The following is a 144179-nucleotide window of genomic DNA, read 5'->3' as shown; positions in this document are numbered from 1 at the left end:
AAGGTGTTTGAACGCATTTGGCATATATGAGGCTACCACTACATTTTAATATTAAACCTACTGGGAAGGAAGGAAATTACGTCCTCTTCCTTTTCTTAATCACCATCAATACCTAGTCCCCGCTGTGCCTTCTTTTCTCCAGCAGAGCATTCTCAAAAGTTGTGTATCAATTGAATTTTTTTTTCCCTAAATTGAATCTCATTTCCAATGCACCAAGGGAGCTGGAGATTTTAAAGAATTCTCCAGTTTGTCTTTTTGTAAAGCTAATAACCACCCCCTTGATGTCTTTGGTACAAATCGGATTTTTCATTTATAGGCTCTGTTGAAAGTGGGGTTCCCTTGTATTCATTAAGAAGCCCATATATACCTACTTTGAATTGAGACACGCATTGAATAAGCCAGCTAAACAATTTCTCTTATGAGTGTCGGGGGTAGGGAGATTGCAGAGTGATGAAGGGTGTCAGAGAACAAACTCAGCCCCCTAAAATACTGGAGAAGGCTGATCATTGGCACCCTGAGGAGTCACCAAGACCAGCAAAAGAATCAGGTCTATGGCTCTTTTCTATCACCAAATGTTTCTGCAACATTTCACTGGGAGGTTGTGGGAGTCCTGCTTATTTCAGGTAAATTCTTGATGCTACATTCTGTCTCTTATAAAAAGGCATTACGCCTTTACCCTCCCCCTATCTCTTTTCTTTTTCAAATGTTTGTTAACCCAGTGTTCTGTTTCTCAGATCCCTGAACACAAGTCCAAGGTCCCAGACTTGACTTCAGCATCGGCACAAATTCATTTGTCTAGTCTTTAAATCTCATTTGGGTTGTCTTTTTTTTTTTCTAATAAGAAAAATAGAATTAGCTAGCTCTCTCAACTCAGCAGGGCTCCAGTATGAAATTTACGTAAATTATCTCCTTAATAAAATTACTAAATATAGCATCAACATGGCTACAAAGGGGGAAAATAAAACTCTTAGGTTGTGTCTTAAAAAAAAAAAAAAAGAAGAAAAGAAGAAGAAGCTATGCTCTACTACCAAGGGAAATGGAATTTAACTTTTTACCCAGTGGGAACAGGTTCAGGAGGGAGGGCAGATGAGATTCCAGGAAAGACTGGAGACAAAAGACTGAGAGAAGACAGGAGAAATCTCTAAGCTGGGCACACAGATAGACCTTAATTATTCACTCTCTAGAGATTTTGCTGGGTGTTTGGAATCAGGTCAAGAGTATCTGGACCCAGGGGTCCTGCTCAAACTATGGCACCAGCCAAGGACAATATGTGCAGTAAATTTCGAACCCATACCCAGATCTAGTCAATGGACAGGACATTCTCCACAGTTGAATGGAGAATGGGGTATGACTTTCACACAAACTCTGGTGCCCCATATTTGACCATGTCCCCTGGATGGGGAGGGCTGGTGGCACTCAGAGAAAGGATAGCAGGCTACCAAGAAGAGACTTGATACCCTATGAGCATATACAGGGGGAGGAGGACCCCCTCAGTCACATTCATAGGGGAGGAGAGTAAGGGGAAAATGGGAGGGAGGGAGGAATAGGAGGATACAAGGGATGGGCTAACAATTGAGATGTAATATGAATAAATTAATAAAATATATTTTAAAAAGAGTATAAACAGTTTTTGCCTTCCTGAAAAAGATACTCTGATTATACTTCTGTGTCAAAGACATTGTTCCAGTAAAATAGTTAAAGGTATTAGACATGACAATAGGTCAGAGATGAGTGTGTGCATGTGTGTGTGTGTGTGTGTGTGTGTGTGTGTGTGTGCATGCTTGCTCACATATACAAGTGCATTGAACACACGGCAGGGAAACCTGGGATAGTGGGGAACAGAAAAATAACATCAGAAACTGTGGAAGATATTGGAAATATTTGCATGGGAAACACATATTTGTCCCTCACAGGAGAATGAGAAAGGACACAGTACACAGTCTGGCTTCCTGCTTTTCTCTTAAGTCTTACATGCAAAGTGTCGGTTTTCCACCTCCCAGGAGTCTCTTTTCTTGCCATCCTATGTCACTACCTTTATTTAGTCTCCCTGTCGTGATGCTCTCCAGGGCACCCTCCTCCATCCTGTCTCAACTCTCTTTATCTCATCTTTGTAGACCTGCCAAAGACATCTTTTAAAAATATCTGTAGATCAAGACATTGGGGTGACCAAAAATAAACCTCTCTCACTGATATTCAAGGCCTCTCCCTCATGTTCTGTTCCTTGGCCTCCAAACTAGCTTGCTGCCTAGGACCCCCTTTTTAATGCACTTCCCCCTCACCCCAGTGATAGAAGGAGGCCATAATGATGCTTCTTAAATAGAACCTCTGCAGCTGACAGGCTCTCAGCTCTTCATGTATGCATTCCCTGCAAGTCGATGTCTGCCCAGTGCACACGCAGATCTTTCATCTCTCTTAGCCCCTGGCCCGTGAGTTGCCCTTCACTTGCTTTTCACAGCACTCCAGCTTACTTTCAACTCTGTGTGGCCTTTGGAGTGGCCTTTCAGTGGAGCCAAGTGATGTTGTTACATCTGAATGCCATGCAGATCCATACAGGGAGTGAGAGGACCTCTGAAGTCAGCCAGGATGGTTCACACTCGGGATCTATTACCTACCAACTGTGTGACTGGAGGCAGGCTCCTTCATCTCTCTGGAAACTACATTCCTCATCTGAAAAACAAAGATATCAAACTCTACCCCACTGAGCCATTAAAGAAATGCAGTTGCATAATGCCCTCACAGGCCTGGATACACATAAAGCCAATGTCAGCCTTGTACATAGACATCATTATCCGCTTTGCCTTCATCTGGCTGAGAACTTAAAAAAAAACAAAACAAAACAATGCAGTGTCTTCTTCAACTGTGTATTGTAGCACCAACCCCACAGAAGGCTTTAGAAGCTTCTAGAGTTGAATGAAGAGCCCTAAGTGAGAGACCTCATAAGCACTACCTTTATTGCTGGCTACTCCTCTGTTTAGGCATTCTGAGGTTCTGGGCACTAGAGGCTTAGGGTATGAATTTGGGAGAAAGGCTTGTGTGTCAAGTCACAACAAGAGAGGAAGAGAAATTGTGAGTAGCCAAAGGGAGGTAGGGATCAGGAAGGAAATGAAGTAGCCATGTAGAGAGGCAACTATAAAAGTCTCTGATGCCTGGGACAAAGGGGGGCAGAAGGGAAAGGGAGAGGAAAAGAGGAAGGAATGGGAAAGGCTTTGTCTTGATCCTATTCTCCAGTCTTTGGCTCATTTCTATGACCCAAGCTTCACCTGAGCTCTAAGCCATCTCCTTTCTAGAGACTTCCAGGCCATCTTTATTGGAGCTTTATCCAGACAATACAGGTGGTATTCAGTGTGTACAATATGAAATTATTTGTCAAACTTGCAAATGTGCCTAGGTCTTGTTTACCTTAAGGAGCCTGTGAATTCTATAGATATGGCTGCTCCCTAGGCCCTTCTTTATGATGTTCAGTAAACATTAATGGAGCAGCAAAGTGGTCACATGCCACCTTTAATAAAAAAATAACATGTAATTTAGCTGATGCTAAATTCAAAAGGCTGACAGATACCTAGTGCAGAGTCTCCCTCCCACTCGTGTTTGTCTGATGCAGATTGGTCTCCCCAGAGGCACCTCATGTTCTCAGTTTATTGTGAATCCTTCCAGAGATCTTTTATGCGTCTGCCAGCAAATGCATAGAACTATTCTTTCCTTCTTGTTACATATGTAGTAGCCTGCCACCCAAACTGCTCTGATTTTTATCTCCCTCTTTCTGTTTTATTTATTCACTTCTCTCTTGGCAATCTTGGAAAGGTACTTTTAAAGATACGCCTGCAAAGATCTTGATACTTCTCTCTTCAAGACTGGACATAAGTTCCCATCTCGTTGTCTGTGGGCTGGAGTGAATGACTTGATCTTAGCAAACACAGCGTAGCAGAACTGATAGACTGTCATTGTATGACATGACACCTCCATGTTCCATCTTAGATGCTCTCATAGCTCATGTGGCCAGAGGCTAAGGCTTACTTACCCCCAACTATGTATATTTAGCTGATCTTCTGGGACCCACCCACAGAGTTATGAGAAACAGAAAGCCGGTTCCCAGCCTCACCCTTGTTAGGTGAGAAGGGACACAGCTTGTGTATATCTTCAGTTCACCTCTTGAGAGACTCTGAAGAAGAACTATTTGGTGAAGCCATCTCATTCCTACCTCTTGGAAACAGTGGGACAGTAAATGCTTATTGTTTTAAGCCAACATAGTGATTACATATCAAGCGATAAGACCCTGATGATCCTTCACATAAGTACACAGAAAGTATAGACACCCTTTTCCACTGATAATTTATGTTCCGTCTGCTTGATATTGCATGGTTTATTTTAATGAGTCTCCTACTGATACCGATTTAGGCTATTTCTAAGCTCTTCAAACAATGCTGCTGCAACGAAATATAAGTGGAAACATCATTTTACCTGTGTGAATATATTTGCAGGATAAATTCTTAGTGTGTGCTAGGGAATTTGGTTGTGTATGGTGTGTTTATATGTGTGCATTTGCTTGAATCCTGCCTGAATGTCCTGGTTCATGCCAATTTACACTCCCATCAGCAATAGAGCAGAGGGTGGGCTTCTTCACAGCCTCAATGTTGTCTTTCATTCTTAGACCACTGGATGTTGAATACAAACTTTCTATGCTTCAGGATTGAATGAGTTTGGCATGCCAGCCAGAAAGATTGAAACCACCCCTGGCTTGTTTGGGATGGAAGAGAGAGCCTCTGCTCACAGCTGACAGAGGTGCACTCTTTTCAGTAAGGAGTAAAGGTCATAGAGCAGCCATATGAGGCAGGAGCAGCAGCAGCAACAGGAGCAGCAGGAGCAGCAGGAGCAGCAGGAGCAGTAGGAGCAGCAGGAGCAGCAGCAGCTGTTTTTTGTGTTTTGGAAACTGAAAATAAATCAGACCAGACCAGGCAGGGCATGGTAGGGCAGAGTGCTGCTGGATGTCTCTGAATCTGCCTGTGCAGCTGGGCCTTAAGAGGAATCCTACCAGTCTCTAAATGGAGCTTTGCTCTGAGCCCAGGCAGCAAGAGGTGCTGTGTCCTGGTGGCAGGACAGAAGATTGCCTACAAAGCCAGCTCCAAGTGAATGAAATAGCAGGAGCTGACTCCCACCCACGGGTTCTGGATGCTTTTCTCTTCCAGCCCTTTGAAAGGAGAGACTCTCCTCTACACAACATAGGCTTTGTCTTCTTAGTTCAGAGATCTGAGGAGGGAAGTGGAGTGTGATGGCTACTCTTCCTTGTCTTTATTGACAACTCGATTAAATATAGAACTGCCCTGGAAGGGAGGCTTATGATGGGCCCATGAGAGCATTTTTAGAGAGGGTAAACTGGAGAGGGAAGGCTCACCCTGAATATAGGTGGCCCTATCAATGTGAGTTCCACACAAATGAGCAAATGAACAAATTGAGTTGGGCATCAGTACTCATCACTTCCTGTTTCTTGACTAAAGATGTAATGCCTTCCAGGCCCCCTATGCCATGAAGGACTGTGAGGCAAAAATAAACCCTTCCCATGTTAAGTTGATTAGATATTTTGTTATAACAACAAGATAATTATATGGAAATTATTATATTTAAGGGTACTGGGGAGTTTAGTAATGCAATGTCTTCCAAAGATTGGAAATAAAAATTAGGGGTGCAGTTGCTAAGGAAAATAGGCTTCTGTGTCTACTTGATTTTTATATCTAACTGGATAAAAATGACTTGCACCAGCTTCATGCACTCACTCACCCACTATTTGCTGAGTGCCTGAGGGTAGTGCTTCTGCTAGGTGTAAATCTCCAGTTTCCTTGGTCAGAATCCCAGAATCAGAACTGAAGGGTCACAGCTATTGCTCTGGTGGCAGGTTCTGGCATCATCCACGTGTTGATGATTCCTCAAATGTAAAGAATCTAAGACTTATGGGATCGTGGGCTGAAGATATCAACGGAAGGCTTAAGGGATCAGGCAGCATGTGGCAGGGCGAGGATCAGTGCAGTGTAGAATGCCCAGCAATGTGTGAATGAAACCCAAGCCACAAGGGAAGTTAGAGATGCTCAGAACGTAGGTCATCTGCCAGGAAATGCTTCTGGCAGTGAGCAGGGACAGCCCAACAAAGAGTTGGGAAGACCATGGGGCAGAGGTGTCTAAGCTCTTGAAATCTCATCACGATAGCCAATGTTGGCCACTGAGCTGTGGGATGGAGGGTTCTTCCTGCTTTAGATCCTGCTTTCTTTATAATCCTCCTCTCTAGACCACTGTTTTTACTCTTGGAATAAGTATATGCACTGTGTGCCACTGTAGTGCCCGATTACTTATGATCTTTATTATACAGCATGTAGAGTCTCATAAAAGACTTTAAACTAGGAATTTCAAACAATGAATTTGTGAACATGTAGAGATGGGCTAAAAGCATTTTGCATTATGAAATGGATGTGATCTTTTGGGGGGACCAGGGGCAGAATGTTATAATTGGGAGATAAAATGCTTCTCCCAAATGTTCATAGACTTGGTTGGCAAACTCCAATTGGGAGGAGCCTTCACAGTTGAGTGGAGAGTGTGATACGACTTTCTCACGTACTCTGGTGCCTCACATTTGACCATGTCCCCTGGAGGGGGAGACCTGGTGGCACTCAGAGGAAGGACAGCAAGTAGCCAAGAAGAGACTTGATACCCTATGAGAATATATAGGGGGACGTAATCCCCCTCAGGAACAGTCATAGGGGAGGGGAATAATGGGAAAATGGGGGGGGGGGAGGATACAAGGGATGGGATAAACATTGAGATGTAACAAGAATAAATTAATAATAAAAAAAAAAAAAGAGGGTGGCTTAGTTAGAGCTAGGTCATTGGGTCGGGGTGTCCTTAGCGACATTTTGTCCATGATCTCTTCTTGACTCTCTTGAGTCCTGGCTGCTATGGAGTGAAAATAATCTCCTGAGCACCATCTTGCTGCCACTATGGTCTCTTGTCCAAGATTATGCAGGGAAGCCACTATGGATCCAACTCTTTGAAACTGGGAGCCCAGATCATGTTTCTTTCCAGAAACTGTTTTGTCAGCTGTGCTGTCATAGGAATGAAATGTTTTAATAATATGGATTGTCACCTGAGTGGGTCTGTCCCTTTACCAAAAAATTCACCATTAATTTTAGCCATCATTGCTATGTTTACCTTGTGTGTAATTGTCTTTATTGTTACTTCAGTTTGAATATTTCTAACCTAAAAATCCTGAGTGCTTCCCAAGATGGGATATTTCCTTGCCTATATGAAAACACAACTGAAATTCTATACCGTGAAACTTAGCTTCATATGCAAAGACGACTAACAATGTTATATATAATTGTCACCTGCTATGTGGATAAGGTCTATGTAAATCATGAGTGAATTTTGGGTACTACACTCAATGTGTGTGCATACATCCAAAGCTCAGAAAGATCTAAGAACTAGAGTACCATGGTTCCAGGCTTTGTCATAAAAGAGAAACTCAATTTGTTTGTCAGACTTCTAAAAATACAAAAATAAATAAATAAATAAAGTTTCATTTGAGCTCATAAGTTTCGAGGTTGGAAAGATTGGCTGTTCTTAGCCGACCAGTTTCTGATGGGCATCTCATAGCCTAATTACAGCAGAGGGGTGAAAAAAGTACAGGCGCCTTTGATGGGTAACCTATTCTGCAAGAAAACAGCCCACCCATAAAGGCAGAGTCCTCCGGAGCAAAACACCTCTTAATCCCCAGGAGCTTTCCTCAGTAGCACAGTGGGGGAATCACTCTGCAACTTGAGTTTCCACAGACACAAATTATATTCAAACTTTAGCAGGCTGGGTACCTTTGTGGGGGTTAAATAATGTTTTTAAAGCAGGATGTTGAGGTCCAAACTCCTGACATCTGCTAATGAGTCCTTATTTGGAAACAGGAGTGTCATAAAGGTGAGCAGGTTCAGGTGAGGTCATATGAGCTTGTAATGGACCCTGACTTCAGAGACTGGCTTTCTTGCCAAGTGAGAGAGGTTTGGGGACAGAGACATACACAGGGTGAAGGTTCACGTGAAGACAGATGAGAATGACATAACTCTGAGCCAAAAACTAATGAAGATTCCTGGGTCCTGGAGCAGTGAGGAAGAAGCAAGGGGGCTTCCTTGTGTTGGAAGACCAAATATAAAAAAAGTTTTACCTCAGCAGATTCTGTGCTCCAACACTGAAGGAGTACATTTCTGCTTTTTCAAGCCACCCTACTTGTGGTAATTTGCTACAGTAGTCACAGGAGACCCATATAGAGCCCCACATACCTGGGGTGCTCATAGTCCAGTGTTCTGCAGGTCTGAATGAGTGAGGCCCCAGCTACTTTTATCTTCTGTGCCCAGTGTGTGGCTACAGAGTCCCTGCATCCAGCCAGATACCTCCGCCCAAAGAGAGCAGGCTTGTGGGCAGGAAGGAGACCACCCTCCCTTGTCGTTTTATCCACATCGGAAATTCCTCTTACATTTCTCAGGAAAATTTATGTTTCTTGAATACCAAATCTTAAGAACTATGAGTGGAACATATGGCAACAGTCTCTTGTGAGATTTAAAACTAACGGTATGGATTCAGATCTTGTAGGTTTGAAGGAATCTATTCCAAAACCAGGACAGAGTACACACAAGAAGAGAATCCAGGAGGAGCTGGAGAGGCAGATACAATTAGTCAGTCAATCTCCCCTGTTGTCATGGCTACACTGAAGTTTGTGTCTGGTCTGACTGTTGTTGTGGATGGTCAGTCCACGCTACAATTAACAATACTCATACCAAGATTATGTTAATGGTCTTCTGAGAAATGCCAACTTTGGAAGCGAAAGAAATCCTTCATGGAGCGATATGACACAGTTCTGACACGTTGCGTATCTTATCTCGTTAGGGAACCCAGATGTCAGGATGTCAGGGATGCTTTAGGGACTCTAGAAACAGCTCCTGGACCACTGTTTGATCCAAATTCTCTAATGCTTGTTTCCTTGTTGGGTATGTATGAAGGGTCATACAGAGACCACATCACCTTGTCTAACCTGGAGCCCAGCTCTATCCTCAATCAGTTAGGTGAAAACCATCTTGCCTCCCCTGGTTGCTTCTTATCCCCATCCCTGTGTGTTCAAAGGCTGTGTGGTCGAGTGGATTTTTCCCCCACTTCCCATCCTAAACCTTAATAGTTCTGTTCTAGGTCACATTTCTCAGTGGAAAGACTCTGTGGCTGATTTCATCTCTTTATTGTGTTCCTTTAAAAAAAACCTGACACATACTGTCTCATATTCGTGGGATGAAGTGTGGTGCTTGATACACGAGAACATTTTGTTAACCACCACACAGGGGTAGCTAGCTTTTGTGGGCTGCTGGGGTTGTTCCCTTTGTATTCAGAGAGCATGACATTTGGTGAGGGTCTTGATTGCTGGAGTGAGCACTAACTTCCTGAGTTCATTTCTTTGTTTAGTCCTCATCCAGGACTCAGGGAGGAATGTTTTGTTATCTGGAGCCACACAAGAGAAAGCCAAAGCCCAGAGAAACGTGCGGAGAGAAAGGGCCACAAGTCAAGGGAGGGGACGCTGGGGTGACTCTGTGAAATGACTGAGGACATTAGAGCTTTCCTCCTCCTCTTCTCTATGTGCATTTCCTGCCAGCTTCTCAGAGAAGCTGCCTCCTGGGGAGAGCTTCCTGACAGTGATGTCAACTTGACACTGTAGAATCACCTAGGCTTCTGGGCATGTCTATGAGAGATTGTCTTGATTACATTAATTGATGTGGGTGATTTTTTTTTTTTGCTCCCATTCCTAAGCTCACTGAATAATGAGTCATGAGACTCACACTCTGCTCTAAAATAAACTCTCATCTCCTTGCATTGCATTTGTCAGAGTATTTTATCACAGCAACAGGGAAAGAAGCTAAGATGGAGACCCAGAAGAAAGGTGCAGTTCCAGGCAACACTGGCTGTTGAAATGCCGCAACCCGGCTTAAGCACTAAGAGAGAATGTGGTGTGAAGCACAGGTTGGGGGAGGGGACCCAGCGGAACTTCGTGTTTTTCTGAGCTGTGTCAGGCCTGCATTAAAGAAGTGACTAAGATGAGGTCCCTTCTCACAAAACTACATGGCATGAAGGGAGGCGCCACTGAGCAGACTGAGCATTGGTGGGTACAGCTAGAGGGGCTGGTGGTGTCTATGGAATCAACAGTAAAGGGGGCGGGTTCTGGAATGCCGATTCCGTTCTGCTTTGTGTTTCCAGGTTATATGACGAAAATAAGAGCATGTTCACACTCCCACTTAGGAAGAAGCCTTAATACTGCCAACTGGAATTTGCAGCAGATGGTTCTGGTACTTAAATTACAATGGACTCTTCATTTGTCCAGAGGGGATCTTTCTGGGAGAAAGCTTCTTCCTGTTATGGGCTGAAACATGTCCCTTGTCCACCCTCATCCTCTAACTCATATGTGGAAGCCAAACACTCACTATGACAGTGTCCGGAGACAGAACATTCAGGTGGCCTGAGGTCAAAAGAGGTCATTGGTGAGGCCCTAAAATAATACAACTGGCTGCATTATGAGAAGAGAAAGAGAAAGGCACTATGCACACACCATACACACACACACACACACACACACATGCATACATACAAACAGACACACACACATACACACACATATACACACATCCATACACACACACACACATACATACAGACATACACACACATACATATATACATACAGACAGACATACACACACACATACACACACACGCACATACACACACACACTCACGCACACACATACATACATACACACACATACACACACATACATACATACATACATACAGACATACACACACACATACACACACACGCACATACACACACACACTCACGCACACACATACATACATACAGACATACACACACATACACATACACACATACATACATACATACAGACACACACACACACACACACACACGCACACACACACACACACTCACGCACACACATACACACACATACATACATACATACATACATACACACATATACACACACACATACATACACATACATACATACAGACATACAGACACACACACACACACACACACACACACACACACACACACACACACGCACACTCCACACATAAAACAAAGGGAATTGGTAGCTTTCTGCAAGCCACATGAGGAGCCCTTGCCAGACCTTGGCCCTGCCAGTACTTGGATCCTGGATCTGTAGCCTCCGGAACCATGAGATTACACAACACATATCTCTGCAGGTTCATGACTTTTTGAAATGACGATGAGCCTCGCTAACTAATGCAATCTCCTTGGCTCAACAGCACATAAATGTGCTTTGACTTAACAATTGTTAATATGGAGCAGTTTGTACGTTTAGGTATGTATGCCCTTTCAGAGGATGCCTAAAAAGCCATGACGTGTGCTCTGCAGTGCTGACAGAACCCTGAATAATTCTAAGACTGTTTCCCTCATTTGCTGCCCCACCCTGCTCACACTGGATAGCATCTTTTTACACATCCTTGGTGTTTATAGCCTCTGTGTATAGATATGTGATTCAATGTGCAAGAGTATATCTATGAATAATATATGTGTTCCTGTGTGTGAGCATGTGTGTGTATAACTTTAGGAATGTATAAGTGTACATGGACAGGCATATACAGGCCTGTATATATGTGGGTGTGGATATGTGCATGTGTGCAGAGGTGTGTGCATGTACATATGTATGTAGAAATGTATGTACATATAAATATGTGTGTAGGTATATATGCACAGAGATATGTATATGTAGATAGATATGTTGATGTATGTGTGTAATTATACACAAATGTGCATATGTGTATATTATGTAGTGTGTCTGTGTACAACTGTGGTAGTGTGTCTGTGTGTACAAGTATACACACAGACATACACATATATATGTTTAGGTGTGTGTATGTATGTAACATATGTAAGGGTATGCATTGCATTTGTTTGTATAGTCTACTGCTTTTGCTTTAGATAAGCACCCAAGGGTGACAAACTCCACCTCTGTGGAGTGAGCCTCACCACAGAGAAGCCCTCTAAGATCCTGTTTGCAGCCTGTGTTCTGGCCCTCCCTGTTCTGTTCCCTCACCCTGAGCAGGACAGGTGATAAAGCAGACCAGCTTTGCCTTCTGTCTCCTAGCAACTGTTCTTAGCAGGTGAGAAGCAAGGTCCAGAGATGGGCTGGGTCAGGTGGGAAGCCCAAATCCTCAGGGCTAGTTAGATCCTTCTTCAGTTCGTGGAGCAGAGGGCGTGGGGGCGGCTCTCATTATTTAGCTGTGTAATTTGTGTTGACAGACTGGATGGGGATGTTTCATCAAGCAATGACACAAAGGAGTTTGACTTGTTCCAAAACACAAAGGCGACAGCAGCATAAATTAATGTGCATGTGTGCTACTGCACCAAGCCCTCACTAGCCATGCACAGCACAAGGAAGGCTGGGGCATCACTTTCTCCTTCTGAGATGGGAGGTGCTTTCTGTGAGAAAGAAAGGGCAGTGCGTCTTATTTCCAGGCAGAGCAGAGGCGGCTCAAGCAAGAAGCAACCATCCCACTGAGGATCCCTTGGGGTCTTGGCCTTGTCTCTCACACAATTGGGACACTCTTATTTCATCCATCCCTAGTGACAAGTCATCTCTGCCTTTCTGCAGCCTTTGATGTTCATTGTAGGAAGATGTCACCTGGGTGAAGATCAAAGGTAGCCTTGGAGGAAAAACAATGTCACAAAAGGCTGCTCTCCCATCCGAGACTAGGAGAGACAGGTGGGGAATGAAAGGGGCTGTCCTCTCATCTGCTTTGCCAAAGTGGAAGGAGAAACCTTTGTTTTATGCTCCCCTGCCTTCTACCCCCCTCACTTGCTTGCCCTGCTCTTTCCTCTTCTTCTATTTGCTTCTTAAAAGAAGATTTTTCTGGGGAAGTTGAGTGACTGCATGCAGAAGACCAGCCTCAGCAAGTACAAATAAAAGACTCAGGAACTCTTCTGCAGCCTGTATATAAATTTCAACCTGAAGGGACTCTGGACCACAAATACAGGCAGATGTGATATACCACTACCCGTCCTTCCCTCCCTCCCTCCCTCCCTCCCTCCCTCCCTCCCTCCCTCCCTCCCTTCTTTTATTTCTTTATAACTTAACCATAATAGTATATTTGTTCTTTATTGGGAAAAAACAGGAAAACAGAGGATCATCTAGGAAAAAAATTTTTATATTTAGAAATAAACTTAATGTGTCACACCAAAGAATAAATAAACTTTTTGCACATGCAACTGAAATAGCCTATTCAGTAGTCTTGATGTTTCTCATTTGGTGAATGCTACACAGAATGTGGTATCTGTTACACCCACCAGGTCCTAGACCTGGGGGGGGGGTGTGGTCACATTTTTTTTCACAAGGCCTTTAGAGTACACAGCCAAACTGAATGAGGGTTTGCCTCTGAGTGTTCCCATTGTGTTAGCAAAACGTCCATAGAAAAGTAACCACAGAATGAGTGGCATGTGCTAACATTAAGCAGTGAACTCAGGCATCATGGGATTTGGAGAGGAAAGAAATCAATTGAATAGCTGTGAATATCTGGTCAATTTAAGACCATTGAGATTATTTAGAACACCTTCCTTCTTAGACTATATTCCCAGACACACGAGACTCATGCCCATTTTGAAAGGCTGACAAGGATGTTTGTGGGTGGATTTGCAGAGTGAGGACTCCAACTCCTACTTTCAGCTGCTTGAGGCAGAGATGTAGGCGGAAGCATTTTATTTTCTCCCTACAGAAGTCTTGTTTTGCTTGCCCTCTGTCTCTTAAGTCTACAGTCTTCCATCTGCTTGGGTGGGGGCGAGTATGTCTGGCAGCCCTAGGGTAGAAGCATTTTTAGTTCAATAGGAGTCTGACATCTTTGTGATCCCCTAGGTTTTTCTTTAAGCCTCCATACGTCTTTGTGTGGGTCCAGCTCAGTGCCAAGTGTGGAGGAGGGACATGAACTGGCATGTAGGATGTTGGGGGCTAGTTTCATATTGTAGCAGAAACACATTTGAGGTAAGCTTCAAGACAATGGAGTGACAGGTACATGTTGAGTGAATGGGAAACACTCCCAGAAGAGAATTACACGTGAAAGGGTCCTTGAGGACTGCTCTGAAGAAAAAGAGGAAGAATGGGTTGGATAATAGAAGAAAACAATCCATAATGCAAAGCTCCAGCCCCAGAGAGGTGGTAAACCTTCAGAGCCCCAAAGTGACTTAAGAATACAGGGGCTATGTCCTTGTTCCAACCAGTCACTGGGTATAAGAGACCTTTCTAGAAAAGGAGTGACATTTTTATTTTTTTGAGACAGGGTTTCTATAGATAGCCTTGACTGTCCTGGTACTCACTTTGCAGACCAAACTGGCCTCGAAACTCACAGAGATCCACCTGTCTCTGCCTTCCCAAGTTCCGGGATTACCAGTGTGTGCCACCATTGCCAGGCAGGGGTGACCTTTCATGAGTCAGTTCTCTGCAGAAAAGGGTGGTTCCTAATGATGATTCTATGAGCAGCCATGCTCCCAGGAGCAGAGAGACAGATTTTTAAGAAGAAAAAGACCAGAGAGGTGTCCTACTGGGTAAAGGCACCAAACCTTGCATCATGTTTGGTGACCTGAGTTTGGTTCATGGGTCTCACAGTAGAAGGAGAGAAAGAACTCCTGCAGACCTTCACAAGGTCGCTGTAGCATGCGCCTGCCCACATCTCTCCCCTCTACACTGAACCCATGCATCTAAAAAGCAAACAGTAAAAAGACAAAGAAAGAGCATCAAGGTTCAGTGGCAGAATCCACAGCAGTCTCCCTTTGGGGCTCCATTTGGCTTCCTCTGGAAACAAGTCCTCCAGGATCCAGTTGGCTCTGGTTTCCTAAGGTACTTACAGACCACAGCTCCTGTTCTCCAGTTGGTCTTGAAGCCATAATGGATGCTTTCTGTCCTTGTACATTTTAGTTTCTTGTTGTCTTGGATAGACAATGTAAGTCATATTAGGTGGCTTGCTGTTTGGAGATCAGATTTTGATCCGCAAGACACCCGGGACTCTTTACTTCGAATATTATCTGACTATTAAAACAGGGCATGTGAGCACCAAGAGGTGCCTCAGAGGATCGGTGAGTTTCCAGAGACATTCTCTCCTGTCCGGCTGTCCAGCAGCAGCAGATCTGTCATTTATGATTCCTTTCCCTACTCTGCTGGCATTCCATGAGTAGTTAAAAGTGCCTTTCTACATATAGCAGTTTAGTTTTCAACATAGTCTCAATTAGACATAATGTAAAATTCTTCCTGTCTGAGACACAGAGTATAAGGAATCACAGAGCCCGAGACTGTTGGCTTGGTAGCACAGTTGGTTATAGTTTCTTTACTCAATATTTTCTATCTCCAGCTGACGTGGGACCATATAGTGACCATTCTTTTAGGATCTGCCTGTGTACAGAAGATAGTAATGTTTTCAAGTTTGCATTGCATTTAATTAATTAGTTTATTTATTTTTGAGTCAGGATTTCACAGCACAACCCTGGCTGACCTTGAACCCAGAGTTCTGCTTGTCTGGGTCTCCCGAGTGAATCAATTAAAGGTGTATACCGCCATGCCTTGCTTCTTTGAGAGGCCATCCTATCACTCTGAAGGGCTATGATGCCTAACGACATGGCAGGTGATAGGACCAATGGATTCTATTACCTGTACGTTACTTTCCCCTCCACTATTTTGGTCTTTTGGCCTAATACAATGTTTGTTACCATTTTATTTCCACTGATGAAATTCTACAGACAATTTTATTGACCAAAGCCCTAGGGACAAAAAGAAGCATGTTTATACTTGCCATGTGTGTTGATATTTGTCAAATGGAATCATTGCACCTTCCAAGAAGGTAAAAGGTGCCCAGAGCAGTCAACTTGTTATCAGGCACTTAGTTTATGTCTGCAAAGGCCAAATAGGAAGCTCTGTTGCTGGACAGGGAGATACTCAAGAGCAGCTGTACCAAGATCAGCCTCAGCCTCAGCCTCAGCCTCAGCCAGCGGAAGTCCACCCTGCTGGGCCCATATGGAGCTTCCATCTCTTCTTTGCTGCCTGCCCGTTTGCATGGCCTTTGTAGCAGCACTACATTAGTTCATAACAAATACTGCCTGGTGACAAGTGACAAGCTCCTTCCACCTGATTGCCTTAGAGTTGTTACGCAGTGGCCGTACTATGCGGCAAGATCACCACACTCCATAGCCACTCCCAGGGGTCCATTCTCCTAAATCCTTCTTAGCAGACACCAATATTTAAGTCTCTCTGCTTTTAAGGATCAGCTGGCTCCATTTAAATTTAAGTGCACTAATGGCTGTACTTCAGGTTTCTTCTCTGTCCAAGGTAGAAGACCTGATTCGTCAGACTGGTGCTGTCAGCTGGGGCGATATATCTTTGCCATCTTTCAAGTATTTCCAACAGGGAGCAGTAGTGAAACACCAACCCATTTTAAATTCACGACAACACACCAAAGTGACCAACCCACATGCCAAGCTCAGAATTTTTTAAAAAAAATGTTTTATTAATTTATTCTTGTTACATCTCAATGGTTATCCCATCTTTTGTATCCTCCCATTCTTCCCTCCCTCTCATTTTCCCCTTATTCCCCTCCCCTACGACTGTTCCTGAGGGGGATTCCCTCCCCCTGTATATGCTCATAGGGTATCAAGTCTCTTCTTGGTAGCCTGCTATCCTTCCTCTGAGTGCCACCAGGTCTCCCCCTCCAGGGGACATGGTCAAATATGGGGCACTAGAGTTCATGTGAAAGTCATACCCCACTCTCCACTCAACTGTGGAGAATGTTCTGACCATTGGCTAGATCTGGGTAGGGGTTTAAAGTTTACGGCCTGTATTGTCCTTGGCTGGTGCCTTAGTTTGAGCAGGACCCCTGGGCCCAAATCCGCCTATCATAATGTTCTACTTGTAGGTTTCTAGGACTCTTTGGATCCTTCTACTTTGCTATTCTCCCAGAATTATTTTTCATTAGCTTGATACTAAGGAGCAATAGGTGTAAGCCATAAGAGGGGACAAAGAAACAACGATGCTAGGAAATATGCGTGGGACACAACATACTCATGTAATTTACCTGGGTCTCTGGTCCTATTCATGCCCCTTCTCAGACGTGCCACATACAGTTTACAAGGAACCCATGCTGCTTCAGCCTGGCTTCATGGATCGGTGGGGCTGGCAGGTCTCAGCTTATGATGGGCATCTCTCGCTGTCATCTGATGCCTTGTTCAGATGGTCCATATTCACTAGAGCCTCGTGTCCAACCAAGTCCTGCCTTTGAAATGGAACATACTCCTGCAGCAGATGGCATGGCCTTGCTCCAAGACTCTAATGGCTTGCATTGTGACTGTGTATCAACTGTCCTTGATGGCTTTTCCCAACCCAGAAACCTCTAATACCATAAGGTCTGCCAGGCTGTGTGGCCAAGTAACATGTCTGCTTTTGTTTCAGTTCAAACTTTGCATAGAGCCCTTTCATAGGAAGTTGGCAGCCTTTCACGTCACCTGGTAAATGAGTCAGAGAAACTTTTCCAAGCATGGAATATGGTGCTTCCAGGACCCAGGGGCTTAGAGAGCACTGTGACACTTTCCTTGTGGTGGCAGTTGTGAGATGTGTTGGTGTGTCATCTATTTGATGGGGGTGGGTCGGGAGGGAGATGCTTTGTTACGGTCAAATCATTTGGATCCTAAAAATCTCACGGATATGGCAAGCCCTTAAATTTTCCCAGGAGCATCCTCTGCTCTCCAAATTACATGTGCCTATAGTTTACTACTGGTTCTTTCTTGTGTGGTCTAATTAGCCTGGCATCGCTAATATAGTAGCTAATAAAATCACACACAATACATGAGCTTTAGGTCTCTTCCTTGGAGCCTTTTAAAAATTGTTTTACACATTTGTACATTTAGATGTTGAATTTACTCATTTTCACCTAGCCCATTTCTCTTGCTTATTTTCCCCCTAACACTGGAACCCTTCTCAGCAAGCAGCCACCTACTTTTGTGTCTTAGAGTTACAGGCCATGTGTGTGTAGAAAGTTATTCAGTGAAACAAGGACCACTTATCTGTGGATATATATGTGTACATATACATACGCACATATAGCCACATATATATGCACACAACATACACATGCATACATATATGTAAATGTATACATTTATGTGTATATGTGTATACATTTACATATATGTGTATATATGTATATATGTGCATACATATAGCTATAATAAGTGGCTCCTACAAATACACACACACACACACACACACACACACACACGATTGAAGAAAGTGTTGTTTGTTCCACAACAAATATTATTTGCTAAAAGCTCATCATTTGTGATGAAATGTTTATGGAGCCAATCCCATGTAAATCTTGTACAGATAACCAAGGCAGCAATGAGATCATGAAAGCAGTGACCATGTTATGGTTTGAAAGAAAATGGCCCCCATAGACGCATAGCGAGTTGTACTATTAGAAAGTGTGGCCTTATTGGAGTAAATGTGGTGTTGTTGGAGGAAATGTGTCATCGGAGGTGGACTTTGAAGTCTTGGATGTTCAAATCAGGCCCAATGGGACATTCTGTTCCTGTTGTCTGCTGATCAGGATGTAGAGGTCTCAGCTACCTCTCCAGCGCCATGTCGGCCTATGTGTAACCACGCTTCCTGCCATGACAATAATGCACTAAACCACTCAACTGTAAGGTAGCCACAAAGAAATGCCTTCCTATATAAAAGTAGTGGTCGTGATGTCTTTTCACAACAATAGAAACCCTAAGACACCATGCCATGTCCAGAATACACCTTTTTATGCTTATCTCCCTATCGCCAGCTCTTAAATTCTTTTAGCTTCTTTTTCCAAAATGTCCATTGAGTCTTACAGGAGGTATGATTTCTGCTCCGTTTTGGGCCAAGTGCTTCACCCCTAATGCCTGGCATTTTTTGGCAGTTGTCAGTTTCTCCATTACTTATTGTCGGCTGCAGCAAGAAGAATCTCTGATGAAGACTATATGCTGAACTACTCTATGGTTAAAATATAATATTCATAAGGTAGTTTAACAACAGGACTATTTTTCAATGGAACAGTAGTAAGTTCTCCCTGAGGGCCTATGACCTCCTCTGCAAAGGCTCATGACCAGACTATAGGAATAAGTATAAATTCCTGCACTTGAACCATCAAATCCATTTGGAAAATGGTTGGTTGTCCTCAGAACAGTCGGGACACTATTGTAATAATGCTTGGGTGATCATTATTGTAGCTCACAAGGTTCATAGTGAAGTAACACCTCTGGTGACTTTTCTTCCCAGCAGCCTTCACTTCGGGACCATAAATAGTAACGTATACAGAGCAAGCTTCCACCTCAGCTCCAGCTTGATTTTCCTATGATATGTGATGTAAGTGTGTGGTGTCTTGAGCAATAAGGTCTTACCATTAAGTTCTGGTGGGAAACCAAAAGCAATGACAAATACCTGTATTTCAGGGGAGGGTCTATAAAAATTCTCCCTGCCCAACAACTCATAAGGAGATGTCTCACATCTAGCACCGGGAGTTTTGGAACCAGCTTGGATTTTCATCAACTGATGAATGGAAAATTGAAATGTGGCACATACAAAAACTCTGCATGTTATCCCATATATAAATATCCTACATATATATTTTTATAATAATATGCTTAATATTGTGTGCTAATAAAAGCCCAAGTGGTAGAAAGGGGGCCATTTGAGGGAGAAAAGGAGAATAGTAGAACACACCAGCCATAAAAGTAGAGAAGGAAAATACTGAAGGTGGGAAGGTCTAAATAAGAATACAGGTAAGAGGATGGGTGCAAGAAAAAAGGACCAGAACCTAGGCTCTATAACAAGCCATATGAAAACCTACCATTTTATAAATTTTGAAAAAATACAATATATAAACAAGTATTTGAATGGAGCTTCCCTTAAAGGATGGAAAATACTCCTCCCAGAAGTCATGGAGTATTAAATGTCTCTTTGAACTGTTATTTTGACAGAGGGAAGGTGAATTGACCATGCCTTGGGCAAGACTATAAGTACACAGTGTTATTTGTGATGTGAGGACCACACACCATTTTTGATCCCCCTGAGACAAAGGCAGGTGTGCTTGAATATGTCACGTGCCAGAGTCTGTGTGATCTGTGCTAATAAAAACACTACATCTAGCACAATAGGTTGCAGTGGACAGTGGCTTTGGATGACATTAGCAGTCATCCATTTTTCATCCACTATGATCTCTCTGGTTAAGGGGATCCTGGAATTTCCATTTTTATAAGGGACCCTGGTTTTATAACAGCATCCCTTGTTTAAAAAGACAGATATCATTGAGAATCTTAATGATGTTTTCTTACTCATCAGTGCATTCCTTCTCAGTTCAGGAAATTGGCATCCTCCTAGCCTATAAAAACAGTTGTAAGGTAGAGTTTCTGCCTGTATCCATTCTATTGTGCCCATTTTCTGAGCCTGTTGAGATTTTCTTCCACCATCTGCCAGGGGTGTTCTGGGGTATCCATTTAGTATAAGACATTGCTTTTGCTACACATCTGAGATACAACCTGGTGGTTTATAAGCAATGTCTGGCAGGATCTTTGCCAAGGTTTTTGAAGGTTTAAAGACATCACATGCTGACACAGCTTCTTTTATCCAACTTAATTTCATTCATTTGATCCATTATCCTCAGGATCTAATCCAGTTTACATACTCCCAATGCCACCTAACTTGTCCTGCTTTGCTGTACCATCTTTCTCTTCCTTTGCTTGAACTTTTTGGTGTGTCCACATTTGATGTCTATTATGGTCTGATTCACATAATGGGACAATGGAAAAAAAAAAAACAAGTAAGATCTTACAAGGCATCTGACTTCCACGTGGCCTCTAAATGAGTTTCTATTTCTATGAAGAGACACCATGGTCACAGCAGCTCTTATAAAGGAAAACATTTAATTGTTGCTGGCTTACAGTTCAGAGGTTTAGTCCATTGTCATCATTGTGGGAAACAAGGCAGCACATAGGCAGACATGATGCTGGAGAAGATAATGAAGGTTCTACATCCAGATAGGCAGGCAGCAGGAAGAGAACAATGGGCCATTAAGCCTGGCTTGAGCTTCTGAGAATTCAAAGCTTGCCAGTGATGCATGTTCTTCAATAAGACCATACTTACTCCAACAAGGCCACACCTCCTAATAGTCCCTATTCTCTATGGGCCTATGGGGGGCATTTTTAATTAGACCACCAAATTCTACTCTCTGGCTCCTTAGGCCCGTAGCGTTATCATAATGTGAAATGCATTTAGTCCTACTTCCAGCGTCCCCATAGTCTATCACAGTCTCAAACTTGTTTAAAAGTCCAGAGCTCAAAGTCTCTTATGAGACTCATGCATTTGCTTAAATGAAAGCCCCTATAAAACCAAAATAAAAAGGCATATTAAATACTTTTCCCCCCTTGTTTTTTAAATTTAATTTTATTAATTTATTCATATTACATCTCAATGGTTATCCCCTCCCTTGTATCCTCCCATTCCTCCCTCCCTCCTATTTTCCCCTTACTTCCCTCCCCTATGACTGTGACTTAGGGGGACCTCCTCCCCCTGTATATGCTCATAGGGTATCAAGTCTCTTCTTGGTAGCCTGCTATCCTTCCTCTGAGTGCCCCAGGTCTCCCCATTCAGGGGACGTGGTCAAATGTGAGGCACCAGAGTATATGTGAAAGTCAGACCCCACTCTCCACTCAACTGTGGAGAATGTCCTGTCCATTGGCTAGATCTGGGTAGGGGTTTGAAGTTTTAGAATATACCCAGAAGATGCTCCAGCACACAACAAGAAAATTTGCTCAACCATGTTCATAGCAGCCTTATTCATAATAGCCAGAACATGGAAACAGCCTAAGTGTCCCTCAGTAGAAGAATGGATAAAGAAACTGTGGTACATTAACACTATGGAATACTACTCAGCTATTAAAAACAAGGAATTCCCAAAATTTGTGGACAAATGGATTGAACTAGAAATGCTCATAATGAGTGAGTTAACCCAGAAGCAGAATGAGTCAAATGGTATATACTCACTTATATCTGCATAGTAGCCCAAGGAGCATGTCCCATGAAAGTCTTCACTAACCAGGAAACTGGGACAGAGGGGAGGACATCCTATTGAGACTCTAGATAAGAGAAGCATGGGAGAATAGCAAAGTAGAAGGATCCAGAGGATCCTAGAAACCTACAAGAAGAACATTATGATAGGCAGATTTGGACCCAGGGGTCCCGCTCAAACTATGGCACCAGCCTAGGACAATACAGGCCGTAAACTTTAAATACTTTTAACACACAATTATGCAGGATATACGATACAACTCCAAAAGGGAGAATAGTGAGGCAATACTGGACCAAAGCAAGAATGAAAACCATCTGGGCAGACTCCAAACTCTAAATCTCCATGACTTGTGTCAAAACACTCTTCAGATCTCCAACTCCATTTAGCTTTGTTGACTACAGCACACTCCGTTCTCTTGGACTGGTTCCACTTCCTGTTAGCAGCTTTCCTCAATGGGAATGCTATGGCTCTGGCATCTCCAATATCTTGGGGTCTCCAAGACAATTTAGGCTTCACCTTCACAGCTTCACACAAGACCTCTCTACGCCTACATACAGAGATGCCACTCACACACACCTAGCCTTAGTGGCTTTCTTTAGTGGTGGAAGATTCTATTACCCCTTTCTTGTATACTTTATTGTAAAGCCAGAACTACTTGGCTGAAACTGCCGATTTCTGCCACTTACTGGAGCTGGAAACTTGCCCCCCTTGTTCAATAACAAGTTCTCCAGATTTCTGATTTGGGTCCCTTCCTTCATTGTCAAGGCTTGCCTATACTGGAACTCACTCTGTAGATCAGGTTGGACCTGAAATTAAAGATTTACCAGCCTCTGCCTTTTGAGTGCTGATATTAAAGGTGTGTACTGCTGCACCTAGCCCTAATCTTTTCACTAGTTCCTTTTTATCTTTCTTTAATTCCTTTTTACAAGTAGAATGCTTAGTTGGGTGGAGTATCGCTCTGAGATCACCACTTCCTTTATGCCACTTACCATCAGACTTTTCTTTAATCTGTTCACCTCCTTGTATACAGGGCTTACTTAGATCCATTTCAATTCCTGGTGTCCCCTTTCTCCTGAAAATGTACATTCTGTATTTTTCCTTGTTTAGTTTGGTCCTTTTCATTATAGATATACATAAGAGTGAACATTAATAGCCATACAACAGAATCCATACTAGGCTATTTTGAGATTTTTCTCTGCCAATTCCATTAATCCAAAACTCTTCAATTTAGCCTCAGGCAGACTTTTCAGACAAGGGTAAGAGGCAGAAATATATATATATATATATATATATATATATATATATATATATATATATATACATATTTGGCATATATATACATATTTGGTATATATATACATATTTGGCGCACACACACACACATACATATTTGGCCAAAATATCGCAAGAACAGTCTCTAGGCCACATAATACAAATATTCTTCTCTGAAGCTCCTGGAGCAAGCCCCTCCAGTTCAAGTTACCTTCAGCACCACCGTCTTTCATGCTCCTACTAGTGTGTCCCATTGAGCCTCACTTGAAGCGTCCAACTGCTTTTCTAATCCAAAATCCTAAAGTCCACATTTCTCTAAACAAAAGCAAAGTCATGCCTAACACAGCAATACCCCAGCCCCTGACACCAACTTCTGTCTTAGTTAGAGTTTCCATTGCTATAAAGGGACACTGTTACCATGGCAATTCTTATAAAGAACGACATTTAATTGAGTCTGGCTTACAGTTCAGAGGTTTAGTCCATTATCATCATGGCAGGAAGCATGGCAGCGTACAGGCAGACATGGTGCTGGAGAAAGACGAGAGTTCTACATCCAGATTGGCAGGCATTGGGAAGGAAACAATAAGCCACTAAGCCTTGCTTGAGCTTCCAAGGTCTCAAAGCCTACCCCTAGTGACACACTTGCTGTAACAATACCACACCTACTCCAATGAGGCCACACTTCCTAATAGTGCCATTCTCTATAGGTCTATGGGGGGACCATTTTTATTCAAATCACCACAGCATAATACTCAGGTGAGGAAAAAAATGAGGATAGCCTACTCCTGTCTAGCAGTTTTGGAGAAGGCAGGGGTTTACTTTTTTAAGCTGTGTCATTAACATGGTAGGAAGCTTACCTTTTCAAGTTCAGAGTCTCTTACATCTTGGCTCTGATCACTGTGCTTGTAGCTCTCTGCTGTGAGAGCTTAGGATTTTCTTTAAGAACAAGGAGGCTACCATCCGGCTTCCATATTTTGCTTTGGATGGTCTACTGCTAGCCATAGTCTGATGTAATTTCTCATCAATGAGTGAGTCCAAGTGCCCAGTCACAACTACCGATTCCACAGACTTGTCTTTTATATCTCTCCACTACCAGAGATGTGATTCCAGGAGCCACATTTGCCGTGGCAACCAGAGAGTATTCATATTATACTCACCACTAAGATGGACCCCACTAAGCTGGCCAGGGACTCGCCAGCCTCAAAAGTCCAAGCTTATCATAAAAATCTACCTTCCTTGTCATTGCAGATACTAATTAGATTACATTAGGTTTCCTCAAGTGAAAAATGTCTATTCGGTAGAGTTCTTGAGAAAAACACATGTACAAAAAGCAAAGGAGACAGAATTGAGAATGAGGAGGAGAAAAAGGAGGGAGAAAGGAGAAAAGGAAGAAGCTAACTGAAAATGTGTTTTTTCTGCAAAGATCTAGCCTGTTCTGTGGGAAGCACAGAGCTAGGATGGTCTTTCAGAGCTGCTTCCAGTAGAGGACAGCTTGAGTTCTGTACTCTCATCAGGCCATTACTGATCACAGGCATTCTCCTCAGGTAGGAACTCAGGTAGGAATAGTGTCTAACAGGAAAAAGTTCTTTGTGGCTTAGGGCAACACATCTGGTCTCATATGAATTGTTATCAGCTAATACATGTAGAAACTGGGAAGTGAACAAACGAGTCCTGATCTCATTGGACACCCAAGTACCCACTGTAGGTGCCACTATAGGCACCCCAAGCCACAAGGAAAGAAACGAATCATAGAAAAGGACCAAAGACAATGCATTTGTAGCAACAGTGTCCGTTTTATACGTGCCAACCATTATTAGACATTATTTTGTTTGATATTACATAAGTTGTTCTTCCTTCCTTTTTTATGCCTGTATTTATTCATCTACAGAATGAAGTTACTAATTAGTAATGACTTTGGAAACGTGCCCAACATATTGCAAATGTTTTAAAACGTTGACATTCGCACGAGCACTGTTATTGCATTTTTCAATAAGTCAGACTTACTTTCTGCTGACACTTCCCTTCCAACCATCCTAAATTAGCCCTTGGATACTTTTTTCTCTCAAAATGAAACTTCCTCTTTAACTTGCAAATTTCCCAACTTGTTCCTCAAAAGTACTGTGTACCCTGCACACCCCATCTCCTTCTTGAGTCTCTCCGCACTGACTACTCACAGAGCCATGAACGATCATGTCTTTTGAAGGAGTGAGAGCAGCGTGCATTCTGGATTCAAGACTCCGTGTCTATAGAAGCTGTGCTACATTGGGTAATCCAAGCCACTGAGTGTACTGAGATCAAGTCCCGTACTTATAAAGCTGGAGACAAAAGCATCTAGTTCAATAGCACACAATGGCACAAGGCTTAACTGTGAAGACTAGGTAAAACTCCCGGTACAGCCACACATTCTTTAGTTGGCTCAATAAACAGTAGTTAATGGATTTTGTAGCAGTTCTCATATGACTCAGCCAGACAGTCATTCTGTGCATAACTAGACTAACATTCTAAGGGCCAACAATGGAAAGACCATGTGAGAAATAGGGAAATAAAGGGTTAAGTCCCTCCCCACCCCTGCCCACTGTAACAGATCTCCAATTATATCCTCCAATGGGTCCTCTACATATTTTGTCTCCTTGCCTCTCCCTCCTCATACCTCCTCAACAGACCTGTGTGCTATCAGGACACTAATTTTGGCATTGGCTTCATACTTATCTTTTATGTTTCTCTCAACACATTACAAGGTACTTGAGAGGAGAAATTCACAGATCCTACCATCCTCTGGCAACAGATACCTGTGTGAGTCACAGCATTAATTAGTATCAGGAGATATGACATGAAAGTGCATCTAATATGCATGTGTATTGTTGGATGATAATCAGTTTTAGTGTGTGCATGTGTGTGTGCATGTTGGCATGCACACCACATGTATGTGTGTTTGTTCATGTGTGAGTGTGGATGGATGTGTGCCACACTTAACCTTGACTGTAAATCCTCCCCCTCTCTATCTTGCTTGAGATAGAGTGTCGTCTATACTGTGCAAGCCAGGCTAGCTGGCCAGTGAATTTCTCTTCAGAAATTCTTCTGTCTCTGCCTCCGATTTTCTATAATCTGTTTTAGGATTACAGATGCTTTGCCTGTGATGTCTGGATTTTACAAGGACTCTGAACTCGGGTCCTCAGACTTGTATGGGAAGCTCTTTTACCTGCTGAGCCATCTTCCCAGCCTTGGTTCACATTTGGAATGCATACTATGGATGGCATTGTATTTTTAAAGTATATTTCTTATTGATGTATATTAATTATACAGAATAATAGGTTTCACAATGACATCTCCACTATGCATCACAGGCAAAGGAGGAGTGATAGCAACAAGATGTGCATAGCAAAGCTCCTAGCATAGATGGCTGGGAGCTTGAGGGGCAGCAACAGGCTTTGGAAAAGCTCTCCTGAGGTTTGTGGGGATTAAAGTAGACAGTCAAGGGTGGTGGTGGGGGAACACTCAGGATCTGAGGTTTCCTTATTGTCTGGACTATGAGTAAGCCCTGAGAGTGTGTCTACAAACCCCAAGTGCCTGTCCTCTGGAGAGAAAGGCAAAGAAGGTAATTCCTTTCAATTGCTTGAGACATCTCTCCAGGGACCCTTGCTTTTCTCCAGAGCCCTAGATTGTAGCAGAAACATCACAACTGTCTTCCCATGTCAGTTATTAACTTGAGGATGTAAACTGACTCTTTAACCTTTGGAGAGTTGGTGATAACTCCCTAAATGCCAAATTTGCACACACACACAGCTTGACACTTATGGAGGGGACTATAGGACAAAACCCCTTTTAACAGACACAAAACTTTGGGACCAGAATCTTCCCAGTTTATAGGAGAGCTGGGAAGTTGGAGTCAGAGTGTCTCAATGCCTTTCAGAGCAGAAAGCCTCTGCATGTGGGAACTGTAGCCCTGTGCCCAGCAGCTTATCTATACACCCACAGTGACTCAGCTTGCCTTCTGGCGCTATTATGGACCACTCTCCACACCATCCTTCCTGGATTCTCAGTCTCATGCCTCACTGCCTGCTATTTGTGCTCTGAAGGGTACATTAATTGGGAAGGTAAAATACAATATTAAATGCTCTTTTTTTGTGGTTTGTGAAAGGCCTCGAAAGCTTAGCTTAACTCCAAGAGCTTAAATCAATAGCTCTAGCCCATTTTCTAATCACAGAGAATTTAATAATGATCAGGAAAGCCATTGTCAGTCTGATCTGTGGGACCATTAGAACTTTAACTCTTGGAAAACAGCTTCCTGTCAAATTCACACACTGTTATCATATTAAATGTCACTCAGAGAGGTATTAAAACCCTTTCCGAGGAGCAAGCATTGCAGGAGTCCTATCAGAATTACTATATATGCTGATGGGCTGCCTCCTCAGGGGGTGGGGAGGAAGAGTTTTCTACTATGATCCACTCAAGCCAAAAAAGGAGGCCCCTTGGTGGCTAGGTCTCTGATTCTGGAAGTCTGTTCAGGAACCTCAGCTCAAGAAAGTTTGCTTTCATCTTCTAAAGTCTGGCACTCTGAGGGAATCACTGGTTTTGTTTTGTTTTGTTTTGTTTCCCCAAGAAACTGGCACCACACAGATCCTTAAAACAAAAGACTACTTGAATCACTTCACATCACAGTGGTGCCCCATGGTGCAAGTGTTTGGCATATCATATCCCAAGTATCAGAACTGCTGACTTTCCCATAGATGAAATCCACTATTGTAACTTGTAGGATTGCTCGAGTCAACTTCTTCTGTCAACCTGACACAACCCAGAATCATCCAAGGGGGTCTTAACTGTAGAAATGTCCAAATCAGCGGGGCGGTGGTGGCACACGCCTTTAATCCCAGCACTCGGGAGGCAGAGGCAGGCAGATCGCTGTGAGTTCGAGGCCAGCCTGGTCTACAAAGTGAGTCCAGGACAGCCAAGGCTACACAGAGAGACCTTGTCTCGGGGGAAAAAAAAATGTCCAAATCAGATTGTAGCCATGGTTGAGAGGAATTGTCTTGCTTCATGATTGTGTGGGCACAGTCCACTGTGGGTAGCACCATTCCCAGCCAGACAAGCCTGATGTTTAAGAAAGCTAGTTGAACACAAGACAAGAAGAAAGCCACTAAACGGCGTTTCTTCAAGGCTTCTGCTTGAGTTCTTGTTTCAGCTTGCCTCAGCGATGGATTGTGACCTGCAGGTGCAAGTTGAAACAAATTCCTTTACTCCCTCAAGTTGTTTTTATCATACTATCTGTGACAGAAACAGGAAGTGAACTAGGGCAGGGACTGAATGTTCACAATAATCAATTAAAAACTTAGCTGATCTTGAAGGAAACCTTAAGTGAAATGAGGCAGTGTGTGCTCTCATTGGACCAGGACAGCCGTCTACAGGGCTCTTCCCGCAGCTTGTGGGAAGGAAAGATAAACAAATAGATGAGCGAATGGGACTTTGGAGGGCTGTTTACTTCTGTCTGTGTGTGCATGTCAGACAGCCTTCTCTCAACTAAGTACTAGTGTTGAGTCATTGCCAGACCTCGCCGTTATGCCTGACAGTGTTACCCTAGGACGTCAAATTGTACAGCACCAGCTGTGGGGGCAGAGTGTGCTGCTCATTCGTTCAGCTTTTTTTTTTTTTAGAGCCTGAAGCTTTATTTCATTTTATTTTAATTTTTGAGATAGATTCTCATGGCATAGCCTATGTTCTCACTATAGAGCCAAAGATGACCCGGAATGTCTCATCCTCCTGCTTCTATGTCCTCATGGGTTACATAGGCTATAGCCTATGTCACCATGCATGTGTTTTATGTGCTAAGTAATACTATCTATGGGCCAGATTCCCAGCCTAGTCTAACATATTTAAAGTCACAAGGCTTTAACAAACTTTGTTGTTGTTGTTTTCAACAAGGGCTGAACCTCTGATCAACACACCAGGAGGGGAAAGGACAGAACACTGACTGCACATATTTAGGAACCTGGGTCGGTTGAAGTGGCCGCCATCATCCAGGATGCTGACCCAGGACCTACCGTAGCCTCTGTGCCTTCTGTGTACACCTTGTCCTGTTTTCTTGGTGTACAAACTGAAAGCTCTGGCAAGGCTCTGAGTGTATGCTTCGTCACTCACTAACTACAGTCCCTCTGGGTATTTGCTCTTTTGTGAAACAAGTATAATAACATCTAACTTTAGGCTTCAGTGTATATTCTGTCTCTAACATGAGATTTGTCACTTAAAGAACTGAATGGAACTGTGACCAATATGCTTCTTGAAAGACAACATGATAAAAAGGATCATGAAGGGAAATGAGGCAGTTATGTACCCGTGTCCCCACCCCCACCCCAATTCATATGTCAGAGTCCTAAACTCTGATATGATAACATGAAGGGATGAGGTCATTTAGGGTTATTAGATATCAAAAGGGGAGACTTTATGATAGCTCAAGACCTTTGTAAGAAGAGGCAATTTCATTCATTCATTCGTTTGTTCATTCATTCATTCACCATAGTCTCTCTCTCTCTCTCTTTCTCTCCCTCCCTCTCTCTCTTTCTGTCTGTCTGACATGTGAGACTATACTTAGAAGGCAGATATGCCTCTGTCATTAACCCTGAGACATAAATTCATCCAGAGGAACTAAAGTTTCTTATTCTTTTTTTTTTTTTTTTTTTACCATCTCCATTAGCTATGTGAATGAGAAGAAGCAGAAATGCTGATTCTTTACCTAAGCTACCTTTTAACTAGTCATTTCTTCCACTAAATATACTTGACAGGTATTTTTCTCTTTCCTGGGCCCAGGACCACTGACTATCTGTTTCACGATAATCACACACTGGAAGGGGGTTAAATGGGTGGATGCTGTGTGCCAATGTATAAAATGGCTAAAATCATAATTTCAAAATGTTAAAGGCCAGGTGAGCAGTGCTTGACTGCTTCATCTTTGATTCCTGCAGCCGCCTCGCCCAGCAGCTGTGCCGCTGCCTTTCCTCTTTGCCTACGTTTGTATCTTTGTAAGCCATAACCATGTTTGAACAGGGTAGGGCAGGGCAGGGCATCATTTACAGCCAGGCAAACCTGAGAAACCTTCATTAAAAAAAAAAAAATCCTGTACCTTTAGAGTTAAGACAACAGAGTGAACAGGTCTTCTGCAATGTGTGTGCAGCCATTTCTCTGTCATTTCTGGTCTTCATAGCCATGCAGACAAAGGAAAAGTCATAGGCAAAGCCAACTTCCTCAGACTCTTCCATGAACTGAGAGTAATAGCAATCTTTCCAGGGCCACTGTAATTGAAATTAATTGGATTTGGGAGATAATAACATTTATGCTAATATATGTATTGAGAGGAGACAATAGTGGGAGATAAGTACCTAGGAGAGGTGGGGCAGGAGGATGTGCAGTCCTGGCAGGAGAGATTAGGAGTCTGGGGAAGAGAAAGGAAGGGGTAAAGAAGTGGAATCTTTAAAAAAAAACAAAAAAACAAAACAAAAAAAAAAACCCTGGAGGTTTCTGACAAGCAAGATGGAACAGCAAGTGGGGGAAGGAGACTAGAAAACTTGTACAGATAATAATAGCAATCAATGGTATTAATATTAGATATGCCGTCATTGATGCCTTTTTACACTCTAAGAATTATGTATTTGTGACACCATTTTGTCCTCACAGCACATGTGTGTGTGTTGCATATTTGTGTATGTAAATCCTGCATGTGGAGATGAGAAGGCAACCTAGTATATTAGTTTTCCCCTTCCATTTTGTTTGAGACAAGGTCTCTTGTTCACTGCTGCATAAACCAGGCTAGATGCCCTATGACCATCTGGACATTCCTGTCACTGTGGGAGTGCTAGGATTACAGATGTTACCACATCTGGCATGCTGTGCTCTCTGGAATCAGAATCTTCACCTCTTATACTTGTTCATACCAATTTAAGCCAACATTGAAATTCTGGACCGTCAGATGGACATATCTATTATTATTAATCCATTTGGTAATTTCCTCCATTTTTAAAATGGCATTTTAGTTACTCATGCTTAAAAAGATCTAATGTGTACCTTTAATATTCCTCACAAACTTCCACTTCCATCTTTCTTTGATGATATATGGATGCTTTATTCAGGATAATTTTGTGCTATGGCAACATTCAATTTTTTTTTTGTGTGCTCAGAGCTACTATTGAGGTCAAATCATGGTACTATTGCGTATTTGAAAGAAATGACTAAATTGGAATGGTAATGAAGTTAACTACTATTATCTTGGCTTAATAGACCTAGTATCAAATTAAAGATGTTTAAACTGATTCCAAGGTCATGGTATGTGTGAATTTCATGCAGTCTTCTTGGCTTGCTTTTCAAATTATTAGGAAAATCACTCACCTTCTAACAAAGTAGTCTCTAAAGCTCAGAAATCCCAGCACAGCTGCCCGCTCTTCTCCCCTCCACCCCAGACCACAGTGCTAACCTACTGGCTTGTTTCTCCCCCTTCTTTGCCTATGGAAAGCCTTACAGGACCATTACACATTTTCTCTGACCTTCCCAAGGCATACACATAGCACTGTAACAACAGTCAATTAAATAAAAAGGCTGTCTGTTCTGACATTGCAGTGTACCTAAAACACCCAGGACTGCCAGCCACTTAGACATGTTGAAAAGCATCAAACTGAGTAGAAATTGCAGCTCTGCTCTTAAGTACAATTTTCCTCATAGCTCAATTTCCCCTAGATTCACACTTTCCTAGGTAAATCACATTAATCAAGAGAAGAGGGACATGGGGTACTGGATGGTGGATTGCCAGCCAGCCTTCTGCAATGAGAGTATCTCATCTTGAGCCGTCAGGGAATAGGTAACAGGCAGTCTTGACAAGCATGCAATCAGTGGAATGAAAAGTCATTTAAGTGGGAGGCGGGAGCAGGGGTCTTCTGCTGGCAGGGAGTATCTTCATTATTGTTGTCATGATGCCGTTAACTGTCCCCATCCATCATTTATTCAATACCTTGGTGAAATTAGCCAACTGCATATTATAGCTGAGCTTCAATGTGCCAGTCTCCCCTGAAAAACGTCTGTCTGTCTTATGCTCTGTGTCCCCCACCACCCACCACCCCTTTTTACTGCTCATTAACGATGTTTCATTTGCATCAGGGAACAATGGAGTCCTTTAGCCAATTATATGAAGTTACAGGTGCTTTGTAGGTGCCCTCTGTCGTCCATTTTTCGCCTTCTTTGTTGAAACAGTAGGCTGGAGTTGATTTATATTTCAGACATTACTTGACTTCTGCCCATTTCTAGATGGAAGCAGCACAATGCCTTAATGAACTGGCTCACACCCAACCTCGATGAAACTATAAAGTCAGTCTCAAAGTATCTTTTAAAGGGCTCCTTTCAGCTCACAAACCAGGAGGGGATCAGGGCATTTTGGAGTATAACAAACTTACCCTTTCTGTCCCAGGAGACTCAGCCAGTACGGATCACCAGATGGCTTTTGGCCCACCTCTTCTAGGACGCTTTCCTTACTATACACCTAGTATTCCCACTTCTTTGATTCAGACCCAAAGTTTCCTCAACCTATTCTAGGAGCAAGCATATAAAAGTAGGGGAAACCTATGGAACAGCACACTTTCCCCAGTCAGGAACAATGTTATGTAAGTTTATGTCAATTCTCAATCCGGCTCCAGTTCTAAAATACGGATCAAAGTCAGTTTCACACTGATACTTTAAGAGAAGGATTCAAGACCGACTAAGCCTACAGAGACTGTTTCTGTTCTATTATACAAGAAGGCAGTGTTGAGCAGACCGAGAGGGATGCTCACAGGTGGGAGCTCAGCCACGTGTTCCCTGTGCTCCACATGCATCATCTGTGTAATAAGGGAAATACTGCGTGGCTCCAAGATTGTTATGAGATTAAATTAGACATCATAACTGCCCTGGGCATGAGGAAGGTACTCAACATCGGTGACAACATTGCTTTCCTTTTCACATGTATTACTCAGAGAGAAAGCTTAAAAGAGCCCCAAAGAGAGAAGAAGATGTACTCATGTGAAAAAAATGGAATCATAAAAGCATGAAATTGTGAAGTACCATTTATTGATATTATGTAAGTTTAAACAAGATGCTGTAGCACATGCTGGAAAAGCTTGTCACTGAGGTAATACATGGTAGCGTAAACACTGAGAGCAAGAAGATTTAGTTGAAGGAGAGATCAATACCTAAATTATAAGGAATTGCCCTCCCCTTCTCCCTAACAGGACTTCCTAAAAAGTTTTAATAAACATTCTTTTTTCCCCTACATCTCTAACTTCTAGCTACCCCCACCCAGGAGATCATCAGTGTTATCAGCTTCTCATCTTTGTAGAAATATAATCAAATACATATAAATCATTTTCTTGCTATTTTGGTTTAACTTTATACATTTAGAGCTCATCACATATCAGTATGTGAAGAGTCCTTTATTTTTATACTGTTTTTCCTGTGTTCTGCTGCACATATTGACTTTACCCTCGGTCCTTTTCCTCCAGTGAAAGTGCTGCACTGTCTAATCACAGACAGTGTGAGGCTGGAACAGGGTACCTGGATCAAAGACTTTGTGCATCTGTAAGGTCAACAAATCACACCCCCCCCCCCCCATAACAGCGTAACATGGGAGAATTTACTTCCCTGAAATGAACTTGTTCTAATGGTCTATAGAACTTCTAAAGTTTTACTGATCTCATAGTGAAACATGACATGCTGGTATAATTTAAGCACGTATTTCTTCTATTATGTTGGGACTCTAACTGGGAGTTCTACTATCTGGCTGGGAAATGCATCAATGTACTTTATCTCTTTTTAAAATTTTATTTTTATTATTTTTCAGTGTGTGTATGAGTGTGGCCTGTGTGTATGTGTATGTGTGTGTGTGTGTGTGTGTGTGTGTGTGTGTGTGTGTGTTTGTACAAGTGAGTGCATGTGCCTCAGAAGCCATATATATCATGTGCTTGTGAGCTGCCTGGGAATTAAACTCAGGTCCCTTGGAAAAGCAGCACATTCTCTTAACTGGAATTATCTCTCAAGCCCCAGAACTTTATTCTTTTTTATATTATAACTTAAATATATTCTTGTATGCATGCAATTCAATTATATTTCTTAGTTTGTCCTTTGTTTGTTTTTTTTAACTCTAAATTGTTTCCCCCAATTCTAAAATTTAAATCTAACATGATTTTTAGATCCTCCAAATTCTAATATTTTTGGCACCACATTGAGTTCCAAATTCTTTTCAAGTGCTTATGGAAGAAGGCAGATTCTGAAATAATGTTTATACTATTTCATGGTTCCCTGATACAGTCAAAAGCAAGTCCTATACACTCCTTTTCCTGATGCTTAATAAACATTAAGTGCTCGCATGAAAAGCTGAATAAAGCGATCAAGGAAATTCAGAGTTGCTGAATATGAAACCCTACAGTGATGACATGAGGGTTCACAAAGCACAGACCAAAGCTTTGTGATTTAGTGTATTTATTCATTGGTCAGCGAGCTGGTAATGCAGAATCCAGCATTACTAATCTCATGAGTAGCTGTGCAATGTTAGCAGTAACTACACAACAGCTAGGGTAAAAGGAGAGAAGAAAAAGGGTAAATGCCCTATATCAGTGGTTCTCAACCTTCCTAATGATGCAACTCTTTAATATAGTTCCTCATGTTGTGGTGACTACCCACAACCATAAAATTATTTTTGTTGCTCCTTCATTACTGTAATATGACAAAATATGAATTAATCTCAGTGTAAGTGTCTGTGTTTTCTGGCAGTCTTAGAAAAACCTACAAAAAGGTTATATGACTTCACAAGAGGTCATGATTCCCAGGTTGAGAACCACTGTCATAGACAAAATCAAATTTTCAGGACCCTGGAGAGCGCCAGGTCAGACCTGGTCATCAACAACAAATCCAGTTGTTTGGGAGCAGCAGGACATGGTCTCAGCACTTTTAATCTGCCCCGCCCCCAACCTCTAAGTGGTGCAGTATAACTTTTCTTTGGAATAGATTTGGTCATTAATCTTCAAAAGACACAACTGCAAGTAGTATTATCCCAAATGTTGAAATCCTCTAAGCCAGATGTTTTCAACCAGTGAGGGGGCTGCAGCCACTTGGAGGGATCAAAAGACCCTCTTACAGGGGTTTCCAAAGATCCTCAAAGAAAAAACTGATAATTTACATTATGACCCATAAAAGTGGCAGAGTTACAGTTATGAGGTAGCACAATAGTTAATTTTATGGTTGGGTGTCACCACAACTTGAGGAATTTTTATTATAGAGTTGCATCATTAGGAATGTTGAGGAACATTGGTCTAAAGTCTAAACTTCTTAAAGTTGACATCTTAAAAGACCCAAAACTTTCCAAGAAAAAAATTGGATAAAGAATGCATTTATTGATATTTAAAAAGGGATTTTTTGATAAATACATGAAAACACGACATTCATAGGCCACTTTACATAATAATCATATATATGTGTATCTTTGTAAGTATGAACACTTAGGCATGTGAACAATGTAACAGTTATAGGCATATGAATCCTACTCATAAAAATATATGGCAAAGGAAAATGTGAAATCACTGTAGTTGGTGATTGCACATGGCTTTATAACCTTAGCCATCTGAATTGCATGGTGGACAGCATAAGTCTTTGGAGGAGACCAATAAAAACTGTGGTGGGCCATGACAACATACTTGGCAAGGCCAAGAGCTGAGACCTTGAGGGATTTTAACTTTCACGGAGGCACACATATGCCAATAACATCTCTCACTCCCTGAGGAAATGAGTGTTTGAGTACTACCAGAATGCTTATACATACAGTTAGTAGTGTGCAAATGCATTTTCAGAGTCAAGTCTTCAAAGACAAGGGAACTAGGACTCTAGTAGTCTTCATACATTTTAAAGGTACTAGCCTCAGACCTATGTGCTGATCTCATCTCAGTACAAGAGTAGTCTCTCAGGCACACCTAACACAATGCGTTACCACACTTACAGGTATTTGTTCTGCCTGACATCGTGTACAATCAAAAAAAAATGCACTAACCTCTGGAATCTAGCTTTCTATATCTCACAAAGTCTTTTATATAGTGACAGTTGCTGTTTTCAGGATCTTGGCTTCAGATTTTTAAAAATCAAGATTTTGATAATTTGTTATTCTAGATGTCTGGGATTTTGAGCTTTAGGCAATTTACCATTGTGTTCTTAGAGGTTGTGAATTTCAGGATTAAGATACACACTGTTATTGAATTCAGTGCTGAATTTCCAGCTACCTCTTATCCCCAGAAACTATTAATCTTAGCATGTCCCCTTGTCCACAGATTTTCCAGTGCTCTGTTTTGTATACAGTGTGCACTACTGTTTCCTAGTAAGACCAGTCTGATTGCGAGAAACACCGTGGGACATGGCAAGATGAAAAAAGTTTAAGTGGTAATGGTTACATTAACTTAAAACAAATCACTCTTAAAACACAAAGAATAAACATAAGAATAAAAGTGACAGTGGATGGATTTTGAGTCTGGGACATTTTGTTCGCAGCTCTCACTCTGGTTCTAGAAAGAAGCCTTCTTACTTCTGGTACTTATTCCAAGTACATAAGTTATACAGAGATTTCTAAACTGGAAAACAGGAACCTCACTGAAATAGTGTCCTTCTATGGCTTGAGTAGCCCGAGGAATTTGAGAGAGTCCTAAGAATTAGGCTTCCAAGTTTCCAGAAATAACCCCACCAGTACCCCTACAGCATCCCATGAGCCTCCTGTACTTCAATTTTTTTTCCTTTGCCATAGGGATCATAGCCAATAAGGGTTACTGATGTTGTGTTTTCTTTAATATAAGCCTTTCCCAGTACTTTTGGCTATCTATCTATCTATCTATCTATCTATCTATCTATCTATCTATCTATCTATCTATCCATCTATCCATCCATCTATCCATCAATTGGTCTGTCTGTCTGTCTGTCTGTCTGTCTCTCTATCTATCTATCTATCTATCTATCTATCTATCTATCCATCAATTGGTCTGTCTGTCTCTCTATCTATCTATCTATCTATCTATCTATCTATCTATCTATCTATCTATCTATCCATCCATCTATCCATCAATTGGTCTGTCTGTCTGTCTCTCTCTCCATCTATCTATCTATCTATCTATCTATCTATCTATCTATCTATCTATTCTTTATTCCTGCCTATCAGCTGGGATATAGAGTTTGACTGTCCCTAGCAACACATCTCAGAATGGATCATCTCCTGTGCCAGGTTATGCTTGTATACTGAAGTTGCTAAATGCTCATCCTTGTTAAAGCTGTTACCTCAGTTTTACATGACAGTATGATGCATGTTGCTGCTGATGCCTGACACCAGTGGGAGGGATGTCTGAGATCTTTACCAGAAAGAGAAAAGACTTCCCCAAAGGAGCTTCTGATCTGGACGTGGATAAACAAGTACATGTGCATTTATGCCTTTTTCTTAGAAAATTTCCAGATAGGGGGCAGAAAGTGGGAAATGCCAGGTGCCACACACACGCTGTCACAAGAGCTCTGGAGAAGTGTGTTCATGGGGTTTTAACATTTCACACAGTTTGTTTGTTGAAAGAGAGACTAATAATAATTGTAGAATCTTTAGAAAACAGATTAAGAAGGGGGACTAGAAAGGACCCCGAGAGTAGAAAGGAGAAACTGAAATCTATGCACACATTCTCTACAGTCTCTCTCTCCCTCCCCCCCCTCTGTCACACACACACCACTTTTACAATTGTGAGTTAAACACTTTTCACATATAGGCAAAAAAGAACAGGTTCTGAGAAATCGGATACTTTTCATGAAGTCATAGCAGTAATACAAAGTATAATAAATCAAGCTAATTCCGAAACTCATCTTAGGAAAGACCTTCCCCATCACAGTCTGATGACTTACAGGTGAACAAATCTCAGACACAAAAAACCAAATGTCATGAACTCATGCTCAAGTCAAGACAAGGCAGCAGGAAGCAAAAAAGGAAGAGATGAAATCTTTTCATCTTTAACCTGCTGTCCTTCCTCTCTTTAATGATGTATTTTGCTGCCTACCTTCGAGGTACTGCTGTTGACATTTTGCGAATCCCCTTTGTAATAGGATCACTTAAAGATCACACTTCTAATAAGCTACAAAGTTGTTTCAGCTTGTAATTGAAGTGGTAAAATAAGACAAGAAGGGCAAACTTCCACCAATAGCTTACTCTTTAGTATGGAGCAGTAATGCTGGGCTTGCTACTTGCTTATTTGTGTGCATGCCTGCATGGATGTACACATGTATGTTTGGATGTGAAACCTGGGTGGCTTTCTTTTTCTTTTTGTCTTTTATTGGATATCTGCCAGTGTCTTTGTCCTGTACAATGTAGTAAGTTTAAGGAAATTGCTGGGTCATCCACTGTGAGACTTTGCCGAAAATGGTAACGGAAGTGATACCAAAAGTATGCTTGGGCTGCAGCCTCATCGTTATTGTCATATCATCTTTTTGAGTCAAGTCATGCTCTTTGCACTTGCTGTCTGAAGCTGGCACTTGGAGATAAGCTTTTGCTTTGTGTCATCAAGGAAGGCAGCGTTCCTAATGCAGGGCAGAAGCTGAGTGTCCCATCATGACTGACATGTCAGCAGTGAGGAAGCTGGGACCAAAGCACTCTGGAAGAATCTGGGTCCTCTCATCTGCTCCTGAAGGTCAGAGGTCCATGTTGTACTTGTTAAGCTTGGACTAGAGTTGCTGAAAGTCACTGAATGGCATTGAAAGGGTTCTTGGATTTCTCAGTAAAATCACTAGCAATAGTACAAGATGGTCCAGGATCTTAGTTTTGGGTAGGAAACTGAATTCACAATCCTGGCTGTGCCAGTAATTCAGCATGCGACTTGAGGTAGATGATTTAACATGTCTGAACTTTCATCTTCCCATCTATGAGTGAAAAAATAATAGTATCTGATCTATTGGTTTCATAGGATTGTTTCAAGGATAAAAAAAAAGGGCTCATATGTGTGGAATTGTTTCAAGTTGTTAACCCCATGTATGTCACAAGCTAGTTTAATAATCATAGCCATGTTGCATGTCTCATACTTTTAAAAAATTTTTTTCATTAATTTATTCTTGTTACATCTCAATGGTTATCCCATCCCTTGTATCCTCCCATTCTTCCCTCCCTCCCATTTTCCCCTTATTCCCCTCCCCTATGACTGTTCCTGAGGGGGATTACCTCCTCCTGTATATGCTCATAGGGTATCAAGTCTCTTCTTGGTAACCTGCTATCCTTCCTCTGAGTGCCACCAGGTCTCCCCCTCCAGGGGACATGGTCAAATATGAGGCACCAGAGTTCGTGTGAAAGTCATACCCCACTCTCCACTCAACTGTGGAGAATGTTCTGTCCATTGGCTAGATCTGGGTAGGGGTTTAAAGTTTACGGCCTGTATTGTCTTTGGCTGGTGCCTTAGTTTGAGCGGGACCCCTGGGCCCAAATCTGCCTATCATAATGTTCTACTTGTAGGTTTCCAAGACCCTCTGGATCCTTCTACTTTGCTATTCTCCCATGCTTCTCTCATCTAGAGTCCCAATAGAATGTCCTCCCCTCTGTCCCAATTTCCTGGTAAATGAAGGCTGCATGCCTCATACTTAAGTGGTGAGGTTACTGACTGTTCTTGATTTCTTATAAAAGAGTTATGAGTCAGAGCCATGAGAAGGATCCTACCATGCTCACACTCCAAAGCATGAGCCTTACATGATCTGCTCTCCTTGAGTATGTTTGGGGATAGTGACTATGTTGAGCCAGCTGATTCTATGGCCAGGTTAGCTTGTATAACAAACCACCATAACAAGCTGGGATGAGTGTCTCCCAGTGGCCTTGAAAATTCAGCTTCTGTGCTTCACACAGCTTCAGAGGAGTGAGCAGAAAGCATAGAAGATGACCTTGACTCTTCACTTGGCCAGTGCTGTTATTTCAGCCTTGTGATATCCCTGAACAGAGACCACCTAAATTCTCTACAGACCTTTGACCTAAAGAACATTAAGATAGCAAATTATTGGATAATAAATGCTTATTTTATAGAAGTTGAATATGTGGCAATAGAAAACTAATACACCCATTTATTTACTTTCATTTTCATTCTAGGACTACCAGATGAATCATCACAAGTATCTCTCCATAGTGGGCATCATGTACATCCCAGATTCAGTTAGTGAACATTTTTTGCTCATTTTTACATTTCTGACATAGGACTGTCTTGCTGTGGATGCACTTAGTGTAGTGTCTATCTTCCTTTAAAAGCTCTTATTAAGTTGAGGTCGCATCATACCAATGATGCATTCTAACAACCAAGGCAACCCGGTAGTCTAGTTTTAAACATGACTGATATGGTACTACATAAATTCTAATGAAAGCCTTTTGGATGACTTCCATGTAAGGAAGAGGGAGCTCTGTTTTCAAAAACTCCTCAACCATCCTCTGTATAAGATGCATGGATGTTTGGGGCTGGCTTGGGATGAAGCCATTGTGAGAGACTTTAGGATGTGACACATTTGCCTTTCTTTTCCTCCTCCTTATTGTTCTGTGCTATTGGTACTCTAGGTAGAACCTTTGATGGCCCCACTTCTTCAACAACCCTGCATTCCAGCTACTCTTTACTATACAACATTCAAACACTGCTGCAAATGATGTTGAATTCCCTGTGAGTTTTCTGGCTCTGATCTAAAGACTATCTAAGCTTTATTCTCAGAGATGGCAGATTATCCTGTTCATTTGTTTGCTTAAACCCAATGGAATTTGGTTGAAACACAATAAAGAGCATCTTTCTGTAAGAACTGGAAGACTCAAGCATCATTCATGTCCTGTCTGATCTTGGAATTGTCCCTCTTCCCTCCCCAGCTGTCCATATTTTCCTCTATGAAATTAGATGTTTCCTTGGGGTCTTTCATTCTTTGTCCTAGTCCAGGCCAAAATTTTGTTCCCTTATTTCAAATCTTTACCTATTAAGGGTACATAGGAGAATGGGGGCAGTCTATATCACTGGTGCCTAACAAACATCTTGGAGAATACCTGCCTGGGTCCTCACCCCTGTTCACCCTCTGCTCTCCCTAGCAGGTGAATGAGCTATAACCCAGACCTCATACAGCAGATTTCACTACACACTCAGACTAACTGACATCCATGTGTCTTCAAGTTCATTCCTGCAGATGTTTCCAATCCTCAGCACTTTATCATAATTGTTATGATAAGCATTTCTGCCAAAATGGTAGTAAAAACTCAATTTTCCTGAGCAAAATTAACAACAAAGAGTGTTCACAGCTCCTGCAACCTGGTTATTAAGCTGTAGCAGGAATTGACTGCAGCTGTGAAATAAGATATAATTAAAATCTGGGGCCCTTCACCACAGATCTGGTGTATGCATTTGCAGGATGTAGATACATGAATTACTGGGCTGACCAGCTCAGGCTGTCATTGGGAACCTGTCCAATGGAATTACATCTGAATGTCAGGATTGAGATAGGGGAGGGGAACATACACACATACAGAAATATACAGCAATGGCAACTTGCGGGAACTGCAAAATGCATGAAGTAAAGGCATTTTGGGAAAGGGTTCCGACCTACATCTGCCACCAGCTGTGCGTTCTTAAAGGAGTCATGCATTTCTCGGATTTTTAATGTCCCCTTTGAGTCTATGAACAATACAGAGAATTAGCCATAACACATTTGATTCCAATGTTACTGATTGAATTTATTTTTAGAAAAGCATTGTGTGTGTGGTGTGTGTGTGTGTGTGCGTGTGTGTGTGTGTGTAGACCCCTAGGGCCTTGCACCTGATAGACAAGTGTTCTGCCACTGAGCTATTCTGTTCATGCAAGGTAGAAAGGACAGGCTAACATGAGAACTTGAAGCTACAAGAGTTGAAAACCCATCTCAGGTTCATTAAACAAAGATAAGGCTGATGAAAATTAAGCCAGGAGATACTGAACAGCGGGTTTAACTACTCGGCTTGGCCTTTTATTTTTCAGTTTATATGGACATTAGTATCTCATTAACACATTTTTCCTCTAAACGATCATGTTTTTATTAAACTCGTATACAAAAATCTTATCTGCTGAAGCCCTTGACTGCGCTATTAATTATCCTGTTTTGCTTGTTATAAAAGTCAAAGACTGTTTTGTGACTGACCTCTGTTTGCCCCTCCTTTCTCCTTCTGCCTCTGGATGCAGTTGTAATCTTTTACATTCATTACAAATGAAAGATAACTGTGTATATACTGCATTACAGGTCTCAGGGATTCAGTGACATTTGAGGTTTGACTTCACTGATTGACCTTATGTCTATTGGAGCAAAATGGAGTCAAGTGGGACTATTTTACAACAATTCCTTTTTTAAGTACAGAACATGCCATGCTCATTATTTGGACCCATCTGAGACCAGACAGAGCAACTTGCAAATAAGGCTCTGCTAAAGGCCTGAGATATACAATAGGGACGTGATTGACAGGTGCATGGAATCCAGACATCTGCCACCTTGGTTAACCTGCTGGCAGGAGCTGTCCTTCACATTTAATGCTTGGGTTTTTGGATTAGAGTATTGTCCCATCTCTCACTGATGTTCCTAATACCTGATACTTCCTGGAAACTTGTAGCAGCTTAGCCTCGTGGCCATTAGTGTAGCACAGAACTTCAGAGATGGTCTGCCTCCTATATCCCTCTTTAATGCTTGCTCCTTCCCCACTGGACCCTTGCAGAAACATGGCCATCTGGCTAGGGCTTTTTTCTTCACTTTGAAAGAAGCCATGTGGAGCTGAGCTGGGCATGTGGTGTCTATAGACACTTGTTTCCCAACTGGTGAGTATAAGGATTGGATTGGGTCTTGTGAGTAAGGCCTGCCGTGCTTCTCAAGCAGATGCAAACACCCGCGACCAGATTCTAACATAATCACCATATGATTCTTAGGCCGTTTTTCTTTTTGAAAATGCTTCATTTGGGTTTTTATTGAGTTTACTACTAGCCTAGCCCCTCAAGACACAAACAGGTGATTTTTAAGTAAGACAATTAAAATAAAGAATGAGTGTCCTTAGAGTAGAGCAGGTAGCAGGAGCATGGATCCGTGTGGGGTGCTACTATAGAACCATTTCATTTTAGAGCATGGGCTCTGGGTTCTCACAGCCTGGATTCAAATACCACCCCTGACACTGAGTAGTTTTATGGCTTTAGGAACGTTGCCTAGCAACCCTTCATCAGTCCGTAAAATGAGGGAGACTGTTCACCATGGATTTATTGTTGGGAACTAAATGTTTACATAAGCTTAAGGGCACAGGGAAGGAACTGACATACGATGATTGTTAAGTTAATGACAGTTCTCATGACCACTGGTCTTAATCACACTCTCCCTTTACTTTACACATGTAGAAACTGAGGCACCACAATGTTAAGTACCCGACTTGAACTCATCTAGTCAGCTATAGCCAGAAGCCCATCGTATTGTACTTTAATGGGAGGTGGCTTTACTAGAATTCCCTTCTTCTTCTATTTGTATCTATCGTATTAAGGAAACCAGAGACATGTCATTCAGTTAAGACACAGATCCCCCATTCAAGTAACTTTCAGTCAGGAACCCATGGCTGTGTAGGAGATGGACTTTTCTCACCAGCCATCAGTGTAAGAGACAGAAAAAAAACCATGCTTCTCTTAGTATTAGGAATGTACTATGGAAGTAGGCAGTCTTAAGGCTTGGCTTCCCAAGGAGAGCCTGGAAGCTGGTCCGCCTGCTTCGCGAGTCTGCTGTTGTGTGACAGCATCCCCTCCAGCTGTCTGGCACCTGTGCTGGGGATCTCCCTGAGCCTGTGCTGGTTTCCTTCATCCCTTCCCCTTTTCTTGAGCTGATGATTCTCAACAACCCAGCACTGTGTATCGATGATCTCATAAGCATTCCTGTATTCTTTATACATAAAATAAAAGCCTCCTGAAGATTGTAATTGCTTGGGGGATTTTCCTTGTTCAAGCTTCTTTGGGTATCTTGAGTCTCACTGGCTTCTCATGCTTGTTTGTGAAGTGAACATTTTAATAGCACATTTGGAATGTTTTCCTTTCATGAATTCTAATACGATGGAAGCTCTCCCCCAAGAGGGGTGTTAAAAGCAGGTGTTTTTAAGCGAATGACTCAATATCCACATGCATGTTTCTGTGACTAAGATCCATCCTTTTCCTCCAGACATCAAGTTGCTCTAGTTTTCAGACAGCTCTGAGGCAGTCACCTGTCTAGTTTAAGGATGGCATTGCCTCTCTGTGGGATGTTTCCTGTGCTCTGAAAGTTCGGTATGTGCATGTTTTTTCATAAATGCATGTGACGTACAATTAGAGGAGTGTGTCCATTTTGGCTTTCCCCCTTCCACAGTGACTAATGGGAAATGAAGCTATAACATCTATAAATACATCTTTAATGGGTGTGTCTAGGTAGTGTTCCGTGTGCCCATTTTGTTGGGCTTACTTGTGCCTTTCTAGTGGTGAACTCGAGGATCTGCCAGATCTGGAGAACCTTAATTCTTAGTCTATGCAACTTAGACCTGTTCTTCTGATTGCTTAGTTGATAGGACCGTGTGTCATTTCTGGAGGCAGTGTTTTCTGCACGAAGAAGGAGGGAAGTGAGGTGACATTGTGGTAGACATATGATGTTCACAGTTTGCCATACTTTTATAATCAAGGGACTAACCAGGGTGATACTGAAAGAGTCTCTTTTAAAGATGTGGCCCTAAAAGCTTGGGTGACACTACTCTTCTGGTTCCTTCTCAGAGAGCAGGGGCACCTGTTTATAGACTCTAACAGCCTGGTACTTGGTTGGGTGCATTTTTAAAAAACTGCATTTCCTAATGTTATTTTAAATAACATTTAAATAACATTAAATTAAAAAATAGTAACACGTTTCTTGGCACACGCTCAGCAATATGCTTGTGGAATGTTGCTCTTCAGGACATTGGTTGAGAAGAGATCAGTAGACAAAGTCCTGGAAAGCACCATCAACCTGATCCTCTGCCTACAAGATCCTTAAGAATGTTGCCACCGAAGATCTTGGATGTTACAGAGATCACAGGTCAGGACTGGATAGGAACCAAGATTCATTAAGCCCACACCCTCCCTTTCTCAGCAAAGAAAAAGCTCCTGTTTGAGGTCATGGAGTGACAGCCTAATGAGGGCGGAACAGATCTCCATGGGATACCAGCTACAGGGTGCTGTGCTGACCGCATTGGCCCAGAAATACAAAGGAGAGAGAGAGGGACAGAGAGAGAGAGAAAGAGAGAGAGGGAGAGAGAGAGGGAGGGAGGGAGGGAGGGAGGGAGAGAGAGAGAGAGAGATGAGGAGAGCGATGAGAAGAGAGAGAGAGAGAGAGAGAGAGAGAAATGAACTGAGCTGAATGCATCAGTCAGCAGTACAGTATTTGCCTACCATACTACACCAGGCCCTGGGCTAGCCTCACAGCAGCTGATTCTGTAGGGTGATTGAGGTGAGGAGGTCTGCCTCAACTATGGGTGACAATAGTCCATGTGCCGAGGGTCTAGACTGAATACAAAAGGAAACATGAGCTGAGCACAGGCATTTATCTCTCTGCTTCCAAACTACAAGTGCAAAGTGACAATCTGCTACACACCCGTGTTTCTATAAGTTCTGTGCCATGATGGGGTGCACCTTCAATCTGCGAGCCCATGGTAGACTCTTCCTTCTTTCTCTAAGTTGTTTCTGCTTGGTATTTGATGTCTGAACAACAAAAACAACTGACTGGTAAAAATGAATGCATACGCGTGTAGAGCTCGACCCAGAAAGTAATGAATCTGTGATGATTTCTCTGCGGACTGCAACTCATCTTCATAGTATTTCAAGATGACAGAAAGAGGCCTGAGAGCTTGGATTTGTTTGTTTGTTTGTTTTGGGAGGAAATGGCACTGTGCATGGGTTCTACTGCTAGTACCTCCCATGGGTTTCATCTGCTTCACAGGTGATAATGACTGACCCCAGAATACAAGTAGACCCAGGGGTTCAGGTGAGGGCTCACTGACCATCAGCCCTGTGACGTGGGTTCAAGGTTGAACCTTAGCATAGTGGCTTGCCCTCTCCTCCTCACCTTCCCCACATCCCCACATGGTGGCTCAGGCCTCCCAAACTGGAAGCCAGAGCACCCTCACACCAACACTACCTACCCTGCTACAGTTTACGTTTTCTTTGTGACATGCCTTGTGGTGATTTCTAAGTCTGGCTCATGGAGACACCTTTTGATGATTTGGGATTTTACTGTCCTCTGTCCCAAAAGCCTAGCTCGGGTTCCCTAAGAACCATCGAGGCAGCCAATGCATGGAACATCTGGTCAGAAATCACCTCCTTTGGCTTTGGCAGGCACTGTTTCATAAGCGAAACAGGCAAACAGGGCGTCTGAGTGACAATAAGTCCTCAGAGCTCCTCCAGAAGGGATAAGTACAGTAATTTGGTGTAATGACAAATTTAAGACAATAACCCAGAGGCATTATAACATAGGTCTAGAATACCTACTGCATGTGATGGGCTCTTAATGGGAAATGAACTGTTTCATTCAGTGGCAGGGAATTTCCAAATGCCTTCCAGCCTGGACGTGTACAGCACAGTGTAGAGAGCTAAGTTTTCTATTGGGGTTCATTTGGACCACCTCTTCCCTGCCTGCTGCCGCCGAGAGTCATTCTCCCGACGAAGCTCCTTTATTGCTCTACCTTTTCTGTATTGTGAGGCAAATGTCTTTGGTTTTCCTTCTGTTCATCTTTTATTTTCTCCTTCATCTTGTCTCTCCACCTGCCTCTCAGGGAAACTGCTACATCGAAGGCATTTTCCTAAGTGATTTGGGGGCCACTAAGTCCCATATGGCTATATGAGAGGAGGTGCAGCGATACTGAGGTCGCCTTCTTAGGCTGGGGCCATAACCTATGAATTACCATTGTTCCTCTTTCAACATTTCTGTCACCTGTCATGACACCAGCTTATGGCACACATTAGGTTTTTTTCCCCTATAATTAAGACAGAATAACTGGCTTAAGCAGCATAAAGGGGGCAACGTATGTTGTCACACAGTTTGAAGGCACCCGATCCACAGCAGTGGGGGCGTTTGGCAACAGGGGGCTCCACGGCAGGAGCCTGAGTATAAGGCTACAACTCCTTTTCTCCTGACATCTCAGTAGAACAGGAGAGAGGAAGTGAGACCAGACTATGAAGCTCAAGTTCTGCCTTCATTAATCTAATTCCTCCAGAGAGGCTGCACTTCCTGAAGGTTCTACAACCTCTGCAAACACCACCACCAGCTGAGGGCCAGCCACATGTTCAAACGCGTGAACTTTTGGAGGATGGTCACACTGAAACCAGAACAGGGCTAGCACGGGACATTCTCCAAGTCATCTTTTGAGAGGAATCTAAAACTTTCAAAGCCACTGAGCCCAGCCACTCCTTCTTGGAAGTAAGCCTCCACCTTCCTTTCTTAGGTCTCAAGGCTTCCTCCTGGCACTCTATCTAGCTCCTAAGCAGCACTCTGGGGCCTGCATCTACCTGTGTTTCCCATCACAACGGCTGCTTCACTTTGAAAGTACAGCTTTGAAGAATTCAAGTCAACTAAACAGTCAATTATTAGCCTCTTTGGTGCCTCAAGGATTCAGTCTGTAAGGAGAGAGTTTAGCATTATCATTATGAATGGCTAAAATACACACACAAAATCACATACATGAACAAATGCACACATACACACGTGTACACACAGATACACTCAGGCACATTCATACACACACACTGAGACAAACACAGACACACCGAGACAAATATACCACACACACAAACACACACACACACACACACACACACACACACACACACACACACACAGGGGAGGAGGGAGGGAGGGAGAGAGAGAGAGAGAGAGAGAGAGAGAGAGAGAGAGAGAGAGAGAGAGAGAGAGAGAGAGAGAGAGAGAGAGAGAGAGAGACTCAGACATAAGCTTTTTAAATTTCTGTAGTAAGAAGTGCAGATTCCTTGCAGGGACACAATTCCTTTGCATAGCATCAACATCTTCAGCAAACAGCCCCCATTGAACTATGCTTCTAAAATGCAATATTCAAGTAGCCAAGGTGTATTGAGATCATCCTCAGGTTAGGTAAATCCCTACTCTAGTGGCTGATGTCCTCATACGAAGAGGAGGCAGAAGCACTGCAAAGAACTCTATGCCGGGCCTAGAGAGATGGCTTAGAAGTTAAGAGCACTGCCTGCTCTTCCAAAGGTCTGGAGTTCAATTCCCAGCAACCACATGGTAGCTCACGACCATCTGTAATGAGATCTAGGGGACAGGCACACATGCAGGCAAAATACTGTATAAATAATAAATAAATCGTATTTAAAAAAAAAAAGAAAAAAAGAACTCTATGACAAGAAAGGATGAGATTAAAAGGACCCCAAGGAATGCCAGCACCCCCAGAAGTAGGACAGTCACAGATCCTCCCCAGAGCCTGTAGAGGAAGAAAGCGCCTGCTGACATTTTGAATTTGTGCTTCTGGCCTCCATCTCTGGACGAGCATAAGCACATGTCATCTTAAGGCCCCGGACTGGTGGTGACTGGTTGTAACAGCGCAGGAAACACACCTCAGCCTCATAGGACTTACTGAATCTGGCATTTCCAGGGCTGGAGATCTAGTGGGGCTGCCCTTACGAAGCTTCTGGATCTTTCTGGAAAGAACTCATGGTGTCCAGCCATTAATGGTGAAGCCTCTGATGTTCCCTCCATTGTTACTGCCACCTTCTCTGTCACGTTATAGCTGGCTACATACTTCTCTTCTGCATCAGGAGTTTCTGGATTCGAGCTGTGGATGTCACCCTGTCCCTCTACCCATGGCCCGTGGCAAGCACTTGGCTATGGCATTATATAACTCTAGCTTTAAGTCTTTGCTTTTTCACTCACACAGTGGAATGTCTGCTTCCTCATGTGTACAAGGGGAATATAGATGGTCCCTGATTTGCAAAGATTCCGCTTGTTATTTTCAACTGTAAAATGTGAAATCAGAATCCACTTAGTAGGAACTGCCTTGGATTTCTCAAATTAGTTCTTTTTCTAGGTTAGTGATCAGTGGCATAGTTCCCACTACCCAAGCCCCTTTGGTGAGAAAACATCTCACTGTGAAGTTCAGGCTAAGCTCAAGTTTGAAATCCTCTTGCATACAGCTCTAAAAGCTGAATGTGTAGTATGGTCACCTTTTGTGATGTTGGGGAGCTATGCTACATGTCATCCTCATGGTCATGAGGGGGAAGACCACTGCCCTACACTGCACTGTATGGCTCAGCTCTGGTGCTTCAGTAGGTTAGATGTACTCAATGTACTTTCTTTTTTTGTTTGTTTGTTTGTTTTTGTTTTGTTTACTTCTGTGGTTAAGTTGAGGAACATGTATACTTGGGAATTGCCAGGGATCTGAGTTGTACATCCAAGGGATAGACAGATGACCCAGGTTGTATCATCTTTTCTTTTAACAACCACTTGCAAAAGATGTTATCTTGGGGATGTGGCCTGACTTCCTAAGTCTTTCTTTCTGCATCTAGGAATTGAGACTTAGAAATAGCGTGGATCATATAGAATGGCTGTGTGCACTGTCTAAGTTAATCCTGTTAGATACTTGCATCAGTTTAGAAGCTGCCCAGTGAAGAATGTTATTTTTATTTTCTGTGTAAGGAAACAGAGTCCCAGAAAGGCAGCAGAGGCTTATCACATCCAGGTAACTTTTTCCGATCAGTTGGTCCTCTGAATAGCACTAGATGGTTCATCCCTACAAGGCTGCACTTACAGTCATTAGAAGTTCCAGCTGTGGGATCAGACAGACACAATGCAGTCTTGAAACTTGTCTTTTACTAACTGGGCACCTGGGCTCATTTCTTCGCCTTCAGGGCCTCAGTGTCTACACTTGTATGACAGAGATGCTGATCCCATTGGATTGTCATGTGCGTGAGATTAGAACAAATGTGAATATGCAGCTACATGGTGTTTAAACATGCATAAAATGTCTGTTGATAGTGCTTGTATTTGTTAGGATTTAATTTAGATGTATATATAAATATATATATATATATAAATTATACATATATAATTATAAATAGCCAAATTATATGTAATCACACATACAGCTAAGTTACATAAAGATAGCTATAACATTATAATGCTATATAGCTATAATACATGAAAGGTATATATGCATGATATGTATATATGAAGGATATATATATATTTTTTTTTTCTAATTCATTTTTGCTGTAAAAGGAGTTCAAAGACAAGCAGTCTAGGAATCAGAAAGATATACCTCTGGGTCAGCTGACATCTTCCAATGTGACATCTGTGCTCAAGGTTACATCATGATCCAATGTGATTATGCTCCTGTGTCCATATTCTGACTAGCACAGAAGAGAAAGAGAAAATATGGTGATGGTGGGGAGGGACTACCTTCTGAATGAATCCCCCTTCTACTTCAGTTTAATTGTCATGAATCAGCTCCCTTTAAGGACTTGCCTTACAAATCCACACAGTCATTAAGATATTGGCTGGAATTTAACTACATGGCTGATCTGGATATAAGGAAGCATGGGAAATATGTTTCTGTAGTTGTGTTCCGTAAGATTTAAGTTCTGCTTCTAACTGCTACCAAAGGAGAAATGGATTTGAAAAGACAAATAGCATTCCCTGTCTAATAGATTATTTAAAAATAAAAATAAAAAAATAGCAGTTGTAATTGCATGTCAGGAATCTGTTCTTTAGAAATTTACAGCTTTAAATACAGTGCTTTAATATTAGCAAGAAGGTGAGACAAGGGTACTTAGGGGGAGAGATTAATTGGGTATGGAGCATTCCAGAAGGTGTCACTGAAGAATGGATGATTGATGTGAGGTATAATGTTTGACAGATTATCCAGGACACCAGCAAGGGAGGGGATTTCTAAGGAAAGTCATGGTAGGCATCAAGTCTAGTGGTTTTGCCAGTCTGACCCTTGACTGCCAAGGAGTGGGCTAGCAAGAGGGAACTTAGGCCAGAGAGGGAGGACTCTGTCTTCAGCCACCTGCCTGCATCTTCTGTGAGTCCATGAAATCAGGGAGACATCCAGGAGTGCTGAGCCCTGCTACCCACAGAGGTTTCAGGGTCGTCATCATTTCACCAGACAACCACCTGCTCGTTGACTTGAAGCCAGCTCATTATTGAAAGAAATATATTTGTTGAGAAATAACTGACATGTGCAAAATGGGTATTTGCTACCTACTTGCCAAACATCAGTGAATTTGTGTTTAATAATCATTTTTTCAATTAGCTCACAAAACACATTCCATTAATTTTAAATTAAACGCAGATTTGCTAAGCTCTAATTTATAATGTTATCACATCATCTCTTCCCAGCTTGTTTCCGATGGTTCCCTCTTGGTGGAGGAGCATCAGTTGATCCCTCAGAGACAAATTTATTTTCCTATTAATAAGCAGTTATAGGCTGAAGGTGAAGAACGCTTTGTCCTATTTCATACCAGTTCCCTATTTCATTCCTTCTGCTTTTTGAGACCTTCATGTGTCACTGGCATCTGGATAATTTAGATGCTCAAAGTGGAAGGTTTAATTTTGTCCTTTTCCCTTTACTTGTCAGCATTAGGAGCCCTTGGAAAGCCTTCCAGACAGAACTGCTGTCCCTGCAGTGCAGAGAGAGAGAGAGAGAGAGAGAGAGAGAGAGAGAGAGTGCCTCGCTGGAGTCAAAAGACCCAGACTTTCACTCTAAGTTCTGTGTTATGATCTTGAGCAAGCCATATTTTTCTTCCAAGAATTTGCATTAGAATGCAGTTGAGCAAGTTTCCTCACTGTAGCAGTTCTTAGTGATGTTTCTATGTGTGCTGAAATATTGTCAGCATTACAGGATCTAGGATCAGGTAGGAGAAAAGCTTATGGGCACGTCTATGTACAATGATCCAGACTGAGTAGAAACATCCATCTCTATGGCACCATTACACAGCTCTGGGGTCCCAGACTGCACATAAAAGGAGACAGTACTGAGAACGACCATCGATGCTCTCTGCTTTCTGTCTGCAGGTGGATGGCGGACAGCTGCTTCACACTCCAGCCATCGTGCTTTTCTCTGCTATGATGGACAGACTACGCTCTTAAACTGTGAGTCCAAGTAAATCTTGCCTTAACTTTTTTTGTCAGGTGTTTTATTACGGCAGCAACACACGCAACTATCTACTATGGTACCTTACAAGGAAAATCTACAGCTGGGAGTGGGGATAGACTTGCTAAATTAGTCTTCCTCTTTCACCCTCTCCCTCTTGCCCCCACCTCCTCTTTTCCCTCTTCCAGGAGGGAGTATGTGTGCTGTTGGGCGAGTGTTGGAAAATAGCTGTGGAAAGCCCAGGCAGGATGAGTTCCAGGATCACCTGTCTGTAATATTTTAGTGTTTTGTTTTATAGCACAGAAACCAAGAAATATGGGGCTTCCGCCTATCACCCAGCCCAACTTTTCCTCCATCCTTCTGTCTGGATTAGAACAGACACGCGAATGTTGCCCAGAATCCTATGCAGTCTTGCCCTTCAGCAATCTGCCTTGAACATTCACCCCCTTAACCTTCCCCCAAAGTGGCTATGACATGCTCAGCATCTCCTGCAATAATAGTTAAATGCTAACAAGTGCCCTAAGGGTTCATTATCACACAGTAGTGCAGACAGGCTTTTCAAAGGGCTTAGCTGCATTCATAGAGCGTACAGTGAGAGGGGCCGAGGCAGTCCACTGGCTGCTGCACAAAGTGATCAAGTTCATCCTTCCATGCCTATTAGCATCATTATAGTACCCCCGACCACCACCGGAGCCTGGGAAGTCCACACCTAGCTAAAAAGATGATTTACCACCTAATCCATGATTACACAGGAAAGCTTCCAGACACGCCTGAAGATACATTCCCAGAAGATTGAGGTGCTTGGCTAACTGATGCTTGGTACTCTCTTTCCCTGCCTAGAACCTTGTAGGTCATGACCTTCTCAGTGAGCTAGGTTTAGTGTGGTATAGGACTGTCATCCTGGCTACAAGAAGCTGCTGTAGAAAGATTACAAGTTCGTGGTCTGCCTTAGCTAGAGCATGAACTCAAGGCTAGCTTGGGCAACTGAGTGAGGCTGGCCTCAAATAAAAAGTGAGAGCCAGGTGTGGTGGCATATGCCTTTAATCCCAGGACTCGGGAGGCGGAGGAAGAGGCAGGTTGATCTCTGTGATATCAAGGCCAGCCTGGAGTATAAAGCCAAAGCTACACAGAGAAACCCTGTCTCAAAGTTAATAAAATAAAAAGTGAGAATAGAGATAGAGACCTATGTCAGTAGGAAAGCAATTGACTAACAAATACAAGCCCACAGGGAAGAAAGGAAAAGGGAAGTTGTTGAGAACGCTGACCTTGTGCTCACTGTCCTTGTGAATGGGTTTACTTTTCCCATTAGTATGCCAGTTCGAACGCCATCTATAAAGATTTGACTTATCTCTTCTTTTCTTCAAAGCCATTGTTATTATCTTTATTATTTTATTACTTCTTTATGATCTATCACATTAGTAGATATGTTTGATTGGAACAACAGCTTTGTCATATTTAATGCTATATTTTCAATGCAGGAATAGTTTTGAATACATAAATGAAAGAAGAGCATTATGAAAGAATATTTTAACTGAAAATAAGATCCAGTTAGGATTCCAGTGCTGTCCTCTACTAACTTTGTGCCATTTGATAAGTGTCTTGAATTTTAGCTTTCATTTTTTTCATAATTTTTTATTGATTTTTTTTGTGAAGTTTATTTTTGTGAAGTTCACATCATATACCCCAACCCTACTCATTTCCAAGTCCTTCTATATCTGCCTTTGAGACTTTTGATCTCCCCACAAAAGAAAATAAAAAATAAAAAAAATAAAGAAAAATAAAAATCACCACAACAACAATCTCACCATGGAAGTTCTAACGTGTCATCTGTTATGGTGTGTCACACAGTATACCCTTTTGTTCAAACAGTTTTGTTTGCAAATGATTATTACAATGAGTCATTGGTCTTGTTTGAGGCCTCTGGCTTCTGCTACACCACCAATACTGGGACTTCTTTTAAATATCCTGGTGTTGCCCTGAGTTATGGAGATCCTAAAGCTTTGGTTTTGCAGGACTAGTCTTTCCACGTGATCCAGCAGCTCATAGTGGGGTAGATGTTGGGGCGAGCCAACTGGGAACCCTGGATCTGAACCTCCACTGAGACCAGCTCTTTCATACTGCTCAGGCAAGGGGCAGGACCAGCTGTCTTGAGAGCTGAAGCCAGTGAGAGGCAGGGCCAGCTCAGTGTGGCTCCCAGACATCAACATGGCCTCAGGAGAAAGTCTAGACCACAAAAGTCTGCATGGCATTTGGCGGTAACATGGGCTATGGATATTGACAAAGAATTCTACTGCAGCAGGGCAAGGGACTGAGACATGGCCCTCAGTGTCAGCACAGGCCCAGACATCACCATGGCCTCAATGGCAGCACAGGCTAATCACACTAGGCTGCTTCTCACTGTCTCCAGTTCTGTCTCTCTCACAGGGGACAAAATGCTCAGCTCCTCTTTCTCTTCCATCTTTCTACTGCATACTTTCGTATTGTAGTGGCAGCTGGCCAGGGCTGTTGAATTTTAGCTTTCTTATAAACAAAACACTAATAGCAATATCTATTGCATGGCCATTGTTGTGAGACAATAATGAGCTAATGAAGGCAAAGCATCTGTCACATAAAATCCATCTAATAAAATGGGCTGCTCCTCCCCTAGATTGGGAAAATGGCCCAGATTGTCAATAGCATCTCCAGTTCTAGAAACTGTCTGATCTCTTTGTTTTGAGACAGTGTCTCATATAGCCCAGGTTATTGATATGGGCCCACTGAGCAGAGATTCTAGGTTTATTATAGGAACTCACATAGTTTTTTAAAAAGATGTCAAAAGTTTGTTTGGATGATTGGATACAGCATTTGACAAAAGTTGGCCTGCTAGAAAGGAGTTGGAGATGCCTGGTATCCCTTGGATTGGTGTTGATGAAGGGGTTTTAAGGCTCAGGGAAATTGCAATAATAGAGTAAGCACTCTGTGTAAAACCTAGTCCTCCACAACGTGAAGGCCCAGGAGACAGGCCTTTCACTAATCCTGTAAGACACAAAGTGGTGAGAGGCTCACTAGCACATTTGAAGAGCTTTGTTGTCACCCCCTTCTTTGTGCCAGACTTTAATGATGGAGATGCTACTTCTCAGCTGGATGAATTAAATGCAATAATTTTGGTTGGGCCATGAAGTAGCAGGGGTCAGGTGGCAGCACTGAATTTCCAAAGGCAAGGTGGCCATAGTTATCATAATGAACAGTGTAGACAAATGAGCGTTTATAATGGCCTGGTCCATAATGATCAGCACAGGCAAAGTGAATTTGATAGTGGCACAACTAATAAGTTTTTTTTTTTATCATGGTGCTTTCAGATATGACACAAATAAGAAGCATACTGGATTTCTGTTTTATCTGTATAAGTGGAAAAGTTCTCACACAGATGCAAGAAAGGATATGCTGCCTCATAGCAAAAGGGAATCTTGGTCCATGAACAAATTTCCACACATGAGCCAGTTTGTAGATCCAGAACCCTTTGAATGAAGGGATAGCCAGGTTTTCCTGAAAAAGGGATCTTGATAAAATACCTGGAGGTTTTATTGTTAGTCTTTCTCCCAATCCTCCCCCAGTGGGATGTAAAGGCCTTTTACAGGGTGACTGTACATTGGGGGAAAGGAAACACTCATCAGACTTTCCAGGGTCTATTGGATATTGGAGCTGATTCTTGGAGATCCCAGGAAATACTATGTCGCCCCAGTTAAAGTGGGGGTTTATGGAGGTCAGGTGGCTAATGGAAACTTGGATGAAATCTGACTCACAGTAGGTCCAGTGGGTTCCCACACTCATCCAGTGGTTATCTCCCCAGTCCCAGAACTTATAATTGGAATTGATATACTTAGAAGTTGGCAGAAATCTCAGATTGGCTCCCTGACCTGTGGAGCGATGGCTGCTTTCGCTGGAAAGGCTACATGAAAGGCTATAGAGTTGCTTCTGCCAGAGAAAATAGTGAATCAAAACCAATATTGCAGCTTGTATTAGTCAGGATTCTCTGGAGAAACAGAACTTATAGAACAAATCTATTTCTCTCTCTCTCTCTCTCTCTCTCTCTCTCTCTCTCTCTCTCTCTCTCTCTCTCTCTCTCTCTCTTTCTCTCTCTCTCCTCATATATACATATGAAGCCTACAAGCCTACTGTATATATATATATACACACACATATGAAGGCTACTACACATCCACACATGTGAGTGTGTGTGTGAGTGTGTGTGTGTGTGTGTGAGAGAGAGAGATAGATAGAGAGAGAGAGAGAGAGAGAGAGAGAGAGAGAGAGAGAGAGAGAGAGAGAGAGATTATTAGAATGACTTATAGCTGCCTTTGGTCTAGCTAGTCAAACAATGGCTGTCTATGAAGGGAAGGTCTACGAATCCAGTCATTGTTCTGTCCATGAGGCGCGATGTCTCATTTGGTCTTTAGTATACACCAGAACCGCAAAGAAGTGTGCTTTCAGTTTTGATGGGTTAGACATTTTGGTTTCAGGAGAGTATTCCTGTGAGGAAACACATTTCACTGAACTAGAAGCTCAGATTTCTCCCTGGCCACTTAGGGCTTCTGGTGCCCTTAAACCAACAGGCTAAGATACAAATAACAGTATTGGGAGGAGTGATTGATCCAGGTTATCAAGGGACACTGGACTGCTTCTCCACAGCGGAGGTCAGAAAGGTTATATCTGGAGTCAGGAGATCCCTTAGGAATCTCTTGGTGCTACAATGTCCTGTGATTGAAGTCAATGAGAAAACTACCACAACCTAATCCAGGCAGGATGGCAAAGGGCACAGACCCTTCAGGAATGAAGGTATGGGCAACTCCTCCAAGAAAAGAGGCAAGACTGCTGGGGTGCTTCTGGCCTGGAAGGAATGCAGAATTAGTAGTAGAGGAAAGTAGTTATAGATGTCAGCTGAGGCCACGTGACCAGTCGCAGCTATGAGGATTCTGGTTGACATGAGTACATCTGCTATATTTTGTTAAGAATGTGTTTGCACAGATGTCTGTGTTGTCTTTCCTTAGTTTCTTCATCATGTGATGTAACATCAATTAAAAGAACATCAATGGTTATCATATTTTTAAGTTTGGAATACCAAAAGAATGTCCCTCTGGAGAAATGACCACTTATTGTAAATTTATAATGAATACAGAAGAGGGACAGTTCTATCATGTTAGGCATAATTATGACCTGGTGTGTTAGCCTGGGTTCTCTAGAGGAACAGAACTTATAGAGTGAAAGGAGATTTATTAGAATGGGTTACAGGCTGTGGTCCAACTAGTCCAACAGTGGCTGTCTACCAATAGAAGTTCCAAGAACCCAATAGTTGTTCAGTCTACACAAGGCTGCGTGTCTCCGCTGGTCCTCAGTATACACTGGAATCTCAAAGAAGTAGGCTCTAAGGACAGTGAAGGAATGGACTTGCAAGTAAGGAAGAGCAAGCAGGCAAAGAGAGAGCTCTCTTCTTCCATGTCCTTCATATGGGCTGCCAGCAGGGGGCGTGGCCCAGATGAAGAGTGCGTCTTCCTACTTCAGATGATTTAATTAAGAAGAGATTCCTTACAACTATGCCCAGCCATTTGGTTTTTCATTAATTCCAGATTTAATCAAGTTGACAACCAAGAACATCCATCACTCCTGGTTATTGTTTTTATTTCAAAATTAAGCATGAAATAAGGAGGTATGATTGTGTGACAAGTTGACAAAAACAGTCATCAGACTGGTGATGGCTGTTTGTGGTTGTCAGCTTGACTTCATCTGGAATTAACTAAAATTCAGCTGGTTGAGTACACCTGTGAGGGATTTTCTTTTTCTTTCTTTCTTTTTTTTTTTATTAATTTATTCTTGTTACATCTCAATGTTTATCCCATCCCTTGTATCCTCCCATTCCTCCCCCCTCCCATTTTCCCATTATTCCCCTCCCCTATGACTGTTCCTGAGGGGGATTACCTCCCCCGGTATATGCTCATAGGGTATCAAGTCTCTTCTTGGCTACTTGCTGTCCTTCCTCTGAGTGCCACCAGGTCTCCCCCTCCAGGGGACATGGTCAAATGTGAGGCACCAGAGTACGTGAGAAAGTCGTATCACACTCTCCACTGATTTTCTTTTTCTTAATTAAATCATTTGAAGTAGGAAGGCCACTTCTAATCTGGGCCTTTGAGATGGGAAGATCCACCTTTAATCTGGGCCACACCTTCTGCTGGGAGGGGATGTGAGAGGGAAGGTTGCTTTCTTTGCATTCGTAGTCTTCTTCTCACTAGCAAGTCCATGCCTTCCTTGGATTGGACTTAAATCCAGCTCTTCTATTCATTGCCCTTAAGATCTTGGATAAATAATTTAATGGATTTGACCTTCCCTACTTAAAAATGGTAATGAAATAATAAAGCTCCTAGCACAGTGGCAGCACATTTGATCTTGCAAGTACCGGATCCTTGACATTAGCAATTGCTCAATTAATATTATTCTTGAAATTCTCAATCAAGACTGTAGACCGACACATGATATCCTAGAGAAGTAGAAAAATAACATGTGACCTATGCTTTGGTGTTAAGCTGTATTGTACATTGAATTTATGGCCATGCCTTATCTTGCCATCAGTGTGTGACCTTGGTAAAGCCATTGCTACTTTCTAAGTCTTTGCATCCTTAGCCTGAAAAGAAGGGACCTGCAGTACGACTGTCCCCAATACAACTTGCAACTTTAAGCTGGGGATGTCGCTTAGTTGGCAGAGTGCGTGGCTAACATGCATGAAGTCCTGGGCCTGCTTGTTAACACTCTGTAAAACCTTGCATGGCGGTACACCCTGGTCATGTCAGCACTTGAGAGGTAGAAGCAGGAGGATCAGAAGCTCAGGGCTGTCACTTGCTACACAGAGACTGTAAGACCTGCTTGGCTGTCTCAAAAGACTTTCATAGCAAATGGAAGCCGATCCAATATCACGCTTCATTCTTCTCCTGGTGGGCTTTAGTGTGGTTGCTGGAGCTGAGAGTGTTTTGGAAGTCAACAGCCACCTCAGTAAAGTGCAAACATAGCACATTCTTCTGCCCACTGCTTGCTCCAGGCTGACGGTAAAGCCACAGATGTAGGTAACTAGAAGGAAGACTCTAGACATAGCGAGAAGAAGCTTACATGTAATACGGTATATGGTTCCCTTTGTCCCTGGTAACTCTGATACCAGCCAAAACATGTTACTGGCAGGCAGTCTAGGTGCTAAGCTGAGCACAGTCCCTGGTCCAATGGATAGCTTAGCTTTCAATGGCCCTGCTCTCCTCATCCCTGGGTCACTACCAAGAATCTGTATTGGGCAGGAGGAGCAAGTGAAAGAAGGATGAGAAATGAAGCCACTGGAATTGGTTTGAGAGGAGACAGGAAGCATGGTGGGAGGGGAGGATGGAGAAGCTAGGGGAGAAAACCATTCTTATTATTTATCTGTCTTAATTTTCCCTGGGCATCAGCAACACCACCCAAGGCAGATCAAAACCCCCCACTCAGATCAAAACCCCCTACTCAGACCCCTTAGTTTGAATTAAAAAATAATTCTAAGCCAAACTGTGGTGCCTAAATCTATCGCAAATGTCAGTAGCTGGGCCCGAAGCCAGAGCTGTGATCTTGCCCATGTCAATAAATCCTTGAAGTTCTTTCTCCCTTGGAAGCCTGGGCTTTTTCTGATGCTGTGCTTTCTACCCCAGGCTGCCCTTTCATGAGTAATTTCTTTTAACCCGAGGATCACAGCTGTGAGCTATAATGAAAAGATTTCTTCTGGCCCAAGACTGTGAAGAAGTGGCTGTGCCAGCAGAAGGAGGCTGGGGGGAAAATACAATTAAATATTAGGTTTCACCAATGCCTGGCCAGAGGCTGCACAGTCAGCAGGGGAGGTCAGGGTAGGATGTCCCATCAAGCCCCACACCAAAAGATGCACAGGTGGTCCAGATAGATACAGAGCCCTCCAGGCCAGTCTAGTTGCTGGGGCCAAGGGGATATTAGCAGGAAGCCTGGCATGGTGATATGAACAGCAGGAAAAACAGAAAGTGCCTGCCCTAGACTTCATGAATGCTGAGGTCTCAGAAGCACAAAAGCGGAGCCCCAGGTCTTCATAGAGTTCAAAGCTGGAGGATTACCCCAAGTGCAACCCCCACCCCAGGTTCGTAGGCTACCATCTACCCCAGAGCTAGACTTTGGAGGAGCAGGTGCGTGGTACATCTCCACTCCTCCATGACTTTGATGGAAAGACACACATCTGCCCATCCTGACCTTCTGGGACTGTCCATTGCTTGTACAAAGTGTGCTGTGTGGGGTAAAGAAAGGAAGATAGACATAAAATTTCAGTTTGGGACAGACATCCAGCTTCAGGCTGCACGGCCAACTCCTGCCTCCATGAGTGGTCCTCACGCTCACTCCTGTCTCTGCACCTGAGTGCATGCTTTCTGCTCCCAAAGGCAAGAAATAACATGGAAGTTTATCCCAGCTGTTTATATGTGAAAGTTTTTTTTTCAAGAACCCATCAATTCAGATCAGTTTAATACCATTGAAATAGATTTGAGGGCGTTTTTAACAAGCCCTGAAGAAAATTCCCTTTGGTTCTGCTATTGAACTCAGCTGGTGGGTACTGCTTGGCTGTTATTTAGGCAACCCTGTATTTCCTTGTGTAATAACATGTTCCTAAGAAGTTGTCTAAAATTTGAATTTTGATAAATAGGATCATATTTATATGTAATGGAAGCATTTGTTGGTCAAAAGAATTCTATGGTAGATCATTTTATTCAGTGAAGACATTCCTTTTGTAACGCAAATAGACATTCTCAATTTATGCTTTTCTTTGTGCACATGGTGGCTCATGAATATGTTTTGCTTGAATTGAGCCATTGCTGCCACCAGCGGCCAGTGTCAGCTTGTTTCACAACAACTAAGGCATGGAGGAGGATTGTTTGTAGCAGCCCAGGGCTGGCCTGACATTAGTATGTTTGATCCCAGATAGTAACTTGAATAGGAATTTTGGACACTTCTATTTCTAGGGTTGGAGACTTTTCTCATTACTGTTGTGAGTTATGGATGGTGGCATGGCTTAGTGGTGGAATACTCATCTACAAGGTTTTGAATTTGCTCCCTCGGACTGTAGCAGTATTCCCCTGTCCCCTGAGCCTACCTGGAATTAGTAGTGTGTCCCTGATAACTCTGTTACTACTCTTTAGATTTCTGAATGAAAAAAAAGAAAACCTCATTCAGAAAGAGAAATGGGTCAGTGCTTAAGAATGATGACTGTCCCTGGAGGGGGAGACCTGGTGGCACTCAGAGGAAGGACAGAAGGTTACCAAGAAGAGACTTGATACCCTATGAGCATATACCGGGGGAGGTAATCCCCCTCAAGTAACAGTCATAGGGGAGGGGAATAATGGTAAAATGTTATTGAGGGAATAATGGTAGGGATTACAAGGGATGGGATAACCATTGAGATCGTAACAAAATACATTACATAAAAAAATTCTAGCATCTCTTACATCACAAAAACACATAAAAAAAAAAAAAAAGAGTGATGACTGTTCTTACAGAAGAAACTGGTTCTGTTCCCAGCACCCACATGGCTGTTCACAACCACATGTAACTTCAGTTACAGGGGATACAGTGCCCTCTTCTGACCTCTGAGGGCCTCTGCATGTATGTGGTGCACATACATAGACTTAAGCACACACATATACACAACATTATATGTGTATATATATGTTATGTTATATGTAAATACATAATATATATATGTGTAAATACAAATATATATATATATATTAAAAGCCTGGGGTTACGATGTGCATTTATGGAAAATGAAGACACCGTGGAAGGCTTTGCCAGAGAGGTAGGAGACCTAAAAGCGTGGTGGGAGAAAGTTTTACTAAAGGCACAGCTATAAGCTACCCACCAAAGCACTTTTGCTCTCATAACTTATCCAATACTCAAAAAGTATGTTCAAGGGCATTTACTTCATTATCATTCTAGTGTATTTGAATTGTATTTCTACTGTAGCTTATCTCATTTTACCTATTTTCTCTGTTTACTTTGTTTATGAATACATGAAATTTAAGAGAAGGAAAATTTAATTATTTCCAACATTAGCCAATGATTCGTTTTGTTTTGTTTTGTTTTGTTTTTTCAGGAAAGCAGTCATCTAACTTCTATCATTACTCAGAAACAGTCAGGTTTTATTGTATAATATGAGCCAACTGAATTAAAATGATCATTAGAACTAAAAAAAAAAAAAGAAAATTTGTGAATGGCATTTAAAATTTTCTTAATATGACTTGTTTTCCTCTTAACACAAGTTTTGGGGAAGGAGGCATTGGGCAGGAGAAATACAGCCACCAAAATGGAGTGCAGCTTTTCTTTATGGTCTCTTCTTTCTGTAATAGAGCAGGAAAAGACATCCATGGTCTATGAGGGCCAGGAATGAAAATAGGGTCCCTGTCACTCGGAAGCTCAGGCAGGCATAAGCTTCCTGCTGCCACCTGGCTCCTCACAGTGTGTCTATGTGCATGAGCGTGCTTCCTACTCAGGGCAGCAGCATTTTATTATACCAAAGCCTCTTTTGCAGAATGCTGGGATTCGAGGTTGAAGGTCCCTTTTTAAAAGTCATCCTCTTAATTTACAGAAGGATCAGCAGGGAGACTTCTCAGGTGTTGAAATCTAATAGATGTCACAGTGATGAAGCAGAGAGGTGACAGTAGCCAAGGAAAGGGATGGGGACTAACAAACACTTTGTTCTCCCAGGAGGTCCAGCACTATGAGAGGCTGGCTGTAAAGGGTGTTCAGCTGATGGTCTTTATTTGAAGCACTGAGGATTTATTGAGTGTTTCTAGTAAATAAGAAAAAAAATAAAAGAAAGGAAAAAGATCCTATTGTACCTGTGAAACTGGTGGAAAGAAAAAACAAAAACAAAACAATAACAACAACAACAAAAAAACCCAAAACCATTTTTAGGCAGAGCCATGGAAAAGAAGCCCAGAACAGAAGGGGATGCCTGGGCAGGGGCAGCATCTTTCCTTGGGATGGGAGTGAAGGAGGCCCCCAAACCTTAGGGAGGAGCGGAAGGGTCAGGCAGGCACTGGCCAGGCCACGGGAAGTAGCCTGGAGGCTGAGGAGCCTGTAGCAGCAAGGAACAGTCACCAGCACTGGAGGACAGGGCTTCTTTTTCCCATTGTCAACAAGGCCAAGGGGATGAGACTGTGGTCACCTGTGTGACACTCGACAACCTCCAGGCAGTACGAGGAAGTAAATCTTCAGTTGGCCCCTCAGACTTTTTTGCAGCCTCTCTAAAGTTCCCAGAGGTAGAGATAGAAAAACAAGGCCTCTAAGGCACTATAGTGGACTATGCTTTTTTTTTTTTTTTTTCTGTAAGACTTGAATGGCACAGGAGCTACACATTCTACACGATGAAGAGGGAGTCCTAAGCTACAACTTTTGGCAGGTTTTTTCTTCCCAAGGGCAGCCTTGACTGAGGAAAGGTTTTTGTTTTTGTCATAAGACGAGTTTGCTTAAGTTGCCTGTATTCCGTGCAAGTGCTGAGGAATCCATGTGTTACCCATCACCTCAGGTGCAACCCTGAGAATATTTTTATGCCATGACATCTTTGATAGAATCCAAGGATCTTAATCAAACACATAGATAATTAGATGACAATGTACCAAAGCACTGTCAACAATCTGGTAAATTCTCCTTATCTGTGGACATTAGGCAGCTATCCTTTGATTAATGTGAGTGAATACACACACACACACACACACACACACACAGACACACACACACACCACCGTAAATGTTTACTGTATTTAATACCATATTATCTCTATAGTAGAATATTTAAAATATGTACTATTTATTGCCCATGATATTAAAATTCACTAATGTAATTGCCCAGTGGCTAAGAGCACTAGCTGTTGCTCTAGAGGATTTAAGTTCTGTTCCAGCACCCACATCTGTAACTCCTCTTCCAGGGAAACAATGCTCTCTTCTATTTTTAGCGGGAACTGTGCATGCATGTGGTACACAGACATTCATGGAGGCAAAACATCCAAACATATAAAAGAAGTAATAATGAATTATAATAATATAAGTATATAATGTTTACATATTTAATATATATTAAAATAAATAAATGTATGTAGAGAGAATGAAGTATGTGTGCATGCTTAGACAGATAGGGATGGAAGATGAATTATGATTCCACAGGCTTAGAATGGCTGTTACTTTTTGTCTTACAAGATTGACATAGTCTCAATAAGCTTACTTAAACAAAATAAGAGACCAGGTAGTTGCTCACTACCTCTGGCTTGAGTGTTTTTGCCTAAAGGAGGTAAGAGTGGGGTTCCAGACATTCATCCTTCCCTATTGATCTCTCACATATAAGGATTCTTATTTTGGGATGTGAGAAACTTTCTCTGGGATCCTTTTGCCTTAGATGTCTTGATTTCATGTAGTCTTGATTTTAGAAAAGACTGACGCTGGTGCAATTGTTATTTGGGAATGAGTGAGATTTTGTCAAACAGCATGAGGGGACAACAAAATCACCTTTATTAATTTTTATATTACAGACTCTTGATACATCATTTGGTGGCCATGAAAAAATCAAGTCCTAAGCTAGGTTGTGGGATGGAAGTGGGGGGTTCCCATAAATTTTGTGGACCCCAATACAATGTATCTTCAGGGTAATGGAGCCTATAAATCTTCCATCTCAAAGAGTTAAGTATGCAAGCATTGGAGACTCTGTAGGCATTTCTATCAAATATCTAATTTCATGGCTTTAAATAGGATTTCTGCTTTGTTTTATGTCAACAGTATTTATGAATAGTGAAAGTAGGAAAGAGTTATCATTATTTCATTTTGTGTTCATTCTGAAACTTGGTGTTAGGCTAAACTCTAATGTACTAGCAGCAATTGTCATTGAGGCACAAAGTTTTAATTAAGCTCATGCATGATTATTTTTCATCAAACAGCCCAATTTATGAAATTGCTAATTGAACTAGCAGGTGCAAGCATCAGCTGGTACTGCGTTATTGGCATGCAGCGCAGCCTTCGCGAGTACCTGGTGCAATGTCAGATTAGAGAGAGAGAAAGAGAGAGAGAGAGAGAGAGAGAGAGAGAGAGAGAGAGAGAGAGAGAGAGAGAGAGACAGAGAGAGAGAGAGAGAGAGAGACACAGAGAAGAGAGAGAGAGAGTACACTTTAGCCATTGTCCTTCAATGACATCTATTCATTCAAAGATATTTATTGTCCTCTTCCCTTTTGTGGCTATCACTGAAGCTGCAGCCACCAAAATGACGCTTAATCCCTCTGTGACTTCTGACTAAAGCAAGAACCGTAAATTGCATTTCAATGTAACATTCAGAGGAAGATAATGTCGTTCCACTCTTTCCCAAGAGCTGAGACACAAGTGTAATGTTTGGTCTATATACCCACTTGAAACGGTGATGGAGTCCATGTTGTCTGAAGATACTCCTAAGATGAACAAAGCAGTCCAGATGTACAGGAAGAAACATGCCATATGTGTTGAATGGGTACATCTAGAAATGGCTAAGTGCACATCTGTCCATGTGGATATCTGCTGCTTTGCATCTGCAAGGTACTTAACACTAGGTTTAATACTGAAAAAAAATCTTGGAGAGGAAAGCCAAGTCTCGCCATACAGGAAAGGAGCAGGGCAAATACAACTAATGGAAAAACAATTGAGACGATCCAAGAGTGAGATGAAAAGTGACTCAAGGTAGTTAGAATCAATAATGGCTCATCTATGGGATGAATTTACATTTGTCTTTTGAACACGATAAAGGTAAATAGTAAAGCCATTAGGTAAATGCGCCTGGAGGTCAGAGAGAGGGCCCTGGTAGGCATGTTGCTTACACGCTCACAGGCTTCTGGATGGTGTTACAGAATGGATTCAGATATCAACATGGATAGTTAATGTAGAGGCTCTAGCTAACAAGTTTGAGCAGAAGTTGTCAGACATGTCAGATGGGTCTAAGCAAACCCATGTGCCTCTAGAAGCTAAGGCAGAAGTGGCTTATTGTACTTACCACTGGTTATGGATCTGGTAAGATGAAGGTTGAACCTTGAAGCAGTAGAGGCTGGCAGGCCCTGAGGAGTAGTTCTGATGGCATGCTGGGGCATAAGATTCTGACTAGAGTGCAGGGAAGAGAAGAAACTGGGGGTCATGGATACAGAGAGCTCTTTCAACTAGTTCTGATCAAAAGAGAGAAATGAAGGGCAATTTAGAGGTAAGTGGAGTCAGGGGAGCATCCCCCATGTAAATTTCAGTTTTAGTGGGAGAAAAGCTAGTTACACATGTTACACATAGAAAAACTACAGTCTACATTTACTGTGTGAAGGGTATCATCCTAAGGACTTTACACATGTTCTTTCATTAGTATACTCATGAGCTTTATGTATAAGATCTTACATAGGCTTTACATGTGTCAACGTAATTTAGTGAACAACAAATTGCTGAGTAAAGTTACTATTAGGCTCGTTACTCAGTTGTCATGCACGCTCATCCACTGTATCACTACCTTCAATGGAAGGTACCACTGCGCAGCGAAGGAAAACATGGGGAGACACCAGATCTTGTTCCAGTTTGACCAAATGCTGCCTGATTAACCTTGCAAAATGGCTTGCGAGGTGGTTTCCATCTGCACTCCAGGACTTTGGAGGATTTCTGCCATTCTACTGAGTTCTAGCTTTTTGAGACTTTATTATTTCTATGCTTATTGTAATATATTAACTATGTCTCTTCTATACCTGGGGTCCCTGGGTGAAAGATGATCGTGGATGGGGACAAAGCTGATTGAGACAGATGTGGACTCTCCAGATCAACTGCTCTCTGTGGCTTTCCGGTGGTTTAGCAGAAGGATTAAGAAACTTAAAGTCCCCCAACTTCCATTTCAGGAAGCACTGTCAACAAACTTACTAGGCACAGGCCTCAGGCGCATCTGGGTCCCAGAGCACTCATCCAGGAGCCCTAGCCTGACGAGCCAGTTTTAGTGCTTGGTATTTATTATCTTTGTGGAACCTTGGCCCAGAGCCTAGAGCTGGGCATGCAGGGTGAGTGATTGCACATAGGGCCCTCATGCATCTAACTTTAAAAAAATCTCAATTACATCAGAAAGAGGGTTCAGGGTAACCGATGGGGTCCTGGGGACCATAGTGTAAATAACAAACAAAGGCATTTTCTGAGATCACTGGTCCCAGAGAGCCCCAATGGCTGATTCTCCAGCTGGAATGCCCAGAGATGGACCATCCAGGAGGTGGCAGCACTTGCAAACATACAAACCTGAAAGCACCATAAGCTTGTGAGACCTGGGTTGCGGGGAGGAGTTGGGGGGTATGAGTGGGCACTGTTTTCTAATCCCACAGGTGTGGACGAGAGGAGTGGTTCACAAAGCTAGATGAGGAGTTGGAGAAAGAATGGGCTGGGGGTGGGGTGGTGCTGAGCAGCATAGCTAGTTTGATTTGGCAAATTCCAGCCACTTGTAATATAACTCAACAACAGAAGGCATCTTTTGTTGAAAGTGGACTGAAGGATGTCTAATTCAAACACTAAGACACTGAGGTCTCAGGGAAGGGAAAAGCAAGGCTACCCATTTGCTTAGTGGTAGGCGGGGAGTGGGGGTGGTGGACTGCCCATCTCCTGCTTTTCAGATGCAGTATCCATTTCTGCTCCACCTAGCTCAGCATCCATAGTGACCAAACAATATGGCTTGCTGCCTTTTTTTTTTTTTTTTTTTTTGAGTGATATTGAGATATCACAACCTGGCAAACAACTTAGTGTTCACCTCCCCTCTTCCCCCAATTCCAACTTCTACTGTGGATAATGATGAAAGAAGGAAGGCTGGAAGGAATGAAGGAAGGGAGGAAAGAAAGAAAGAAGGAAGGAAGAAAGGAAAGGAAGGAAGAAAGGAAGCACAAGGGGGCTGCCATGTATGTGCCCATGAGGTTGTGGGGCTGTTGGCAAAGGCCAGCAGGCAATGGGGCAACGTGTAGCATAAGGCAGGGCCAGTTAAGCTGCAACTGGAGAGTCTGAAGATACTTTCAGTTCTGGGTGAGTTACTTCTTGATGCTGTAAGATGCTGGGCTTTGACTCACAACTCATGGAATCATTAACATTTCCTCCTTTTTAAAATTAAAAGTTTTCTTTTGCATCATTATTTTATTATTTTATTTTTTTCAGTAGACCTACAGCACGATCTTTTTTAGTAGAGGAATGGTGATGGAGGAAAGGGAGACATATTGCATTCTTATTTTAAGTGTGTGTGTGTGTGTGTGTGTGTGTGTGTGTGTGTATGAGAGAGAGAGAGAGAGAGAGACAGACAGACAGACAGACAGACAGAGACAGACAGACAGACAGACAGACAGACAGAGAGAGACAGAGAGACACACAGAGAGAGACAGAGAGATAGACAGACAGACAGAGAGAGACAGACAGCATACACATATGCCACAGTAGAAGTGCTCAGGTGCTCATCCTCACCTTCCACATTCTTTGAGGTCCAGTCTCTTGTTTTCCTGCCTTTGTGTACATTAGGATAGTTAGTCCACAAGCTTCAGGGATTTTTGCCTTAGCATTTTGGACACACATGCTACTGCATCTGCCTTTCATATGGTGTGGTGGTTTGAATAAGAATGTCTCTCATTGGTTCAGGTATTGGACTAGTTTTGGTGCTATTTGGGTAGGTGCGGACTTGCTGGAGAATGTGCATCACTGGGGCTTGCTTTGAGGTTTCCAAGCCACGAACTGTATTTCCTGTTTGCTCTCTGCTTCCTATTTCTGGGTCAAGATGTAGGCTTTCAACTTCCTGCTCTGAGTGCCATGCCCCTGGTCATCATGGACTCTTATCTCTCAGGAACCAAAGAGCAAAATAAATGATTTCTTCTATAAGTTTCCTTGGCTGTGGCATCTTATCACAGTGATAGAAAAGTGACTCATACAGACAGGCTCCAGGTCATCGTGTTTACATGACAAACACTATTGTCAGTAAACCATGCCTTCAGCCCTCCCTCCATTTCTCTTAACACTTCAGTTCACACCAGCAGACAGCTTTTCGACTATCTCCTGTGTACTATGTCAAGGCCCTTTCCCTCTGCTCCTAATCACCGAATGTGATAGAGTCTAGTATTTATGCAGAAAATACTTAATCTCCCTCTCATTTTCCGACAACAGAATTCTAGCTTTCATCTACATTCTCAGTGGGGATTGCAAGGAAGCACAGAGATTGCAGTTCTCCCATTTCCTGGAAGCCAGACTTGCTCACATGACTTGATCCAGGCCTAACAGGTGGAGACAGAGGTGAGAGTGAGGCTTCTGGAAGGCTCTGCCCATTGTGATGCTTGTAACACGTGGCTCAGGCCATTACTTACCCTTCCGCTGTGAGGACAGTGAGCAGACAGCAGCCTTGGCACCTGAGGACCACACAGCATCCTTATGAAACCACTCTACCTATCGCTGGCTCTCTTTTTCTGGTGAAAGACAAATGTCTATTCCCGTTATCCTGCCGTTCTCCAGAACTCTCATTGCTGAGCCTCTCATTCACTATTTTATGTGACTATAAGATAATTTACTACATGTTTTGGGTTCAAAATTCATGCCAGGTTGAACAGCCCTGACAGCTTTCCTAGGTCAATGGGCATGGAGCCTCACAGGTGCCTAAGATGGCTCTACTCTAAGAAGCTCCTCTTGCATTTAGAAATGTGCATGCTTAGGCACAAAACATATAGGGGAATGATTAATGGGGCCTTTGCTACATAAGTAGATGCTGAATGAACGGTGCTAAAGCCTCATTCAGGAATTCTTCCCAAGTCCGGCCTGTCCAGAGTGTTAGAGACACATCGCCGCTGTGCTTCTCATCATTGCTCATTGTCAATGGACTTCCTTCTTTTTAAAATCAACTTCCTTGGAAGCTCCATGTTCTAGTTAGTTTTATCTGTATAGCTTCCTTCTTGGAACAACGACACATGTTCACGCATGTGCACACATGCACACACACACACACACACACACACACACACACACATGCCACAAAGGCTGGTTCTCCAAAGTCCTACATGAGCCCTTCCAAGCATATAGCTCCTCCATTGCCTCGACACAAACAGATCATGTGTAATGATAGCTTGAACATTTCTGAATTCCTGTAATTGCTCTGTCTTCTGTCAGTTTCAGTATGATTTTAGGGCCCTGTGGGATTTTTTATGGGCAGATGTTGCTGTTAAAAAAAAATCTGCTGATTCCTTTCACTGAGCTTCAGTCTCCTTTATCCATGGCTTTGCTATCTGTGCCTTCAATACTTACAGTCAACGAGAGAAATTCAAAAGGTGTAAGTGGAAAATTCTGGAAATAAAATTTTGTTAAGATTTAAGTAGCTTTTATTGCAATGCATTTTTCGCAGTGTTCTATTTTATTATTAGTTTATAGTTAATTGCTTTGCATGCTTAATTTATAAATTAAACTTTATCACAGGTACGTGTCTCTACGGCAAACAATGTGTTCAATACTATTCCTAGCTTCAAGCATCCGCTGGTGGGGTGGTAACTGCAATCTGTTTGTGGGGCTGGCGCCTGTAGAATGATGTGGTAATCTAGGCTGTTTCACAACAACCCACCTTTTCTCAGCCTTCCATGCACCCTGTGTATTTCCTCAGAAATCTAATGAAAATAATACTTTAATTCAACAGAGGGCACCGTGGTCATAGAGGTCAGGTTGCTGGAGGAGCTGTTTGCCATCTGAGGGCCACTGGACACACTGTAATCACAGAGCTCAGTGAGAGAAGCATTTGGTGCTGGACTAGGGCCCGTTGTAATTCCAAGTAGCAACAAGTCAGTTTTCTAGGCTGGTGTTGGCTTTCTACAGCAGTATCTGATGTCGAAATGGAATGAGCTTGAGAGTTCTTTCTGCCCAGATGGAACCATAAATGTGGAAAGCTTGTTGCTCCTCTTCTTTTTAATTGCACAGCATAGGAAGGCATTTTGCTTTATAAAAAGGAAAGCACCATATGAATGGACAGCACGTTTGTATACACACATGGCAGAGTATGAGTCAACCTTAAAAGAAAGAAAGAAAGAAACCAGTCCTGGCATGGGTGACAGTGTGGATGAAGCTAAAGGACAGATGTTACATGATGCCATTTACAGAGCCCCTTTAAAGCTGTCTCAGAATTAGAGAGTAGAATGGTGGTGCTCAGGGTGGAGAGAGGAAGAGGGGGCATTGTTATTCAATAACGTAAAGTGTCAGGCGTATAAGATGGATATGTTCTAAAGATCTGTATGTACCATGATGCCTATGCTTCAACTGTATCTGTTCTAGAAATAATGTTGAATTAGATGGTGTATTTGGTGTCCTCCCCATCCCCCCTCCACATTTCATTCTTGGCAGTATACTATTGATGTGCTGTGTGCATCCTTGCTCTGGCCTAGGAAGTCACTTTATCCAGTTTTGTTAGTGCTGTGGAGCTTTCTGTCGTACCCATAGTCATTGAGCAATTGCCATGGTGATGGGGATCTAGGTCCTCTCCCAGCCACTGATTTACAAATTGTCCTCTGAGGTATCCTAGGAAACCGTCAGAGGAGCCTCCATGGAACGCTAAAAGGAAGTCAGGGAAAGAAATGGAGTGCAGAGCTTCAGACTCCTCAAGCAGCGTTAACCAAAGTAAGGGAGTTGTGGTTGCTATCTGTACTGAGCTTGCACAGAATTTCACTTTGTAGAAAGAGTTCCAGAAGGTAAACATCTTCTTTAAGTCACTGCTCGCGTCAAGTGATCTGTTATGTGTCTAAATGTGTTTGTGTATGGTCTATGTATGCGGACATATGCATGTAATCACCAACTCAGGTGTATGTGGAGACCAGAGGACAGCATCCACTGCTTCTCCATCTTTTTGTTGATGCTATTGTTTTGATTTTTTTTGAGACAAGGTCTCTTACTGAAGATAGAACTCACCAGTTTGACAAGACAGGAAGACCAATGAGCCTTGGGATCTACTTGACTCTACTCTTCCTCAGCTGCTGAAGTTACTGGTGCAAGCTGCTATGGTTAGGTTTTTATGTGGGTGCAATAGATCCAAGCTTTCTCTGCCTCAGACCCTGAGCCATCTTCACAGCCCCTCATTGTAAAGCTGCTTAAATGAGGGCTCGGGTATGTGGTCACACACCGAGTCCACACTGAGATGAGGTTGGAACCCAGGTTTCATGTCAATGTGTTCTACCTGGCCGTCCTCTTTTATTTCAAAATCGAGATACACCCAATACCACTTGGGAGCAAAGAATTTGGCTCCAACATGAATAGAAAAGAAATATTGTTACCAATCCACAGATCAGCTAATACGCTCTTTTCAGGTGTAGTTGAGGCAGGAGTACAGGCTTGATGCCTCCTTAAACTTGCATGAGTCTGTAGATTTTCTACAGAGAAAGAGGATTGGTGTTTCTCTCATTTTCTTTATTGGGCACCTATTTTGTTATGATTCTGCATTTTCATGAATACCACCCCATTTAAAGCAATACCATATTAGGAGCATTAAATTATTCCCGCATCAGTGAGGCAACTGGAGATGCAGGTAGGCAGATGACGTATCTGCAACTGTTCTGTGCTAACTCATAGCCTTCTCCAAAGCCAGCACAAAAACTTCTTCCTTGACTTGTTAAGCAATACTCAGGAGCTTTATGTATAGCTGTACGCTTGCTGCTCAATGGACCAACCCACTCCAAGGCCATCGTCCCTTGCATTACATTAGGGAGAGATCCTGGAGAGTAGGTGCTGGTGCAGGCATCTCTCTTGATTGCTCTTCATTGACGTCTTCAGGCTAAGGCTGTGCTGTGATGGGGCTGTTCAGAGCTGACTTCCTTTCTCTGGTTTCACTCATATTATTATTTTTTAGAGCCTACTGGGCAAGACTAATATGCAGTAAAACTGATTTGTGCACTTTTCAGCTCTGGCTGAGAACAACAGCTGTGTGTATTAGTTGGGAGGTATTTAATGGATGATTTATAAGATGTTGAAGATAAAACTTGAAAGATGCATGGGCAGCACTGAGGTGCAACAGTCTTGAGAAACAGAGAACATTAAGTGCTTGATTGGCTGAGATGATTTAGAAGGAAGCCCCAGGCTGCCATCCAGCCATCCCTACATTGTTCTGGCATCTTCTCACCCAACAGCCACTGGCCCATGATGCCAAGCTAGAGTAGAGATGAGCTGACTCTTATATCTCAAAGAAAATGTGTGCTTCATCTGTGGCTAACGCCTGAGGGCTTTCTTTCCCACAAGCCCCTTGGGGATGTAGCATACATTTTATAGAAGAAAGCAGTAGAGGGTATGATGCTTCCTAGGGGAGACCGCTAGCAGCTCAGCTGGCTTTACTCTTTCCTCCCACAGAAGTTCAGCTTGTAGTTCAATAGAGGATTGCTGCCTCTCACTCTGAAGATGGGATTTGATCTTGGGGAAGGGAGGTGAGCAGAATAAGCTGGAGTGCTTTCAACCTCAAAGTTTCCCCTGTCTTGTTGTATTTTAAACAAATCAAAGGCCTGTGCCCTAAGACAAAACCACAAATAAGAATTATTTAGAAAAAAAATTGAGATTAACCCTTTGCATTCTAAAGCTGTACCACTTCCCACTTCTCACTTCTCTCTCTCTCTTTCTCTCTCTGTCACATACACACATACACACGCACACACACACACACACACACACACACACACACACACACAGAGAGAGAGAGAGAGAGAGAGAGAGAGAGAGAGAGAGAGAGAGAGAGAGAGAGAGAGAGAGAGAGAGAGAGAGAGAGAGAGAGAGAGAGAGAGAGGGATCTTGTGACTCCTGTCTAATTCCATTTCTGTTTCTTTTATAAACCACCCAGAAAAGAACAGCTTATCTCACAGTCACTGGGAGGATAGATTTCGTCATAGTGGGGGATGTCTGACATTTTGATCGTGGGGCAATTCTATCCCATGTCGTGGATGTGAACATGTTTTTGTTTTAATCCCAAGTGTGGGATGGGGAACAGACTTGTGAGCGATCAGGTGCTGTGTATTCACTAGAAAATGAACCACCTCATGCAGGGGCCTGGTTTTTGCCAGCTGGAACACATCCTAGCACAGACTCTGACAGGACAGGAGGTGGGGGCTTTTTGGAGTTGGATATTGTTTGGCTGTTCATGGCTCCACTTTGAGACACTCCTAGAGAGTCCGCTCCAGAGAAAGCTTTGGGGCTCCAGTTCTAGCTGCTGTTCCAGGTTCCAGCAGCAACTTTGGTCAAATTGCTGGTCTGCTGAAATCTTGCGAACTACGCCAGGGGAAACGCTCCCAGGAACTGAGTCCAAAAAGGTCTACTTCTCCTGTTCCCATTAACCTCTTTTCTCTCCTATCTAGGGTAGGTGGGTTGGAAGGGAGGTATAAGCATTACAGAACCCCAAATAAAGTAGGAGTGGAAAAGGTCGAGGCCTATAATCACATTGCATTGACAATTCAAAAGCAGAAAGAACAGGAAGTGGAGCCAGGCTACACAACTTCAAAGCTTCTCTCCAGTGACTTATTCCCCCAGTTATGCTCCACCTTCTAATAATTTCTCTAGCTTTTCCAGACAGTGCCACCAGCTAGGCACCAAGTGTTCAAACATATGACCTTAAGGGGTTATTTAGCATCCAAAGCACAACATTCCATGCCTGACTCACAGAGACTCTTGGCCATCTTCGTTGTCAGAAACTGTTTAGTCCATCTTCAGAAATCTCTATAACTTAACAGTTTCTAAACTGCTTATAAGTCCAAAATCTTTTCTGGATACTCAAGGCAATTTTTTTTTAACTTTGATCCTCTGTGCAATGAAAGAAAACAATATGCTTCCAACATACCATGGCATAGGATGTATATTCCTACTCCAAAAGGACGGAAGAGGAGTATAAAGAGAAAAGATTGGGCTGTTTCTTTGATGAGACACCATGACCAAGAAGAAATAATTTATTGGAAGTTACAGTTTCAGAGTGTTGGAGTCTATAACCATCACTGTAGGAAGCTAAACATCAGATCGGCATGCAGCCAGGCATGGCACTGAAGCAGCAGCTAAGAGCTCACATCTTCAGACACAACCACAAGGCATAAAGAAAGAGATGGGTGTAGTGTGGGCTTTTGAAACCTCAAAGCCCACCCCCAATGCCACACCTCCTAAAGCTGTACTTTTTAATCATTTTGAAATAGTTCCACCAACTGTCCACCAAATATTCAAACATATGAGCCCAAGGGAGGGAGTCAATTTCATTCAAACCATCACAAACCCCTATGGCCTCTAGCCGTAGTTTTCATAGTGTTTTTGTTCCTCTCTGGAATCTCATAGACTGGACCTCTGCTGCCTGCATTTCTTTGCCTTCTGGTACTCCAGAATCCCACTAGAATAGCCTGTTGATCCCTGTTTTTAGAATTCAAGGGATTTTCTAGCCCAATGTTCCAAACTCTTCCAGCCTCTTCAATCCAGTTCTAAGGGCCTATGCACCACCTGATCAAGTTTATCACAGCAAAAGCCCCACTTCTGATATCAGTTACTGTATTAGTTTCCTGTTGCAGTGATTAAAAAAGACAACTGAATTAAAGATACTCACTGCAGTGAAGCCAAATGAAGCAGAAATATGAAGCTGCCAGTGATGCTCACAGTCACTTATCCAAAAACTATAATGAGAGAACGATTGTTCATTACAGAAAATGAAAGCATCCGACCTCAGCAAGGGTCAGCAGTTTTAGAGCAGTGCTTGTGTGCCAAGCATCAAATGGCTTGTCTATATTATAGAGAATTTTCATGTCCTGAGAGGTTACATGTATACATGGGGGTCATGGCTGGTCAGTGGTGCGGTCTGGATTCGTACCTATGCTCCTTCTTACTGAAGCCATGCTTTTCTGTATGGCTGGAACTAGCTTCTTTTGGGAAGGAAGGTACTACTGGTCCATCCTTGGCACTGTGGTGAGGATTCTTGGATGTGAATGGAGGTGGCCTCCCAGATGCCTGTTCCACCTTTCCACCATCATAGAACCTTCTCTGTCCCAAGCATCTCTGGACAACGAATAAAAGAAAGCAGAATAAATTAGCCACATTCTATCGTTAAAGGAAGAGACAAGGATTCAGTAAGTGTATCTGCTTTGTAACTAATAGCCACCTCATGGCCTTGCTGCCCTCACGGGCTCCAAGGTCAGAATCCATTACAGACATCATCAATACACTCGGCAAACAGAAGCACATCCGAGGCATTGCCATGGGCCTGAGAGGGAGGAGAGTATCACTTAATTCAATTTTGCCTGAGGATGCTGAGGCCTGTGTGAGCTAGGTATAAAGAAAAATAAAAGATCATTCTTTATATGAAAGAAATCAGGGTGGACAGCCTTATTGTCTAGCCACAGAAGTGTATGCTAATAAAGACTACAGTGAAATATGAAGACAGAGACTGGAACAGGAACAGGTCAAGCACCATCCTTGGAAGATGCGAAGTCAACTCAGCGCTATCCACTGATGAAATGGCTAGACACACTTTTACTCTCTTCCTCCCTACATGGACAACTTGCACCATTATGGTGCGACGACATAGCCAGAATACTGACACAGAATCAGCCCATCCACCGTATTCAAGCTTCACCATTTCCCACGCACATAGGTATTCATGCCTGCACGGCTTAAATACATGGAAGGCATATGCAGTTGCTATCACAGTCTTACACACAACAGTGCCATTGGATGGAGAATCATTGTACATTGCCTTTGTATATAGTCACAAAATTTTCCCTCTGCTGGTGACCCAGTGCCTGACCATCACTGTTCTTTTTTCCATGTCTATAATGTTAACAGGTCAGGAATGCTGTGTAGATAAAACAGTACAATTTCTAACTCTTGGGACGTGGCTTTCTTTTTACTTGTAATTTTCTCAACTTCCATCTAAAGTGCTGGTTGTTGCCTATGTTAACATTTTAGTCCTACTAACCATCAAGTTCCAGCCCCTGATGTGGAAGTATCACAGTTTCTTTAATCACTCATCCATGAAAAGACATTTGCATTATTCCCAGGTTTTGAATATTACAAATAAAGACACTGTAAAAGTTCATGTACTGATATTTGTGTGAACAGGGTATTTACTTCTCTGGGATAAATGTCTATATCAAGTTGATATGAACAGAATCTAGGGCATGTCTTATTTTGTACTTTTATCTCAATGCCCAGCCTGACTTGGGCTCATATTTGCGTACCCTCTGCTGTCCCCCAGTAAAGATGCTGGCTAACAAATGAAGCTGTGCTGCGTATTTTCGGAAACAAAGGGGGCTATGGCTATGCTATGTTGCCCAATCCTTGATGACCTCTGATGCTGCCTGGTCTGGGAAACATTTGAGAGAGCAGAAAGTATGTTGTAGACGTACCAGTTGCGGCTAGACACCACACAATCAGATGATTTCTTCATGTTGACCCGATGTGCTTTTCTGTAATGGTCTTCATCTTCTGCAAAGAGAAGCTTCTTCAGTGAGGAGTAAGAACTACACTTAACTGTGGGAGTTAAACAAATGGAGTATTTAGATGACAGCTGGGAATTATAATGGTTTAGCAAAGTGACAGTAGTAGGTTCTTCTCTGATATTTCCTTAGCACAGGTAGCTGCTAAGCATTATTTCCTTTGCATTGAGAGGGTCTTAAGTACACTTAGACAGCTGTTGAGCAGTTGGTTACCACCAAGATATAAATACCACTATTGAACCTTTAGGCATATTTTGTCGCGTTGGTTGTTGTAGGCTTTCCAGTTTGGTATAATGCGTCCCTCCTTTGGCAGCTTTCATAACACCTTCGGGTACTATGAAAACTGGTCCTCAGGGTGGAGATTTCCAACTAGAAACCTCCAACTCCTGTGCCTGAAGTGCATGACTTCTTCAGCAATAGGGACTCACCTTTTACTTCTGAGAGGCAACCAACTACAATAGCAGTAGGCTGGAGTTCTTGAATTTATTGACTAATAACTCAAAATTAAGTGTATATGAGTGCCTATGCATAGGTGTGTTTAAAAGAGGTTGCTGGATCCTTTGCAGCTGGAAATGTAGGTTGTCTGACATGGGTGCTGGGAACTGAACTTAAGTCTTTCCAAAAGCAGTATTACTCTTAACTGGCGAGCCATCTCTTCAGCCTCCTTTTCACCAACATTCTGAAAAGAGCCTTCTCTCTCTCCTTCCTCACTGTTCCTTTTTTTAAAAGATTTTTTTTTGTTTTTTTTATGTATGTGTGTGTGTGTGTGTGTGTGTGTGTGTGTGCGCGCGCGTGCGCGCACGCGCCACATGTGGATAGATGCCCATAGAGTTCAAGAAAGAATTCTGGATCCTTTGGCATTACAGATGATGTAGACCATCTGACATAGATGCAGAGAAGCTGACATGGATCTCCTGGAAGCGCAGCAAAGGCTTTTAACTGATGCCCCATCTCTCTAGTCCCTCCTCACTGTTTCTGACCAATCCTGTGCTTCCTTACTCTGTGGTGGTCTGATTTCCTCTCTTGGTGATGGCCTGACAGTGCTCACATCAACACCCTCATGACCTCTGTGTCAAAGTCAAAGGCGCCTCTCAATGCCGCTTTCCTGGATGTATACTTGTACACTTTGTGGTGTTTTTTGTTTGAGCTTGGAACACACTCTTTTCCGTTCTCCCTAATAACATATGCATATTTCCCCTTGTGTTTACTTTGATTTTGATCTCTCTGGCCAATCACTCTGTGAGGTCTCTTGAATCAACACCCCCCCCCCCATTTTCCTTACTCTATCCAGCCTCATTTTTTTTTTTTTTTTTGTTGTTGTTGTTTGGTATTTTGAGACAGAATCTCACGTAGATCAAGCTGTCCTCAAATTCACTATACAGTAAAACTTGCCTTCACCTCTTGCCTCTGCCTCTCAGGTGCTGGCGTTACAGACCTGTGCCACCATAATTGGGTCAACCCAGTCCCTTTTCTCACAGAACCACACACTCTGTCTATCTTCTGGTGCGGTCTGGCTTACTCCTTGGGTTTTCTCTATTACTGTCTCCCAGTAAATCCATACTATCAAGCCCACATCTTTCCACCTAGAAACTACATATCCCAAATTGCAAAGTTCTCCTTCCCCTAACACATTTCTTTCCCTCTGCAAGTTGGACAGACAGCACCATGCTCAGGTAGGTATTCAGACTGAAGATCATCATCGTCACCTATACTTGGCCAACTGGTCTCTCCCCGTCCTGAGTGGCTTCCACCTTAATACCCTGCACAGCTTACAAAGGGATCTTTCCAACCCACGGGCTTCGCCATGATCGTCCCAACTTAAAGCATTTGTTCTGTTGCTTGCTATCATGCAGAGCTGAGGCTCCTTAAGCCTTTTGCTATCTGGTTCTGCCTAGAGCCTCTTTGTGTTCCTGGAGCCCCAACCAGACTGGGCTTCTAGCAGATGCTACACAAGCTCCACGTATTCTGAACAAGGTCTGGTCTTCACTTTAGAATGCTCTGTAAAATCCCACTGGTTCTTCAAAACTCATGTCACAAAGTAAATATCTATTTTTACTGGCAAACACATATGTTGAAGCCCTAATCTATAATGTTACATTATTATAAGATAGGGGCCTTTGAGAGGAGAAAATGGATCCTAACCAGAGAGTTTATCTCCTCTTTCTTTTTGCCAGATGAGGATACAGCCAGGAGGTACCCATCCAGAAGCCAAAAAGAGAGTCTTTTCTAGAACCCAACATTCCTGGCACTTTGACTCCATTTTGTTTAAGTACAGTGTGTAGCATTCTGTCACAGAGCCCCGTGGAAAGTAAGGCAGCTCCAGCCTCCTCGAACTGACCACTCCTCCCACTGCACCCCACATTGTGGAGAAACAGGGTGCTAGTGGAGTTAGCATGTTTCATCCCAATGCAAATGTCTACCTCTTTAATTTCTGCCAGCACAAAACATAGAATGCAATTCGTCCAGGTGTCTTGAATAGCATGAAACTGCAGTCTTGCATAAAGTGTCCTCTAAGAGACAAGAGCACGAACAGCAATAGCAACCACTGAGACTCTCCTCACTTCAGGGACTTTAAATACATGTCTAGTACTCCGATTTGAGGGATAGGGACGAAAGTATCGTGGTCCCATATGAAAGAAGAGGGAACTGAGATGCAGAAACTCAGTCACTTGTTGCCATAGTTTATGAGTGTTCTCTATTTGTTCTAAGAATTACTAAATTTGTTTTTTTTAACAGTTACACACTTTATATAATTATATAATCTGTAAATATGCAATTTAATATCAAATTAAATAGCACTTAAGTTATTTTTCAGAATTTCATACATGTATACAATGTGTTTTATCACATCCAATCCCCAGGTTCCCCTATAATGTGCCCTTGATGCCTCACTTTATCCCCTCCCAACTTCTCATCTACTTAAAATAATAGAAGGAGAGGTGGGTGTGAGGGGAGGGGATGTGAGGGTGAGACTGGGAAGGGAGGAGGGAGGGGGCTGGAATCAGGATGTAAGGTGATTAAATAAAAAAAATAATTAAATAAAAGGAGAATGTGCTTAGTTATAACTGCCCATATGTACATGCTTGGCAAACTATTAGAGGCCCCATCCTTGAATAAAACTGATCCCCTCTCCCTCAGCAACCATCGATTGCTGATAGCATCTCAGGAGTTCATGGCCCCTCCCTCATCCATGCTGGAATGATGATGGGTTTGATGCTGTGTGAGTTTTGTGCAGGCAGCTACTGGTGCTGTAAGTTCTTGAGGGGCTGGCCGGCCCTGTCCTCTTCCGAGGACGCCATTGCGCTGAAATGCTTCTGACCTTTTCCTCTGACATTCTTTCGACGTCTGCTTCTGTGAGGTTGCTGAGTCCTGGAGGGAAAGAACGTCTTACAGATGTCCCACTTATAAATGGGGCCTCCGCAGACACTTCTCTGCACTCTGACCAGTTGAGAGTCCCTGCAAAAGGAGATTTCTCTGATGAGAACTGAGAGCCACACTAATGTATGGGTACAAAGGTAAGTACTTAAAAGACAATTTATTTTTTATTTTATTTTATTTTTAACACATTTTTATTGAAAGATAAAATAATTCATATTACATCTCATTTTCTATCCCATCCCATACATCCTCCCATTCCTCCCTCCCTCCCACTTTCACCCCAATCCCTCTTCCCTATGACTGTGACCAAGGGGGACCTCCTCCCCCTGAATATGGTGCTAGGGTATCAAGTCTCTTCTTGGTAGTCCGCTATCCTTCCTCCGAGTGCCATCGGGCCTCCCCAACAAAGGGACATGGCCAAATATGGGGCACCAGAGATCCTGTGACAGTCAGTCCCCAGTCTCCACTTAACTGTGGAGAATGTTCTGTCCCTTGGTTAGATCTGGGTGGGGGTTTGATGATGGTTGTATGTTTTGTCCTTGGTTGGTGCCTTTGATCAAGCAGAACCCCTGGGCTCAGATCCACCCATCATAATGACAATTTAATATTGTATCCACTTTGCAAAAAAAAAAAAAAAAAATGTAACCTCTCCTAAAATCTGTCTATGATGTTCCCAGTCACAGTTATTGGCCAAGTTTATAGTACCAGGCACGCATTCCTTCCTGTGGAGTGGACCTTAAATTCAATCAGAAAGTGGCTAGTTACTCCCTTAATATCCTGACTGCAGATGCGAAGCCAAACTGCCTTGTGCTGCAGGCTGTCTGCACCCTTGAACTGGAAGCCCATATAAGCCCTTCTTTTTTTCTTTAAGTTGCATTTGTCAAGTGTTTTGCATATCAATGAGAAAAGCTACAGATTCATTAATTTACCCTGCTTCATTGTGTAGCTAAAGGCAAGTCCTGTCCTGAGCCAGGAGACATTTAGGGGACCTGGGGCTGTGGGTCAGGGTCAGGATAAGAGAGGCTAGAGGGAGCCAGAGGGACGAAGGACACCACAAGAAGACCTACAGAGTAATCTAACCTTGCCCCACCGGAGTTCACAGAGACTGAACCACCAACCAAAGAGCATGCATGGGCTGGGCCTAGATCCCCTACATATATGTAGCAGATGGTTCATATGGGTCCCCTAACAATTAGAGCAGGGGTTCTCTGACTCTGTTGCATGCCTATGGATCCCTTTCACATAGCTAGGCTGCCTTGTCTGGCCTCAGTGGGAAATGATGCGCCTAGTCCTCCTGAGACTTGATGTACCAGAGTGTGTTGGTACCCGTGGGAGACCTCCTCTTCCCTGAGGATAAGAGGATGGGGAAATAGGAGAGGGACGTGAGAGTGGGACTGGTAGGAGAACAGGAATGGGGGCTTCAAACAGGCTGTAAAGTAAATAAAAATAAAGAGAGAGAGAGAGAGAGAGAGAGACAGACAGACAGACAGACAGACAGACAGACAGACACTAGCTGCAGATGCAGAATCACCTGCCTTTCCTTGAGGTTGGACCTGGATGGCCATCAGAGGGAAGTGAAGCAAGCCAAGAGACTGTTCTGGCTTGCCATGGCTAGCTTGACAGCTGCCCTCCTCCCCATCACCCCAGTCAAAGCTCCAAGTTCTAGAAAGAGATGCGGGGGAAAAGCCCCAAACTCACTCTAGGTTTGAGAAATGCTTTCTTTAAAGCGTGCAGTTGAATAGCCCCGCCAGCAGACAGGCAGAGCACATTTAAATGATTTAGCTGCAACAGCGCAGAGTTCATGGAGTGAGGAGTTCCCGTTCCTATCTCGGAGAAGCTGGCAATGGAACAAAGTCAAACTGATGCTTGGCGGTGCAGTGCCAAGGAAGCATTTGAGCTCTATTTAAAGTCACATAACCTGATTTTGAGTAAACTTCCCATGGCATGAGTAAGATATTACAGGCTACAAAATATTCATTTTCTTAGGTCATGAACCCCTCTTAATTAGAAAGTTCAGAATGTTTCTATTCCCAAGGCTTCTGTATCTACTTAGAACTGCAAGGCTAATAATAACAACAATACAACAATAGTATGTGTTTTTTTTTTTTTTTTTTTTTGTCATTTTCTTTGAGACAGGGTCTTTGAACTCACTATGAGGCTGTAGAGAGCTTTTAACTCCTGATTCTCCTACCTTTGCCTCCCAACTGCTAGGGTTACGGCTGGGTACTACCATGCTCATTTCAATAATTAATGTTTTACGCCAAATACCTTCTTGTGTTATGTCATTGAAATATTCACAGAAACCCTTATGGAGGTGGTGATGTTATTGTCTCTAGTTTGCAAAGAAGAGATGGAGGCTAAGAAAGGCTAGCTGGTGGGTAGAGATGGGCAGACATGCTTGCGTTCTGGCCAACAATGTGGCTGTTAAAGATCTATCTCAAGGCTGGGCAACGTAGGCTGTTCCAGTTTTAGGTTTCAGAGCCAACCCTGGGTAAAGGGTTGGTTGTCAGGCTCCAGCGTGGACTGGAAGGCTCAGTTTCTGGATGAAATGGGTACAGATCTTTCTACTTAGTGTAGGGCCTTGAAATAGGTGAGAGGCATGCTGTGACTCAGTGTTCCCATTTGCACTGAGGAACACAGGTGTTACCCACAGACTGGAAAAGCTTGAAGAGGCCTGTGACAAGACTCTCACTCTAATTCACTGTTTTTCCTCCTTTGGGGGTTGACCCCTTTCACAGGGGTCCCATATTAGATATCCTGTGGATCAGATATTTACATTCAGAGTCATAACAGCAGCAAAATTGCAGCGATGATGGAGCAAGAAAATAATTTTAATGCTTAGAAGTTACCACAACATGAAGAACTGTGTTAAAGGGTCACAGCATTAGGAAGGCTGAGAACCACAGCTCTAAGTTGCAGGGGAGTTGAGTGTGGGGTTATAGCACCTGCGGAAGGGGAATTGTCTGAAAGCCGGGTCCCTTAAGGTCACAGCCTGATGGAGATTTCCATTAGCCTGGCCTCAGGAACTCTGGATCTTGAGAGCTTCCACCCTGCCCCTCCTCTCCACCCCCCCCACCCCCACCGCAGCCCAGGATGCATTGTGGAGTGGTGGAGTCAATTCTGGCCCTGTGGTTATTCCCTTTATACTCCTGGCCCAGCCAGAATCCCTTCTTAACCTGTAGTCTTAATCACAGGGAGCAATTACAGGAGAACAGAACAACAAATTGAGATCGATACAGACTCGACTGTCTACTGGAAGAAACACAATTTATGATTTGGCTGGATTATGCTTACCCGCCCAAAATAGCAGTAATTCCAGGCAACCCCACCAACCAGGATCAATCAGGGCATTTTATTACTTTGCTAAACCCTGCTTGCTCCTCACCCTCCAACGTCCATCTCGTTAGAACCCAATCTCTAAGGAAAATATTGCACTTGTTATCAAATTTTAGAAGGAGAATTTATGGCAGAGACAGATTGATTTAAAGCCTTCTTTTAAAGGAGAGTGGAAGGCGGTGGAAAGGTAAAATTTGCAGCGTCTCTTAGATTGGTTCTTTTGCTTATCTCTTCATTTTATGACATAATCTGTTGTAGCATTACCCAGGGTCCTCTGGGCTGAAGCTTCTGGCCCGGCGTTAGATAAGGGGGAGATATTGTCTGGGTGTAAAGTTTAAAGCCCGTGGCAAGGGCTCATTTTTCTCATTTCAAGCAAGGGAGAAAGGATATAAAATGAAAAGCAAGCAATCAATAAAGAAGAAAGATAGAGATCTCCCCCCCCCCCCAAAAAAAAGGGGGGGAGGAAGAAAGAAACCCTTACCTCTCAGACTGCTTTCCTAACTAAGACTTTAAGGGGTGGATAATGAGCCTGCACGTCCTGTGATCCGGCACAGGCTGGGGGGCAGGTCCCCAGTGCTAGTATAATCCACTCCCCTTTCTTCTCACATTCTGCACTACGAGCCCTTTGCATTTTGTTGTAAAACTCAGATCTCCTCACTCCTCTTGGCCAACCTTTAAAATAAGAGCAGACTGGATAATTACTTTTCTCGTAATAGACGAGCATTTTAGGACTTTGTTCAAGCGCAATAAAGGCCTCTAACCCTATCCTGCCTGTGTGGACACTGCTACTCCCCAAGGCTCATGAGAGAATAAAAGAAAAGGTAAAAGTATTTCTTGGTTAATACTGGAGTTTATGATAGACTAGTCTGATTTAATGGCTCTACCGTCATTCTGTTGTTTAAAAAAATCAATATTTTCCTAGGAAAGAGTATAGGCTGCCATAAATACACTCTCAGTTATATGAACCCTAGCCACAGAACTTACATACTGCAGAGGCCATAATAAGTGGCCAAGAAACAGTCCCCAAAGCATCAGAGGGCACAGGGCAGTCCATAAAGATGTCCAAAGACCTGGGCATGGTCTCAGCACCTGTGAGACTATGCTTTTCTCTGACCTTGGAGAGATGAGGGTTCCCTGTGGAGCTCCTGAGTTTCTCATTCCAGAACAGCAGGAATAGGATTAAATCTGGAGTGCTCCCTCAAGGCCAAACATGCAAGTAACACAGACAGCATGCTAAGCCAAAGAAGATGGGTACAGAGAGAATATTGTGGCCTGTCTCCAACAAGGGATTAATCAGTCTTCTCTTATTTTAAAGGTTTACTGAGAGGAGCGGATACAGCTGGGTTGTACACATCAGTCAACAGAGATAGAGAGTGCAATGTTGGTTACCAGGGTCTGAGTGACAGAGAAGAGATGGGAGATACAGGTCCAAGGATGCAAGTAACAAATGAACAGAATGAACAAAATCAGCACAATACAAAACTAATCGTGCATTGTATTCAGCACTTTTAGTGAATGAATAGATTACCAGGCCAAGGAGAGAATGGGGGTAGCATGGGAGAGTATGGGCATAGTAATTTATCCATCTACTGTAGTCATTTTGCTAAATATCTATCTTATAACATTATACTACATGCTGTATGCCCTGAATATTTACCACATAATTTAGTTTGTAAAACATTGAGTTAAGTCCTCGACTTTCCTGTGTGGGCTTCAGGCATACGCCCCCATTTTATAAAGGAAGAAATCGAGGCTAAGGATTAGTTCCATCAACTGAGTTTAGGAGAAGGTAGGAGCTACACATGCACCACTGATTTTGGCCTACCCAGCATCTAATATAGCATCTAAGGCTTTAGGTCCTAGGACTTCTACGTCTCAGAGCTCCTTTTCTGCTGTGGCCTGTGACAGGGTTATGCATTGCTGGCCTCCTTTGCAGGCAGGGTGGTCTGGTCTGGTGTGGTCAAAGACACATAGACTAGACGTCACTCAGGAGCTGGTGAGGCAACATAGCAGGTACTGTCATTCCACTGGTGGCTGTGGGCAAATCCCTGCCTGCCATGTGTGGTGGTGGCAGCAGTGGTGACCACTAGTCACTGTTATCAGTATCAGCAGATGTGGGCCTCAGATTTCAGAGTGGCAGCGTCCTATGGATGGGCTTTAAATGTCATTCCCTCAGGGTCTTGTGAACACAGTTTAAAGTAGATCCCTTTGTCTGATGGAATCCTACGGTAGGACTGACCAACACTCTGTAGGTAGGAAGGCAGAGTGGTACTCAAATACATGAAGCATGTTGTCTGGAATCACTGTTCCCTTCAGAACACAAAGACTCCAGCTCTTATAAGTATTCTTGATTGTCAATTTGATAGACTGATGTCTCCAGAGACAATCAGAAAAAATTATCCAAGGAAGGAAGACCTACCTTGAATGTTGGCAGACCTTTTCCTATGTGCTTGGAACCAAATGTCATAAAAGGGAGAAAGAAGGATGCTCTCCCTTAAGGCACAGTCTATTCTGTTTCCTGACTGCTGCGTAGTAAAGGGTTTTTCTCCTCTATGCTTTTTTTTTTTTTTTTTACCACAATAGTCTACCTTTTCACACACCCAGAGACTTGGAACAAGTACACAATGACTGAAGTTTCTGAGACTGTTAGCCCAAATCAATACTGGCTCTTTCCTCAGGTGTTTTTTGTCATAGTGACAAAATTAGCACATTAGTCTGACCCGTTTCCTACCAAGTGATTGGGTGTTGTTGTTGAAGATAGCAGGTCTTGGCCTTCGCATCTCTGTTATCACAGGTCAGAAATTCACCAGGGCATTGCATGTCAAGTTTGAGGATTAGGATCCCACATAGAACCTCCCTTCCTCTCCATTCCATGGGTCTATTGTCTAAGCAATATCATGGCTCAGGACAACAGCTAATATACTGCACTGTATTGGGGGACTCTTGTCAATTTGCCTGTCAAGTGAGTCTTTACACACTTGTGCACTCCAGTCAAGACAAACTCTCACAAGCCCACCTACATTTTCCTCAGATTTTTTAAAATCTCCCATCATTCAACAGAGCTCCTGCAAGGCCCCTAAATGTTCATTGATTCCATGTGCCACTTTTGAGCAGTACACATGCAGGCCTTAGTGCAGGCCACTCCAACCATCATTCAAATGTTTACCACAATTGGAGGGATGTCTTCCACTATCGTCTCACAGAACAAGTCCCGAGCAGGCTATTTCATGGCAGTGGTCCATTTGATGTCCAGTGAGAAATAATAAGCTGATCTTTCCATGGACTGAACCTGAGTGTTACACTTCTCAATCAGCTGAGTACACCTGTAGTAGTAGTAGCTGCTGAGAGAGATGTGCAGTAGAGCCAGCTGGTCTGGGAAGCCTCCATTGTAGGGCTGCGTGACAATTCTCCCTGGTGTCTTAAGAAGTCTGAAATACCCGGCTCATCTTTGGCACCTACAGTAACATAGCCACTGGTATCCCATGGTCACTGTGGAGGAGTCATTCCATTTGGGTAATTGGTGGCCACCTAGTAAGCAGATAATGCTTTTAATATTGTGAACTGTAGGTAATGGGGTCTTTCTCCCGTACCATAGAAATCTGTATCTAAGCTATGCAATTTAGACTTTCTGGGAATGTCACAGCACCCTTATCTATGATGAGTATCTCCTTAAACTGTTATATCTGATGGATCATGTGTGTCAAACATAGGGCCAGCCTGATTCAATGTCCTCCTTACTGTAGTCATCACATGACACTATCTCCTCAGTCACTTGATGCCTCATCGTATGTATATGTGTATGTACATATATATATGTATATATTGGCATGTTAAGTTGTATTTATAATGTATAAACACATATACATACATACATACATACATACATACATACATACATGAGTGATGAGCTTCCATGAAAAAATACAAAGATGCCTATCAACTGTTGTTAACTGCTGGTCTTTAACATTTTTAAATAAATAAATTACATGTATGTATGTATGTATGTATGTATGTATGTATGTACATATGTATGTGTGAGCATGTGCTGCAGCTAATGCAGAGGACAGAGGACAACCTGTAGTAGTCAGTTTTCTCCTTTCAGCACATGGGTTCCTGAGACCGAGCTCAGGTCATCATGCTTGGCAGCAAGCACCCTAACCTACTAAAGCCATCTCACTGGGTCTCACTGGCTTGAGCCTCCCAGCCCTTAGTAGTACTAAAATCCTCAGGAGTGTAGCAGTTCCTGATCTTTGCAGATTTCCCTCTAAGTCACTGGGATCCACATCCTTACAATGTATGTGTAGCACTCACGACTTTCCCCTCATCAGGCCCAATTCATATGATGTTTAAGTGCAGACACCCGGATTCCAGGTGCCAGAAGATGCTACCATTCTGCTTCTGGCTGGAGGAAACGAACAGAGCAGTGAACTCATCATGTCTGTAACAGCTCTAAAGACAATCTGCAGCAGCAAGGCCATCTTTAAACACTTTCACAAGGTGTTTACACAACTATGATTGCATCTTCTTCTGTCACCCCGGTTATTACTAGTCACAGAAACCCTGGTAGCTGGCCTGAAAGCGATATCATTTCAGAATCCCATTCTAGTGAGCTCCATTTTCATCCTGCCTCCTTAATGTGGACCACCAAAAGAGTAGACATTGAGACAGGGTGCAGGCATACTATCTATCTCATTTGAAGGAGAGGCCAGAAGGTTTGGGAGGAGAGTGGACAAAGGACAAAACTTTATAATGACCGTGTTTCCTGCACAGGTCTCTTGGAAGTCTAAAAGCCAGGGCAGAGTATGTTTCTCAAACATAACCTGCCTGAGAGGTGAGGAAGCAGGTCCAGGTCCCCACCAGCTGCAGCCAGTCACCATGTGAGGGTTGCCTAGGTGGCACAGACATTCTCTGACTCCTCTAGCTGGAGGGGGTTCCAACAGGCAGAGGTTCTGTGGTATAATGATGGAGCTTGATGCAGGGTTGCCAGAAGGACTAGCTTCACTCTGGCTCAACTCTCGGGGCAGGACCAGGCAGGCAGAGGTGATGTGGAGTGCTGTGGGCCTCCGGACCCTGCCTCATTCTGAGGGGAATGTGTTAAAAATGAGCACCGAGGGCAAACATAGTGCGTGGTCAGCAAATGCACTGTGATCATTTCACACCTGAAGAACGTAAGGAGCTACAGACGGACAGGGATCGTGGGCAGATATCACTAGAGTTCACTCTAGCTGCCCCAAGTTCTGAGACAGAAGCATTCCCATGTCAGATGCCTGAGTATGTATCTTCTAGAGGAGCCACTGTGCTGAGTCCCCTAGGAAGAAAAGAGTAGGTCTTTTCAGTTCTGCAGTGCTGTTCTAGGCAGGTAGCTGTGCACAGTGGCTCAGTCTGGCTGAATCGTATGGCCCTGAGGGCCTCATTATCTCCTCTAGTCACTTGCCAGAAGGCTCCTGGGTTCACAACAAACCTAGGGAACAGGAAGAAGGAAAATGCCTGGAGAAAGGAGGAACCATTACAAATGCCAGGTCCCATCCCCCCTCCCAAAAAAAACACAATTACATTTCCAACAGACTGTCTACTTGGGACAGACTGAGTCTGCTGGGAGTGGAGCATGTGGGCTGGTCAGGGTTCAGAGGTGCCCGAAAGGCAGCGCTGGGCTATTCAGAGCTAAGTAAGGAAGAAACAGGTTTGTTGGCTTGTAGGCCACTGGCAGGCGCTGGTCTCTGCTATGCTGTTCAGATGCCCAGTTCCTGTTGACCTGTTAGCCACCTCCTAACCTCCCCAACTCCTCCCCCACCATCCAAGTAGTTGTCACCTCTATTGCTTTGTTCCAGCCTGCAACTCAATTTCTGGTACCCTGGGTCAAAGTTCACTGACTTGCTTCCTGATAGCTCATTGGAAGTTCCCATGCAACCTTCATGCTCAAGGCTGCTTTCTCTGTACAACCTGTCTCCTCAGTTCTCCTACAAAGCTCATTGCCTCCCCGACTCAGTTGCGTTTTCTTTGGTTTATTGTCTCCTTATCTCACCTGTGTTTCCTTTTCTGGATTGTTCCAGTGGGCAGCACAAGTATCTACAGAGCCTCAGCTTTCTTCCTGGTAAGATGGACGCCTACGGCCATTGCTGGACCGGTGGGTAAAAAACACTTAACACCCAAGCCTCATAGTCTGACTTCCATCCCTGCGACTCATAGTTAGAGGAGAGAACTGATTTCTCAAAGTTGTCCTCAGGCCTCCAAATGTGTCTCTATACAATCATATAATCATTTATACACATGCACACACAGAAACACACACACACACACACACACACACACACACACACACACAGAGAGAGAGAGAGAGAGAGAGAGAGAGAGAGAGAGAGAGAGAGAGAGAGAGAGAGAGCGAGAGTGAGAGAGAGAGATGAGGGAGAGGGAGTGAGAGCAGAGAGAGAGAGAGAGAGAGAGAGAGAGAGAGAGAGAGAGAGAGAGAGAGAGAGAGAGAGAGAGAGACAGAGAGAGAGAGAGACAGAGACAGAGCAAAGACAAAAACACAAAGAAGCGGAGACATAACAAATAAGATTTAAACAATTTAAAACATAGGAGCCTAAATGGCACTATATCTATGCTAAGTCTGCTGTGATGCCCGAGGCAGTCACTGCTAGTTAAATGGTTAGCACAGTGTCTGGTATCTGGCATGAACTGGATCATGTGGCATGGAAGATCAGGAGCCAGCCCCACCCCCACCTCCCAGCATCTGACCTGCTGAATGTTTCTAGGTCTCAGAGAAACCTAGATTTGTCAGGTTTGATTTTTAATCTGTATTTATTTATTTTAGAATAATGAAAACACAATTCTGAGATGTATTATAGAAGCATTTATTGCAAACTAGTTTTTTTCTTGACTGGACATTATTTAAATTAATCCAGTATAAGTGAAGACTTAAAAGTCTTTTCTTTTGCTTGTTAGAGGGAATTTTGAGAATGCTTATACTCATTCAATTTATAACAATGGCTTCCAAAGAAATTGTTCTCTAGTGTAGATCTCTAGAATGAGCCAAATCTCCAAAGGCATGCATGTCTGTGTTAGGACAACCAACTGGGACATTGTCACCAAGCTGGCCTGACCTGCTGGAGATGAGAACACTGGACGACATATATTTATTGACCTTGGCAGATGTTGCACCTGCTTCTGTTTTAGGTTTCTGTTTGTTGAATACAGGACAGGGACAACTGTCCCTTTCACTGAAGCTTAAAGCAGTCTGTGCTTCCCAGAAAGAAAATACATTGGGGATCTAGAGACCAGAACTATGCTTTAATCTCAGTCACAGTGCAGCTGTTTCATTTGTTCTCAGACCTTCTCACAACTCTACTTTCTATCAGTCTATGGACACCTCAGGACACTGAGGAAAACATCCCTTTCCTTGGGTTTCCCTCTGGGTTTAGCCAATGGGAGGCACCAGTGGGACATCAGAGAGTGAGGTCACAAAATTATTCTCTTGGCTCTCTCTTTATGGCGTATAGTGAGACACGTGCATCCAATGCAAGACCACTCTTCCCCCAAGGACTTCCTGATCTTCCTGTTTTTCCCACAGACCTGTCCCTCCATTACCCTGAGGTCCAAGGCATGGAAACCAAGGCAGTTACTCTGGCTCATATTATATTCTCTTGTTCAATTCAAGTAACCATGCCATAGCTTTGTAAGCTAAGCCTCATATTTTCCTTTGCTCCAGCATTCGTATCCACTTTTCCAGTACCTGTGAGTCAGTAGAGTATGGTTGTTACTTAGGACTCAGATCCAAAATTAATTTTTAATTTTCTCCCTATGTGACCTTGGAAAAGACACCCCCAGATGTAGATACCCCAGGGCCTTGTAATACGAACAAGTTCATCTTCCTGAGTGGTAAGCAGAGGCCTGCCTTACAACAGGGCAGGAAACAGCACCTCCTCAGTGGTGTGACCTCTAAATGCTCAGCTCTGCCTAGGGACACAGATGGGGAAACAGAAGGAGGCAGTCTTGGAAGAAACACTAGTATAAACACAGTCACATATTAAGCAGCAGGAAGGTCAAAGGGGACTTAAAACTTGACCTGGTATATGGCTGATCCAAAAACACATTTCAAGGAAGCAAGGTTGGTCAGCAATTTTCACAGTAGCCAAATTATGAATTGGTCTAGACGACCAACAGAGGAATAGATAAAGTGTGGCCAAAGAACAATTGATTGCGTGGTGCCCAGCCTCTACAACACACAACTTGTATACCCAAGGATCAGGGGACATTGCTGAAGAGAGGGCAGAAGATGAAGACTCAACTATATCAACAAAGTGTCACCAACATGACTGCCTACACAAGACCTGAGCAAGGATGACACCAATAAACCTGCTAATGTGAAAAGGGGAACTTTCAAAGAACCCCAATCTTAGAAAAAGAAATACAGGCAACTAAGGAATGTCGGGAACAGGAGACACTTTCTTCCCAAGGGAAGAGCTGGATGCAGTAGCTTGAGCTTGTAATCCCAGCTCTCCTAAAGTAATAGGAGGCAGAGAGAGGATAACCCTTGGAAGATTTGCAACCAGCTAGTGTGGTGTTCACCAGATGAACTCGAGCAAGGTAGGTAAGGATTGACAGCGGAAGCCTTTGACCCCCCCACAGGAGAACACATGCATCCTCTCTCTCTGTCTCTGTCTCTGTCTCTGTCTCTCTCTCTTCTCTCTCTTTCTGTCTGTCTCTCTCTCTTTGTCTCTCTTTGTCTCTCGCTGTCTCTCTCTCTCTCTCTCTCTCTCTCTGTGTGGGGATATGGGTGTTAGGATTATAAAACCCATTGTTTTGCCTGCTTTGTCTAATAACCACACTAATAAAAATGTAAAAACAAAATAATTGGCTGAGCAATGGCTAAAGATACTAAAGGAAGCTGGAGAATGGGAAAAATCACAGAACTTGATTTCAGTTGAAACTGTGGATGAAGTATTCGTTTCTGTGAAAAGATGCTATACGGGACATCTTGGGCACACCCTCTTATTCCTTTTGAATCAGCTTCTTGTTCTGGCAATCGCTGCAGACATGTGGCTAACCAAGGCCTCCAGCTCTGTCTTCTCTATCTGCCTCTTGTGAGGTGCTCTGGGGGCCTGCCTAGCTGCACTGCCCCCATCACTCACTAGGAAGAACAACAGAAGTGGCCGATTCTCAGGGGGAACTCCTCACCCAGAGGTCAGAATTAGGGCATGCATAATTTCATTTTCACATCTTACATAATGCTAAATACCCTCTTCGGAGTTTCCTCTGGCGAGTCCATTCCAACTACACTACAAGTGAGATAACTCTATAGCAGCCCCCATGTCTGGCTTTCTCTCTCTTTTTCCCCTCTTTTCTCTTTTCATTTCTTCTGTCCAGGACATTTACTGCCTAAGGTAAACTACCAACCAGGCTGGGGACATGGATGCACAGGGACCTGGGGTTGGATCCCAGACCCATGTAAAATGCTGAGTTTTGGCTGAGCAATAAGAGGCAGGAAGATCTCTGCATTCATGGAAAGCTTGGTTTACATAACAATTTTAAGGTCAGCCAGGACTGTTGGGTGAGACTCTGTCTCAGCAATGGTGAGACAGGAATCAGAGACAGGTAGGTTCCCAGCTAGCCTGGCCTGTGTGCCATAGCCTTAGGCCAATAAGAGCCAATCTCATACATTAAGTGGGAAGGCACCTAAAATGAGTACCTAGGATTGTGCTCTGATTTCCACACATATGCCCTCTGTGTGTATGCACTTGCATTCACAGCTGCACCCCCACAACGACTGTCCAGACACAAAACATAAGAAAAGAAATAACCTCCTGGAAAATCCTTGCCACAAGTTTTGTGTTGCCAAGGGAACCCCAGAGAGGTCATCATTTTGTTTGGTGAATTTTACTGTTGCTTTTTATGTCACTTTAATGAATACAGTTTATGCCTTCTTAATAATACACACATAGCTGGAAATGAGCCCTTCATAAATAAGACCACAATTTCACTGATGAGTCTCAACAGCATCTTCTCCCATGAGTTGTGTATCCCAACAAGGCTAGCGTATGTTGGAGGAGGATGGCTCAGTGGGAAGAGCAATAAAGTAGGAGGCAGGGGCATGGACTCCTTGATTAATCTCTCCTACCATCTAATCACATGATTTAAAATACATTTTTTTTAAAAAACAGCTTTATTGAGTTATAACTTATAGGCTATAAAGTTTACCCAATTAAACTCTGTCATTCTGTGGATTTAAACTATTTCTGGAGATGTACACTATAATCTAGTTTTGGAGCAAAATAAATTCCACAGTCACTAAGAACTCCCTAGTCATTCCTGCCAATCCGGATGCTCCCACTCCTAAGCCTTCCATAGTTACTAATTTGCTGTTTATTTCTATGGGCTTTTCAATTCTAGACATCTCACAGAAATGGGATCACACCATCTGTGTTTTGTTTTTGTTTTTGTTTTTAAATGACTGTCCTCTCTGGTTTAACAGCATGCTTAGGACACTCATCCACACTGGAGTATTAGTCTTGGAAATTAATTTAGTTTTGTGCTATGTGTTTGAGTATTTTGCCTGCATGTATGTACATGGACCATGTGTGTGCAGACTGCCTGTGAGACTAGAAAAGACATAAGATGCCATGGAGCTAGAAATAGAGATGCTTGTGAACATCATGTGGGCACTGGCAACTGAGCCTGGATCCTCTGCCAGAGTAACAGGTGCTCTTAACCACCATGCCGTCTCTCCAGCCCCTGGAGTATATTATTTATTTCATTTTGTAGAACCCATCAAGTTCTTTGGTCCAGCTTTCTCCTCTACATGCTGGAAGATCCTCCCAGGTCTTCTTAGCCTTCAAGTCCAAGAATGTAACATCAGTATCAGAGAGTCCTCGAGGAAAGCGAGTTCCAGTATTTATTTTGAAACTTCAGCTTTGAGGTTAAAAAATAAAACAGTGAGATGAGGAATATATATCTCTGAGCTCTTATTTGCCAGTTGGTGTATGCAGAAACCAATTACCTTTGAGGAGTAATTGAAATCATTAATAGCCACAAACAAATGTGTCCATTCTGCAAGTAATTTGCACTAACATTTAGTAATTGACAGTAATTTTTAGTAATTAAACACCGAGTAATTCATTTACCAAGGCGCACAGCCATTTTATGGGGTGTCTTGGTGCTCCCACAGCAGATCTTAATTACTTAACCCAGGCTCGGGGAATATTTCTGTCATTTCTACAAAAATATAGACAATGTACTATTCTCAGCAAGACCCTATAAAGAGAAGAAAGGAGAGGAGGAAGGTAGCAATTTCTTTGGGCAGAAGTAATTAAAAGAACTCAGCTACTTTTGGGGCAACAAGGTTGCTGAGTGAGGCCCTTTAGGTTTATTTATTTAATTTTTGTCTATGATGCACAGTCTAAGTGAAATCTCAGTTACAGCAACTTATTTCTGTCTCCTCCTAAATGTTTTGGCTTAGCCTTTCCCAGGCTTATTACAAATCCACACACAGGCAGGCGGTGGCAGGGAACAACTTTAGGGACCCACTTTCCCCACCTTGAAATATCATCTGAGGTTCATTCTGGAATCTTCCTCTTCACACACCCTGTGAGATTAGAGGAAGGGGGACAGTAGGGTGGATCTTTGTCGCCAAGCCAGCTATTGCTCTTTCATTATGGGTCTTGCTAGAGACTGGTTTAAGATGGCAGGGTAGAAGTGGTCATGGGATCTTTGTTACTCTCATCACAGTAAAGGAAAGAGCTTTCATTCCATGGCAGCAGAGAAGGTCTTATTTTACCTCTTACTCTCTGGGGATGGGATCAAGGGAAATTGTCTGTTCAGAGGAATATAGGCAGCCATCTTGACTTACTGAAAACCCACGTATCTCATTTAATTTCAGGAGAATGTCCACAAAAATCAATCTTGGCTATTTCTTTTTCACAACTGAGGCTGCTTAGACTCAGATCATCTCCCCACTCCATGCTCAAAGCCTTCACTATACCTTACAGCCTCTACCTACTCTTCAAAGTGCAGAGTTAGCAAATTGTGAACTGGAAAGATTATCTACTCAGAGATAGGTAGTGGTAAAAAGACTTTCAGAGAAACATAATCTGCATCCTTATTTTGAGGCTTCTAGTTAGCTGAAATGTAGTGTATTTTCATAGGTTTGTATCTAATTTGACCTTGCTTTTCTGTTATTTGAAACCCACAAGCATCTTAACTCAATGGCTGTTGGCTCCTCTCCTTCAGACCCGGTTAACATCTACAGTCCCCAAATCTGTCTCCCCATCTTACCTCATGCAGAGTCCTCTGCTCTGTGACCTCCACTCTGTGAGCAACGTTAGGAATGTTCAGTCTTAATTCCAGGACTGTTCCTTCTCTGGAGCTCCAGCTAAGCTCAGGAGCATACTGTCTAAATATCTGCAGTGGTGCCCCTCATCCATGGCTGGCAGACATCTTATCGACCAGACTCTGAACAACAGAGGGATGTGTCAGGAGATGAACCAGAACCTTGAGTGAATTTCATCAAGCAGTCGGCAACCTGGAGCACACTCAGAAGAAGGGAGAGTTGTGTGGGCAAGGTTGGCTGGGAAAACATGGAACCATGTTGAGAGGGAATTGACACTGAACCTTCAATGATATGCTATTTTTTGGTAAAGGCTGAATGTAAATTTATTCTTTGATTTGTTCTGTTATATTTATTGATTACTGATGACATCTTAAGCATTATGGTAAGTTGTATCTCATTTAATTTCAGGGCAATATTCACAAAATAAATCTTAGCTATCTCCCTTTCACAACTCCAGGTTCAAAGCACCAACTATACCTTACAGCTTCTTCCTACTCTTTAAAGAGCAGGGTTAGCAAATAGTAGACTATAAAGTTTTGAGGATCCAAGGGCTGTCCAGTTTCTTGTGGGTGCTTCACTCTGTTTTCAATAAAACTTTACACAGCACACTGAAACTTGGATTTTTTAAAACAAAACATTACGTTCACTTGTTCTTTCTTTTCTCTCTGTGATGGTTTGAATGAGAATGACCCCATGGGCAATATGTAGGAATACTTGGCTCCTGCTTGGTAGAACAGTTTGAGAAGGATTAGAAGGCATGGCCTTGTTGACATGATGTGTCACTGGGGGTGAGGTTTGTGTTTCAAAAACCCATGGTATCCCAGTTATCTCTCTTTCTCTGCCTCAATCCCGAGGTCCAGATGTGCACCCTAAGCTTCTGTTCTAGCACCATGCCTACCCTCCTGCTGCCATGTCATGATGATTGTGGGCTCTATCCCTGTGGAACCTTGAGCCCCAATGAAATACTTTCTCCTCTAAGTTGTCCTGGCCATGGTGTCTCTTCATAGCAACAGAAAAGTACAACATTAAGACACTACTATTAAAAGCATGTAATAAAATGTGTGCTGTGGGCCAGGTTTTCTCTATGGGCTATAATTTACTTATTCTTTATTTTTCCTTAAAAAGAGCTTTTTAAAAATTGCAATAAAAACATCTGAAATAAAAGTTACCTCGGTAACAATATATCACATGTGTGGCTAACTATAGGCACAATACTGTTCACAAGAGTGTTCAGGATGTAGCCATCTACTGTTACTGAACATTAGGCAGTTAATTTTTGAGACAGGGACTTGCAATATTGCCCGGGTTGGTCTTGAACTCATTAACTCAGGTAACTGCCCTGTTTCAGCTTCCAAAGTCGTTAGGGCTGCAAGCATGCATCATTGCATCTGGCTCAAATTATGGGGCATTTACGTGCCTGAATAGGAACTGTCTGCACATTTCTTCCCAGAGGCCTTGGCAACCATCATGCTGCTCCATTTCCATGTGTCTATCTTACATACCTCATCTGGGTAGGATTCTGCACTATCTTTCCAGTGAATGGCTGATTTTCCTCAACAGAACGCCCTCTTGTCTGCACTTTAAAGCTTATGTCGATGAATAGGTGGGCAGGGAGGTCTATGGGTAGTTCCCCCTCCCCTGTCTTTTTCTTCATTCCCTCCTTTCACCTCCAGAAGCTCAAGGTTGGAGGTAGCGATCTCCCCAGATGCACCCTTGACTGCCAGCAGCCACGCACCATTGCCTGCCTCCACCCTGTTTATCCAGGCAAGACATACTTTTAATTTAGCAATCTGTAAAGGTCTCTGATGAAGTCTGATGAAGAGCCTTTGCTTGCCCTCTTTCCTGAGCCAGAGGTAATTAGCCACATCCCAAGCCCACCTTCTACTCTGCACTTGATTGATCAATACCAGTACTGAGTGTCTTTACAGTATCAGGACACAGCCCCACCCAATCAATTAAAAGGGAAACACTTTTGATACATAAGCACCAAGCCCTGAAGAGTGACAGATGTGAGGGGGGAGGGGGGGGAAAGAAAGCACAAGAGGGAATAAGAGAGAGGGAAGGACGGAGGAAGGGAAGGACGGAGGAAGGGAAGGAGAGGGAGGGAGGGAGGGGGAAGGAGGGAGAGAGAGAGAGAGAGAGAGAGAGAGAGAGAGAGAGAGAGAGAGAGAGAGAGAGAGGAACAAGAGAGAATCCTGCAGTGTTCACAGTGCAGAGCACATTGCAAGGATTTTTCTCACATTCTTTTGGAGGGGGAAAACGCACCACCAGCAACCAGGCCCTGCCCAGTAGTGATATATTACTCTCAAGGAAAACTGCTGTTGGGAGTGAGAGCTGGAGCTGTGCAGTGAATGGTTCTCCACTAAGTAAGGTATGCAGAAGTGTGTCAGCCAGGTCTCCTCCATCCTTTGGCGGTGGAGTGTGCACAGCCCCAGCGAGCCACGTCCCACGTCCGGAGGGGATGATTTATGAGGAGTGCTTTAGCTCCGTGTGATGTTACGTCTGTCTCATTTTCCTCTCCTGAAGTGAACAATCAAGCCAGACTTTTCTCAGGCAGGGGGTGACTGGGTGGTAGTGGGAGGTGTCATTAATCTCTGGGTTCTTTAGGAAAGCCAATTTGATCATTGTGTAACAGTGAGCTCTCTGGGTACATTGTCGCTTGTTAGCTTGGATGTGTGCCCTCTAAAAACAGCACGCTGGGAAGCCTGTTCCGTGAACCAGACCTGAGTGGGAAGGAACGCCTGAGAGTGGGAGGGTGTGGCTTCTAATCTCTTCAGAGGCTACCAGGGCTTGAGCATTGGGTGGAACAAACAGACAGATGCTAACAGGCACCCTGGTAAAACTGGGAACCCAGTAGGGTTGCCTTGACTTCTCTTGCTGTTAGTCTTCAAGATGTAGAAGCTGAGATTTACACCTGAATGTGAGTGTATGGCTGAATTCTCCTTTCCTCCCTGAGAGTGGACTTCTCCCTACCACAAAATACAGCAACTACATTGTTAGGGCAAACAAACAAACAGTTACTCTAAAGTGTTTTAAGATAGGAAACCACCCACTTCATCCAGGATTTAGGTTTAGGATGTGCTGGGTTCATGTTGCTCTCCCAGGAGGGGCTACCCCTTCTGTCCACATGGGGTGCCTTGATGCAAGGACAAGTGGTCACCATGAGCTGCACAGCTCATGATCTCTCTATCAGGAGAAATACTCATCTTAAGATGCTAGCTTGCTTTTCACTTGGCAAAAACAGGATTTGTTTTCCATTTTTGTTGATTTCTCCATCCACCCAGCCACCTTGAGAGGTCATTCAGCAAAACAAGGGTAATAATAATAGCTTCTATTGAGTGTACGCAGAATTTTTGTTATGATTATGAATGAAACGTCACCTTTCCAAAGAAACAGGCTGATAAAATGTCGTAAATAGTAACAATGTCTGTCCTGTGCCTGGCTACGCCCAGGGTGCTGTGTGTCTTGGACGAGGACACAGCTAGCATTAAATGACTCAGGAGGCATCTCACCTGGAAGAGGGAGCAAGGCAGAGCTTGGATTCCACATCCAGTTTAAGCCTGCACCAGAGGGGCTAGAGCCTAGCAGGTGATGTTAAGATTGCTCCCTCACCCCAGCATCCCACCTAGAAGTCATATATCTAAAGAAGGGGGAGGAGGAGGAAGAGGGGGAGGAGGAGGAGGGAATGAAAAGAAGCAAGGAAGCAAGGAAGGAAGGAAGACAAAGAATGAAAGAAATCATGTAACTTAGTATTCTTTCATCTATAGTGAATTCAATTTTGTTTTCTAGTACTTGCTTTCATATCCACATCCTTGCACAGGATATGTTAAGGGCCTTGCTTCGGGACTATAGCCTCAAGCCCTTTTTATATCTCAGTTGAGATAAGGTCTCACTAAATTGCCTAAGACAGCCTAGAGTTCGATCAGTAACCCAAGTTGACCTTGAACTTGCAGTCCTTTTGCCTTAGCTGGGACTACAGGCATGCACACCAGACCCAGGTTGGAACAATTTTTTGATGAAACTGTGCCAGTTTCTCCAGGAAACAGAATGTCACCAAGATGATAACATATACCCATTCCTCCGACAGGGTGGAGGGTCATCCAAGAACCAACTCCATATTGATCTTGTCATTGGTAATTAATGACAACCACATATTAACCGCTTGCACACAAATTGATTTTCAGATGTGCAATAATTAGATTTAATGCCTGCTGTGCCATGTATTTATGTGTTTAATTATCAGCTTCATTATGAATTTTAATGAAGCTATGGGGTATTCATGTCTCATTAGGAATGTATATTTTTTTATTATTCATTTACAGATAGCTGCTATTCTCTCTGGTTTTGGGGCTGAATTTCACAGGTAAAGATCATAACAAGTTCTAGGTGCTATTTCTGTTTTCTTCCTCTTATCCCACATGGACATGTATCATCCATGGATAAAGTGATGGGTTCTTCTCTCAAGATCTTGGCCAGCCTGGTCAGACAGAGGGCAAGTGAGGAAGAACCAACCCTTTCTAGCAGGAAATCCCTGTGTGATTCAGGTTTTCTTACCTTTAACAGCAAAGAACAAGTGGGGAGCGGTGCATCAGATGGGTACTGTTTCTATAGGCAAGAGAGCGAGATGAGGGATGTGGCCACCATTTCCCCAGCCTTCCCCACATTAAACATGAACTCTGCCTCCCTCCGCAGGGCCTGAGTCTGCATGCTCTGTTGTGAGTCTGCCTGTTATTACAGGGACAGCGCTTGGGCCCCAGCCGGGATTTCTGCTGCAGCATTCACTCGCAATTTAGAGTCTGGGCCACGGGGAAATTGCAGACAATTTGGATGAAAATGGTTGGAAAATTGCAGTGTTTAGGCCTCTCCCACCAGCCCCTTCAGTTTTTTTTTTCTTACTTTCTTTCTTATTTCTTTTTCTTTCTCTTTCCTCCCTCCTCCCGCCCCCGAAATTACTTTAGAAGCAGGGAAAAACAGGCTAGACTAGCTGGATTTTCTTTCCCCAGTCTGTGGTGTATTTTGTAAACAAACATGTAAATGGATATAGAATTTAACCACCCTCAGACAAAGTGGCTGAAGAGTAGAGAGGGGAAACCAGTCAGGCTTCCTGTGAGAAGGCAGAGTCACTGGAGTGCTGGGGAATATTTGTCTTGGTTAATTGAATTTCTGATTGGAGAGATGAGTATACCAGGAGACCTTTACTCTCTTGCAGATTGTTCTAAAATGAACCCACTTACCTATTTCTTCGGTTAATTAATTATTTAAAAAATTTCCAACTCTGTTTAATTCTAAGAAAGAATTTGAGGAAACTGCCTTATTAATAGTAGATTAATGGCATCTTTTCACTGGTCATTGAAATTCATGGTCACGGTGGCGGAGGTATTTATCACTGCTCTGCACGACGAATGGGGAGGTGTAACACGGAGGATGCGAGCTGTTCTGATTGTCCACTAGAATAGGCGTCAGCTGTCCCCATCCACAGGCTCACTCACTATGTGTCTCTTCTACAGTGTCCAGTTGAATTTTGGTATTCATTTAAGAGCCACCGCCATAGGCAGTACATTCTATGTTTGGACAGATCTAATTATTGTTTGTCCCACGATATTGGGCTGAAGTCCTTTCCCCCATAGTCACTGGTTCTAACTCATGATTGTCTGAGAGGATGAAGAAAGGATGCCTTAAAGGGATGGGCCCACAGCAGGACTCCATGCTTGAGGTCTGTGGTGAGCAATGACTTGGTGGTGTTGGGGTGGGATAGGGTGAATTGGCTCTGGATCTGTGTTGCATGGTCTCTGAAGCTTGGAGACACAAGATGACAGATGGCTTGGTGACTGAGGTCAGCATAATCTTAGCCTTACATTGGGAATGCGTTTCAGTTACACTTTTGTTGTTGTTGTTTTTACTGTGACAAATGCCTAGGGAAAAAAAAGGGAAGAAAGATTTATTTTGCCTCATGGCAAAGTACAAATGTTACAATATCAGGGCATGGCTAAGTACACTGCTCAGTTCACGGTCATCAGGGAGAAAGGTGGGGGATAGCCCAGGGACATGATGAAAGCCCCAATCTAGCCCCACCTTCTATTTTCTACTCTATCCCAGCAATTCAGTCATACCAGGAATCTATCAAAGGAATTAGCCATTGATTAGGTCAGAGACCCCATGCTCGACCCATTTACCTCCCCATAATTGTATCTATCACCTGAGGACCAAACCGTCAACACACAAGCTTTATGGGGAAACATTTCATGCCTAAGCCATAACAGAGAAGCAATGAGCTTGGGCCAGGAAAGGCCACAGAAGTCTGGCTGGGGAATGAGGCTGGACAGTGGCCGTGGTGATGGCAATGCTGATATGAAAGACAGAAAGAGAGCCAGCTGAACTTTGTATATTGACAGGAATACTTTGAGAAGGAAAGGGAGGGAATAGAAAAATATCTACATCAGGAAAGCACTTGTCTTCAACCATGAAGACCTAATAACAAGCATAGTGGGACATTGCTGTATGATCCTAGTCCAGGGGAGGTGGAGACAGAAGGATCCCTGGGACTTCTTGGCAATCCAGCCTAGCCTCCTTGGCTAGCTTTAAGCCAATGAGAGATTATGTCTTTTATATATATGGCAGCTTCTGAAAAAGGGACTCCCAAACTTGGCTTCTGGCTTCCAAAAGGACATGTGCACACACACTCACATAAGACAGTGTTGTTACGTAACAAGTTCCAGCAAACAAAAAAGCATACTAAGGACATGGCTCAGAGACAAAGTACCTGTCTAGCATGTGCAAGTCTCTGGGTTCAGTCCCGACACGCATACTAAGGACATGGCTCAGAGACAAAGTACCTGTCTAGCATGTGCAAGTCTCTGGGTTCAGTCGCGAACACTGCCGGAAAGTGAGCGAACAAACACACAACACAAGTAGAAGGAGTGACCACTAGTAGACTAAGAGGTCAAGTGACAAAAAAAATGTGAGACTTGTACAGTAAGTTCAACAATAAAGAGGTCACTGGTGACTCGAGTGAAGGTCACTTAGGCTGTGAATGAAGAGCAGAGTGAAGTCAACCAAGGCATGAATGGAAAGTGGGGATTAGAAGCACTAAAACCAAATACTGTAGCGGGATGCTGGACCATGGAGAAAAAGCGCTAGTGCTGGAAAAAAGGTAAATATTACCATCACTTTTATTAATGAGGAGTTATTAATGAGACCAGGTTGTTTAGTGTTAAATGGTTAAGACTCTGTGTGGTGACTGATATTATGGCACCTAGAACGAGCAAAGGACAGGATCTAGAGAACCCTGGGAGAAATTGAAATCTTTAGTATTAAAGTATCTTTTTCCAGGACAGAGATGCAGGAGTAGATGGAGATGGGGCTGTTGGGATAAGGATGGCGTGTGGAGGGAGATAGGCTTGGAAGGTCCAGGAAAGTAGGAGTCTCTGCTAGGACTCAGCAAGGTGGGGACAGTGTTGCAAGGTGGACGTCTCTTCAGCAGATACTGCTTCTGCCATCTTGACTTCTGGGATTTGATTGGTTAGGGAGAATGGAAGTCCACTAAGCATCATTTGGAGAACATTGCTATGCCAAGCTGTTATTCTCGAATTTGTCAAGAAACAACCTTTTCAACCTGGAAACATAGAACTAAAGGTTCCGATTCAAGAATGTGTGTTCGAGCACATATGAGTGCATGCATGCAGAGCTATTGTGTGTGCATACATGTATATGTGTTTGCACACACATATTTCTGTATGTATATACATGCATGTGTGTGTAGTGTTCATTTGTGTGTCCGAAGGTTTGCATGCATGCATGTGTATATGTGTGTGCATATGTATTTGTGCATTTATAAGCATGCACAAGTATCTGAGTGTGCACATGTGTACATGTGTGCATGTGTGCAGCCATGTGTGTTTGTGTGCAAATGTGTGTGTTTTCTTTGGACCAAATCTCTGGAAGATAATGAATTGTTCTAGAGAAGATTTTTTTGTATGATTGTGTGTGTGCACACATTCGCAAATTTGTATGTGTGATTGTGGATTTGGGAATGGGTGCACTTTGAGGCTAGACAGCCAACTAGGGTGTAAGTGTTTACCTTCCACATTATACGAGACAGGATATGCGTATTCTTTTCTGATGCATGTACCATGTGAACTTTCCAGTGAGTCTCCTGTCTCAGTCTTCCACTCCTCTGTAGGAGTGCAGAGATGTACATGCTGTGCAGCAGGCTTTTACCTAGATTCCAGGCTTTCAGACTCAGGTCTTCATGCCTGTGTGGTAACTGCCTTGACCCATGGAGCAGCCCTTGTAAATCAGTGAAGCGGAAATGACGCCACAGAGACAGTGGGCCAGCCTGCTCTCTATGACCCACGCGGACCTCGTGGGTCTACGGCCTGTCTTTTCTGTCATTGTTGAACTTTCCTTGGTTAAACTTACAAGGCTCATGGTCAACTTCACATTTCCTGGATGGAGTCGGAGGGCAGCAGGTGTCATTTATGTTCACTGGGCCTCAGGGAACCCCGAGCGATGACACCCTACATTGTCACCTCTCTTCTTCCTCAGTCCCCCAAGGGGGAGGCCCCATGCCACACCAGATGGACACAGAGAGCTGCATTATTTCCCATGTGAACTCTGACCACCTGCTCTGTCCAACACCAACCTCTCATGGCAGGGCATCCTTATAGGAACAGTTGAAAGCCACCAAGCCTCGGCTCAGGGCCTGTAAGGCAGATGGACATTCTCATTTCCAGAGATGTTGGTTCCTCATGTATGGTGGCCCCTGTGACTGCCTAGAGTTTGCTTATAATTAACATGTTCTTATACCTCTGACTTCTCTGTATTTCTGTTTCTCTCCTCTCTCTCTCTCTCTCTCTCTCTCTCTCTCTCTCTCACTCACTTCTTTCCTTCTATCTTTTCTCCTTTTCTCCCCTTCCCTTCCCTCCCCTCCTCTCCCCTCCTTTCCCCTCCCCTCCCCTCCCTGCCCCCCACACATCAGAGTGCATGTTGACACAGTAAAGCAATGAAATCCTGGTCTCCATCTCTGTGAATGCTGCACAGCAGGAAATTATCCTGGCAGGGTTAGAGGCCTCAGCAGATTTGATTCTTCTGTGAGGATCCTCCGCCCACGGAAATTTCTCCAACTCTCTTCCCCAGCAGCAGCTGCTTCCTGACACCTCACCTGGCAGGGCTTGGCAAGTGCAAGCAAAGGGCAGCCTGGGGGCCAGAAGGTCAGTAGGATGGGAAGTTAATTTTGTTACAATTGGTAGCTTAGATTTTTGCAAAAAAAAAAAAAAAAAAAAAAAAAAAAAGACAAGTGGCATGTACCAGGGCAAGGCAGGGGATAGAGGGATGGGAGGGACAGGGCTGGGGTCAGGGGAGGGCCGTTAAGACAGGGCTGAAGGGCTGCACCCTCACAATAGGCTTCTGAGAAAAAGGCAGAGAGCAGGTGGCCTGGGCAACAGAGCTTCCCAGTGGGGTGCTAGCTCCCATGTCTGCTCTGCATGCATTTTGGGGAGCCAATACCTCTTGTCTGTGAAGTTGCAGAGCCTTGGAAATAGCTTGAGGCCACCTCGGTTCAGCTGAAGCAAAGCCAACCCAGCACTGGGAGTCTCTTTCAAGTGCTGCATTTCATCTGCTGGAGAGGAGCGCCATCTCAGACTGACAAAGCCTGGGGGCTCCCCGTCTTCTGTGCCGTTCAGAGAACAGAGAGCCCAGTGGGCCACTGACACTTGTGTTCTGCGTGGAAGCTCGAATCCTAAGGTGCTCATGAGACTACAGGTGGCAAGATGCCAAGTAAAACCACACCCTTGAGACAATCGGGTGTGTGTGTGTGGGGGGGGGGGGGGTGATGTAGTTAGGAAGGCCATGCAGACCCTGGCTGGTTGGCTGAGACCCAGCTGTCACAGAAGGCAGCATTCTGGGATAAGCAAGATTGATGTGAATGACTGAAGAGAAGTTATCCAAATCAGTCACAATCCAGGATGTGGAACGAATTTAAGGGAGTGCCTATGAGTATGGGGTCAGTGGAGGTGACTTTTTCCTGAGAATTCTTCCCACATCACCTGCAGGGTGGAACACATGTCTGTGGCTAGTCCCAGCTCCTGAACTTACATGCTGGGCAAACGTAGAAGAATTCATATTGAATACAACAGTTTCATACATATATATTACTGCGCTTCGCTCATATTTTGCTGACATTTCGCCCCAAGTTACATAGCTTGAGGCAGAACAGGAATTCCCAGCCTGGTTTTCCTCCACGTGGCTGAGCTTATCATTTTATCTTGGTTATAAACATCTTCAGAGCAGGTTGTGCTGCAGGCTGGGTTTTTTGTTGTTTTAATTCCCAGCTCAACTGGTCCACAGCACCCCAACTTCAGTACCCTCACACAGAGTGGGCTTACAGGAGATGTGTTTCACTGGTGAGCCTTAGGGCTTGGGTTGCATTGGGTTGCAGTTGGAGGAGGGAAGGGCATAAAGAGGCAGACAGACACACACATACATACAGAAAGAGATACAGAGACAGAGAGACAAAGACAGAGACATCAAAGGAGGTCAGTTAAGGTTGTGTGTGTGTGTGTGTGTGTGTGTGTGTGTGTGTGTGTGTTTAAAGTGATACAGCTTTGGAATGCAAAGAGTTAATCTCATTCTGTGGTTCCTCATGATTTGGTCAGTAAAGACAACTGTCTCTCATTCCCAGGAATGCAAAAGTTTAGAGTCCAGGAGGTGGGAACAAAGAGAAACAGCATGCCCTACAGTGAGGCTAGGTGCAGCCTGCAGTTGCTCCTGTCTACTTCCCTCTGCAAAAGGAAACATGGACACTAGGGACCAGGAGGAGAGACCTGCACCCACACAGGCTGGCAATTTTCAGAGCTTTTGAGTGGAGAATGTGTCTTCATGCACCAAGAGTTGTCAGTTTGCATTCTGTCCCTGCTAAAAGCCAATTGTCACTCTGAATGGGGGTGGGGGTGGGGCTGCAGCCCCCTAAGTCAGATGTCCAAGCCAAATGTATCAGATTTCTGGGGGAGAAGATCCTCAGGCTAGACAGGGTCCTCCTTGCGTCTCCAGCCTAGCCCAGGGAGACTCCGGAAGATTCTGAAGGAATAGGCTCTCCATGCTTTAGTCACGTCCTTTGCCTCTTGGATGTGGCTAGAAGCCACTGCATCTCTGTGTTATTTCTGTGGGAGACTCACTGGATGGATGTCTTAATAAAACCAGGCTTGGAGCCGGGCCAAAGGAGGTGGGTTGGGCTCAGAGGGGCAGTCAGCTGTGAGGCTGCACCAGCTTCCTCGGCTCAGTGTAGCAGAGTGGGAGGAAGGTTGTAAGGGAGGATGCAAGTGTGTGTGTGTGTTAGTATGTGGGCACCCGTGTACATTCACCTGTGTGTGTATGTGTGTGCACACATGTGTCCAGGCACTTGTATGTTTGTGTGTGAACTCACCTGTATGGATTATGTATGTATGTACTTGGGTACATTTATCTGTGTGTATGAGTGTGTGCATGGATGTGTATACTCAGCTGTGTGTGTTAGTGTGTGTGCATGTTTATGTGCACTTACTTGTTTGTATGTGTTAGTGTGTGTACCTGTGTACACTCATCACCTTCTTGTGTATATTAATGTATATACACCTGTGTACATTTGTGTCTGTGTGTGTGTGTGTGTGTGTGTGTGTGTTAGTAGATAGGCATGCTTGTGTGTGCTTATCTGTGTTTGTGTGTGTGTGTGTGCCCTCACTTGTATGTGTTAATGTGTGTGTACCTGTGTATACCCCTCTCTTTGTGTATAGTACTATGTGGGTGCATTGATTTGTGTGTGTGTGTATGTGTGTGTGTGTGATGATCCAATGCAAGTAGAGCAAACATGCTAAAAACGATAGTGTAACATGCAGGTGGGGGCCAACTGTGACAATGAAGTAGAGCTCGGGCTTGCCCTTTGGCTGGGTCAAATGGACTCCAGAGGAGACCTCCAGGGACTGCCTTAGAACAGCTTTTGGGAAGCCTCTGGCTCTCAAAGGCCATGGCATCTGCTTCCGGAATCATAGGCTAAAACAACAAAGCAGCCCTCAGCATTCTGTGGCTAGCTCTGCCCTGTGCTGTCTCCTCGACTCAGGATGGGCCAAGCCTGTTATCACTGCCTGCTTTGTTTGCTTCCCTTCTGGAGCAAAGTGCAATCTCAGCCTCCTCCAGGGTCCTTGCTAGAGACGTTTCTTAGGGTGGAGTCCTTCCTCATCTCTTCACTTCTCTGAGCACAGACGCTGTCAGCCAGGCTGAGACATTTAGCTCTGCCATTTGCAGCCAGCTTTTCCTTCGACCATGGTTTGCAAACACAGTGTTGCAAACACAGTGGTCATGGAGATGAAATCACACAAGACTCCATGTTCCTTTATAGGGATAACATGAAGCTGCTGTGTGGTGATCTCCTCAGACACTACACTCAAAGCCTTTCCCGAGTTCAGTCACCTCCAATGTATTCCCCAGTTCTCCCCAGACCTAAGTGCCTGCAGCCTGGCCCTATATCCTTTCTAGCCTAATTCCCCATGGGAGGCCTATCTTCCAGGTACAAAGGCTCAGCTACAATTCCCATAGAAGCCCACATGAAAGAGCTCTGAAGGGAAAAAACTCAACTGTTTATCTAGCTAACAGAATTCTGGAAACCTGGCTAACACAAGAGGAATCAGATGCAAATTAATGAACAGCCAACAGCCGCCCTGCCATCGAGATTTACATAAATATGCTTTGTCAAACTTAGGTAAACAAAAGCAGAATCACACAGAAGCCAGATTCATTACACCTGCTTTCTCCTGAGCCTCTGCAGCAGGGATTACAGCCTCCATGATTTTTCTCTTTTTAAGATCTGGCGTCTCTCGGGTCTCTGTGTCTGTCTCTGTGTCTGTCTCTGTGTCTGTCTCTGTGTCTGTCTCTGTCTCTCTCTTTCCCCTTGCCTCCTTAGGATTCAGCATTCTAGCTGCCAAAACTACCTGGAGGCAAACCAAGGCAGAGCCACAGGCCTGCCAATTGAGGAGAAGCACTTTCTCTGCCACCTTCCCTGCCTGGTTCTCCTGGGTCCCTTTTACAGACAAAGGGAAAACCTGAGATGCTGAGTTTCTTGTGAGGGTCCCTCCCCACTGGCCCTGTCTCAGGGAAGACACAAAAATCCAAGAATCAGGCTGTGTCTATAAAACTTGCCGGATGGATGGATGGATGGATGGTTTTAATCCTTTCTAATCGCAGCTAATTGGAGCTGTCAATCCTTTAAAACCCTGAAACTGGTGCAGGGAGGTCAGGTGATTCAAATTTACCCAAGTGAACAGAGGACAGATAATTAGTTGCATCTAGAGAAGGGCTCCACTTTCCTGTGAGGAAGCAGCCTCCGAAGAGGGAGAAAGGCAGGGCAGAGCTGGCATCCTCAGCCCTCCTGAGTCCCTATGATGTCACGATGTCATGGTGACAGTACACGTGGGATGGATGGCTTTAGGATCCCTTCAGTACATCTCCCCCCACTTTTTTTATTAATTTATTCTTGTTACATCTCAATGGTTATCCCATCCCTTGTATCTTCCTATTCTTCCCTCCCTCCCATTTTCCCCCTACTCCCCTCCCCTACGACTGTGCCTGAGGGGGACCTCCTCCCCCTTTATATGCTCATAGGGTATCAAGTCTCTTTTGGTAGCCTGCTATCCTTCCTCTGAGTGCCACCAGATCTCTCCCTCCAGGGGATAACAGAATCCAAGAGATGGAGGAATGAATCTCAGTACATCTTCATTGCATGTCAGTATGGCCCTGAGTGTTGCAGGATGCTGGGCCCTGACTATGAACCTCGCTATTTGCTTAAAGAGACAAATACAGCCAAAGATCTGACCGAGGATCCCTGGACACCTCACTGCTCTGGGGTAGGGCTTTCTTTCGCAGTTCCTATATTGGCTTGTATTGATGAGAGGGGACAGGAGAGGGGAGGTGACTCTATGCTTTAGGAAGTATTTCAATAACTTCAAACCATAGTGGACAGGCAGCTAGGAAATCAGTAGACAGAAAGCCAAATGCCATAGCAAAATTCAGACAGGCAAGGGTTAAAAATAGATAGTACCTGAAAAAATGCATATGCTTCATGTGAGGCTCTCAGAAGCCATGGTGAGTGGCTGATGTGCAGGGGTTGGGGAAGGGAAGAAACCCCAGCCTTCTCCCAGAAAGGTAAGTGAGAGGTCAAATTGACTAGTCCAGTAGTCCAAATGCACATAAAATGGGAAAAATTGGAATAATGGGTGAAAGAACTTCAAAGGACTTTCCAGGCTTCACTTGTCCCTTGTCAGTGCCTGGCTTATTACTCATCAGTGTGAAAAGCCCTATGAAGCCCTGGGAAAGAACGAAAATATGCTGAGAACTTTTGAGTATGTCATGGAATTACCGTAGCTCCTATGATCACACACACACACACACACACACACACACACACACACACACACACACACACACACACACCCACACACCCTTGTGTTTGAATGTGAAATGTTCCCAGGGCCTCATATGTTTGAACATTTGGTCACCAGCTGGTGACGCTGTTCGGGAAGGGGGAGTATTGGTGGAATAAGTTAGTCAATGGGGCCTTGGGGATAGCCTGGTCTCACTGGTTTTATTCTTTCCCATATAATTTGTATTGGTGTTTTATCTGCACGTATGTCTGTGCACCACACACGTGCAGTGCCTGCGGAGGCCTGAAGAGGGTGTCAGGTCCTCTAGAAGTAGAGGTCCTCGTGGTTGTTTGCCACCGCGTGGGTACTGATAGCCAAACTCATGTTCTCTGCAAGAACAGCAACAGCTTCTAACCACTGAGCCATCTCTCCAGCCCCTGCTCTCATCTCTGTCTGCTTCCTGAGGACACGGTGTGACCAGGTGCCTCCTGCTCACCACCGTGAAGCTTCCTGCCACCATGCCTTTGGTGCCAGGGCAGATTGTATTTGTCAAGTATCTGGGCACAGCAATAATAAAAGTACATCCATTAATAAGTACAAATGGCAAGTGTGTCTCCATGTTGTCATGGATGGAAGGAAATCTTAGCAATTACAGGGCAGTCTTACTAAGGACTGTGGCCAGGATGGGGCTGACAGACTGAAAACGATTGCGATAAGAACAAAGTACATGTTATAGGAAACCTGGGCTTTGACTAAAGGGGGAAAAAGCAGAGCTCCAAACCCCATCGGGTATCAGAGGTGTGATCGTTTGCAATGCACAGGGCTGTGCATTGGAAAACCTGGTTTCCGTTTACTGCTGCTGTTTTGGATAGATTGTGGAACCTTCACAAAGGAGGCCTAGCTAGAGGAAATGGCTAGTTGGCAGGTAGCTTCTGTGAGCTGCTTTGAAGGCTGACTGTGTTTCTAGGCGAAGTCCTCTAACAGAGAGATGTGAACAAGGCCTTGGAGCTAGCTGCCAACCCCGCGCTCTCCCTGCCATGTGAACTGTATTCCCTTGTACTGTGAGGCAAAATAAACAAACCTTCCTCCTTTAGCTTGCTTCTTGCCAGGTATTGTGGAAATGTAATTAATCCAAGCTGGGAGGCACTTGCACAGTGTGGCTACAAAAGGCTTTTGGGTTCTGATTTCTTCCTCTTTCCTGGCCTGCAAATTCACAGTCACTGTGAATCCCCTGCCTTTGTATCTCACCTGTGGGGGCACATGGGAAGTTTTTGCCTGGCTTCATAACTTCAGTCCCCTTTTTTGAAATGGCCTGAGAACCCCTACTGCTGCTGTAGACTGGGATAGCAATGTAAAACTCTGAAGTGTAATCTCAACTCTGGATTGGTGCAGCACAGAGCTCAGGGGGTGCTCTTAGGGGCACATAGTCTCTGCTTGCTGTGTTGAGAGAACTGCAGCTTCCCCTAAATCTAATGGCACTGAGAAGCTTCAGAGGGCAGAATTGAGACAGTCCCTGGGGAAGGTAATGTTGGCTTTCTCCCCAGCTACCCACCGAGAACAAAGTCAAAGGAACTCGCATTCACTGTGAAGCCCTCTCAGAGGATTGGCTAACTGCCAACAGCAACAGGCATGTTTCAGCAGCTGGTCCCCAAGCACCAAGCTTCCCCTGTTCAAGACAAAGGTGATGCCACCACCGGAAGCTGTCACTCAGAAGCAGCTATGAAAGATCAAAGAGGAGGCCTGAGGAGAGACTCCAGGGCTTGTTAGAGTCAGCCTCCTGCAAGCACAGTGAAGCCGAGGGGGCAGGGAAGCATGGGGTCTACAGAAGGCAGTGCCCTGCTGTCAGTGTGCAGCCTTAGCTTGGCACTTGAGTGATTGCTGCACATCTTTGATGCTGAGGCATGGAAGGGCTGAGGTGGGGTGAGGGTGGGGTGGGGTGAGGCGGGGCGAGGCGGGCGAGACCAGGTAGCCTCCAAGCCAGCGAAGGTGGGAACAAAGCATCATCCTGAAGTGGGTATGGGTAAACACATGAGGAATGTTATTTCCCAATATTCCTGCGGAGCTGCAAATCCATCATCTCTCTTCAATGGAAGTCTGATGCACCTGCATCCCCTCTCCCCACTAAACATCTCATGAGCTGAAGGTCTCCCTCTTCTGCCTGTTGTTTATAATCAGAGCCTTGTGGGCAATTCTCTGTCACGTGCTGTCTTGCATCGTTATAGTTTTTCATGTACAGCCTAGCAAGGTTTTGCTTTCCTTCCTAAAATATCAGTTCTCTGAGCATCTGTGACAGGATCGTGATACAGTGCCTGGATACACACACAAGTCCACAGTTTCCAAAGACACTCTCATCCATTTTGTTCATCTCCCATCCAACCAGTCATGCTAGAGCAGGCCTGGACAGGTCTGTGTCAGACGTGCAGACATGGACGCATGGCAGTGAAGGACTTGTTCGGGTCCACCCTCCTATTTGCGACCAGCATGAAACCCACATGGATGGATGACTGGCTGCTACATCCTGCCTACCATCGTGTGTGTTTTCCCAATGCCACGTTGCATAAACAAAGAGGGTTCAAGGCAGCTAGTAAAATACTTATTTGTGTTTTAAACATTTCAGAGCCTAATGGGGTTAATTAAAGTTGGCTGTACACATTTAACACTCCTTCCAAAATGGACAGAGGGTCTTAGTCCCATCCCATCTAAACTTGATCAGAAACCATGGTTTGTTTTGACTAAAAGAACAAGGTGGAATTGACACCATAACATTCAAGAGCAAGTCAGGAATGGCCAGGAACACTTGATCTCTTGTCTGAGGCCTTCAGGCGAAGTAGCATTACTTTGACGCAGCCATGTTGCAGAGACTAAGATTAGCACTCCTAGAAGAATAGATAAAGAAACTGTGGTACATTTACACTATGGAATACTACTCAGTCATTAAAAACAAGGAATTCCCAAAATTTGTGGACAAATGGATTGAACTAGAAATGATCATAATGAGTGAGTTAACCCAGAAGCAGAAAGAGTCAAATGGTATCTACTCACTTATATCTGCACACTAGCCCAAGGGGCATGTCCCATGAAAGTCTTCATTTACCAGGAAACTGGGACAGAGGGGAGGACATTGTATTGGGACTCTAGATGAGAGAAGCATGGGAGAATGGCAAAGGAGAAGGATCCAGAGGGTCCTAGAAACCTACAAGAAGAACATTATGATGGGCAGATCTGAGCCCAGGGGTCCTGTTCAAACTATGGCACCAGCCAAGGACAGCACATGCAGTAAACTTCAAACCCCTACCCAAATCTAGCCAATGTACAGGACATTCACCACAGTTGAGTGGAGAGTGGGGTCTGACTTTCACATGAGCTCTGGTGCCCCATATTTGACTATGTCCCCTGGATAGGGAGATCTGGTGGCACACCGAGGAAGGATAGCAGGCTACCAAGAAGAGACTTGATACCCTATGAGCATATACAGGGGGAAGAGGTCCCCCTCAGTAGCAGTCATAGGGGAGGGGAATAGGGAGAAAGTGAGAGGGAGGGAGGAATGGGAGGATAAAGGGAGGGGATAACCATTGAGATGTAATAAGAATAAATTAATAAGATATATTTTAAGAAAAGATTAGCACTCCTTTTAATGTAGCACTCCTTGCTAAGCTCTGCCTCCCAGGCAGAGACAGAAGTGAGCGAAGTAGTTCATGTGTGTGTGTGTGTGTGTGTGTGTGTGTGTGTGTGTGTAGACACCTGAGGATAACATCTAGAGTCTTACTCTATTATTCACCAGTGTCTTCCCTTGACACAGGGTCTCTCACTGAGTGAGTCTCTGTGACAGTTTCCTCTAGCCTGACTACTCAACCGGCTCTAAGCATCCTCCCACTTCCACCCTTCAGAGCTCGGGAGTTACAGCCTCCTGCGTGGCCATGTCTGGGTGTTTTCATGGTCATTCTGGCCCTCTGAACTCAAATCTTCATGCTTGCTCATCAAATGCTCTTACGCACAGAACTGAATATCGCTAACCACCATCCATGGCACACAGGATAGAAGGAAACAGGTGAATCCGATGTGGACACCTGACCCAACTCAGAAGGTGCTGATTGTTTATTAAACTGACTAGTTCAATTTGTTATTCACAAACTACACAAGCCCCAGGCTTCCTCTGTGTCTGCTGGAAAGCACATATCAACGTGTGAGCAATACTAGTTCCCAGTGGCTTATATTCCTCTTAACCCTCTGTCAGAGCCTTCAGCATCATTTCTGCCTTCTTTGTCTCTTGCTAGAATTGAGTGAAATTGTGTGGACATTCTGAATCCACTCAGAAAATTAGGTTCCATTTAGAAACATTATGAATCGTGCAACTGGATGTGGGATGCCCACATAAATTATACTTTGTTGATCACCTCTCTGTCTCCAGGTCTCTCGGCTCTAATCTCATGTATTATCCAGGCTTCGATTCAGATGTTTTACCATAAAATCTTTCTTTGCTTCATCTGGAGAGAGATGGACTTCTTTGAGGCAACACACTAGTCTGTCCATACTTCTCTGGCGGATTATATTGTGGCTCTTTGATTTTTGCTGAATAATGGTTGTTGCAGGCTCTTTGAGAGTTTGTTCATACATGCACACAATATATTATGATTATATTCATCCACTCGTGTACCCATAACTCTTCCTGAACCCAACCACTAAAGCTCAATCCCTCCAACTTCATATCCTTAAAAAAAAAAAAAAAGAAGAAAATAATAATTCACTGAGCCAAATTTTTGCTGTCTGCATACTCATGAGTATGGGGTTAGCCACTGGAGCATGGTTGATGGACCAGGGTACACACCCCTGGTAAAAACTGACTTTCCTTTCCCCATCTGTCACCAGCCGTCAATACCTTCTCAGCTAGGAGTGGGGCCCTGCAAGCCTGTCCCCAGTTCATGTTGGGACATTGCCTGCCTTGATCTCATGCTGCCTTTGTCTGGGGAAACCACGTTTGCCTTGTGTTTCTGAGTACATCTGTCCTGTCACGTTGCGAAGACCTTCCTTGTTTTATAGCAGGTCTCCCTAGCCTTTGACTCTTCCAGTCTTCCTGGCCCCTCTGCTAGGATGTTCTTTGAGCCTTATGGGGAGAGGGCGATATGGATAGGTCATTTAGGGGTGAGGATTTCACAGGCACTTATTCTCTGCACTTTGTTTTTTTTTTTTTTTTTGTGTGTGTGTGTTAGCCACTTTCAGCAGCTTCCTGAACGCTGTGCTAATTGGTGGGTGGACATGTACCCGTGGCCGTCTCCAAACCTATCTCTGTTCAATAGTGAAGGCTCTTAGAACCCGGTAAACATTCTTATCTGCTCATAGGTTGAGTGTCTACTGACTTCCTGCTTATTTTGAAAGAGATCCTGTTGTAGGCCCGTGCACTTTTTTCCTCTGAGCATGTATGGGTTCAGCCTGCCTTGTGCCACTTCCTAAGTGCTCATCAAAAGGACAAAAGCCACATCTAGGGACACTAAAGACCCTGTAATGGTTAGTGCTAATAGGTAGCTGGACAGAATCCTGAATCCCTGGGGAACAGGCCTCTGGGCATGACTGTGGGGAGTGTTCCTGATAGTGTTAGCTGAGGTGGGAATGCCTGCTCACTGTGGAGGTCATCGGTGCCTGACTGGGGGAAGGGACAGAACAGAGCCAAGTGCTCATTACTCGCATTCTTCTCTATGGCTGCTGTCTCAAACTCCTGCCATTGTGCCTTCCCGGAAATGACGAACTATATATAACTTGGAACAGTGAGCCAAAATTAACTCACTTTCCTTTAAGCTTTTTTTTTTTTTAATGTATTTTTTAATACCAGAGTATTTTATCACAGAAAAAGGAAAGGAAACCAAGACACTAGGGATAACTGAGAAACAAGCTTTTATTATGTTGAGACACAGAGTTCTGAGTTTGTCACTTCAATGTTGTCTAACGTATCCGGACTAATAAACCAATAGCAATGTTGGTAATAGCGCATGTGGCATAGGGCTGGGGAGATGAATCATGATTTCTGTGCATTTGGTGTTCTAGCAGAGGACCTGGGTTCAGTTCTCTGCAGCTGTATGGTGGCTCACAGCCTTCTAGACAATTGATTCCAAGTAATCTTATGCCTTCTTTTGGATTCTGTGGTCACCAGCTATGAAAAGTGGTGCCTAGGCATACATGCAGGCACTTACACATACACATTAAGTAAATAAATGATAAATAAACCATTGTAAAATAGCTCATAATACTACGTTATGAGTCAGGTTTTCCGTCATACATTTTATCTGCTTAATAACTTAAACTACCTACACAATTCTATATACCAGCTAATATTAGTGAAATTCTCATCTCATGACTGAAAAAATTTGTCCTTAGAAAATTAGAACAGTTGTCTCCTGTCATTAGGCAAGACTGCGACTGGAACACATTCCTGTCTGTGTCTACAGTGATGACCCGTCTACTACAGACTCTCTACTCCCATGTCTGAAAATTCTCAGGTGCTTAAAAGGACATCCCTGTCCAAAACAAAAACTCAAAATGGAGATTTTTATTTTGTAACTAGAATACACAGTTAACAAGCACAAGTTATGTGCTAAAGGAACTTAAATTTATTTCTTTAAAATGCTCCAATATGGGAGACCTGGTGGCACTCAAAGAAAGAATAAGCAGGCTACCAAGATGAGACTTGATAGCCTATGGCCATATAGTGGGGGAGGAGGTCCTCCTCGGTCATAGACCTAGGGGAGGGGAATAGGGTGAAAGTGGGAGGGAGGGAGGAACAGGAGGATACAAGTGATGGGATAACAATTGAGTTTTAATCTGAATAAATTAATAAAATTTAAATTTAAAAAATGTTCCAAGTCTGTATTTCTTAGGCCATCTTTTGAATAGTGAGGCTACCATGCTCAGATGGTAAGGTGATACAAGCCCAGTGCATTCATCAAGCTTATAAGGAAGGCCTGGCCTAGAAGTAGCTGAAACAGGAGATAGGGTTCTTCTCTGGAACCAGGGCTCTAGAGTCATAGATCAAAATCAGCATGTTTAGAGGACATTTGATCAGAATGGTGTGTGTCCCTTTCATTTTTACACAGTAAAGTCTTAACTTACAAGGTGAGGGTGTTTGGAAGTGAAGCCCTTGAGGGGTAATGAGGTCACGGTGGTGACTGAGCCCTCACGAATGGCATTTGTGCGCTTATAAAGGGGACCCTGGAAGGGGCTCTTCACATTTTCCACAGTGTGATGATACAGCCAGGAGACACTGACTGAAGGAACAGCCCCCGGCCCACCATCAGCACATGCAGAAACACCAACCTTGATCATATATGGCCTGTCACACAGGACATGTCTTACAAGGACATGAATGGGTTATAGATGAGGAAGTTTGTGATGCTTGGGGTTTTCTTCTGAGTTTAAACGCGGTCTTTTCTTTGTCTGGGATGCAGATTCCTGCGATTCTTCCATCTACATGAAGGGTTCTGGGTCCAGAGACATTAGTTTAGCAGCTGCGTTAAGAGAAAGTGAACTTGGATTGAAGTTTCTGCCCTGCCAAGGAGCATGTATCAGGAACCCACAGTGCTGGCGGAGCCTGCAGTCTCACCGGAAGTCCCAGCCAAGTGTGTCCTGGTGAGGGCTGCGGCACATAGTTTATGGTAGCAATTAGCGAGCCAGCTTCTTAAGCAACCATGGCAACTCCAGTTATGGGCAAAGTTGGGGAGGTCAACAATAATAAGTGTTTGCGTTTTTAGGGCCCTGGGAATCCATAAAGATCACTGGAGTATATTATTTCACTCCTACTCTGCCTTCTTGGCCTTCTTGTCTGATTTAGAATATTCTCAATGCAGAGCATAAAATTAAATACAGAACACAAGCTAATACTAGCACAGTGGAACAAAGGGCGGGGGGTGACAATAAACCCTTTAAAATATAATGGAATGCAAACTAGGGAATCACCACTCTTTCCATGGTAGATTTTGTGGTTACAGCTATAAATTTATATAAAAAAGTATAAATGTTTTACCCATTGAAATTATCTCAAACATAAATTTGCAAGTGCCATAAAAAACAATTAATTTTTGTTGAAACACTTAAGGGGAAGTTGCTGACTTTATTCTCTGCCACTTCTAATTTCTCACTTATATTTCCTATGGAGTTATTATTTGTTACTTTAAAAGATAAATTTACTTTTATTTGGGACACGAATATTTTTCTGTATGTATGTACATGAGCCATGTGCATGGCTTGTGCCCACAGAGGCCAGAACTGGGGTTCTGGATGGTTGCGAGTTGCTATGTGGTTCTTGGAACCAAACTTGGGTCCCCTGCAAGAGTAACAAGTACCACAAGAGCCATTGAGCCATCCCTTAGCTCCAAAGACTTTATTCTTTAAAACCACCAGCACTAGAAAGCTGACACAAGGGACCTGGATACTAGGCTATTAGTCCTCAGATACACTGAAGATTTTTGTTTGTTTGTTTGTTTGACAGCTTCCCAGTTATAGCCTCTAAGAAGTTCTAGCTCAGATCTTACGGTTGTATTTACATTTATTTTATTTTATTTATTTATGTATGTATGTATTTATTTACTTATTTAGTTATTGGTTTTATTTTTGGTTTCTCAAGATAGGGTTTTCTCTGTGTAGCCTTGGCTGTCCTGGACTCACTTTGTAGAGCAGGCTGGCCTCGCACTTACAGTGATCCGCCTACCTCCACCTCCAAGTGCTGGGATTACAGGTGTGTGCCACTGCACCCAGAGCTACATTTATATTTTCATTCTCTTTCTTCCTAAATCATTTCTCAATCTCTTATGATTTTCCTTAAAATTTATAGTCAGGTGAACTTGCAGCAAACTCTCAATCATGCATTTGTCTAAAGCGTCTTCAAATTGAGATTTCAAGTCATTGCAAAGGAGCTTAGGTCCTCTTAACACATCCCATCACGTGGCACATGCCCTTGATGTGTCCCCTTTTTGATAATCGCTTTACTATCCCCACTTGGTGGTGTTTCACAGATATCTTCTTGGTAGAGTTGCACTTTCTCAAGGTGTAATTAAGGAACATTTTGGGAGAATTGTTTTAAAAACAATTTGGTATTCAACTCCTTGTTGCACGCACCCTTTATTCATCTATACGCTTCTATGAGCATAGACTTGTGGCTTTCTCCTTTACCCAGCAGGTCAATCCCCTTTATACTCTTCCAGTGTGTTGGTCATTGTTTACTGTTGTGATAAAACACTATGATGAAGGTAGCTTCTAAGAGGGTCTGTTTGGGCCTCCAGTTTCAGGGGAAGAGTCCATAATGGTGGCGGGGGGGTCATGGCAACAGAAGCTGGAACAGAGGGAAAATTGGAAGTGGAGCTAAGCTATAAGCTCTCAAAGCCCATCCCAGGGATGGATTTCCTTCAGCGAGGTCCAAAGGCTTCCTAACTTCCCCAAATAGTACAACAAACTAAAGACCAAGCATTTGAATACACGAGCTCATAGGAGTGTTTCTGACTCATTCAAACCACTATCGCCACCATTATCATTTATTTTTCATGCACAGTTTATATGCGTAGATCATTTCTAACCAGTGGGAACACCTTCAAAGCTGGCTCACGCTTTGGTCCTTATGCAGTGCCGTCATCATTCTTTGAGTGTCTCTTTGCTTTGTGGCACTACTATATACTGTAAATTTGTTCTGTGTTCTCTCACCTTACTCTTGCATTCTGCCATTCTTCAGGGAGTCATAGTGTATTTTAGTGAAAAAATGATATTTGGAAGTCAAGAAATGAACAGTAGCAGTACATGGTGCCTCAGGGGTGTCAATGACTACAACATCTCTCAGAGAACATATACATGCATGTGCACACACACACACACACACACACACACACACACACACACACACTACATCAATGTCAAATACTAAAGGCTGAAATTCACACTGAAGCTAAACCCCAAGTCATTACCATATGTTATATTTCCTTCCTTCCTTCTTTCCTTCCTTCCTTCTTTCCTTCCTTCCTTCTTTCCTTCCTTCCTTCCTTTGTGTATGTTATGTGTACAGATCATGGACTATTTATCATTTATTATGCTGATCACATTTGATTTACAAAGTATGTGTGATATGTACATATATGTGCATGTGTATACACATGTATTTTCAGGTGAGCTCACCAGTGTGTTTATGTGTGGAAGCCAGAGTTTGACTTCAGTAATCTTTCTGTATTGCTCTCCACATTTCCCATCCTAACGATGTCCTCCCACCAACCTTATAACCATCTCTCTCTCTCTCTCTCTCTCTCTCTCTCTCTCTCTCTCTCTCATATATTTTCTATTTACTGTCTATCTATATATCTATCTATGTATCTATTTATTTATTTACTATCTATCATCTATCTTATTTATCTACTATCTATCTGTCTATCTACCCATCAATCATATATTATCTATCAATCATATGTTATCTATCATATATTACCTATCTATCTATCTATCTATCTATCTATCTATCTATCTCATCTTTCTCTCAATCTATATGTAATCTATTTCTATATATCTTACTCCAATGCTCACACTGAGTTATGCCTCTCAATTAGATGCTCTGTCAGCAGACTCAAGTTCAACTTTGCTTTAGCTGGCTCTAACATGTGGATCTACCCAAGCATACTTAGGGTTTGCTCAACATGTGGATTCCTTCTGTTTCCTGTTTAGCTTAAATACCTACCCTGGATCATCTCCATAAATGAATTTTGTTCTCTATTTGCTTAAACCTACAGATCCTATACCAGAAAACTTCTTTCTCTCTGTTATATTCTGCTGTCAAGTTGAAGTGTTTAAGAAGGAAAGTGACTGGGCCTGCTGAGAGTTAAGGTGATCAATTTTATCTGGATTTGTTTATTTCTCTCTTTGAAGTCTAGAGTAGTGATAAAGAACTTGACTGTAGGAATGTTCTGGTGCATGTGCTGACAATATGAGACAGAGTAAGGAAGAGGTCTTGTTCATATGACCTCTGACTTTTTCCTTCATTTGATTCTATTACAAGGAAGAGAATAGGAGATATTTGTGGGTGGCTACTATGTAACATCTAATTGAAGTCTCTTTTCACTTCAAACTCTTTGTGCTTCAAACTAATGAGCAGACATTTTTGTCTTTGCAGATAAGTAAAATATAAGAAAGTTTGCCTGCCATATTCATGTCCACTATGGTACATTCAGGATTAAAACTTGAGACTTCATATGAATTTTACTCTATGTCTTGTGTGATGGAGGAGGCAGAGCACATCGCAGAGACCTGGCCATAGAGTGTGCTTCATAAATGCTCAGATGATGATAATGAGAACAGTGTGAAGAAAACGCAAAATGTGCACCCTGAAGGACATGGAGTTTTGTGTGACTTCAAACTCAAGCCCTTTGATGAGGGATTATGCTTTACTTTTCCTTGTGAGTTGCAAAGGCATTTATTCCAGGGGAGGAAACTGTCTTCCAAAGCTCAGTAGTGTTTTCTAGACATCCCGTAGATTACGATTTTATCAGAAACAGCACTGGCCAGCCTATAGGACATTCACTACAGACCTGACCTCTATCCACATGTCAGTTGTTGTTTCTTTCTTTTACAAGCGAGAGTGTAAATGTGGACTCCCACTACCACAGGGCATGCGGTGGAGTGTCCCACATTTGGGGAAATCACATGGGGCACACCCAGAGCATAATGGATAAGCCTTGCCCTCAAAAGTAAATAGGACCCTGTCCTTTAAAAAAAATGATGCCCAAGAAGGTCATCCGAGGTCAGTGTCTCAGCAGAATACTACTTTCGCTGCACATGGTTTGGCTGAGTGAGTTTCCTGACATTTAGGGAGGCCTGAGCAAGGCTAGAAAAGAGAGGAGATGCTGAGGCACTTAACACCCCACAGCTCAAAGGTCAAGGAAGGCAAATGGTTTTCCCAAAACCTGCAAGGAGTGGTGGACTGTGATGAGATTCTAGGAACAGGCAATAACACTCTAATTAGTTTTCTTTACTTCCTCCTTCTAGTCTCCTGCTAGATCCCTCCACAAGTAAGACCCAAATGAAAGCCAGCTGTCAGAGTGCCTACGTAAATTATCGTGTAGGAGTCAGCCACCAGGACACAGTTCAGAGCTGGTTAGGACATGAATGTTAGGCCGAGCATAATGGTCCATGCCTTTAATCCCAGCACTTGGGAGGCAGAGGCAGGCAGATGGCTGTAGGTTTGAGGCCAGCCTGGACTACAAAGACAGTTCCAGGACAGCCAAGGCTACACAGGGAAACCCTGTCATCTGGAAAAACAAAACAAAACAAAACAAAAATAAAGACCAAGAAGAAAGAAAAACAAGAAAAGAAAATGAATGAATGTGAGATGAAGACAGCTGAAGAATAACCTGCTTATCATGGAAGGCTTCCTGGATGGGTTATATTTGAATTGATATTGGAGTCAAACTATGCCTTCTAGCTATAAGTGGAAGGGAAGAAGGAGAAGAGAGACCTGGCAGGCAGAGTGTATCCTGTTTAAAACCACGGCTGAGACAGGAAACTACAGCATGCTCGTTGATGATGACTGGGCTGTGAACTGTGGAGAAGTGGAAGGGAGGAGGGCGGGAATAGAGACTATTTCAGAGCAACAGTAACTCCTCACCAGCTCTCTTTGTCAGCTTGACAAGTACACACATGGCTACATCTTAGAGTAAAACAGCTCGGGGACTGGGTAAGAGGTGCAGTGGCTGAAATGCTTTCTGTGAGGGCATGAGGACCTGAGCTTAGATTCCCTAGGGGATCAGCAAAATGCTGCCTGTGGTCCATGTCGGTTACCCTGGTTCTGGGGGTGTGGTGAGGGAGGGTTCAGATAGACGCTGGAGGATCTCTGGCAAGTCAAGCTAGGCAAAATTAAAAGTGTAAGTCTCAAGCTCAGGTCGATGCTGACTCTCAAAAGATAAGCTGGAGATACCTGGCCTCAGCCTTTGGTCTCAGCACACGCACACATTCACAGGTACACAAGCCCACGCACACTCATGAGTCTTCTTACTGTGTTTATTATTTATGATGAAGAAGGCATGGCTTAGCAGCGGGAATGTGTAACAGAGGCCTTTCCTGTCATGGAAAACCAGAAAGAAAGCAAGGGAGAAAACGGGGCCAGGCATTACCTCGAAAGTGCCTCCCTTGCTGAACTAACTCTATAAGCTAGGTTTCTCCTCTCAGTTCCAGACTCCCAAAACAATTCTCCCAGGTGGAGGGTCAAGCCTTCAAAGCACAGACCTGCTGGGGACAGGGGACATCCGAATGGCGGGACTGCTCAAAGTGATCCTCAGAGACACAGGCCCTGGGTCAGGATGGTGACTTTCTAAGAGACAACATTTTGGGCCTCAACTTACAATCCAGAAACTCACTCCATTCTCCCTCCTATTTGAAAATGTACAGTCGTGCCTAGTAGTGTGCTGTCTGCATCAGGTGAGGGTATAGCAACGAACTATTATGGACTGGCTAGCCCATTGACAGCAGAAATATGCTGCTCGTTGTTCTGGAAATAGACATCCACCATCAAGGGGGCAGCTGATTGGTCTCTGGAGAAGGTCAAACTAAACTTTTAAGAGCTACTCTGAGCACAAAAATTGCATGGTTCTGCCTGGGTGTGGCGGTCCATACCTTTAATCCTAGCTAGGGAGACAGAGGCAGATGGATCTCTGTGAGTTTGAGCCCAGCCTGGTCTAATTAGTGAGTTCCAGGAAAGCCATGGCTATCCTGTCTCAAAAAAATCAAACCAAACCCAAACAAAAGCAAGCAAAGTAGGCTAACTCTTCTTAGAGTTAGTTCACTAAGGGAGGCTCTTTTGATGCAGTGCCTGCCTCCTGTTTTCTCCCCTGCTTAGCACAGTTCTACTATAAAACGGATTAGAGGATTTCTTCCTTATAAACGCCAACTGTAGTTCTACCATTCTGCTTCGATGGTGAGATCTAATCCAGGTCACAGCTAGTGCAGGGTGCACATTGCCCAGCAGAGTAATAGCAGTTTCTTTTCTTTCTACCTACTTCTCTATCCATTCTGAGTCTGCAGCACCCACAGTCTTCCTTGAATTCCCTTCCTAGACTCTTTAATGACTATTCAATGATCACTAGTATTTTCAAGTGCATCGCATATATTATGTAAACATCACAGTAGCCCTTTAAGAAAAGATACTTTCACTGTTTTCCCACTATACAGCTAAGGAAAAGCACACGTACACTCCTCCAGGATTCAACATCATTTTGACCCAGATTAACCACTGTTCACAGTTTTTCCACTAGTATCGTGCATTGCTTTCCACACGTGGCCACTTCACTGACTGATCTGCTTTACTTCCTTCTAGAATTTTCCTCACATATACGATAGCTTCATTTTCTTTCTAAATCATTGAGTACTTCTTTCTCACAACATAGTTTCTGAAGCTCAGATACTCCTTGGGCCTCAGGATTCTGAGCTCTGACTCTGGCACAGGTAAAGTCTTCCCACAGGCCCAGGTCCAGCTGCCACCAGGCTTATGTGATATTCGTGTTATTGCTCCTTTCTGAGTACCTCCCTCTATCTTTTCCGAACCTGCAACACCAACGGTCTGCTGTTGAGATGGTTTTGGCTCCCAACCCACAAGTCCTACCCCTAATTCAAGGGGATGGATCAGAGATAAGGTTCCCAAGATCAGGGTCTTCTGGGATTCCCCCCCCCCCCCCCGCCTTTCTTCATCAATTGTTTGGGATCTTTGACACCACCATATTCCACTGAACTGGGTAATCACCACCCCTCTTAGCTCAGAACTATGTAGGCTAATGCCTATTTTATCTACTGTAATAGGTAGTCATACCTATTGTCACCTTTAATCCTGTCTAAGCAGAGAAGGTAACTTCCATGTTCAATCTTCCAGTAGGATCCGCCACATGAAAAAAGACCTCTGTGGTAAGTGTGGGAGTACCCAAGGTCTCTGAAATTAGAACGGTTGATTGAAAATTGGTATGTACCACAAGTAGGTATGGGCCTGGCTGGTCTTAAAATATAAAGTGAAAGCAATAGCTAACACCTCCCCTTTAAAAAGCAGGTCTAGCTAATGTTATCAAAGATAGACTCAACTGCCAATGGCATAGTGGTACATCATCTATTTTCGTTGTTGTTGTTGTTGTTGCCATGATCAAATACCTGATGACTTAAGACAGGAGGAGTTTATTTTGTTTCCAGTTTGAGGTGATACAACCATTGTAGAGGAGAAAAAATAATCAAGGCAGCAGGTAGTTTCATGATGGTTAGAGTAGGCATCTGGGCCCTTTAAACAAGGACCAGACAGGAAGTGGGAATGGACTGTGAAACCCCAAGGCTTGTCCCCAGCTACCCATTTCCTTTAGCAAAGTTCTACCTGCTACACGGCCCATGACTTTCCAAACAGCACCAACAATTGAAAGTTATGGACCTACAGGGGACATTTCATATTTGAACGTCCTGGGACTTGGTTGTACCTTGATAAAATTACAGTAATAGAACAACTAGCCTATATCACTGGCAGAAACACCTCCCCTTGGTAGAGAAAGAATAATAGATGCCGCATGGTCTCTCTTCTGTCTTTCACCTTTTTCTCTCTTCCTGTGAAGGACCTATACAAAGCATCCTCTATGCTTAGCAGTGCAGCTACTTTGGGCTGGATCATGAAGCACTCCAGGATGAGTCTCAGAAGAAGGGAGCCCTTGACTTAGCAGAGGTAGGAGCTATGTCATGTGGCAATTCGCTCTTTTGTTAAGATTCCTAGACCTCTCACCTTACCTTGAGCTCACCCCATGTCCTGCCCAGCAATCTAGGGCAGAACTCTGGGGGAGCAAGGCCAGGACACAGAACAAAGAGGGCCCTGCTGGGTAAATGTTATAGAGATGCATGCCAGAGAAGAGACTCTTGGCCTGGTTTACTGACTTTTCCTTCAGTAGATCTAAAAAAAAAAAAAAAAAAAAAAAATAATAATAATAATAATAATGCTTGTAGTCTTCCATTACTGGGTCTTATAGGAGAATGGACTGGAAGGAACAGTGAATAAAAACTGTGAGCCATATATCATTAAGCCTTTGTGAAGGTGAAAAAAATAGTAGCAACTTCAACTTCTTTCTGACGTGATTTTTAAAGGTCAAATGTCCTCAGGGTATTGGCTTTGTCCCTGATGATTAGAAACATAAAATGCTGTTTTGAGGGATGAGAGATGGGCATAGCAAAAAGGCATTTTGAACCACAAGAGTCAATGAAAGGAATATTGCCTAAGGGCTGAGGAGGACATGGAAGAACAGAAGCCATGATGAGAAAGTTGCTGCAAGGTGGCCCGAAGGAAAAAGAAGCAGAAACAGATAGCCTGGGCAAGTAGGTGAACAGACTGTAGAGACAGGAAGAAAGGAAGATGAATACACATGCGCTAAGCTTGGCTCATGGCTGGCTTGACCCGGGGGCCCAAGGGGCTTGGCCTGGAAGAGGTGTAGAGAAAGTCAGAGGCTTGTCACGAAGACACTGGCACTGACCTCTGGTACACCACCATGTCCAGTTCCTCAGGAGAACTAGGCTTATGATGATTCAAAGGCAGAGGGGAAGAGCTTGGTGCTTGTATGATTCTAGGGATTGAGTATGAATTTTCTTTCCAAGAGTCTTTCCAAATGGAACCTTTTTACATTTGAGTCCTTGCCAACCAACGCTGGACCAGGGAGTTCTCGGAGCAGCGCAGGCTTAGCAGATATGAAACATTTAAGCACGCAGAGGACTCTAAAAGAGCTATTCGGATTCAAGTGACTTTGAATGTGATACCTCGATTATGTACTAGAGGGAGTTTTAAGAAGTAAATGGCAAGGCGTATAGTGGAGTTTGGAATGGGGAATCTGCAGAAAGCCCCATTAAGCCCGAGAGGGCTTATTAGAGATGCTACCCAATGCTTGGATGTGAAGCTACATTTAACTCGGCTTCTTTTGCTCATTTTCTGAGTTTTTAGTTGAGCCCTGGAGGAGAGGGGATTTCATAGCAGGGTAGAGTTGTATTTGCTAATTCCTGAGGATTAGCAGAAAGCCTATTAATGAGATCTTTATCAGGGCCTGCTGTGGTTGTAGGGAGCCTGGTTTGGATTCCTTTGCCCTTTTTGATATTTCTTAAGACTCAGGATTGTATTTAATTAAAAAAAATATATGTGGTATCTCCTCCAGGTCCAGGATGGGCTTAGCTTGTCATACTCAAGGCATGGCCTAGAGAGGCAGAGTTAAATGCAGTTCTGTCTAGACAGCGCTACCCTCAGAGATAATGAGAGCTGGGTTTGGCCTCGTCTTAGCCAGAGCCCAGATAGGATATTTACAGTCCTGGTTTTCATTTTTACACCTTTGACGTTTCTGATTTTCCATAACCTTTTGAAACATGCACACCTGCATCCATACATGCACATACCTGCAGACATATGATGGAGGAGAAAAGAGAATACAATTAATGTACATGAAGAAAACCTTGTGAATAAAAAGTGTGCAAGTTTGCCTAGTCCCTTGGTGGTACTGCCTAGTGTTGGCATACAGTTGTCACACATCTTCCCATAGCCTTTAAACCACCTATAAATTATTTATAGTTCCTAATCCAATGTCAATATTGTACAAACAATTGTTGCATTGTTTATGGAATAATTACTAGAAGGAAGTGAAGGTAGGTGGCACAGGAGAATGTATAGGCCTATTATCTGGTTGGGCAGGTATACTAGGACCTCAGGGCTTAGAGTCAGGAGCTAGTATGTAGATTGCCACCTCTTATTGGTTAGTGTATTGTATCTTTCTCAGAACCACAGGGGACTGCTACTGACATGAGAGTTATGAGCCAACGGTGATCCTGATTCATGTCAGACATTAAGTTCAGTGCTCTGGTCTACCAAAGATTTCACCGTGCATATAGTTAGCCACTTGAATTCATCCAAACGTTGGAGTTCACCCTTTCATATTTTGCCCATAGTTATAGCTGTAGGTTATAGAACCCAAGAGCAATGAGATGTGTACCAGTGAGAGAGAAGCTTAAGGCATTTGTTTTTACATTTTAGTATGCTATGATAACATGTGCAAACCCAGAGACAAGTGAGAGAATGGGAGCTTGGCTGAGGCCATAAGTAAGAGTGATCCCTATATGAAGATCTGAGAGGTGATAAAATACTGTGATGGTTTGCACTGGACTAAAATATTAGCCTTTGGGAAGAACCAGCGCTACCAGACTGAGATGGGTATCATAGAAGAGAGGTGTGGTCTTTGGGAAGATGGGGAGAATAGAACATTGATCCATCCTGGGAAAGCACTGTAGCAGGACTGTAAAAACAAAAGAAAATCATAGGGTGTCTTAGTTAGGGTTTTATTGCTGTGAAGAGACACCATAGCAACTCCTATAAAGTAAAACATTTAACTGGAGCTGGCTTACACTTTCAGAGGCTTAGTCCATTATCATCAAGGCAAGAAACATGGTGGCCTACAGGCAGACATGGAGCTTGAGAAGAATTATATGAGATCTCAAAGCCCGCCTCCACAGTGACACTTTTCCTCTAACAAGGCCACATCATCTACCTCCAACAAGGCCACACCTCCTACAGTGCCACTCCCTATGGGCCTATTGGATCCATTTTATTCAAACCACCACATGGATGTAACAATTACTGATACTAAGCACCTGGTGCAATTTCCAGTTTACTCTTATAATCTTTATATTCATGGATGAATAACTGGGCTAAACCACAGTCACGTGGCTTCTAAAATCTCCCTTGCAGTGGGACTATCTAGACTTGGAGTTTGTGTTACTTGACCTGTCTAAAAAGATGAGGAAGGCAAATGCTTTGTGTGCTTGACTGAATGAACAGAGGACCAAAGAATGCTTTGTTGTCTGTAAACATTCTGTCCTTAAGTTGTTGCCCTTAGTTTTTCTTGTAAGCTCTCTTCTATTTTTAGGGCATGTTTAGGTTTGGAATCTAGGGAGGATCTCCTGAGAGTCCTCTCTCTTCAGCATGGGTGTGCTCCTGACCTTCTTCAGTTAAATAGATCAGTGGAGTACTTGGCCCTGAGCACTAACTCAGATGTGAGCCCTTTGATTTCCTGCTTCCTTTAATGTTTTCAAAGGTCTGGAAGATGTGCTTTCCCTTTTGAATACAGCTCTGATGCCAGCAAGGGATAGCAAAGCCTGTAGAAGTTAGGACAAATCAGAACCCCAGCCAACCTGAAAAGCAAATTCTGCCAGAAGACAGCCTTCAAGCTGGCGTCACTGTAGGTTACTCTGAAAATTCCTTGAGAGTGTGGATTGAGGTGACACAACCTCTTAAAAAAAGGTAATGAAATGATTTCATAGGAAAAGTGAGATGGCCATGTTAGCTCCTGCCCCATCAGATGTCGACTCTTGAGTATTATTAGCAAGTCCTCTGGGAGAGAGGAGAGAGAAGAAGCAGCTGACTGGGGATGGTGTGACTCTTTGAGCTGGGTGCAAGGTCAGTTTGAGCAACTTCCAGTGAGATGGATACCAACCACATGGTGGCTTAAGAAGACCTTGCCAGGCTCTTTTGAGAGCTGGTACAGTCTCCCCTGTCACACATGATAGACATGAAAGAGCTCTATGGGCAAAGGATTAGCACTAAGGCTAGGTCTACACTCTCTTCATGCTTTCTAAAGAGTTAGGAACCCATGTGTTCCCACTGTGTATACAGGTCTTGAATCTGGACATGAAGTGACTGCCCAGCTGTGATGAGCACCCCACTAAAGCATATTATTCTGTAGCCCCCTTCCTTTGTTAGCCTTTGGGAATACCAGTGTCTCACTCACTCAAACCTTTGGGTAAAACTGTAATGATAAATATTCTGCATGAATTATACCTATTAAAACAGAATCCAAAATTAAACACTGAAAGTGAAAGAAAGAAAGAAAGAAAGAAAGAAAGAAAGAAAGAAACACACATGATGTGCTTAGGTTTCACCAAAGTGATTTATTTACATAGAATATAAAAGGAGAGGCCATCTTAGTGATGTTTACAGTTAAAAATCTACAGTCTTCTATATTCAATCTAAATGCAAAGAAACAGGCACAATACCCGCATCCTCTACCCTTCTCCCCCACCTCCACGCCCTCTGCTTTCTACTTCCACCACATGTAAAAGCCCGGTAGGCCCTAGCAAAAGGCAATTTGTCTGCTCAGGGACCACTGTAGGTAGATAGGTCTCCTGCTCTACACTCTGCCTACCAGGGCTCTGTACTGCTAATGAATCCGCAGGAGAGCTTTGGGAAGTGGGGTTCAGAGAGGTCATGGAGAGTTGAGAGCTCCAGGGAAGGTGATGAGCAGCACAGATATGGGGGGGGGGCACAGGAGGAGGAGTGTGCTTGCAAGTGTCTCCAGACATTTCTGGCAGAGCTTTTCTAAACATGAAATGGGTCAGGGGAGGGGTTACAAGGGCTTAAGGAAGGAGCCCCTCAGTATTCACACACATGTGGAAAGACCTTCTTTTCCTCCCCCATTCCTCACAAATTACAAGCTGCCTGACAAATTACTACTGTTTCGTCTCCACTGATACTTTATCTAAGTGCCTCTTCAATCCATTTGTTTTGTGACTGAAGAGACAAAAAAAAAAATCTTTAGAAAAGTTCAATAACTTCATAAATTTCCATCTATAGAAAAAGCAATGTATGAAGAGCCTTTCCGATTGTGCCTGTAAAACATTTCTCTGCACTGTTGCTTATCCATTTCACTTTGTGGTCCCAGAAACGTGTCATCAGCAGTTGCTTCCCAGCGCTGGACATCTCTCACTCCCTCCACTTGAAAAGATCTTGTGCAAGTTTTTATTATAGACACATGACTCTTTGTACTATATTGGATATAAGTAATTCTTTTTGAAGATAAACTGCATCACTCCAATGCATTGTAGAATGGCATTGGAAATTGGCATGAGGCTGCTCTGAAAGCAATTTAACTATCAAGAGCCTTAAAACACTCAATGGTGCTCTTCAGACTAATGATTTCTGTTTCTTAGCATCTGTGCAAGGAATAATCTATGCATTGCAAATTCACATAAAGATATTTGTTATACTATGTTTTATAAATCTATCTCTATCCATCTATCATATATATATATATATATATATATATATATATATATATATATATATATATATCTGTAAATAAATTAAATGTCTACCAACTGAAGCCTGTTTGTATAGAATGGTAAACCCACTGAACAAGGACCAAGTTCTAAAGCAAGCCAAATGGTGCTGGAGAAGACTGCAACATAAAAATATGAAAAACAAAAAACAAAAAAAGTGGTGACATAATTAATCTATAATAGTCTATTTGCATAGTTGCTTATCTTATATGCATATGGCTATATAAAATATGCATATTGCAGCAAAGGTGAGAGGAACTGTGTTCTTTGTAAATGGCGATTGAGCTTGGTTGTTTGTAGAATGAATAGTCTCTATGTTTTTATCTATATTTTTTGTGTAATTTTAAAAAACCTTTGTAAGGCTTGGAATGTAGCCATGGCTATGGATATGTTCAGTTGGGGAAAAAAAACACCACCCAAATTTATATGTTTCTCACTGTAGTGAGAACTCTTTTGCAGGCTTCTAGTGAACAGACTTTTATAGTTATTCTTAAAAGAGCGTTGGCTTGAAACTGTAGAGATGGGTCCAAGTCCTGACTTTTAACAATGAATGGTGTGACATTAAGGCACTTAAAAAAAAAAAAAGTCTGTTTTTCCCTGTCCCATCTATAAAATGAAAGCTTTGCTCTAGAGTGTTCTGTAATACCCATGAGTACTCCAACTTTTTGTGATATAGAAACAGAACAGATAGAGACTGGAGAATGTAATTGATGTGGCAGTTCATTAGATGCAGCTCCTGTAAGTTCAGTGATTTAATCATGCTATTCTTTTGGGAGGGGTTGCGAAAGGCAAATATTTTAAATTTGTTTTTATTTTTAATCTGTTCACATTGTATCCCGATTGTAGCATCCTCCCTTGTTGCCTCCCAGTCCCACCCTCCTTCTCTCATACCCCTTCTGTCTCTCCCGTAGTCCTTAGAAAAGGGAGGCCCTCCTCCCCTAACATCTGACCTTAGCTTATCAGGTCTCATCTGGACTACCCAGAGCCTCTTCCTCTGTATCCTGGCAAGGCTGCCCCATGAGGAGGAAGTGACCAACATGTGGGGACCAGAGTCCATGTCGCAAGTCATCCCTACTCCCCATATTATGAGACTCACAAGGAGAGATTGTGCTGCCTGTCTACTATACCTGAGCAGAAGGTCTAGGTCCTCAGCATGCAATTCATGCTATTCTTTATATCATGACCTTGCATTTTCTTATGACCATAGATTCCTTAAAGTGCATGTGTGTGTGTGTGTGTGTGTGTGTGTGTGTGTGTGTGTGTACACAAGTGCACATAAGCACACGTGTGCATGGCATGTGTGAAAGTGATATGTGTGCACATGAACATGTGATGGCCAGAGGACAGTTTTGAATATCATTCCTCCGGGGATTTGTCTACCTTGGTTTTGCAAGAGAGAGCATCTCACTGCTTGAAACAAACCAAATACACTACGTTTGTTGGCCAATGGGACCTGGGGATCCACCTAATTCTACCTCCCAAGAAGGGTATTACCAGCACAGGTCACCATGCCTGGCTTTTGTTACATGTGTTCCTGGGATCAAACTCAGGTTCCTGGGGTTATTAAGTAAGTACTTTAATGACTGAGCTATCTTACCAGCTCAGTAATGCCTTTTTTATGACACTCAAAACTTTACTCTCTCTCTCTCTCTCTCTCTCTCTCTCTCTCTCTCTCTCTCTCTTTCTCTCTCTCTCAATCTTCATGCAGTCAACAAATATTTCTTGAACACACCACTCAGGGATGGGACACCAGATGGGCCTTTCTCAAATGGTCATGGTACTGAGGTCTTCTAGTCGTCCATATATGCAATGGAGGGTTCCTCTTGGATTATAGCCCAGGAGGTTAAAAATCACATCCTTGAAATTACAAGAGAACACTGAACCAGAATCCACTTTTGCATTCTGAGAGGTCTTTGCAACTCCAGATCCTACAGAATTCTAATGAAGGCAAAGAAAAAATAGGCAGAAACAATCCAGGTCCAGTGTATCTCAGGATAAGGGAGGCAGAGAATCCCGTGCTAACATTCAAGCACTGTTAGACATCCACTGGGACTTGGATCTCATGCTGTGCTCATGAATCACTCCTTGTATGTGCTCTCTAGAAGTCAATACAATTACTATTCTTGCTAGACAGCTGTGGAAGCTGGAATCCCAGAAGTGGTGTAGGCACTGAAGAAAGCAAAGCTGAACCCATACCCCTTTCTTATTAACTAAGCCAGTTCAAATATTGCCCTCAGGCCACAGGCAGTAAGAACTTACCACACAGAGGGAAGATATGGACCTTCCCAAAAAAAAAAAAAAAAAAAAAAAACGGACCTGCTCTTCCACTACAGAACCCATCAATCTTTCCATCCAGTGAATACCGAACTCTCAGTCTCCCGCTCTGCCTCAAAACTATGTTTTATGTTGTCTGTAATAGAGGACTCGTGTCTTATTGATCCGGGGCTGCATGCTGGCCCTGCAGCATCCAGACTCAGATGAGAAAGAGAAGAAATCAATTCACATCCCTAGGTGCAGCGCTGTTTCCAGGTTTACTGGATTATCCCACCCCTTCCCTCTAAATGGTGGAAGAGCTGCCTGGTGTCTTTACTTTGAATAAGGGCCATGTGGTCACAGCACCATTTCTGCAGGTTGGCAGCTAAGTTCCTCAACAAGGAACCCGGCTCCCCCTTCTCTCCTTGATTAGATAGCGTAGGGAGCCTGTAGTCAACTGGATCGAATGTAGTCATGTCATCAGGCAGGGGGCATAATTGATGCCCATGACATACCTGCTGGGAGAACTGTCTTTTGGTTTAGATGCTTCTTCCAGGTGTTAGAACCTCTATGCCCAGATTTCTCCAGTGCTCATCTGGTGTTCATCACTGTGTGTGGCGCATTGTACAGATTTAGAAGGCAATACTGTGACTTTCATAGAATCACAAATAAACTAATTAGGCATTGCTACAATGTGTGCTCTACTAAAAAGAAAGTAGTTATCAACATGGACTTTTCTACAAGTCAGAAACAGATAGATCAATGGGAGATGGGTTATTTAGAGAATAGACTGAGCCAGGCTTGCATTTGATGCATAACATTTGGAGAGACTGTGAGGGAAAGTGATGTGTTAGTCTCTTTCTGTACACAATCCAGGGTTTTCAACTACAAATACTTCATGTTCAGCTTTGATGTTTGCTCATTATTCTAAATAGTAGAGTAATGTTCGGTCATTTATAGAGTACCTGTTCTGCACCAGGTACAGGTTAATGAGACACAACGGTCAATACGTAAAAAGATGTTGTACCAACAACTGAATCAGAATCTATGCCCTGTACTGTAGTTATTGATGACTCAGTCTAACTTCCTTTATAAGTGTGGTCAACACAAAAAGTGCTAACGAGATCAAAAGTTCACAATGAATCTCATTATTCCATATAATTTGTGTATGATAAAATACAATAAACATGTAACTATGATTAGATGAATGACTACTTTTTTGGAAGGAGAATTGAATCACTGGGGGAAAACATGAAAAGGAGACACTGAAACTTGGACTTCAAAGACACATAACCATCCAGAGTGTAGAAAAACATCCCAGTAGAAGAATTCAGCCAAGTCAAAGAGTTTGGTGAAAGCAGTTGGTAGGACATGGGAGCAGAAAGCTGGATGCGTAGCAGGGCTCAGGAGAGGTTTGGAATGTATTGGCTAAATGCAAGTCTAGAAATAGCACATGGAACTTGTTCAGGTTGAATTAACATCAGGAAAGGAAGGGATGTACTTAAATAAGAGCCGGTGAACATCTGGGCCAGGAGAAGGCAATTGGAGATGGAAACTAGTGGACACATTAAACTCGTGTTTGGGAGGCTAATCACCAGCCTTTGAAGATTAATTAGACAGCATTGTGCTGTCTCTTGGTTCTCTGCCCAGATTCCCCTGAGCTGGCAGGTGCATCCACTTCCTCAGGATGGCAGTATTAGTTGCCAAGTCCTCATGGTGACCTCTTCTCTGGAAGGCTACCTCCCTCACTGGAGTCTGACTGGCATGGACGTACAAGAATGACTTCCAGGCTCCCAAGAGGGATTGGCATAACAGCGTTGTCTGTAGTCCAAGTCCCCCGTGGGACCAGAGTGAAGCTGCTCTCCAGTGCAGGCCGCAGCTTTGCTCATGCCTTCTTCATGCTTCTTTTTTCTCAAGAGCATTTTGAAGAACTCCCATCTCGGGATCTATTTTGAGGTAGTCCAACTTCAGACAGCACTAAGGGAGAAGTAATGGATGCCATATGATCCTTGGGTTTCTTTTTAGGTAAAGCTTGCTAGATTGCAGAGAATTGAGTATTGAACCATTACAGGTTAGGGAATTTGTTTTTTCTCCAGGAACAGGTGAAACATCTGGAAGGCAGCTGTGAATCTGCAGATCTACAGCCTGGGAGAAAATTCTGAGCATCATCACAACTCATGAATACGCCGTATTTGTATTGGTGTGTGTGTGTGTGTGTGTGTGTGTGTGTGTGTCTGTTTGTTTGTTACCATGACAAAATCCCTATGCTAGATACTGTAAAAGAAAGTTTCTTGTTTCAAAGAGTGAAAGTATAAAATCAGGGTCCCATAGATTATGCTTTTGGTGAAGGATCCTTTGGTCACATCTGGAGAGGGGGAAGATTTCCTGATAGGAACAAGTGTGAGAAGGAGATCACAAGATAAGGAGAGAGAGGGAGAGAGAGAGAGAGAGAGAGAGAGAGAGAGAGAGAGAGAGAGAGAGAGGAGAGAGAGAGAGAGAGAGAGAGAGGGAGGGAGAGAGAGGAGAGGAGAGAGAGAGAGAGAGAGAGAGAGAGAGAGAGAGAGAGAGAGAGAGAGAGAGAGAAGGATCCAGGGGACAGGCTCACTCATTATGGCAACTCACTTACTAGAAACTATTATCTTCCTGCAGGAGCTATGTTGATTTTCCCTAAGGGTGGTACCCTCAAGGACCTACTTACCTCCTCTTAGTCTCTACCTCTTAAAAGATCTGCCAACATTGCCTGCTACACTGGACACCAAACTTCAAGAACAGGACTTTTGTTGCTTAAACTACAACCCAAACCATGTCAACATCAAACTTCTGAGGTTGCCCAAGAGGAAAGCAGAGAGTGAGAAAAAAAAGGGACAGCTCCTGATGACATCTGAGGATGTGAATGTTACACACTGAGCAAAAACGTGGCAAGTGACAATGGACAATTGCTCTTTGTTCTTTATCACCTTTAGTTAAGCTGTGTTTTTATTTCTTGTTACTATTCCCTTGACACAGAAACTTTCAAGTTTGGAGCCAGTATATATGTGTGTGTTGCTTTGTATGTGTCTACATGCATGTAATGAAAAATGTGACAGAAAATCAAATTACTCTCACTGTGAACTATATATGATGCAACTAACAGTTCCCATTCCTTTCTATTCTGGGAAAAATGCTGGTGTACAGGATTTCTTTTTTAAAAAGCTACTGGTTACTTCTGACATTCAAATAAAAGCAGTTCAAATAGTGATTTATAAGCTGAAAACATTGATGTCTTTGGTCTTCTCAGTCCTAGATGAAAAGTTGTCATGATTAAAAAAAAATGTAACTTGCTTCTTTTTCTTGCTTTAGAAGTTAGAACATTGTATTTCTTTTTATAAAATTTACCTATTCATGTGTTTGTTCTTGTGTGTTCCTGATGATGTCTATGTGTGCTTGGCATGTGTGCAGGAAGGGGGCATAGTTGCCACAGTCATATGTGGAGGTGAGAGGACCACACTGTTAGAGTCAGTCTCTCCTTCCTCTTCCCCCATGTGTCCTGGGGGGTAACTCAGGTTACCAGGCTTGCATGACAAATGCCTCTGCTCACTGAGCAAGTGCACAGGTCCTTCTTTCTTTTTTTCTATTTGTTCCTCCATTATACTTTGTTCTTGAATTATTAGTATCAAATCTGTATTTCTCAGATGTTGTTAAAATACATTTAATGGTCTCAATAAATGCAATAGTTTTATTAGCAACAAGCTCAGTTTTGTCATACATACATACACACACACACGCACGCATATACATATGTATATATATATATGTATGTATGTATATGTATATTCAAGGGTCTGTATGCAAAGGACAAGAAAAGGACACATGAAATCTTAAAACCAGTCATCTTGAGATGTTCATATTTCAAGACATTCTAATTTTTGTTCAGGTATTCCTATAATATTTATTTTTTACGTAAAGAACTAGTGATTATTTTAATCAGTAAAAAAGACAAAGCTGAAAATTATAGGCAAAATTATCTGGTGATTATTTTGTTGTATTTTTTCATACTGTATAATTTATATTCATTTATCACTAATTATATCTTATTTTGTTATATAAGTTGAATCAAGTCCTTTCTTCTATTATTTTTGAATGAATTACATTTGCATATGTTTATGTGTGTACATGCATGGATGTGTATGTATGCAAGTATGTATATGTGCACTTGTGGAGGCCTGGGTGATGCCGTTGCATGTCTTCTTTTTTGATCACTCTCCACCATATCTGTTAAGATTGTCTCTTACTAAATTCTGCTCATCAATTGGCCAGGCCGGCTCGCTCATAACCTCTGTGGATACACCTGTCTCTGGGCTCCCTGTGATAGAGATACAGATGTTAGAAACACCATGTGACTCTTTGTATGGGTTTGAACAGCATAAAACCAATCCTGTGTCGCTGCTGACCATAGACTGAATTTCAACTAAGCAAAAATATATGTTTATTGCTGTGAATCACTGAAACATTGGGATTGGTGTTACATCAGCTAATTTTCCCATAAGTTTCACACTTAACCATTCATATTAGGAATAAGGATGGTTGGTGTTTGTTTGTATAGAGAATTTATTTCCATGCTTGGTGGTGGTGACCAGATGACAGCAGTCCTTGAGTCTTTCAACTACTGTTGTCACGGATATGAATAAAAGCTTGTCTGAATTGTCTGTCCCACTTCCAACAATTTGGTGTGCTCAGACATTTTGTTCTGTATCCACTGTGGCATTACTCAGTGACTAAACAAATCCCATAACCTCTTTGGATCTCTACCTTCTTTTCTTTTAAATTTTTATTTAACTAATTTATTTAGATTACATCTCAATTATTATCCCCTCACTTGTATCTTCCCATTCCCCCTACCTACCTGCTCCATCCTATTCCCCTCCCCTAGGTCTGTGACAGAGGGGACCTTGTTCCCCCCCCCCCCCCACATACTATAAGATCATAGCCTATCAGGTCTCTTCCTGGTAGCCTCCTTCCTCTTCCTCTGAGTGCCACTAGGCCTCCCCACAAGGGGAAGTAGTCAAATAGGGGGCACCAGAGTTCCTGTCCGAGTCAGTCTCTGCTCTCCACACAATTGTGGAGAATGTGGTGTCCATTGTCTAGATCTGGATAGGGGTTCTAGGTTTACTGCATGCATTGTCGTTGGTTGGTACAGTAGTTTGAGCTGACCCACCTGGGTCCAGATCTGCCAGCCTTAATGTTCTTCTTATAGGTTTCTAGGACCCTCTGGATCCTTCTGTTTCCCCATTCTCCCTTACCTCTCTCACCTGGAGTCCCAGTAGGAAGTCCCAGTATCTATCCCAATCTCTGGCTAAGTGAAGTCTTTCATGGGATATCACTGGTAGGCTAGTGTCCAATTATAAGTGAGTATATGCCAAGTGTATCTTTCTGGGTCTCGGCTAACTCATTCAGGATGATCATTTCTAGTTCCATCCATTTGTCTGCAAATTTCAGGATTTCCTTGTTTTTAGTAGCTGAGTAGTATTCCATAGTGTAAATGTACCACAGTTTCTTTAACAGTTCTTCGACTGAGGGACATCTAGGTTGTTTCCACCTTCTATGAACTCTAAGGACAGCGATTTAAGCCTCTCACCATCCCTCTCTTCTTTATAGTGGCACCTAATAAGAAATGTACCATACTGGCTTGGGTTTAAAGCACCAGGATATCCACACTTGTCTGTGGTGCTGAAATGTTGACAGGCCATTTCTCCAGCTCGGGGTGTTTTGTGTACCTATGTGCATTTTGGAAGATGGCCAGCTAGGGCAGGTTATTCTCCTGTCAGCCAGGGCTATGGCTCTTGGCACCTACCCGTATTGCAGAAAAGCTACTCTCTTCCTGTTATCCAGCTGATTGATGAGCTCATTAGAAAAGTTAAAACCCAGCGTTTCAAAGGATTTCTATCTCTTTTAGGATATTTTGATACCAAAGTACTGTAAGTAGACTCTTAAACTCTAATATTGCATCTATTTACCTCATCTTATCCTGACGAGCTACTAAAAATTGTAACCTTAAGATCTAGCTCCATGGGTGAGGCTGCCAGGATCTCACAATATCCACCCACCACATGAATAATCAGGATCTCATCACAGGTCTTTTTCTTGTTGGCTGGAAAACACTAAGAAGACAGTGTAGAGGAAGAAAATGGTGTGGAACAGGGCCTGGAAAAGGGGTTGGAATGTGTTTATGCCATTCACCTAATGAAAAGCTCTCATAATAATAAACCACTTATAGAAACATCTTTATTACCTCTTTACCAGTGGGCTTTTCTTCTTGCTGAGGTTTCTAAGGCACATGTGCACACATACACATGGTGTGTGTGTGTATGTGTGTGTGTGTGTGTGTGTGTGTGTGTGTGTGTGTGTGTGTGTCTAAGACACGTATTCAAGGAAGTATGAAAGAAATGGCCCAACTAGTGGTGTAAACTTGGATATGGTGTTTTCAGCACCTAAAGCAAGCTTGACCCAGACATGATCATAATTGAAGTGTGAATTTTAAATATGCCAATATTTGTGCCAAAAGGAAGTCATTTAATTGGCTTTTATAATAAATGGAAATGCATTTATGGTAAAGGTGGTGGTCTAGTCTTGTGAACCAAATGAAGTAGGGATGCAGAGGGAATGCCGTAATTTGAGTATGATAGCAGGGAGATTCTCTGTAGCCTGGAGTGTTGGTCCATCTGAGAGAAACAGAGCAACTGGATAAGGGACCAAGATGATAAGAAATCTTGAAAGTGGTAGCATCCTTTGGGGCTGTGGGTGGAGAAGATAGCACTTTTTTTTCTTATTGCATAGTTGTTTTCAGAAGGCACAAGACAAGATTGGGAAGGGCTTCGTTAGCCAGGGAAGAGGCAAAATAAAAGGTATCATTACTAAGTATAGCCTCTCAAATTGCCACACACTCTACAGTTTCCCTATAGCTGTGTTATCTCACGGTGCACAGAGTAATCCAGAGAGAATGAAAGACCTCGTTTCACAAATAAGAAAACTGGGGTGTATATAGATTAAATTATACCCTCAAGACGATCTCCTTCAAGGCCATGCAGGTAGCAACTGTGAATCTGGGTCTGAAACAATGACTTTACATTTTAACATTTCAAAATAAATGCTTCTTTTATTACATTAATATATTCCACTGTCAGCTATAGTAGAAGCTCATGCAATTTAAATTTCCCTTGAAGCTTATAATGTTTTTCGATTGCTGGAGATTAAACACAGGGCCTTGATTATGATTGGCAAGATTTCTATGACTGCATCATATCTACAGCCTTCAGCTTATGTCTCATTTTCATACAGGCTCTCAGAGAGTTGCCTCAGTTGGCCTTGAATCCACTCACTAGTTCTTATAGGCCTTGGACCTTTGATTCTCCTGCCTGAGTCTCCCTGGTAGCTGAGGTTATAGGCCTGTACCACCCATGCCTGGGACTATATGCTTCCTTTAGTGGCAAGGATAAACAATTAACAAATGTGTCTAATTAGGTTAGTAATGACCAAGAAGGAGTAGTTTCACAATTTTAAAATCATCTATTTCTTTCATCTCATACCAGCCATAGATGCAATAATGAGTAATCTTTTTTTTAATTCTTTTTTTTTAAAGATGTATTTATTTATTATGTACACAGTACTTTGTCTGCATGTACACCAGAAGAGGGCACCAGATCTCATTATAGATGGTTGTGAACCACCATGTGGTTGCTGGGAATTAAACTCAGTACCTTTGGAAAAGTAAGCCGTGCTCTTAACCTCTGAAGCATCTCTCCAGCCCCCGTAATAAGTAGTGTTATTAAGCATTTCCTGTGAGTCAGGCCACAGTAGAAGGGGCATCTGAAGTATCACTCTCCTGAGTCTTTATAACAACCCTACACAGCAGATACTACTATTGCCCCCATTTTATTGTGAGGACTCTGAACTGATCAAGGAAAATTCACTAGAAACAATAGTCGTAGTACTTGACGAGTGCTTGTAGCCTAGCAATAACTAGTCAAAGAATACTGTAAATACGCACCCCACAAATAGGACATTTGGTTCGGCCTAAGAGACCACTTGTTCACTCCTGTTGTAACAATATAATTATCACTAGTGCCCACTTGCATTTTCAAAAGTGTTCTTGTTTGAAGAATAAAAGTATTTGGCCATCCCACCTATGGTGTGAGTACTCTTATCACAATATTTCTTCTTAGTGGATGAGCAATAAGGCATAGTTCTCCAGGGCCCAGGGAACTGGCCTAGGTGACCTAATTTAAGAGCAGCCAAGTTAGAACTTCTATCCTAATTGACTTCCCCTGTAAGTCTGGGTTTCGTGACTATTTTATACTCGCCTTTCATCTCCACCACTTTTATGTAATGTAAGATGTAGCTCCCAACCTAGCCATTTGGACTCCTAACATATTCAGTAGTCTTTTTCTCAGTGTCTATCTCTCTTTTTCTTTCAAAACTATTCTTTTTAAAAATTTATTTATTTATTTATTTATAATTTATTCAGATTACAACTCAATGTATTCATAAATTTATAAATTTGTAATTTATTCAGATTACAACTCAATTGTTATCCCATCACTCCCCCACTATATGGTCATAGGCTATCAAGTTTCATCTTGGTAGCCTGCTTATTCTTTCTTTGAGTGGCATCAGGCCTCCCCACCAAGAGGAGATGGTCAAATATGGAGCTCTAGAGTTCAAGTCAGAGTCAGTCCCTGCTCTCCACATAACTATGGATAATGTCCTTTCCATTGGGTAGATCAGAGTAGGGTTTCAATGTTTACTACTTGTATTGTCCTTGGTTAGTGCAATAGTTTGAGAAGACCACCCTGGGCCCTGATCCACCCATCATGATGTTCTTCTTGTAGAATTCTAGGACCCTCTGGGTCCTTCTATTTCCCCATCTCCTATATTTTTCTTACCTAGAGTCCCAGTAAAATGTCCTCACATCTATCCCAATCTCCTGGTAAGTGAAGACTTTCATTGGACATGCATTTTTGGGCTAGTGCACAATTATAAGTGAATATATACCATATGACTCTTTCTGCTCCTGGGTTAACTCACTAAGTATGATCATTTCTAGTTCCATTCATTTGTCCACAAATGTTGGGACTTCCTTGTTTTTAATAGCTGAGTAGTATTCTATGGAGTAAATGTACCACAGTTTCTTTATCCATTCTTCAAATGAGGGAAATTTAGGCTATTTCTAGGTTCTGGATATTATGAATAAGGCTGCTATGAACATGGTTGAGCATATGTCCTTGTGTGCTGGAGCATCTTCTGGGTATATTCCAAGGAGTGGGATAGCTGGGTCTTGAGGAAGC

Source organism: Acomys russatus, chromosome 18 (genome assembly GCF_903995435.1).
Source record: "Acomys russatus chromosome 18, mAcoRus1.1, whole genome shotgun sequence".
Taxonomy (NCBI): domain Eukaryota; kingdom Metazoa; phylum Chordata; class Mammalia; order Rodentia; family Muridae; genus Acomys; species Acomys russatus.
The sequence above is the reverse complement of the archived record's forward strand: the minus strand, read 5'-3'. Positions refer to the sequence as shown.